Source organism: Pyrus communis, chromosome 1 (assembly GCF_963583255.1).
Source record: "Pyrus communis chromosome 1, drPyrComm1.1, whole genome shotgun sequence".
Taxonomy (NCBI): Eukaryota; Viridiplantae; Streptophyta; class Magnoliopsida; order Rosales; family Rosaceae; genus Pyrus; species Pyrus communis.
In genome coordinates this window covers 11,528,289-11,655,972 of record NC_084803.1, presented here as the reverse complement: position 1 = coordinate 11,655,972, position 127,684 = coordinate 11,528,289, and the positions used below count along the sequence as shown (strand labels likewise).

The window sequence follows — 127,684 nt, the reverse complement described above, 5'->3', positions numbered from 1 at the left end:
TTAGTTCTCCTCTTTTGTGTTCAATAGAAAGAATATAACAAAATTGAGGAGTGCACGTGGATGGTAAGAGAGTACAAGAACCGCTTTTGTTCTTTTGTCAAATATAGCCAATATGTGTGCAATCGTGTCATAAAGTTCCGGTTCAAATATAAACCGCATATAATGTTGACATTTGTTGGCCGTAGGTAAATCATTGATAACCCATATTTTAAGCATTACCAAAAAGAAGCTAACCTGTAGATTACCATCGATATATATATATATATATATATAGCTGATTATGTATATAAACATGCTTATGGTTTTTTAATTATTATGGGTCATCAGTCGCTCACCAATATTGTGAGCAACTCTCACCAACCAGTACACAACGAGACAAGGAAGTCCTCCAGTCCGTTAGGAGGAGATGAAGAAAATCAAGTTAGGTTTTCTGGATGGAGTAATTAAACTACTTACAAGTCACGTCGATTTGAGTCAAAAACATGCATGTGCCATAATCTCAACCATGCATGCCTCGCCATTTTTTACATTTTTAAGGTATTCTTCACGTACAATTCTGGTTAGCATTTTTAAACTCCAGGTATATGATTTCTACGTACAATATCACATTGTTTTAAAAACATGTTCAATTATATATGTAAAGGGTAGTGCCATTCACATACCTTTTTTTAGTTTTCATACACTTTTGTTATTTTTTGTATATCGATCTTTTTCAATTTATTTAATTCAATGGCCAGAAAGTAAAAAGGGTGTGTGTGAAGCAAAAATTGATGTGTTGATAGCACCATTCTTATGTAAATATCTATGTAGCACCACCACTTATTTGGTAGATTAAGAGGAATTATTGGATTTTTGCAACTGTATATGAACCAGCAGTGGTGTTGTTACATATTTCAATGCTATGAGATTTTTCAATATACTAGAAACACGGTTTGATTCTGATACATCAAATGTCACAATACAAGTTTTTGAATACTTAAAAAAAAAAAAAAAAAATTAACTACTTGTAGTGTATCGGGTCTTATTCACTAAGAAAAATTTCCAATGTTGGGCCTTGGGCATTAAGTTTTCCCATTAATATCCCAACGTCATTGCCAACTAAAGGCAAAGGAATAATAATTAATATGCAGTTGGCAGGGAAAAGTTTTCCATTTTGGATCCTTTCATTTTCCATATGCATACGTATGCATGCTATTTTAAGTTTTTTATTTGTTTGATTTTTGTCTGAATAATTTTTTTGACTTGTCACTTGTTCTTTTTTCCATATAAATAAAATTCTCGTCCATAACGGAGGCAGAATTTAAATCCTAGCTATCTTTTTGGCTTTTCAATCACCTAACCGTAACCCTAGCTTTCATTCTTGTACATTTATCATATATGTGTAGTGTAGGGGATGATTTCCTAGCTCGATGGTAAAAGCTACCACTTTTTCTCTGCTAGGTTAACCTCAGTCAATGAGAAAGTCTAAAAGATGGTGTTTGAAGAAATTTGAGGTTCTGCTATAAAACTAATTGGTAATATAAAGAGTAATCGAACTTACTTATAAATACATATAAGATCTTCCTTTCTATGATGTGAAATTCACGCTCAAAAGCATTTTTTGACATTGCTAACTATTCATGTACATCAAAATTGAGAGCATCACAATTTGTGTTTATATTCACGTTAAAGACATAGAAGACTAAAAGAGAAGGGTAAAATCATTGATCAATTCAATGTATAAGAAAAAAGAGACTTCTTCTAGCTCAATCGTAAAAGTGACACTCAATGGAAATATTCTATAGGATAGCATTTTTGACACTCGTTGACCATTCATTTACTTCCACAATTGAGTATTCATATATTCAAGCGACATTATAAATTAATCTAAATTACATGAATGAGGGTTATAACTTGCGTTTATATTATGCACTATTTTAATCAACTTGACTAGGTTTGCATCTTGTTGAAACTAATTTGGCGAATTCTCATAAAATTGGAAGAATTCTAAATGATATATTGCAATAGATATTCTTTCCTTGTAGGACTGTGATTACTTGAGGTTTAAGCCAATCTTTACATTGTATGAATCTCCAAGACCATAGGAAGCTAGGTCATTAGACCGTATCCCGTGTCTTGCAAATCAAGCATGGTCGTTCTTGACAAGACCTGCGGACTTTGCCTACCGTTTTCGGAGCCCAACTGAGTGTGGTGGCATTGTTGGTCTAGACTTAAAAAATGCTTGTATTCCGATCTGCCTTACTCTGGTCCTGAAAAATTAATGGTCCACACATCTTATATTGATTTGACTTCCATGTTTAACTTTACACAATTGGTTATAAGTTACCTACTTACGGTGCACCCACCCTGGACTTGGGGTGAAAAATATGCCATTGCCAATGTAAGTTAGTATAACTTAAATTACTCATCAAGCATTAGTTAACAAAATCAAATTATTGAAGTGCATTTTGCTTTATACGTCTCAATCGGTTAGGTTAAGGCCAGTAGCTAAACTCAACTAATTAGGAACAGTTTTAAATCGACAGAACAAGATTTTAGGCAGCTTCACCTCACTCCCTCAATTATGTTGCATCCAACACACGTATTTATGTACTGCAATCTTGTTACCATAGGATACAATTAACAAAATATTTATGGTTAGGAGTTAGAACTAATCCAGCTTAATTATCTACCAGTTTCTTAATTAATTCATTTCTTATCTTAGAAGGCATTATATTAAACGTCACAAATATTAGTTGAGCGTAATAAATTAATTTTCCTAGATTCTGGTTTGAGTAGGTCAAATATTGTTCGTCGAAATTGCAAGATTTTGGTACATGCAATACGCTATTACGATGAAAATGTCACTTTCAATAGGCTCAGCAACTCCCATGCCATTTGATGAAATTAAGATATTGCATTTACCCTCCACATATCTAATTAGCAATACGATCATATATAGATAAGAGTAATGTTATTCATACTATGTTTTTATATCACATTTCTATACCATTTTAGGTAGCATCTGATGTGGACAACCATATCATTTGAAAAATTTGCAAAACCCAAGGAAATGAAGGAGAAAAACTCATCGTATACCACAATCATCATTTAATTAACTAGTTTTTCTTAATTATTAGTTTATTAAATAATGAACTAAATTTAAAAATCTGATTAATTCAAATGATGTGGCTATCCACACCAAATGTTACCTAAGATAGTATGAAAATGTGGTACAAAAATATGGTATGAATAGCATTATTCTATAAATAATTATGGACTGAAACACAAAATGTTCTATGATCCGTCATTCACGTGTGTGCCATTGTAAGTTTACACAATGCATCAACCGTGAGGAGTTGCAGGGGATAGCTGGAAGCGTTCCTGACTCACAGTGTGTTAATAGGTAAGAATTGTTGGCGATCGATAGAAACTTCTCCTACCTAAAATGGACTAATGGTTTGGAATTATGGGCCTACTAGGAACATTCATGACCTACAATACAGTAACTATTAGGAATTTTGGACATCGACGATTAAAAACTATTGATAACCAACTGAATCAACCTTGACATGTTATGCATTTCAAAGTAGGTGATTGACCGAATCAGTTGTGACCTAGCATGTATCAACAATTAGAAATCATACACAACTAAATGAATTAGTCGGGACTATAAATTAACAATTATGAATTACTGAATATAACAACTCTCACTTACAATGTATTGCAAATTAAAAATTGCAAACGAGTCAGCGTAACATTTCTCGCAAAACACGAGTATCGTGAGCAATGGCAATGGAAAAGCTTCCACAAAATAGACAATGCCTCACCTTTTCGACGAGATGAAACGTCATATGTTTTGCCTAGTAAACCTTTCCCCGAAAATGGTCACAGTACCAACTCCCCTCTACCCGCCTTTTTTCAACTCCAAATTACCCCCCGTCAACAACATGGAGAACTTTTTCAAAATGGTAGAAATATGATTCGGTGTTTATATATATATATATATATATATATATATATGTTTTGAATATATTGATATTTTTACACTAAGAGGAATGAGAGTTCGGCTAAAACACATAATTGGCAGCTTAATTTGATTTTGGAGAACTTTTTCAACATGGTTGAAATATGATTCGGTGTGTGTGTGTATATATATATATGTTTTGAATATGTTGATATTTTTACAATAAAAGGAGGGAGAGTTCAGCTAAAGCACATAATTGGCAGCCTAATTTGGAATTATATTCGTCATCCACGAAATTGGAACCTAAGATTTATTACTTCTAAGTGAAGAAGAATATCACCAAACCGTAATACGCAGTGATTATAATTTGATATATTCACTTTTTTTTTAATTTTCAATTCATTGTACTATTACACGTAAGTGTACATGTGTTATTGATACACTAAAATTCTCCAACAGAGTAGTAAAACAGTAAATCCCACATTCCCAGCCGTTTCATTCAAATTCCCACCAAAAAACCCCACACACGCATCGGCGCCAACCCAACTACACACGCGCCATACGTATGATCCACCAATGGTTCTTCTCTCACTATGGGAATGTTGAAAACATGTTTTTTCAGAGGAGAATTCTCTACTCTCCTAATCTTTCTACTATTTCATGCCCTTCTATTTGAACAATTACGGTTAAGCCACGTCAATATCTTATATTGATTTTTTTATAAAGATAATAAGACAAAAAACAATATGTGAGAGGAGGGAATGGAAGGGGATGAAAATAGGAGGGTAGAAAATCTTCTTCCTGTTTTTTCAAAGGGCCAAAAGGATTTTTGTTTTTATTCATATATTTTTCTATTTTTGTATGTAAAAAGATTTAATCGGCCTTATCGGAATTGGATTCAAATTTCCACCTGTTTATCTTAGGTGTTTGTCGAATCATCTCTCTTGTCTCAAATGTTATATTTATTTAAAAGATGTTGAAATGAGCTCGAATTGTTCTTGAAGAGCCTCAAGCAAAGGAACCAAAACCAAAAACAAAGAGTTAGGACTCGTTTAGAAGTGTTTTTAAAATGATTCAAAGTGCTTTCGGTGAAAATATTTTTTAAACTAATACTTAGTAAAAATTCAAGTGAATCCTAAAAAACATTTTAAGTGCTTCTATGGTGCATGTTCTAAACGCGCTTAGAGTACTTTTAAAATCCAAAATCAATTTCTCAAAAAACGATTTCAGTCATTTTAAAGACACTTCCAAACAAGTCCATAGTTCCTTTCATAATTAAAAAAGAGAAGAAGGGCATCAATCTTTTTAGGGTAAATTACATTTTATCCCCTCAGGTTTGTGATCGATTTCAATTCTTTACAACATCTTTAAAACATTTCAATTTCATACATTTACTTATCATTTTATTTCAATTTCATACATTCGTTAAAAAATCTGTTAAGTGATGACGTGGCGAATAAGAGGTCCTCATTTGTTCTGACGTGGCTGCCACATTTGTGCCATGTGGCTAAACACTTAATAAAATATTAAAATATTTAATTAAAGAAAATAAATAATAAAAAATGAAAAAAAACCCAAAACCAGATCGTCTTCCCCAGCCCCTTCTCCCCACTCGAGCCCACCCCTAATTCACACTCCCTCTCTCTAATCCGCAAACCCAGAAACCCCTTCGTCTTCCCCAAATTAGAGACACCCCTTTCTCCCCACCCAAGCCCACCTTCAGATCCCTCATCACGACCTTCTCTCGCACGCCACCCACTACTCAACGTCATATGCGTAGCAGCCACTGCGCCTCCCACACCTCTCACACATGCTACGACGTTGGTGAGTGGAAAAATCATAGATGATTTCACCGAAAAGGGCGCCGTCGGAAAGGTCTGTAAGGTGATCAGAGCCGTCGTCGATGTTAGGTTCAACGAGGAGTTGTCTCCGATCCTCACGGCTCTCGAGGTCCTAGATAACTCGAAGGTGGGATTAGAGATTAGAGATTAGAGATTAGAGATAGAGGTCCTAGATAAGGGTTCCTAGGTTTAGGGATTTGAGAGAGAAAGAGGGGGAGTGTGATTTGGGGGTGGGCTCAGGTGAGGAGAAGGGGGTGGGGAAGACGATTTGGTTTTGGGTTATTTTGTTTATTTATTTATTTATAACTTTTCTTTAATTAATTATTTTAATATTCTAAATATTTTATTAAGTGTTTAGCCACGTGACATAAATATGGCAGCCACGTCAGCACAAACAGAGATCCCTTATTCGCCACGTCATCACTTAACAGATTTTTTAACGAATGTATGAAATTGAAATAAAATGATAAGTAAATGTATGAAATTGAAATGTTTTAAAGATGTTGTAAGGAATTGAAATCGACCTCAAACCTGAGGGGTAAAATGTAATTTACCCATCCTTTTAAGCCTTTAGAAAAAGGGGTGTGATATTCACCCCATCCTTTTTTATTTCTCACACATCCTTCTAATTTTCGACCGTTGGATCGGATGAATTGAAGATGATCAAATGACAGAAATTAATAAGAAGTGTGTAAAAAATAAAAAGAGACCCCTGGAAAAATCTTGTTTTCAAATTTTCCATAGCACGATTAATTCCAGCCGTTGGATGAAATAGAAGCTTCATCTGTAGAGCGAATAGAGTTGATATAACACCCGAGCGAGTAGGGGTTTCAAAGAGGCCTCATGCTTTCTGTCTTTCCCGCGGCCATAAATGAACCTCTCACTCTATTTCTCTGTCGTCCTGCACATACTGTGAAACGCTTTAACGTTGCATGCTAGAGAGAGAAACATGAAATTTTTTAGTGAGAGAAATTAAATGCAGAGCTCCAACCTCCATTTTCAGCAATCAAACATGTCCATCTCACATTCACACTCTACTTTGTATTAGCTTCTCTCTCTCTCTCTCTAATCTACTTCTTCAACCAAAGACTGCAGTTTTCTGTGGATAGGAGGGGCTTTTTAGGGATTTACCGATGTGGAACTCGGCGGAGAATGTGTTCGCGAGATCGGCGTCGTTTCGGGAGGTAGGGGAGGATGAGGAGGAGCTGCGATGGGCCGCGTTGGAGAGGCTCCCGACCTACGCTCGCGCCCGCCGCGGCATTTTCAGGAACGTCGCCGGAGACACTATGGAGATCGACGTCGGCGAGCTCGAGGCCAAGGAGCAGAAGCTCCTCCTTGACCGTCTCATTAGCTCCGCTGACGACGACCCCAAGCAATTCTTCAATCGCATGCGCCGTAGATTTGACGCGTAATCCTCTTCAATTTTACTGGATACTTTGATTGACAATGTTTGGCTGCTGAGAAAATCAATGATTTCAGTATTAGTGCCAAATGCGATTATATTCTCAGCAACCAAACGGATTTTCTTTTTGTTCTTTCCAATTTCAGAACTTTTCTTTTGTATTTAATTTGAATCTGTTTGGCTGGTAAGAAATTGGCGCCAGACTGCGAGTATTGAAGAGTCTTTGTTTTCTCAGCAACCAAACAGAATTTCCTTCCCCTTTCAATTCCGGAACTTTTCTTTTGTGCTTAATTTGTTACGGTGTTCGTTATTTGGGTGTGCAGAGTAAAATTGGACTTTCCGAAAATCGAGGTCCGATTTCAGAACGTGAAGGTTGAAACTTTCGTCCACGTGGGAAGCAGAGCGCTGCCGACTATTCCCAATTTTGTTTTAAATATGACGGAGGTATAAACTATAAACTCATTCAAAATCTCCTTTAATTTTCTTAAAATTACACAATTGTTTGAAAATTTTTCAATTTTTGCATTTTTCGGATGTCGTTTTAGGCCCTTTTTAGGCAATTGCGAATATACAGGGGGCAGAGAAGCAAATTAACGATTTTAGACAACGTTAGCGGGATAATAAGACCTTCAAGGTGGGTTCTCTATCTCATGTTAGAAAAAAATGCTTCAGCCAGTACTCTGTTGCTCAATTTCAGTCCAGTGTTTACGAGAATGACCTATTTATAATTCGGATACCATTGTGGCAGTATTTCAAACTAATTTCTGGCACGTTAGTGTTACATTGGCTTGGTAAACCGGCACAGTGGCATCCGAATGTCTGTCAATATTTACACCTAATAAACCGTTGGTATTGTCTTCTAGGTTGACGTTACTATTGGGTGCACCAAGCTCCGGAAAGACTACGCTACTATTGGCTCTTGCCGGACGCCTGGGAGCAGGTTTGCAGGTAATTCCGCTACTTTTTTTAGTTTTCATGAAATCATAGATTCTTTTATCATCCTATGGAGCAAATGTTTGAAGGGATGAGACAATATTCAGATTTAATGACAGATTTGCTACTAGTTGCTCGCCCCGTTAGACAAGTCCCTTTGCTCATTTGTACTTTGATTATTTTGAAGACGTCAGGGAACGTCACGTATAATGGACATCGCTTAAAGGAGTTTGTTCCTCAGCGGACATCTGCTTATGTCAGCCAACAGGATTGGCACGCAGCAGAGATGACTGTAAGGGAAACTCTTGAGTTTGCAGGACGATGTCAAGGTGTTGGATTCAAATATGGTAAGCTTTACATAGTCACGTCTTTGGGTATGAATCATGCTTGTTTATATGCTGACATGAATAGTTGTCATCATAGATATGTTATTAGAGCTTGCAAGAAGGGAAAAGAGAGATGGGATTAAACCCGATGAAGATCTTGATATATTTATGAAGGTACTTGCACTTGTTAGATATGTCGATTCCATTGTATATGAAATGATTGCTGACACAATTTGTTTTCCAGTCATTAGCTCTTGGGGGGAAGGAGACAAACCTTGTGGTGGAGTACATCATGAAGGTACTTGTGCTGCTTGTTATTTTCGAATACATACCATATGGAGTCTATGTCTGGTTATTTTCGTTTTAAGAATGAATGAAAATAGTTTGTGAGGTTATATTTTCCCAAAAGCAGAAAGGTCTTGTTTCACAATATTCTGGATCACTTTGTTAAAATGGGCAAATTGTGATATTAAGTTCAAACGAAAAGAAAAGAGATTATGGAGACTTTGTTTTCACAAAGTGAAGTGTATGGTCAGGGTATTAGGCTTGGTTTCAGTAGAGAGATTAGATTAGGTTTTTTTCATTTATCCGTTTTTTGTTTGGATATCACTAACGTGTATACTGTATAGTATGTCAGATCTACCCTAGATTTATTCTTGGATTCTCTTTTGGTACTAAAATATGTTTGTCAAAGATTTTAGGGTTGGACATATGTGCTGATACCTTGGTAGGAGATGAAATGCTCAAGGGAATCTCAGGGGGTCAAAAGAAGCGGCTTACTACAGGTGCATACTTCATTTGTTTTTAAAATTTTTGACGAGGGAGGGAGTTCTTGTGCACTAGTAAGGTAAATCTGTTTGCTAATAACTCCAATGTGAATTCCAGGTGAATTATTAGTAGGTCCGGCAAGAGTTCTGTTCATGGATGATATTTCGACTGGTCTTGATAGTTCAACTACTTATCAAATCATCAAATATCTAAGGCATTCAACTCGGGCACTAGATGCAACCACTGTCATATCTTTGCTTCAACCTGCTCCAGAGACCTACGAGTTGTTTGATGATGTTATACTTTTGTGTGAGGGCCAAATTGTGTACCAGGGACCCCGCGAAACAGCTCTTGATTTTTTTTCATATATGGGATTTAGATGTCCACAGAGAAAGAATGTGGCAGACTTCTTGCAAGAAGTAAGTTTATGGAGAGCTTGATTCGTGGATTTGTATTCTGTTACATGGAATGGTTGGTAATTGTTTTCCTTTTACGCAGGTTATATCAGAGAAGGACCAAGAGCAGTACTGGTCCAATCCTGATCTCCAGTACCGCTATGTTTCACCGGCAAAGTTTGTTGACGCTTATCGTTTATTTCAAGCTGGGAAGACTTTGTCTGAAGAACTAGAAGTTCCTTTTGATAAACGCTATAACCATCCAGCAGCTTTAGCAACGTTTCTCTATGGCATGAAGAGGTGTGAGCTTCTCAAAACAAGCTTTAACTGGCAACTTCTACTCATGAAGCGAAATGCATTTATCTATGCTTTCAAGTTCATTCAGGTAACAGTTCACTTCTGAGTTAGCTTGTAGATTACCTTAGTATCTTTTTTTTTTTTTCTTATCCAATTAAAGATGAAATTGTTATGTTGCGCCACAATGAGTATTTTTTCCGGCTTCTTTTTGCTATGTGGTGCTGATTTCCCAAGTACTATGTTCTGCCTTCCAGCTTCTTTTGGTTGCTATGATCACAATGAGTGTTTTTTTCCGGTCAACATTACACCACAATACAATTGATGATGGAGGCCTATATCTCGGCGCTCTATACTTTTCCATGGTTATTATTCTTTTCAATGGCTTCATGGAGGTGTCAATGTTGGTGGCCAAGCTTCCGGTACTTTACAAGCATAGGGACTTGCACTTCTACCCTAGCTGGGTCTATACCATTCCGTCCTGGGTCTTAAGTGTTCCAAATTCATTCATAGAGTCTGGCTTGTGGGTGGCAATCACATACTATGTCATTGGATTTGATCCTTCAATTACTAGGTAAATTGTACGTTCCTTTGGATTTCTGCATACATTGTGAAAATTGGGATGATATTCTTAGGTTAATTTGTTGAATATGCAGATTCTGTGGGCAGTTCTTGATATTTTTCTTGCTACACCAGATGTCAATAGCTCTCTTCCGTCTTATTGGATCCTTGGGTCGAAATATGATAGTCGCTAACACTTTTGGATCTTTTGCTATGTTAGTTGTTATGGGTCTTGGAGGATACGTCATCTCAAGAGGTAAAGTAACATTTTGTCAATGCTTATGTTTCCAATTTGAGTTTACAATTTTATTGTTTTCCTTATTTGATTGTGACAGATCGTGTACCAAAGTGGTGGATATGGGGTTTCTGGGTGTCTCCCTTGATGTATGCTCAAAATGCAGCTTCCGTAAATGAATTTCTTGGACATAAATGGGATAAGGTGACATTCCAATTCACCATCTATTCAATTTTGCTTAATGGATTATAATTATCTATTAATTTTGCTGAATCACATGGACATTAACAGAATTCCCCACTGTATAGATTTATTTCATGATACATATATATATACACATATATCAAGTTAGTCTCTATATATATATCAAGTTAGTCTCTAGGATTCTAATTTGGGAACTTCTAATTCGTTTTTTTTTCTGTTATTTATGCAGAGAGTTGGAAACGAGACCATTCCATTAGGTGAGGCATTGCTAAAAGCACGCAGTTTGTTTCCACAGAGCTACTGGTATTGGATTGGTGCTGGTGCTTTGCTTGGATATGCAGTTCTATTCAACGTCCTCTTCACATTCTTCCTAGCTTACCTTAATCGTAAGTCATTTCTGCTCGTAAGAATAACCTAATTTTCCTTTTTTCTTGAGTGCTACATGTAGCCAAACAAACTCAAAGAAAGAAAGCTAATTAAGTTGATTTACGATATATAAAACAGCCTTGGGGAAACGACAAGCCGTAGTCACTAAGGACGAGCTTCAAGACAGAGAAAGGAGAAGAAAAGGAGAAACTGTTGTTATTGAGCTGAGAGAGTACTTGCAGCATTCAGAGTCATTAAATGGTTCGTAAAGAAATTCATAAAATTGATTATGTTTTAGAACAAATCTTTTCACTTAAAAATGGATTAGTCTAATTTCCGAAATTCTTCCTCATATTCTGCGCAGGAAAATATTTTAAGCAGAGAGGAATGGTGCTCCCATTTCAACAACTTTCCATGTCTTTCAGCAATATCAATTACTATGTCGATGTCCCTCTGGTTTGACATTAACACTACTCACTTGCACCATCTATTCTTGGAAACATGTTGACTAGATATCTGTTCTGATCGAAGTACAACTGCAGGAATTGAAGCAGCAGGGCATTCAAGAAGAGAAATTGCAGTTGTTGAGTAATGTCACTGGCGCATTTAGGCCTGGGGTGCTTACAGCATTGGTTGGAGTAAGTGGTGCTGGGAAAACCACCCTCATGGACGTATTAGCTGGTCGAAAAACCGGTGGGATGATTGAAGGGAGCATTCATATATCTGGTTACCCAAAAAGACAAGAAACTTTTGCGAGAATTTCTGGTTACTGTGAGCAGTCCGATATTCATTCCCCCTGCTTGACTGTTCTGGAATCACTTCTCTTCTCTGTTTGGCTTCGATTACCATCAGATGTTGACTTGGAGACACAGAGGGTATGCTCATAATTTATTTACTGCTTGTGTATGTCTTCATTATAGGATCAATTAATCCATCATCTTAAGTAATTTAAAAAAACATACAGGCGTTTGTAGAAGAGGTGATGGAACTGGTGGAGCTCACTCCATTAAGTGGGGCATTGGTTGGTCTACCGGGGGTAGATGGTTTGTCGACAGAACAGCGAAAAAGGCTAACGATAGCCGTTGAGCTGGTCGCCAACCCCTCTATAGTGTTCATGGATGAACCCACATCAGGGTTGGATGCACGGTCTGCAGCTATTGTGATGAGGACTGTGAGGAATATAGTCAATACTGGACGCACTATAGTGTGCACAATCCACCAGCCTAGCATAGACATCTTTGAATCCTTTGATGAAGTACTCTCTCTCTCTCTCTCTCTCTCTCTCCCCCCCCACCCCCCCTGTATATCTATGCCAATATAATATCTTGATTCATCGTGCTATAACCTTATCTGTCATTGCAGCTTCTATTTTTGAAGCGTGGAGGAGAGCTCATATATGCTGGTCCACTTGGTTCCAGGTCTTGTGAACTCATTAAATACTTTGAGGTTGGATCTTGCACGCCAGTATTTCTTTTAGAAAATGTGAGATTGCATAATGGTGACGATTGTCAACTTAAAATATAAACATTTCCTTCTGCAGGCAGTCGAAGGAGTAGAAAAGATCAGGCCTGGATATAATCCAGCCACATGGATGCTTGATGTTACTTCTACAGTTGAAGAAAGTCGTCTCGGGGTGGATTTTGCAGAAGTTTACCGAAGATCTAACTTGTTTCAGTATGACTACTTAATGAATTCTGGCTGTGTTGCTTGTACGGAGAACTATCAGCTTCCTTAACTAACAACCTATCCTCCTTTGTTTCAGACGTAATAAAGAGTTGGTTGAAAACCTAAGCAAACCAAGCGCCAATTCGAAAGAAATAAAGTTTCCAAGCAAGTACTCTCAGTCATTTGTCGAACAATTTCTCACTTGTCTTTGGAAGCAAAATCTGTCTTACTGGCGAAACCCTCAGTACACTGCAGTTCGCTTTTTTTATACAGTCATCATCTCGTTGATGTTGGGAACAATTTGTTGGAAATTCGGAGATAAGAGGTTTCCTCTTTTTTCTTGTTCTTCTGAATTTGTTGCAACTCTAATATATTTCGAGCTTAGATGTTTATCTGTAATTTAGGTTCTATGACACGACTTTTACTTTCTCTCTTACAGGGAGACCCAGCAGGATCTGTTAAACGCTATGGGGTCCATGTATGCAGCAATCCTATTTAGCGGAATCACCAATGCCAGTGCTGTTCAACCTGTTGTTTCTGTGGAACGATTTGTTTCATATCGAGAGAGAGCTGCTGGGATGTACTCGGCCTTACCATTTGCATTTGCTCAGGTTTGCCTTTATTACGTTATGCTCACTCACAATACCCTGATGCTCCTGAAAGCCATCTAATGCATTGATCGGGTGTTTGCAGATCGTAATAGAGCTCCCTTACGTGTTTGCACAAGCGATTATCTACTGCGCAATTTTTTACTACACGGCCTCATTTGAGTGGACTCTTTTCAAGTTTCTTTGGTACATATTCTTTATGTACTTCACAATGCTATACTTCACCTTCTATGGAATGATGACAATCGCTGTCACGCCAAATCATAATGTCGCTGCTATAATTGCTGCTCCGATTTATATGCTGTGGAACCTCTTCAGCGGCTTTATGATTCCTCACAAGGTAACGGAAAGTGACTGCTTTCTTTCGTCTCAGTTTGCTTAATTTAATCACTTGCATTCTGTGCTACATCTCGGATGTATAATGCTAGTTTCAGATACGAAACTAGCACGAAAACCTGATTTATAGGTGAAAATACTGATTCATTGAGCTAGGTATCTAACACGATGACACGCACTTGTGCAGAGAATTCCAATCTGGTGGAGATGGTATTACTGGGCAGACCCTATCGCCTGGAGTCTGTACGGCCTCTTTGTTTCACAGTACGGCGAGGATGACAGTCTTGTGAAGCTAGCTGATGGAATCCAAATGCCTGTAAGGCAGTTGCTCGAAGTAGGGTTTGGTTACAAGCATGATTTTCTGGGTGTAGCCGGCATTGTGGTGGTCGGTTTCTGCGTGTTTTTCGCCTTAGTTTTTGCCTTTGCAATAAAAGCATTCAACTTCCAGAGGAGATGATAAGTCCAACTTTTATACCGCATTGCTTTGGTTCTGGGATTATTGCTTGGAATACAAGTATATCAGCTTTTCCTGAAGGAACAGTTGAGGTGTATAGCTACAAGGTTTACATATATTGTATGTTTTACTTTACAAAGCTTAAAAATGTTGTTGTAAAATTCCATATTTTTGGTATGAACGCTTCTTCAACTAATTGGTGAATAAAATGTCATCGTCTTTTTTGTTTTCTAAGACAATCTCCAACTCTTGGGCTAAAATCTAAATTTTTTAGCCCAGAAAATTTAGGTTTTAAGCTCAGAAACACCTTTTTTGCTCTAACTCTTCTGGCTTAAATTTTTTAACTGAGATTATTAAAGAATAAATTTAGGCTAATTTTTTCTTTTAAAGTAATTTAAAAAAAATTATATACCCTATCATAATTTAATTTTATGAACATTTTAATCTAAAAATATTTAAATTCTGATAAATATTGAAAAATCACTAAATTTGGATGAATTTTGAGTTAAATAATTTTTTAAATTATTTAAGCCGTTGGATTTAAATTTAGACTGTTAGATCTTTTTTTTTTTACCATTAGATTTGATTATATTCGATCTCAGCCGTTGGATTCAATAAATCTTGGGAGACATATCCATGTGGGTGGGGTTCTGCTGGTGGTGCCCACACCATTTTCTGGGCTAAATCCCAGAGGAAAATTTGGCTTTTGTTTGACTTTTAGCCCACTCATTTAGCATGAGTTGGGCTGGATTTTGGGGGAATAAAACCTAAATAATATCATTTAGTCTAAGGACCCGTCTGATAACAATTGTGTGCTTCATTTGTCTATATATATTGGCTTGTCAATCATACACGGCTGACAATAAGAAACATACAATGGCCTCAGAGTCAGCTCTTAAGAGCCAGATCACAGGAGAAAAACTTGCTGACACACGACGTATATATACACCTCTCCCTCTCTCATCACGATGATTTTTTCCCGGGTTATGGACACTCGTATACGATCTGATATTGTACGTCCGGAAGCATGGTAAACATGACATACAGTGATATGCTCATGTGCGTAGAGAATGAAAAGGGCCATGTATGTGACTTTTTGTTACCTCACAAGTGCAGTGCAGTACGACTTACTGGATCTGTGCATTGTAGGAACTCTCCTGGCGCCTCATATTTCAACATTTTATTTCTCAAAGAGGGAAAAACCCAGAAAGATTAGAAATTTGCGCGACTGATAAAAGTATTACGTAGCATGTTGCTTCAAAGTCAAACGTCATCATTAAATTCCCAACCGACCTTCTTACAATGATAGGGTTTATTTTTGCTCACCATCCTCAAATGGTGATAATGTTCATCACTTTACTTATTATCATGGAATAAGTTTAAATTGATATTTGTGACTATCCGTTATATAAATCTTAATATTTAAATTCATCAAACGGTGATAAATAGTGTGGTGAGCATCACGATCACTTGCTAGTGGGGAGCAAAAATATTCTCATAATGATAGGGTCGGTCAAAAATGATAAAATGTAACAGTAAAGATTGGCATTTATGCATTACGTTATATGTGTAACTTAAGGAGAAATGGTATGTACGGAGAATATATATCAAGTAAAATATACAAAATTATGGAATTTGTTTCCAAAACTTCTATATTAATTCTATTTTATCATTGATGAATTATCTATTTATAAACTTCTAAACTGTGTGATAAGAATATAATTAACGGGTAGGTTATGTTATGGGCGTCATTCACATTTTGTTATTGATTTATGAATATTACGATCGTCATGCACATTCTGTTAATTTACACTATTAACTGTATGAATATTACCATCGTCATACCTGGATAATTTAGGTATCGTTGTCCGATTCCTCGAAGATCACTTCTATGTCAAAAAAATGCAAGCAAACATATTGTTAGCTTGATGTAGTCATGACCCCCAAATTCCAATATCGTGTTTCGCAGTACCAACACCACCCCCTCCCTATCCCTAACACTTGGCCTACACCTACATGGAATACGGATCATCTTTGTGAGGATCATGGGGATTCATCATTGTGCGGTAAAAAATTATTTTAAATATTTTTATTTAAAATTAAACACAAACAGTATTAGACAAAAATTGATCGCACGACATACGATGAACAGACACGATTCATGAATTTTCACCAAAAGATCTTGAAAGAATCCTGTTGGACCTACATGCACGCATGCCGCACCCTCTACGAGGAGAGAAAGTATCTATCTGAAACTGAACCCCTTTAATTCGCTTTATATATACACCTCCAAAATCTGCCCAGAAAGCCGACGAAATAAGACACTGTTTGGTCGACAGCTCTGTCTTCTACTTCACATCCATACAAAAAGTTTCAAACCTCTCTCTCTCTCTCATATGATGAACATGAACTCATCAATTTCAGAATCCTTCAAAACAAACCCTATCAACCTCTCCCACATTATCCCACTCGATTTCAAATCCGTTCATGCCCTACCCGATTCCCACATCTGGACTCATACGAAGGAAGTTGAGGTTCCAATCTCAAAATCAATCTGCAATATGAAGAGCAATCCAACTTCTTATAATACTCCATCTTTGGTCTGCGTACCCGTCATTGACCTATTCGACTCGAACGCCGCCTCTCTCGTACGCCGTGCATGCGAGAAATGGGGTGTCTTCCAAGTCACCAACCACGGCATTCCCATGCACCTCATGAAAGAAGCTGAGTTCCAAACCCGTCGCCTATTCGCTCTCCCGAGAGACCAAAAGCTCCGGGCCCTCCGATCACCCGAGGGAGTAACCGGGTACGGGTTGGCCCGCATTTCGAAGAACTTCCCGAAGCTGATGTGGTCAGAGGGTTTCACCATCATGGGGTCTCCGGCGGAACATGCTCGTCAACTTTGGCCACGTCACCATGCCAACTTCTGGTACGTGCACAAAAAGCATAAATAATGCACGACCTGCTTGTCACTTTAGTACCGTTTCTCTTTAATTAGATTATGTTCGTTAATCGTTATGGTCGATGGATTGAGGAGCATGTTTCAATTATGACGTGGTGGAAGATGAGTGGTTTAGAACTAAGCTTAGCGTACGCGTGTCCGTACTGGTACATACACCATCTGCCTTGTTCTTCACGTAGTCGGTTTGCACATGATCCAGAGTCCAAACCCATAACATGGAGAGATTTTCAGTGTCACCGAAAAACAGAAAAGTACGTCATATGTCATTTTTACAAATAGAGTGATATTTGAAAAATAAATAAACAGAGTAGTACGTCATATGTCATTTTACAATTAGATTGACATGAAAAAAAAAAAATTCTCTTCAACTATGTAAGGATATATAGTGTACCGCTTCTTGTTCTGATCACATTAAAAATCTCTCCGTAACAAGAACAGACTTCTTTTTCTTTTTGGGGGTTGTGCCCAAAACAATTTTTAAAAATTTTATTTTGAAAAATATTTGGTTGAGGATCATTGGTTTTTTACATACAAATAACAATTTGTTACTTTGACGTAAACTTTTATTTTTGTGATTTTACCAAGTCACTTGAGTGTATATATCAGTTTGTGATCTTATATTTACGAACATGGAATTTGCAGTTAAGTTCTTTCACTCGACAATAAACATTTTTATGTTATCGGAATGTCAATCTGAATTACATACAGTTAAACAAAAGTTCATTTTATTAACGGTTCAGATTGAAAACAACGATTTTAGTATAGATTTGTGTTATTAGTCATCATACTATTCCCATCAATTTAATGATCTCATCGATGTTCATGCAGCGGTGCAATGGAAGAGTACCAAAAGGAGATGAAGGGCCTTGCCCTAAAATTAATTGGGCTCATGCTTGGATCATTGGGCCTGAACTATGAAGATGTGAAGTGGCTTAAGCCCAAAAATAGAAGCAGGCCACGGGCCTTGCTTCAACTGAACTCCTACCCGGTCTGCCCAGACCCGACCCGGGCAATGGGTCTCGCCCCTCACACGGACTCCTCACTGCTCACTCTGTTAAACCAAAGCAGCATAAGCGGCCTCCAGGTCCTTGTGGACGGGATCTGGTGGGTGCCGGTGCACCCGATCCCCGGTGCCCTTGTAGCCAATGTCGGTGATTTAATGCACATACTGTCGAACGGACAATTCAAGAGTGCCGTGCATCGTGCGGTTGTCAACGAAGTACACCATCGCATCTCGATGGCATACTTCTATGGCCCGCCAACGGACGTGAAGATATCGCCGTTGATTGACCACAATCATCCACTCTATCAGCCGGTAACATGGAAGGAGTACCTTGAGTACAAAGCAACGCATTTCGACAAGGCGCTTGAAGTAATCCGGACAGATGCCCAGAAGCTGTACCAGCATACATCTGATGATTTTTCCTTCGGCCAATGGCCCAATTGTACATATTGATATGAAATGGCAAGTTTGGAATCATGACTCACAACTTACGCAATCTTTAAGAAGCCTTCATTTACGGGTCGTCTGGCCGAAATATATTTACGTTGTAAGCCCCTTTTAAGTTGAACGAGATTCTTTCGATCGAGTTTGTTTTGACATCGCAGTTAGGCTCGACGCAACAAAATTCTTCTATCAGTTAACTTGGGTTGGTTAAGCTTAACCACTTCTTTCGTGCACAGTAAAGATATAAACAACTAAAGCATCTAAATGCCGACTCCTTCAAGATGCGGTGAGGAAAAGGTACTACCATGTCACTTCCAGAGCTTGACGCACTTGTCGTGGCTGGCTGAAGCAACTAGCCCCGTAGCATTTGATACCGCCAGAGAAGACACTAGCTTGTCATGAGCGTGCAGAGTCATTGTCTTGTTCTCGGCCATGTTCCAAAGCTCCAAATTCTGAATTCGCACACCAATTTCACATCAAAATAAAAACCCGCTTAGCATCTTCGATAAGAGAAAGGCATCAGCATAACAAAAGGTGGAGAGCAGTAATGACTTACCTCATAACAGCCAATGACCAACAATGCAGGATAAGTCGGATGGAACACACACGTATTGAATTTGTTGCCGGAACAGCTCAACTCGTGAATGAATTCCCCTTTGCAGCTGGAACCAACTGTCCACACTCGAACCAAATCGTCACTCACTGATGCTAGATACTCGCCAGAAGGATTCCAGCACACAGAATGTACATCGCTTTTATGTCCCTACATGAATACCGCAAGAAACAAATCAGAACGCGTTCATGATGACATGATGGTTAAGAAATTTTAAGAAACCATGGAACGTAATCATAAGATTTTGATTCATATATTAATTGGACTTGTAAAGAAAAAGCGTCCAGGTAAAAGACAGTAATCTTGTTTGTACATGCATTTCATTCGACCCCAAAAATGTGGACACCACCACCACTACCCATTTCTAACGATTTCAAATCAATAGTAAAACTATTAAAATGTAACGGGAAGTCAATAAGAAACCTGTAATTTAAGCCTGCAAACTTGTGTCTCAACATCCAAGATTGATACAAAATTATCTGCTGCAGCAGCAAGGTTTCTTCCAAAACGAGGTTGAAACCTCACCTGAGTTGCACCACCCTGAAAAAGTAGTGTAACATTATTAAATACAGATACATTGACTAAACGAAAAAACAGAATTCTGGTACTCCCTATACAGAGTAGACAAATTAACACCGTGTTGTATACCTTGAAAACTCCTGCACAACTACCATTCTTGATACTCCAGTACCGCATCCCACTGTTGCGATCACAAGAGCAGAGAAGGTCCTCTTTACTGGGATGGAAGTCCACCGACTCAACAGTGGTAGAATGTCCCACAAAATTACGAAGCGAATATCCAGGCTACAGGAAATCAAATCAAATCATCAATTGCATGGAACAATAGGTCGTTTGCCAGGTTTTCCAGATTGCAATTTTCATGACAAGCTGTTACCACGTCGGTTTCAAGTTCTCATTATACCCTTTCATATTAAACATAAAATCATCATGGTAGCATACACTACATGCCATGAACCTAATAAATGTATATGTCGACTCACATTATCAGTATCCCAAACCCGGACGGTTTTATCTGCAGAAGATGTAGCAAGCCTTGACATGCTAGGACTAAAGCGAACGTCAGTTATCCATTGAGAATGCTCTTCAAGTGTGGACTTGACACTATAGGTTTCAGTGCACCACAATACAGCCTGCATCATAAAATAATTAAAGTAATCCTCAGTATTGTGTGTTTCTTTCAACTATTCATATTGGTAACAAGTTTTTTTTTCAAAAGAGCAGATATCATTTTAGGCCATTCATGCCCCTAAAACCTATCTGAAACTTCAATCTGCCTAGGCTTACCTTTCGGTCATGCCCACCAGTGGCAAGTGATTTTCCATCTGAAGAGAAGTGGCAACATTCAACTTTATTTTTACTTGCAGGAATAAGCTGGACTTCCGTAAAACTGAAGCCTATTTCATCAAGACGATGTAGAAAGCCTTTTGTTATATTTCTGGTATAAATAAACCAAGATATACATCTTCTGAGAAAATTAACGAGGTTAACAAGTTTGGACCAATATATAAGTCGGGATTCATCCTACCTTTGCCAACATCTGAACACTGAGCAACTCTACCTCTAGGGTCAGCATCATCATGCGATAAGAACGATTCAACATTATCCTCCAAAGATCCATCATCCACAAAACGGTCTACATCAGTCTGCAATATACAGCTCAGTTACTGACTGCCAACGTAGTCCTAGAAACAATCCCTGATAAGTAAGCACTATATGCTTTCTCGCAAAGGGCACATTTAACCATAATAAGAAAATCACATGAGGCTAGTCTCTACGAGCATGTTATACCCACTACAAGTGATTTGGGGTAATACAAATCCCAAATGCAATCAATACAAAATTAGATAAAATAATGACAAGTTTCTAACCAATTTATTTGGCGCCGATGCAAGTGAGCCCAAGCCATCAGAGCCAAACATAAGTACAGACTTCGACGAACCACCATTAGGGGGTAAAGTTGGCATAGACACACCATCCACTGTGTGAGTAGAAGGCGTTGAAGGTGAACTGGGAGATGGTCCCGTGGTGTTAACCGTCCCTGAACTATTGGCAGGACCCGAAGATGACACTGGCTGCTTTCTCTTTCGCCCAAGTTGATTCTTTGAAGCCTTGAACAAGCAAAACTAAGTCAGAACCTCATATAACAGTATTCAACACTAATCAAGTTCACAGCAAAATATACAGATCACAAAACAGTTGGCTCTAGAAATATGATGAAATTTGAGTTTAGTACTAAAAAAGCAGTTATGTAGGATGGAAAGTTATGGTACACGATAAATTTGTAGTACGTTTTTACTGCAATGATCAAGAATAAAAAAAAAAAGAATAAGAAAAGAGAGATAAGAAAAAGGCATTGCTGCAGAAGACAAAAATTCGATAGGCACTAATAGAAAACCTGATCATTCCCTTGAAAGGTGTTAGGCATGCTACCATCTGGTGCCATGCCACCAGAACCCATAATTTTTTGATGCTGCTGGAGGTGTTGGCTTGAATTATGAGAGTGCTGACTTGAAAGCGGATGCTGCAAATACTGCTGCTGCTGTTGATTGTTGCTTTGCATCTGCTGTTGCTGTAACTGATAAGCTGGCTATATAAGCAAATATATACAGGAAGCATGAAGTTGACAAGATCTAGTGATAATAGCTAAAATTATGAGTTTCCAAAAAATCCAGTGTAGACGAAGGAAATGATACCTTCATAAGCATGTCAGCATCTCCACGAGGTAAGACCGGGCAACCAACTTGCACTGGTGATCCAGCATTAGGTACACCAACAGAACTTAATTGACCATCTTTCCCAAGAACCATATTTCGATTGTTGAGAAGCATTCTCATCCTTCTACTGTCCAAGTCATTGGAAGATGGAGAAGGTAAATTTTGTTGTGCTAGCATAAGTTGCTGCTGTTGCAGAAGTTGATTATAGGGTTGCGGGGACTGCATCAAAGGATTTTGCTGCTGAAGAATCCCAGATCGAAGCCGATCAAATCCCTAAAATGGTGGAACTCTATCAGAAAACCATTTATCTAATTTGAAAGAAACACACGGAAAAAATACATTACAATCATATAGAGTGGAAGGATATTCAGTTCTACCGTTAAAGGCCATCCTTTCAGAGTCAAATTGTTACCGCCTTGATTTGATCCTAATATGAAAATATGAATCATTGGTAAGAGAAGAATCCAATACAAATATGAGTAATGATTTCAACACATAAACGAGCAATGAAATATGCAACAGACTCTGAAATGAGAATTGCATTTTCAATTCTAATTAAATGAGTCCGAATTGATGATATTTTATGACTCAATTTGGTATTGGCATCTATAATATGAGTCCTTTTCATTACAAGACAAGGGATCCTGACCAAAACACTTGCCTGAATAAATCCAACGAGCTATCGATACACAAGAAATTGTACTAGTTTTCTTATTTAACTGCCCAAGTTTCATATCTAAAAACCAGCCCACATTCTAGCAGATGAAAAGAAACAACATCAATCAGTAGATTCAGTACCGTGAGCGCCAATCAATGATCCTTCTGAAGCAACAGCTCTGGGATTCATCATCTCACTCTTTATGTCCTGTTTCATCATAGAAAACATGCCCAAAATAAGAAAATCAAATTGTAGGGATAAACAAACAAAGAAACAGATCACTGATGATAATCACCTGTGAAGAACCAGGAAGTTGCTGACTCCGACTGTGAGGTTGTTGAAGATTCCCCAACACACCACCAGTTGGGCCATGCAGCATTTGACTGTAAAGGAGTTCAACCACTTTCATATTAATTAAAGTATCAATTGCTAGGAAAGAGCATGTGTTACGCCGTAAAGCTGAGTCATGATAAATATGGAATCTTAAGAGAAATACCCAGGAGGCTGGCCACCTGCTGTAGTTGCTTTCATCATCGAGGCATGATTGGGATCCAAAAGCTGACTCATATTGTCGCCTAACCTTTGCTGCATGGTGTTTGTATTGTGAGTTTGTAACTAGATTAAATGAATATTAGATAGAAAGAAAGTCTCTCGGAATATATGGAAAAACTCATTACCTTGATAGCTGCATCATCCATAGCATCCCTCTGAGTTGGAAGCTTTAATCTCTCCTCGTACATTTTTGTTGCCATAGAATTTGCAGTTGCAGGGTTCTGTCTCAAAAGAGAATCATTAGCAGTGCCATTATGAAGCTGGGTCCCATCTCGACGCTGCTGCTGCTGCTGCTGTTGCTGCTGCTGCTGCTGCTGCTGCTGCTGCTGCTGTCGCTGCTGCTGCTGCTGCTGAGCATGTCTCTGTAATATAAGCTGCTGCTCCCTAGCCTTTATTGCTTGAGTCTAACACATCCAGACAAACAGAGAAACAAATGAAAATGGAGAAATTCAAACAATACCATCTATGTTACGAACAATAGAGCTAGGAATGAAGTCAAATATAAGTTCACACCTCGATGTAAGATGCAGCTGCTTCTGAGTGCTTCTCATTCGTCCTAGCAATGAATATGTCCCAAAAGACAGACCACCATTCGAAAAGAAAGCCGCCAGGTGCATCAATAGCTGGAGCAACCGTAAAATCAAAGAAATTTGATTAAATTCAGATAAAAATTCACAGATAACACTGAATCTCTTTTATTCGGCAGATTTAAGTATATTCTCACCTACAGGATCCGTAGCAACTTTTCCTTCAGCTTGAAATGCCTTTGCAGAAGCATGTAATTTTCTCTTCATAAGGTAATCATATATATACACATCCAACCTGTGATCCAAACAGATTAGAAGGTTACCACATGTCAGAAATCCAAAAAAAAACTTTAACATTTGAGAATCTGCAGAAAATAACATTGGCAGAAGGTACCAAATGCAAAAACATAACATCCGACACAACGCTAATCCACCAATCCAGTGCCAAGAAAATGAAAGGAACTATTAAAAGTGAAAATCTTCGAGCCCGAAAACTCAAATCTTCTCACTAATTATCTTTATAGTGTCAGATTTAGTTGAAGCGAATTATTTAGTTCCTACAACTAACTGAATCAAACACGTGAAACAAAATTTTGAAGTTGTTTTAAGAAAATCCACAGCATCAAAAGACATGGTGCTTTATTTACTGCTAAGAAAATGTAAGAAAAGCAACTTTTTTGGATCCCCAATGTCCTCATAGAAGACTGAAAAGTTAAATTCCTCCCTCTTTTCCCCTTCTTTTCTGGAGCACGAGAACATTGGGAATTACCAACAACAAGAAGACACCCTTATCGCACACATAAACATGGAAGATATCTCGACATAGCTTCCAAAAACATGTAAAAATCAAACAACCCAGTACATATTAAGGTCACCAAAACACGAAAAACACAAATTAACCACAACCCAACAGCAAAGATTCAATCTTTAAAAGAAAGAACGGTTAATTATGTGAAAAAAAAAACGAAAGAACACAAGTGAAACAAACCCAAATGGCAAAGCGAAAATAACCATAAAATACCCATTTGAAAAAGATAAGAAAACAACAGAACTCACCAAAACCCTACAACCAAAAACTCACTCAAACCACCCAAAGTTAAAGCTACTGCCATGGCAGTAAGAATAAGGAAAAACCCAGAAAATTTGAGACCTAACATTAAGAGAATGAAAATTTTACGGTGCAAAATTACTTACATTTTATCAGCTTCCCAACTGTTCTGGCTCTGAGACATGATTAAGAAATTCGCAGCAAGTCTAATCTGCAGGAAAATCCGAAACTTCGGACGCTTAGCAGATGATGATGAAGTAGAATGTCGGAGCCTCCGTCTTTTCTCTGTTATACGGAAGCAAATGCGTTTTTTTTTTTGTTGTTTTTTTATATTCTTTCTCGCTCTTAAAAAACTTACAAAGGTAAGTTGAACGAAGACGATAACCTCCTCATTGAGTCAATACTAAAATAATGATTTCCATTTTTTTCTGGTTTTTCTGGCTTCTTCCTCTTTTTTATATAATTTCTTTATTTATTATTTTGTATATTATTAATGTTGATATTTTTTTTTAACAAAGATATTATCTACATCAATGAAGAGGCGGTGAGTTTACCCTTGTGATGGACTAGCAATAATATCATTCAAATTCGTTTTTAGTAAGAATCGAACCTAAAACCTATCACTTACAAAGAAAGAAGAATATCATTAGATTGTAATACTAAATAACATTAATGTTGATATTCTAAACCACCGAGTTTGAACTTTTACAAATGAAATTTTTGGACCACTAGCACTATTTTAGCAGGACGTTTTCCGGCCAAACCATGGCGAATTAGCAGTTAAGAAATGTACCATTCTCTTTGTCTTGTTGAGAAGTATGATTTTCATTTTTAAATCACTCGATTTTATTGAGTATTGAAGAAGTTATGAACGTTTACAGTTTACCCAGTTTATGGCGAGTTTTCTAGTTTTCCCGCAGACTAGTCACCTTTTAAGCTATTTTTGAACCATTTCCGGCAACCATTGGGCTTCCAAATATGTATGATCTTGTTCTACATTTTCCTATTTCATTTTGATATATTATGGATCGAATTTGGTTAAGAAACGATTGAGTTACGAAGTTTTGAAAATTGTCCAAACTTCCGATCAAGAGCTTCGGGACACTAACGGAGTTTTTAACGGAATGACCAAAATAATGGATGGTGGACAATCTGAGAGACCATTTCTATTGATTTTCAATTTCATAGACCAAAGTAATGTGTTATGCAAATCTCATATACCATTTTGGCTAAAAAGTCATTCTATAATGGTATAATAACATATGAGCATTTCAAAGGGAGGTAGCATTTAGATAATAAAGTTAGAGTTGTTATGCCATGTAGAAAAACACAACTCCACCGAAAATAATAACTCAATTAACAAATTAAAAAATTAGCAACTGACCTCATAAACATCCAAGGTCAGCCATTACTTCTCCAAGTTAGAAAATTATCTCTCGCTTACTCAAAAATATTGTTTAGCAAATAGTTTAAACTAAATGAAAATTAATGAAAATAGTTTGAAAACTTTGAATTTTAATCAAAATAATAAAAAAATATTTTAAGTGAATAATATCAGAAATAACATTTTAAAATAAAAATATCATTTTTATTAAAAGTAAACATTACTAAAAACATTTCGCTAAAACTCCTTTAAATTAAAGCTAATCTACGAAATAATAAAAGAGTCCTCTAAAAATCTCAGATGGTCCGTTAACATTTCTCCTCTAAATGGTAGTACGCTACACACAAATAGGTCAAAGAGATGAGAATAAGTTTGGAGGATCCCTCACCCTTTTGAAATCTGTGGCTGTTAAAGCATCATATCATATCACATCACAATTTAAGAGAGACTGTTTGATGTGATCGGAACACGAAGTAATATATTATGTGTTATTATACAAATAGTGTGATATGTGTGTTAAAAAATTAATAACTTAAAAAATAAAAAATTTCACCATTTATATAAAAACACATTATATATTATCCGTGCTCTGATCACACTGAAAAATTTCTCAGCTCTCTGATACTACTTACTGCCAATTGTCTTCAAATGTGCCAGAGAAAAGAATAAAAAAAGTTGGACAGGCTTTTGCAGATTTTGCTGCCGAAGGGTCACAAAAAGTCAAAGATAGGGTGTTGGGAAAATTCCAATCCTCTTCTCTTTTTTTTTTAACCCACGCAAACCCCGCCCCGCCCCGCCACCCCACGCCACCACCACACCCCCCCCCCCCCCCCCACCCCAAAAAAATTCTTTTATATTATCCAAGATTCTAAAAAATATTAGGCGCTAAGACCAACTTCAATGGTGGGCTAAAAGTTAAATTATCTTCTAAAATTTCCCCCCAAACCCACTCCAACCCAAGGAGAAATTTTGGGCTAAATGGTAAATGTCAAACCAATGCCAAATTCCTCCCAAAATTTAGCCTAAAAATCGGAGTAGACTCTACACAATATTTATAGGAATTTAAATTTTTTTAGATTAAAATGTTCATAAAATTAATTTACAATAGTCTACATATTTATTTAAAAAAAATTTAATTTAACAAAAAAAATAGCCTAAGTTCATTCTTTAATAATCATGGGCTAAAATTTTAGGCTATAACTGTTGAAGCAGAAAAACTGTTTCTGAGCTAAAAGCTAAATTTTCTGGGCTAAAAAATTTGGCTTTTAGCTTAACCATTGGAGATGGTCTAATCAGGTGGTAGGCTAGCGTCTAGATGGGCGCCTAGGCAACTTAGGTAGATTTAGGTAATTTTTTTGTATATCTTGTAAATAAATGCATATTGACACTTACAAAAAATTATATTTGTATCAAATCCATAGATAACATAATAGAAGAATGATAAAATGCAAAAAAAGTATCTAACAAGTCCAAAATGTAAAACATATTAAGCATATATGCTATATAACAATAGTGAGGAGTATTATAGGATGACACATGTACAACAAGTTCACAATTCAAACCACATATAAATTAATCAAATTTACGACATAATATATATAAATAAACATTGATACTATGTTATTTTCAAAAAAAAAAAAAAAAAAAGAATATATAGGCATTTATGTTAAATATGAGGATACATGTAAAGTTTAAAAATTGTATCATTTTGTTAGCCCATACTGTTGGGCCTCTCAATAAAATAAAAGGAAAACTAATGAGAAAATGACTTGAAAACTTTGAGTTTTAACGATAATGACAAAATAAAGGGTAAAGTGAATAGTACTAGGTTTGACTTTTTAGTGTAAAAATGTGGTTTTTCGTTAAAGTAAATAGTACAACGGGCTTTTCGTTAAAACTCCCTAAAATAAAACGTTGGCCCTACACTCATTTTTTAATTAATCCTTCACCAACTATTTAAAGGTGCTAGCTAAAGCAAAAAGTTGCAAATTGCTTAAAACCCTAACTCGCAGCTCTTTGCAATTACACTCATCTTCAACAACTTGCCGCCGCACCCATCTTTGTAAACCTACTACAAACCGTCGCCATCACCCATCCCTGCAATTGCACAAATCTCATCTACCTTTCTCTCTCTCTCTCACCATATTCGACTTCTCTTCTAGCAAACAGAGAGGCAGGCGGCGAGACTCGGGGAGACAAGAAGGTTGTGAGTCTCGCGACAAAAGTTTCTTTTCTAGACCGCCCAGCGTCCGTCGAGCCTGCCTAGCCCGCCTAGGCGGCCGCCTTACACCGCTTAATGTCCTTGTCGATTTAGTGAACGATTTCGAGTTAATAATGGTGGAGCACCACCGCCTAGACCGCGTTTTATCTCACTGATATTATCATTCATGACCCTTTATTCCTCTATTTTTTGATTAATTTATGACTAGCCTTTATGCACACACTCACGTGCGTGCAGATGACATCTTTTGAATCACGGCATGCTACACATGATTTACAAGTTTTAAATGTATTTATATGTGTAAATTGACAAAAGAAAAATCAAATATTTGAAGTAAATGAATAATATTAGATCAAGTTAGAAGAAACCCCTCATAAACCAATTAAAGCAAATGAATTTACATAATAAAATCGGTCTATATAGAATTTACATTAAGAATAGAGAAAATAATATTTAATAAAGAATTGATTGAATCACATTATTACTAGCCAATTGTGAGGCTAAGTCCATCCTCTCTCCCCTTAGTGTAGATAATATCGTTTGTTTAAAAAAAAATAATAATAATAATTTGACAATTAATTTAATCACATTATTATCCAAGTGCAAAAGACTTTTTTTTTTTTTTTTTATAATGTCTCTTAAAATGTTTTGAACGTGTTTAAAAATAGAGAAAATAATATTTAATAAACAACTGATTGAATCACATTATTGCTAGCCCATTGTGATGCTAAGCTCATCCCTCTCCATTAGTGTAGATAATATCGTTGTAAAAAAAAAAAAGATAATCATTTGACAACTTATTTAATCACATTATTATCCGCTTGCGAAAGACCTTTTTTATAATCGGCATTACACGTCTCTTAAGATGTTTTGAACGCGTTTAAAAATAGGGCAATTGAATCACATTATTGCTAGACTATTGTGAGACACTAATAAATAAATAAATAATTGTACCAAAAATTAAGGGAATTGTTATTAGCACTCCAAAAATTTCATTCTACACTCCGAACTTTCTATATTAGGAAAGAAAAATACACTTGTGAGGAGTGTAGAATGAGATTTTTGGAATGCCAATAATACTTCCCAAAATTAATTATTAAAAAAACACTATTAAAATGACGAAAATACCTTGTCTTATTTGATGCATTATTTTTGGATGCCTATAAAATTTTTTGTTTGAGGGGCATTTTTGTTCAAATACTTTTGTTAAAGCTTGATGGCATCAAAAGTACTATTCACCTTCTGTGTTGGCTTTATATATAAGAAGATTAGTGTAGAGCATAATTATCTGATTTTCAATTCCAATTTCCTAAAAAACCCTAATCCCAAAACTGATGCATGATAGGAGATCACAAGCCAACAAAAAGAAAACTGATTCCAGGCTTTCCAGCACATATCTATGAATTATGAACCCAGTTGTGTACAAAAATCTGTCATTAATCACATGGTTGAATTCAAGCACTTCCTCCAATGTGCGCGTAAAAGCCTTTTTCTTGATTGAAGCGACATTTGGAGAGACGGGATTGGAACAGAGAACTTCGGTGCAATGATATACATGTAACAAGACAAGCTCGGTGTTATTAGCTCTAATGAAAATATGAAATTATTATTAACATTTTAAAAATCTTATTTCATTATTTTTTTTTTCTAATTATAAAAAATTTAAAATACAGATTTTAGAATGATAATAATAATTCTCATGATCCTAAAACTGGACACAAGTCTAACAAATAATTATTAATTAAAAAATACCCAGACAAAATGGGAGGCCAAGCATTTTAAATTCCATGAAATCATCCTTGTCATCAATGGGAATTGGGCTGTTTCTCCAGAAGACAGCAAGAGCACTCCAACCAAGCTGTTTAGGAGGGACAATTTATGATGACCGTAATTAAGGTTGTACTAGGTAGAACTCCCATGATTAATTGACAAAAAAAATAGTTAAGAAAGAAATTAAGAGATTTTAAGAGAATCGTACCGCCATGCAAACAACGCTGACAGCAGAAGGGACGGCAACAAGAGGGTTTGTAAAATGCTTTTGAGCTAGTAAAAATCCAAGTGCTGAGCTCTGCAAATGAAATATCGCGAAGGTAATCAGCAGGTACTTAAATGTATGAACTCGTTCAACCTTGACAAACACCGCGACAGAATCAGTAAGAAAATACTAAATGAGGCGATTGTGAAGCAAAAAAATAATCAAGAAGCGACACATGAATTTTTAGGTGAAGAGAGCAAAATTACCCTCGAGACATATCGGGTTTCCTACACGCGAGCAATGGAGAATCATCCATCAACCAAGTCAAAAGTGCCCAAAATAGATAACAAATTCAAATTTATCTCATCCATCCTTACTCCATATCCTCTACAAGGAAATCATTCCATAACCTTCAAAACCTTCCCTATAAATTAAATTAATTCCTAATTAATCCATTAATCACCAAATTAATCACATTACACCCCAAAAAACATCCAAGGCCCGACCACTCTCTCTTCCAAAGAGGGCCGGCCATGCTCTATATATTGAATCCCATTTTTCTCTAAAAAACTAGATTTTCTCTCTAAATTCTAACTTTGGCATCGGAGGTTCTTCAGTCAAAGCTCCTCCATTCATCAAGGGCGCGTTAGGCTCTTGGCCTTAACCTAAGATGTTATTTGTTTTGTAGGTGCAATTTTGTCCAAGATCAAGGAGAAAGAAATTTGCATCCGATGTTTACCTGCATCCCCACTCTATGGAAATGGTATAAGCACCTAAAATTCTTGACCGATAACCTTTTCTAGTATTAATATAATATAACTGAGACCAGCGATCCCAAAAGTTTGAAGAAATGGCGATTCTTAATTTTCAATTGACCATGGGATGGTGAAAATACAGTTAATTTGTTCTTGTTTTTGTTTGGATTCCCTTAGGCTATTCAATTGGAAATAATTATTTGTGTTTATAGTTTTAATTTATTTCCAATATAAATTTAATAAAAAAGTTGATCAATAGTTTCAAGATTCGTCAAATATTCTTGTTTATCTCTCTTTTATTTCGAAAAATAAAAATAAAAAAAATTATTGCTTAGCTATTAATCATCATTTGAATTATAATCAGGATTACTCATGATGTATTTCTGCATACACTTTTTTTTGTTTTACAAATGATAGAATAATTATACAAAATTCCTATATAATAAAAATTGGTATGGTTTATTTCGCTGACAAGAAATAGATGGATGCCAGAACGAGAGAGAGAGAGAGAGATTCACCGAACGATAATTTTGAAATCCAATAACCAACACCAAATGCAGCACCGCGTAGAACAGCCACCGGGAGTATTAGTTGAGCTCCTTGTGTTTTCAAGACTTCAGAAACTTGCCCGATCTTAACAATTATAAGAATTCAGTTACTCTATTAGATGCGTAATGTAGCTACTATGAATTTACTGAGGTGAAAAACAAAATGTACCTGTATGGAAGTCGATTCAGTTAATGTTTGTGACCTACCGGGCTGGCACAGAGTAGAGTGGTGAGCATTACTCCAATTGAAGGTGTCACCGCAGCTATCTTTGAAGTGAATTTGGGAAAGAACTCGTTTGCCAGTACTGTTACATAAAAAAGGGTGGAGAGTGTTGATTATAAATTTATGTCCAGATATTGGAAATAAGCTATGTTTTGTAGTAGGATTTTCGAATTCTAATGATAATTATAAACCTTCAATTTACCTCCAACGATTGTTGGCATTAAAACAACCTGGAAAGTACTGAGTGCCAGGCCCTGCAAAGATGGTGGGGAGGAAATGTCAGCGTAGACAGACTGTTTCCGTATATTTTCTTTTATCTGTAACATTTCTCCAATTAGTCTAGGAAGTGCTGGTCAAGTATTACTTATCAACTGCAGAAGTTGATGCATTACTTATCAACGGAATTATGAACCGTGTTTCAACTTACTGCGGCATCAACTGGAACAAGCTGGCCAGCAAGAAGCTTGGTAAGAAGTGGTGTCATAGTAATAGCTCCTATTGTGGAATACCTACAGAGAGACCACAAAATAACCTTTGTCTCAATATGTGACATTACAATAAAGACAAGACTGTTGATTTTGGTTTCATAGTACTGCAGTAGCAGTATACGCTAATAAGTGCTGCAAACATTTTCCAGGACCTGCTCAACCAAAGAAAATGCATGCATTTGAGGGTGTGTAAGTTACCCGTAGGAACCATGTAAATAAGCTAACCATGTGCTAGTTGATATGCAACACAATCAAGTAGCAGGCAAAGATATTACCGCAGCTGGCTTGTAGATCCCAAGGATGGTGCCCAGCATGACCTGTCCATGGAAGTAGATTTAAAACTTCCAACTGTTCGTGAAAAAGCTTTGTTTAAAATATACACAGAAGTAAGCAATTAAGAAGTACCGAAGATGAGAATCTGGTTAAAAGAAATGTAACACCTACCCACACAGGAAATAGAGTTGTCAAAGTTTTGATAATTTTCTTGTACTGGCTCATCCCGCTAGGAGTACTACTAGGAAGGTCTCCAGATAAATTTGTTGCAGCCTTGCACAAGACTTGGGAGTTCTTACGTATAGTTGTCAACAAGCTGATGAATGTAGACTTGGGTGTTCATAACCAGGAAGTGCATGATAAGGGAAATCATCTTTACAAACTGTTCACTAAAATGAGGACAGACTGGACGGTAAATGGTAACTTCTGGGGATAGGTGAGGGGTAAGACATTCCACCGGGGGTTGGGGGTGGGGTGTTAAAACAGAATAGAAATCTGAATTGAAGAAACAGTGAAGTTGATGCAGGATCAAAACAAAACAAAACAAAGTATAGTCAATGAGAGTCTATAATTTCCTATGAAACAAATGCAATGTCTGATAGTTTGTTGTCTTTGAGTCTCTTTCAATATCAGTGTTAGTGGAAAGAATGTAAAGTTGTAGAATTGGTGATTTTGTTGATATATCTTTGTACAGAGAATGCAAGGATTTATACAAACAGCTGAAAACTATTCTAAGTAAAAGAATCCTAATTTGATGCTAATTACATTTACTCCTAAAATCCCTGTAGCCAAATCGTTGACTATCTTCCTGATTCCTAAATCACTCATTAACAATTTTCTTCATTTAACACTCCCCCTCAAGTTGGAGTGTGGATAACTGATATCAATAACACCCAACTTGCCAAGGTGTGAACGGAAAACAGGTGCCCGCAATGGCTGAGTGAACATGTCAGCAATTTGTTCCCCTGTTTGTACATAGGCCGTTCTAATTTCTCCCCTTTGAATTTTCTCGGGAATAGTATGACAGTCAAGCTCAATATGCTTGGTCCGCTCGTGGAACACGGGATTTGTTGCAATGTAAAAAGCAGCCTGATTATCACAAAATAATCTTGTTGGATTAGGATGAGTTACATGCAAGTCCCTCAACAAGTATCTTAACCATGTAAGTTCACAAGTTACTGCAGCCATGGAACGATATTGTACTTCCGCAGATGAACGGGCTACAATGACCTGCTTCTTGCTTTTTCAGGATACAAGTGAGTTCCCAAGAAAGATACAATAACCTGTAACAGAACGACTTGTGATTGGATAATGAGCCCAATCCGCATCACAATAACCAATCAAATTCAGTTTACTTTGTGCAGAGAGCAATAACCCTTGACCTGGAGCTTCTTTAAGATATTGGAGGAGTCGATGTTTTGCATCAAGGTGATGTCGCTTTGGCTCCTGCATAAATTGGCTTAAGGTATTGACGGCATATATGATTTCTGGCCTTGTAATTGTCAAGTAAATCAACTTCCCAGTTAATCGTCGAAATCTCGTTGGATCTTTGAGAGGATTGCTACCAGTGGGCAATAATACCACGTCAGGCTCCGTTGGGACCTTTGCCGGCTTAACACCAAGTAAACCGGCCTCTTCCAATATGTCTAGTGTGTATTTGCGCTGACAAATGGTAATGCTGGCTTTTGAACGTGCCACCTCAACTCCAACGAAGTATTTCAAGGGTCCAAGATCTTTAATCCGGAAGCGGCTATTGAGGAATTATTTAAGATTATTGATTGCGGCATCATCATTCCCTGTAATAACCAAGTCGTCAACATATAGTAATATAATGGTGAGAGAACCACCAGTGACTTGAGTGAACACGGAGTAATCAGCCTGAGATTGTGTGAACCCAATATTGCAAATGGCAGAGTGGAATTTTTGAAACCAACTTCGGGAGGCCTGCTTGAGTCCATACAAAGACTTATGGAGTCGACACACGAGACACTCCCCCTGTCGACCAGAACCAAGCGGAGGCAGCATGTACACTTCTTCATGGAGATCGCCATGAAAAAAACGCATTCTACACATCCATCTGATGTAAAGGCCAATTACGAACAGCAGCGACGGTCAACAAACAACGCACATTGGTGAGCTTCGCGACTGGAGCAAAGGTTTCTTTGTAATCGATACCTTCACGTTGGGTAAAACCCTTAGCAACAAAACGAGCTTTGTAACGGTCTATCGTTCCGTCCGATTTATATTTGATCTTGAAGACCCACTTACAACCGATCGAACGCTGACCAAGAGGCAAGGAAACCATGCTCCAAGTCTGATTGGCTTCAAGAGCCTGAAGTTCAGTGTCCATGGCTGCAACCCAATGAGGGTTATGACAAGCTTGTTCATAAGTGGATGGTTCCACAAGTAGAGATACATTAGAAACAAAGGTCCGGTAAGTAGGTGACAACTGAGCATAAGAAACATACCGTTGGAGGGGGCAGCGAGTACCGGACCTGGAGGAAGAGGCAGTAGTGGGCGTGAGCAAAGCCGCATGATTTTCAAATTTGTGTGTGGGAAGAAGATTTGTGGCATAACAAAGGCATTCAAAAACTCGTAGATGAGAATAAGTGGGTGATTGACCATGTAAACGTTCGTAGGGAGATTGGTGGCATAATAATGGTGTGGGAAGTCGATTGATGAGGTAACAAGTTGTTTGGATACTTTCCTCCCAAAATTTTAGTGGTAAATTGGCTTGAAAACAGAGGGCACGGCCAATATTTAAAAGATGCCGATGTTTATGTTCAACAACTCCGTTTTGTTGAGGGGTATGTGAACAAGAATGTTGAAAGATGGTTCCATTCGTTTCCAAAAAACTGTGCATGGATAGAAACTCACCATCATTGTCGGCGCGTAAGATTTTAATGTCACAATGAAATTGAGTTTTGACCTAAGAAAAAAATGATTTTATCAAGGATTGTGTATCAGACTTGAAACGCATAAGATGCACTCATGTAAATCGAGTAAAATCATCTACAATGGTTAAAAAATAATGTGCCTCTGAATGTGTATGAATTTTGTGAGGCCTCCAAATATCACAATGAATTAAGTCAAAAAATGCAATAGATTTAAGTGAACTTGAAGGAAAAGACAATCTAGTTTGTTTTGCCAAATGGCAAATTTCACATGTGTGTTTGGACTCAAACATTATTTCTGGAACACTTGTTGACAAGGAATGTAAAGGTGTAGATGAAGGGTGTCCTAGGCGTTGGTGCCATAAGTCAGTAATGTGGTGAACATGGTTGGCTAGATGAGGGTTTTGGCTTGGTGTGAGATAATAAAGCCCATCAAAATGCTTGCCCAGGCCAATCATCCTCTTCGTATCCACGTCTTGCACAACACAAAAATCCGGAAAGAAAATTACGATACACCGTAGAGCTCGTGTCATTTTACTTACAGACAATAAATTGACTCGAAACTTTGGAACATGAAGAACTCCATCAAGTGTCAGATCATGAGACAACTTGACAGAGCCAATTCCTTTAATTTCTGCTTGTCCCCCATTAGGTAAGCCCACAAAATCATGGCAAGTATCAGTTTTATTGTGCGTCGGTGGTAAGCGGGATATGTGATCAGTCGCCCCACTATCCACAATCCAGTAAAGTGTTGAATGTGGATCATGTTGTGCGATATTACATGTGGATGTATAAATACCTGTTGCATTTGCAAGTTGCTGGCCATTACCGTTCCCATTTCGAAGCATGGCAATGATTTGGTTGTACTGCTCAGTTGCGAACATTGGGCCGTTGGTGGTGGTTGCTCTTGTTGTGTCAGTTACGGTATTAGTTGGCTGAGGTGCTTCAATGTTGTGAGCACATGGGATGTGTGTTTATTCTTGGGTTTAACATTCTTTCCGTGCAATTTATGGCTCACTAGGAAGCCAATGAGATAGAAGCAATGATCCACCAGATGTCCATCACCATCACAATAGCTGCATTTCAGCAGCTTGCGCGAGGTAGAGTCGCCTGTACTGGAACTGCCCTTTGCCATTGTGAAGCGTCTAGCCTGCATCGCGTGGACACCAGATTGTGGCTCACGATTGTTTGCCACATCCAGCTGTCTTTCATGTTGAATGACTAAGCCATGGACTCACCGTGTGTCTAGGAGAGGACTCATCATCAAGATCGATCCTCGTATGGTCGAGTACGAGTCATTCAATCCCATCAAGAATTGCATGACTCTCTCCTTCTCCTCCCCAATCACATGCAATGGGCTCATGATATGAACCCAATTCGTCCCAAAAAGCCTTGAGTTTGGTGTAGTAGTCGGATACAGATGACTGCCCTTGTCGGTGTTCAGCAATTTCTTGTCGAATTTGATAGATCCTTGAATCGTTCCCTTGTGAGAGACAATCCTCCAGATCCTTCCAGTCAGCAAATGCGGTTTTGCAGTAGAGTATACTACTCGAAATAGTAGCGTTCATCGATTGCCAAATCCACGATAGTACCATGTCATTGCATCTTTGCCAAATGAAAAACTTTGCATCGGTGGTTGCAGGAGCCTTAATAGACCCATCAATAAATCCGAGCTTGTTCTTTGCGGTGAGAGCAAGCGCGTAGAACGGCTCCATTGTCCATAGTTGTGTCCGTCAAGGGGTTTTGAGACTAAAACAAGACTCGGTGAATCCGAGTGGTGAAGGGTGAGAGGATCAGATGCATTTGGCATCACATCTGTTGGTTTCTCGTCACCCATGTAAACTGTTTGCAGGGAAGATTGACTGTGTTTGTAGCGGAAGGTGAATGAGCGTCTAGAGTCACCAGGATCGGTGCTCTGTTTGTAGCGGAAGATTGACTGTGATTGTTGACTATCTTCCTGATTCCTATAACTCATTAACAATTTTCCTCCTTTAACAGTTCTGTGAATTCATGCTTCTGTGTGAGGCCAAGCAACCTTGGAGTGATTCCGAGGCACCTTCAGTGTGATCCCCGAACGCCAGTGTGATGCCAAAGGGCGGAGTGAATCTGGATTTCTTATTATATTCCTATCCATTCTTCTTGTCCTACATCAGGCCATCTCTATTCTCTACTCCTGGTGTATAGCACATCAAGACATGCTCTTCCACACCCTCCTCCAAGACCAAATAAGATTATTCCGATTGTCTTTACAAAAGTGAACTACGAGCCCACTATTCTTCTGACCAGATTAAACACTAACTCTAGTGCATGATCACATAGATATACTCACGTATATGCATACTTTGAGCTGCTCAAGTGAACACACAGCTAAATGGCCGAGCTGCTAGCTTTCATAATTTCGATTTGATTTGGTAAATATTTATCAAAAATGCTACTTTTATTGCATATTTGTACCATTGTTTGGACCATCTCTAATAATAGAATTGAGACTCACATATGTTGATGTGCCTTACTTTTATTAGATAGATGTTACCAGTTGATGGTTAAAATAGCACTATTTATTTACAGTTGACTTTCAAACTTTTTCCTCCTACAGCTGTATTTATTGTTTTTCATTTTTATTTTTTTTCCGTGGAAACCCCAGTTATCCCACACTTCGTAAAGACTAAAGGCATTTCAGCTCATTCTTATTCACATTCAAATGGCACATGTCTTTCCAAAACTTTCAACTAGAATCGCCCGTGTTTTTCTCAAGACCATAAAGCAATATTTATTATTTTTATTTACTTGGAAAAAAGAAGAAGGTACAACTGGTCCACCCATTCCGAGCCTAGAGATGCTATGGGAATTTCATTCTATCCGTGGCCACAATCAAACAGACTCACCAGTGATAAAAAAAAATGACAAGTGTGTATAAAAAAAATAAAAAGGGTGCGTGATTGTCATTTCTTGAAAAAAATCGCATTTCACTTGTTTTTATTCTTCTACACACTCTTAATTAACTTTGTTGTTTTTCATTTAATTTGTTTAATTTAATGACAAAAAAATTTAAAAATATGTGTACAGGAGAATAAGAAGTGCATTTGATATCATTTCAAAGGAAAAAAAAAACCGCATTTGACATGAATTTTGAATCGAACGTATGCATTTTAGCGATAATGGCAAGCAAAACGAAGAAAAAAAAAAGAAAAAAGAAAAAAAGAAAATTGTACCAGATTATTACGATGTCTGCAATTTCAAACCCGATAAATTTTTTTGAAAAATTCCATATCGACTACTTTTATGGTGTAAATTTACCACCTCCATCAATTTTCATTAAAAAATTTGTCAAATACATCACGTGCTAGGGATGTAGGCCCTTTTTTTTCCTTCCACGAAGCTTTATTCGCATGAGTTGTGGTGAAAGAAACTTTTACTTCTAGTCGTCAATAGTTCTTGCAGTAGGGAATATAACTTTGGATGTGGCCCTGGTGGAGGACCACTCCTCTATCACAAATATCCATTAAGTTTTAGTGGGCCTTTAATTATATATCTTGTTTATCCTAGTGGATGGGCCTCTGACATTTCTGACTGACCCATATTAGCACTGGCCCCCCGAGCCGGTTGGGGTTGGGGGTGTCCACTCTTTTATAGTATGTTTCGGTGTAATTTATGCACCATGGTTTTCGATCGTTAGATTTTCATCATTGAATTTTTTTACTACGGATTTGATGGTCAAGGGATCAAACTTGAAAATTTTTCAACTTAGCCCTTTAAAACAAAATTCATTTTATCGAACTTCTCTTATAGAGATTTTTTTTTTTTTTACATTTAGATTTTTTGGATATGCTGGCCTATAATTTTATCTCCTCTTCTTGATATTTGATCTTCTGTTTTACCTAATCATTTTGGATTTTTTTTTTTTTTTTTTTTTTTGCAGCTTATCTTGTAGATTCTTACTTTTTTGATTTTGTTTTAGAGGGGGCTTGGTCCTATGTGCCCCTTTTTCTTGTATTTTTTTTTTAAAATGAGTAGAGCTTATGTTTCTCCCTGATTACATGTAACTTTTTTTTATTAATAAATTTTCTTGTGCCACCGAGATTCTAAATAAAACTTTGTTAAATTGATAGTCTAGGCAACTATTAACCCTGGAGCTCACTAATAGTTCCACAAAAATTAGACCGAAGATATCTTGAAGTGGGTCCATCACTTTAATGTCATTAGTTAACAACGACCAACCTAAAAACATATGTAAATTAACTGAATGTCAAAGCGTCAAAGCGCACTATATAAGTAGAAATTGTAAGATCGTGGCTCATTTTGAAGCCGACTAAAAACCTGAATGGTGTAAAGGCTTAAGATTGATGTCCAATTATATGGGGCCAAAATCACTAGTGCTCAGTGGCTACAAATTAGCACCAGAAGGAGCAAAACACCAAGCAATGTCCAGATTGACCAGTTTTTTCCCTTTCCTTTTTTGGTGTCGCCAATGAGAAAAACAGTGATGGTGCATGTGGTAGAGACTTGACATAGATTGATAGACTGCAGGGCCAAGAATTTTTTAAGCTTTTGAGCGGCTGTCGTGTTGGTTCTTTCTATTGATTGGTTATTGCTCATGCCTTATTCTTTCACATCAGCCACCATTTTCATGGAGATTGTCTAGTATGCTAAACAAACATCGACAATGATAAAAATTTAACGATTAGCAGTTTCTTTGTATAGAATACACGAGAACATAATAAACTTTATAGTTTTACCAGAATACTTTGTGCGTAACAGCCGGATGTACTGTTCGATTGCTCTCGCTAATTAAACAGAATCCGTACAATCTGACTTTGCTTAATTTTCATTGCTGTAGGTGGTTCATCTTCTACAAACAACTTAGAGTGGTGGGGTGGTGAACTACACATAACCACATGCATTTCACTTGTTCATGTGACAACCCAACAAACAACCTAATCTTTGTCTACTTAAATTCTATATTTAATTAATTATTACTTAGTTTTCCAAGTTAAAGTGTTGAACATATAATATTCTCCCTCATGCCATCCATATATTTGTTCCAAATCCATGACAACACAACCCACCTAAACTCTATCTCATCATTTTTCTATCTCTATCTGATATCAGATTTTCTACCTCTATTTGATATATTCTTCGTTCATATCTCATTTTTTCACAAAAAAGAAAAAAAAAGATTTAGATTCATTTATTCTCATGCATAATTCAATTTCTCTCATCACAATCGGTGATCGTTCTCTTGAAATACATGTTGATACATTCATAACTATATATGGACTGTATGAAGCCACGATAGCAACTGTGGGAAGCGTTGGTGAGACAAACCCTAGGACCAAATGAGGCTGATACCGCGTAGAAATATTATTCTTTGATCAAATCACTAGGTACAAAACATTTATATAGTACACTAAGTACATGTATCTATGCTAGAAATGGGAAATTGATAATTAAACATAGGACTTGACTCTTACTATGTTTAATCCAAGTTCATCGTATTTGAACTATAATATAAGTAAACATATATTAAAGGGAAGAATCGGGAGATGATTGTGATCCTTAAACACTTGTTTTCTTGACTCTTTGTATATTGGTTGCTGGAAGTTGGCGGTTGCAAATGGAGGATTGTATAGTTCATCTTTCAGTTTCATGCCCATAAATAGGTGTAACACAGAATACAAATAATTCTGCATCCATACCAACTACAGAGCAAGCATGTTTGATCTATTTTTTTGGCTAATTGGCTTGTTTCCATAAGAAAAGTAAGCACTGGTCTTTTCAAATAATGTTCTTACCAATTAGGGTTTGTTTCCATAGAAATGGAAACACCATCTTTTCTGATTGACGGAAAATCAAAGAAAGTTTGGTGAGATATGCATGAATGTTCATTGACATGTGCCTCCAGCATATGGAGAAAGCTATACGAAATCTTAGTGATGTACTGTGTTTGTTATCTCATGTTTGATTTCATGAAAATGTAAAAATTGAAGCGGAATGTTTCTTCAAACATAATTTCCGTCTCTTCTCGAGAAACAAGTGGAATATGCAAATTTGTTAGGTGTTGGACACAATGAGATATACATTTTATATGGCAGATACTTTTGATCGTGTGCATGGTCCTAATTGAAGAACCATACATAATAATACGCTTCATTAACTAAAAAAATGATCTGGACGTAGCAAAATTGAATATAACTGGTATAGAAAAGTTACAGAAGCATAGAGGCATTATTTTGCAATCTATCGTGTATAATTAACCTAATTCTACATATTGCTATTGCAGTTCAATAATAATTGAGAGCACAAAACCAAAGGGGTCTAAATTCTAAAAGAATTGGGACATGACGTTATAGAGAGATAAAAAGAGACAATGGCTTTCTCGATTATACTGATCTCCACGATGGAGTTATACATATGGTCACATGCTGCCTGGGGCATTTGGTTGGCCACAGACAATCGTCCATTCGCCGTCTAACCTGTCTGTCGTAATATTAACCACTTGTTTGTGATGGCTGATGGCTGACCGGGGAGTCTGGGGACCGATTAGTTCCAGGGCAAAAGGAACATCATTTTTGTTTTTCCAAATAAAGCTTATCATTCGAGAGGAAATATTAGGTCAGCGGTCTGGTCATCTGTAGTATTCGACTATCTAATAAGATTCAACGGATTTTTGTTCACTTAAAATCTTTATTGAGAAATGTATCAATAATATGAATGATGTTGCGGTTGTCAATAAGTTAAAGTTTTTTTTTTTTTATATTTAAAATGATATCTGAGATTGACATACTTCATTATTTTAATTTTTAAGATTTAAAATCAATACAAGTGGTTTATGAAATTGTCCATCGTCGATCATTTTTGTTATTCTGTGGAAATCTCCACTAACTTGAATAAACAACCAGTTCAAGGGAGGGGTTGATTTGTCAAACAGATCCAGGTATTTCGTAGAATGACCAAAATGAATAACGGTAAATAATCTCATGTACCACTGCTATCAATTTTTTAAATTTCAGAAACCAACATGATGAGTTGTGTCAATTTCAAAAACAATTTTGAATAAGTTAATAATTTAGTGACATTAAATGGTCGGACAAGATACCTAATCAGATGGCTAATTCAAATTCTCTCATTTCAGAAGCTCCCAAATCATTTGGAAGTGTATTTTATTATGAGCTTTTCTCATACGCAACGATAAAAAATAAATAAATCAATTAATTAAAGTAGAAAATAAATAAGTGGGCTTCAGTGGCTGCAAGCATTATGATATTGCTGGACTCGGTCTTGCAATATTTTTATGCTCTCTGCTGGCCCTATTTTTTATGCATGCGCTAACCGATTTATTCTTTCAGATTAATAAAATATAATACATTCTAATGATCTTGGAAAAAATAAAATTATTCCCAATCATTTCTAAGTCAATGAAATATATATTTTTTGGGAAAAACGTCTCTTATAGAAATTGTATTTGCATGGATACTGAAAATATGCGTTATATATGCAATTATGCACTAGCACTTGTTGAAAAAGCAGCTTCAGCAAAACCCTCCTTTCGTATAAGTACTTCGCACCTCTTTGAAGATTTGTTTTATAACTGCTTCCTCTGGCTAAATTAGGGTTTACGTGGAAGCTTTCTTTGCCATGTCATGATATGTTTGACTTACACTATACTGGTAAAATCTCCTGTTGTGTTTTAGCATGAAGTGATTAGTTAAATACTTCACTTTACAAAAAGCAAAATTAACATCTTCTTTTTCCTCTTTCCAATGTCCTTTTCCCTAGAATTCCCTCTCATGCTTCCTGTTCTTCTACAGAGAAAGAATTTACATGGATAGCGGTGAACGGGCTGTATGTAAGTCGTTTTTCTTGAAAAAAAAGAAACTCCAATAGAAAGAGGATTAATACAAAAAGCAAATTAACTTCTTTTTCTTGTTTCTAATGTCCTTTTCCCTAGAATTCCTCCTCATGCTTCCTTTTCTTCTACATAAAAAGAACTTAAATAGATGGCGCGTTGAACTCATTATATATAAGTCACTCTTCTTCTAAAAACTCTAATAGAAAAAAGATTAATTAATGTTATATCACTGTACTGTTATTCATTTACTCAGCATTTTATACAGCCAAAACGTATGAATATTATTATATTACCTACCCATTTCATCTGTTTTTTAAGGCACATTATTACTGATTAGGTACATAATAAAAGTTTTGTTTCCCTTAATATAAATTAAGAGTTTTTGATATTTTTAAAATATTTTGCCTGGAAATTAGTTAAAAAACAGGAGCTTATTTTGATACAAACAAAAGGCATAAAGTGCCTGCCTTGAGTTGGTGAACATCGGCACTTGAGATGGATGAACCATTTACTGAAACTTGGCAGCATATTATCAAAAGGAAAATAAATGTTAATTTAAAAATGCCGCTCGAATACTCGATTGCCATACCAAACATACGTCAAATGGCAAATACTCTTAAAGATGAAAAAACAGAGTAAGCATAAAAAATCATGTGAAATCCTAGCTCTTTCTTAACCTATAATTTATAATAAGTAGTATATAATGCGTATCTGAATTTAGTTAAGTTGGTTAGAAAAGCGCGACTTTTCACAATTATGATTAATTTATCATTATATATAAGTCACTCTTCTTCACTTTACATTTTACTTTGTTCTTATTATTAAAACTTAAAGTTTTCAAACTATTTTCATTAGTTTTCTTAATTTAAAAGTATGAATATTTTTAATTTTTTGTAATAATACGAATTTTCAACTGTCTTCCACCATACTTTTGTTCTTGACGCAGGCAAAGCTGAACACTGTCGCCAAAGTTGCCACTCGTCATTGCCGCCAAAACCACGCGCCTACAGCATACCGTAGCAAAAAACCCCAAAACCCTTATAAAAAACCGTTATTATTTATAAATAATAAATTAATTCAGACCAATAAATTACTAATAAATACGTTCGCACTGCCTGCCAGCACACCACATCATATGAGCTTCTGTTTACTTCCAGCTTTATTTTCACTTTTCTCACCCTCGTGATACCTCAAATCCCTCTCCCTCTCCCTCTCCCTCTCTCTTTCCTCCCTCACATTACCCACTGCTCTCTCTCACACATGGGGTGTCGCCGGAAACCCATTCGCCGCCGTCTACAGACCCGCCGAAAAACCACTTGTTGCTTCTGTCCAAACCTCTGTTAGAACAATCCCGTTGTTCCTCTTCTCCCCTTTTGTTTTTATTTTTTATTTTAGAAATATAATGGCAGTGAGTTTTAATGCTACGGTGGGTTTCGTTCTCATTACGCTTCTGGCACTGAGTGGTGGGCGAGTCAACTCGGAGCCGACTCAGGACAAGCAAGCCCTCCTTGCATTTCTATCCCAGACCCCACACGCGAACCGGGTCCAATGGAATGCGTCCGTTTCGGCCTGCACCTGGGTTGGAATCATCTGCGATGACAACCAGTCCTACGTCTACTCCCTCCGCCTCCCGGGCGTTGGCCTCATCGGGTCGGTCCCGCCCAACACACTCGGCCGGCTGACTCAGCTCCGGGTTTTAAGTCTCCGGTCTAACCGACTCTCTGGTCCAGTTCCCACCGATTTCTCCAATCTAACTCTGCTCCGCAACCTCTACCTTCAGGGGAACCAATTCGCGGGTGAGTTTCCGACCGGGTTGACCAGGTTGGAGCGGTTGAACCGACTCGATCTCAGCTCCAACAACTTTACCGGTTCAGTTCCGTTTGCCATCAGCAACCTGACCCAATTGACCGGACTTTTTCTTGAAAACAACAATTTCTCAGGCAAGCTGCCCAGCATCCCAGCTGGCAAGCTGGCCAGCTTCAATGTTTCCAACAACAAACTCAACGGCTCAATCCCGGCGTCGCTATCCAAATTCCCCACCTCCTCATTCTCCGGAAACTTAGATCTCTGCGGCAGCCCACTTCCGGCGTGCAAACCATTTTTGCCGCCGCCCGCTCCGTCTCCCGAGTCCCCGCCCGTAATCCCAGTCAACAAGAAGTCCAAAAAGCTCTCCACAGCCGCCATTGTTGCTATCGCCGTGGGTTCCACTCTAGCCCTGTTCCTGCTCCTTCTGGTTCTCTTCCTCTGCCTCCGGAAACGGCGGCGTCAGCAGCCGGCGAAGCCTCCGAAGCCACCTGTAATCACACGGTCGGTGGCGGCGGCGGAGGCTGGAACATCATCATCGAAAGACGACATCACGGGAGGGTCCACCGAGGCGGAGAGAAATAAGCTTGTGTTCTTCGACGGCGGAGTTTACAGCTTCGATTTGGAGGACTTATTAAGAGCGTCGGCGGAGGTTCTGGGGAAGGGGAGCGTGGGGACGTCGTACAAGGCGGTGCTGGAAGAAGGGACGACGGTGGTGGTGAAGCGGCTGAAGGACGTGGTGGTTACGAAGAGAGAGTTCGAGATGACAATGGAGGTTCTGGGGAAGATTAAGCACGACAATGTGGTGCCGCTGCGCGCGTTTTACTTCTCGAAAGACGAGAAATTGCTCGTCTACGACTATATGTCCGCCGGCAGCTTGTCTGCACTTCTCCACGGTGCGATTTCGTTTCCCATTTTCCTCTTGATTTTTCCATTTTTTAATTAAACAAATTAATGCTGATTATTTTTCGATTTAATTAGTTTAATCTGAGAAAATAAATGCAGTGCTCCTAGGTATAATTTCATAGGAAATTAGCTTTGTTTTGTTTTTTTTTTTTTTTTTTTTTTTTTTTTTAATTTATGAAATTTTCCATTCTTAGTGTGCAAGCTACGCATAAATGTTTTTGTCTTTCCTTTTCAGAGCAAAAAAGAAAGAAAAGGAAAATAAAAACTTGGGGATAAAAGGAAAAATATGAACTGGTCGTCATGATTCACCATGGTGGTCGGTGGTCGGTGGTCGCCGGCATCATTTCACTTTTTCTTTTATTTTCTGTGCAGAGGCTTTTACTTTCTTTTTTGAAAAAGGTAAAAGATACTCAACAAAATTAAAAAAATAAACGAAATTAAACAATCATTTCATTAAAATTATGAATAATTTGGTGCTGATGTAGGTTAGATGAGTCAGTTTAGTTATGCGAGTCTTAGATTAAGCTTAGATTAAGAGAAAACTGACTTATATCCGGCACGTTATTAATTTAAAATATTATTACAGTGCTTCATTGATTGGGTTAAAATACCGTTACGGTTAAGCAGGTAACTAGAGAATTTTAGAATGTAGCTTTCTTTAATAAGAAAACAGATAATAATATGGCGGCCTAAACAAAAAGATTTTGATTTGATTGCAGGGAGTAGAGGGTCGGGCCGAACGCCACTTGACTGGGACAACCGCATGAAAATAGCGCTAAGCGCGGCGAGAGGAATAGCGCGCCTCCACGTAGGCAAGGTGATCCACGGCAACATTAAATCATCCAACATCCTGCTCCGGCCCGACAACGACGCCTCCGTTTCGGACTTCGGGCTCAACCCGCTCTTCGGAACCTCCACGCCGCCGAACCGGGTGGCGGGATACCGCGCGCCGGAGGTGGTGGAGACCCGAAAGGTCACGTTCAAATCCGACGTGTACAGTTTTGGCGTGTTGCTGCTGGAGCTGTTGACTGGGAAAGCGCCCAATCAGGCGTCCCTTGGGGAGGAGGGAATTGACCTCCCGCGGTGGGTGCAGTCGGTGGTCCGGGAGGAGTGGACGGCGGAGGTGTTCGACGTGGAGCTAATGAGGTTCCACAACATTGAGGAGGAGATGGTGCAGCTTTTACAAATCGCCATGGCGTGCGTGTCCACCGTACCCGATCAAAGACCCGCAATACAGGAGGTGGTCCGCATGATCGAAGATATGAACCGAGCTGAGACAGATGACGGTTTAAGACAGTCGTCCGATGATCCATCGAAAGGATCCGACGGTCATACTCCTGCCGCTGAGTCGAGGACCCCACCCAGCGTCACACCCACGCCTTAGAAAATAATCTCAATTTAAACAAAGAAAAAAAAGGAAGAAAAAATTGTAAAGGACAGAAAATCGAAGCACAAAAGGGAATGCGAAAATACGGTTTGCTGCACCAACTATAATAATACACTTTGTTGAAAATTTATTTTATAAGTTTTCAGCCAATTGTATTATTATGTTTGGATTATTGAACTGTATTTTCAACACGGTAAAAAATTTCTCGACAAAAGACTATGTGGGTAATTTGTTGTGGGTCCAATATCTGTTTTTTATTTTTATTTTTTGTAATTTTATTTTTAAAAATCTGCCAATGATTTTTACAATTGGGATGTGGGAGGAAGGGTTTGAATTGTTCATGAAGGTTTTGGGGGGGGGGGGGGGGGGGATGGTTTAGGGTTTACTGGAGGATTTCCATGAGCTGATTGGAATTGATTAATTTTAGTTTTATAGATTCCAGAATTTCCCATCTCTTACACATGGCTCTTGTTAGTTTTATGTGTACTTTCTTGTTGTCTCTTTTTGATTTTATTGCAATCCAGCTCCTGCAGCCAACTGGGTTCTTGAAAAATTCTCCTAAAAATGCTTATTAAATTCTTGCGCATTACTCAAAACAACATAAAAGGACAATATATTTAGTTTCAAATTGCTTACAAGGAGCTATTCTTCTTTTCTTGGTATCGTCAAACTTAGAGCTGTTAATTATCTTTATTGTGATTCACAAATTCTCTCTAAAAAAAAATTAATTTTAAACTTTCTCAAGTGACCTATGTGTCAATCAAATCGATGGTATGATAACAAATAACATAATCTTGATGAATTGGTAAACTGTAAAAATATCCTAAACATGACTTTTATAGAGTAAATTAAATAATGTGTCGTTACAGAAAGATGACTAACTTCTTACATGTAAAAGGTCAAGTAGTGTATGTAAAAAGAAAAGAAATTTGTATAGGTCATAATGAATGTATTTTAATTCAATAACGCATTGTTATGTGAAAAGAGTTAAAAAACACATTATCGAGCATTATAGATTTTGAATAACATTACAACATTGTACCCATCTTACATAAGTGCTGATTAAGGAAAGTGCTCCATGATTGTATAATTACTTAAAAATATTGTTACAGTTACATCCTAGCATGTATAAAAGAACTAGACTTAGCTGCTGCAAATTCAGGAGTAGTTGCTGCTTACATTCAATCCTGGTTGGACACGTGTCCAAGTTTTAATTTTTTTAATCAAAATTCGAATACGTATCCAATGGAAATTGGATGTAAGCAGCATCGCAGTTAAATCCTATATAAAATGCGTACCAAATAACTAAAAATATTATCACAATAACAGAGATTACTTCCGTTCCCGACTAGGGTGTACCAAGTAATAATTAATGAAAGGAGCTCAATGATTGAAAATCAACCCCGTCAAGCGCGCGATCAGCGGTGTAGGAGGTACTTGGGTTGGTATGTGGGGATCACTGTCCACGTGACGAAGCATTTGTCGCTTTATCTTTGTTCTTCGGGTCCGGTGAAGGGATATGGTGGGGTGGGGAACAGCCTGGACGGCTTTCTCATTTTCCTTCTTTTTATTGTCTGAGTATCTGAGGAGCAGAAAAGAGTGAGTTTTGACCACTAGGGAAGATCTCAGCCGTTGATTCGCATGAGAGGCCCCACCTCTCTCATGCGTCAATCTTCATTCGTCCATTCCAGGGACACTGGGACCCAACTTTTTTCTTTAATCCTCTTTTCGTCTTTTTACATCTTCTTACAGATAGAGAAAATTTGCATTAATACCGAAATATGAATAGTACACCTCGTGTTTTTATATAGGTGGTGAGAAATTTTATTTTTTAAGTTATTAATTTTTTAATCACATCAATTGTGTCCTTAAGAGATTGTACTACTAAACTCATCCATAATCCATCCATTGATATATTATTTTAAAGATTCCTTAACTCCTAATCTTCTTTTATCAAATAAAATACGATGCTAAATTGCTAATTGCTCAACTTTTGAGAACTAAATATGGGTGTATTTTTTCTCACCATACTCTAATGGTAGTAATGCTCATCACTCTTATGACCAGAACCAATGAAGGCTCACTGAGGGCAACGCTCACACTCAAGTAATTTCGATCTTAAGTGGCAGTTATATTATTTAAAGAATATATTGTAAAGATGAAGAAGAAGAAGATCATGAAATAGAGAGAGAGAAAGTTGTCCTCCTGCCTCTCATGTATTATTTATCTTTTACTTTGCCACTTTTCCACTACTACACTGAAACTTTTTTTAACTTTAAAATTGTGATACATCATATACTATGGAATCATTCGCATCATTATTTTGGTTATAAGCCATACCATAATAAGTTTGGGGAATTGTTATTAACATTTTAAAATTTTCATTTTACACTCCTCACAAGTGTATTTTTCTTTCTAATTATAGAAAGTTTGGAGTGCCAAATGAGATTTTTGGAGTGTTAATAACAATTCCATAAGTTTGGTAGTATTGTTTTTGGGTTGCTCCCACTAAAAGGAAATTCCAACTCTGTCCCTGATCACTCTACTTATTATCAATGAATAAACTTAAATTTTGATATTTGTGACTATCGATATTGAAATTTAAATTAACTTAACATTAATAACTAATATGGTGAGCATCATATTACTTGAAGGGGTGAACAAAAATATACCCGCTAAATACAATTACCTAACTTAACCGTGAGAAAACTGCCTCCAAAACCTTGAATAAAATCCAGGTCTAGCATGGTGTTGAGAAACCGACGCACGTGCCTTCTTCTCAAAAGCCACATTTTTCATGGTTTTGATGGAGAGAGGATCCTCGCCGGATCCTCTTTGTGAGAGTTTTGGAAATCCTCGAATCATATTCGTTCATCGTATATTGTATGGTCAGTTTTCGTCAGGTACTATTTATAGTCAATTTTAAATAAAAAAATTTACAATAATTTTTGACCGCATGATGTACGATAAACAAGTGTGATTAGATAATTTCTGAAATCCTCATAAAGAGAATCGATGCTCACAAAGAGATCCGGCGAGGATCCTCATTTGTTTTGATACACCGAAAGTTGGACGCTAGCAGCTTGTGGTCGCACAAAAATTTGACTTTTTTCCTTCTATTTTTGTCTGCTTTTAATTAATCTTCAATTAAAATGGTGTTAATATTACTTTTTATTGCTAGAGGTTAATGTAACTAACTAATCAGAAGATTAAGTCATCTAAGTGATAATTAACTTGATAATCACATGCATTAATGCATAATATAAATGTGGATAGGTATGGGCAAATATCCATTGGTTATGGGTAACCGCGGTTACCCGTCCATTTAAATTAAACGGTTACGGTTATGAGTAACCGTTTAGATAAATAAATGGTTATGGGTATAATCGTTTACCTGCGAAATTTAAATGGGCGGTTATGGGTATTAACCGCGGTTATAAACGGGTAACCGTTTACCCATTTATTTTATATATTTAAAATTAACACAAACCATGTTCTTGATCCAATAATACTTAGCACCCAATAAATTAGCAAGGAATTCATCGGTCCTTCTCTCAATAACACTGCTACAGGAATGATGATTCTCATCATCAAGGAATTCGCCAAATTAATTTAAATTCTTTGCGGGTAACCATGAAATTGACAGAAATGTTTTGACAAAAATGTCTTCTAAACAATTTTTGTAACCCAATAATAGTTACCAAATATTATATTTACCTTCATTGGTAACAGTTAAAAATATCGTCTTTAAACTATTATTTCAATTATTGGAATGGTATAAGGACTTAAAAAATTAAAATACGGAAATGTATGATGAATGTACCTATAACAGTGTTTAATTGTTAAAAAAAAAGAAAATTATGACAATTTTTTTTTAATTTTCAAGTTGTTAAAAAATATGTAAATGGGTGAAAAAGGGGTAATGGTAAAAAAAAAAAAAAAAGATAAACGGGTTAAAAAGGGTAAATGGGTATTAAATGGTTACGGTTAAATGAGCATGCGGTTATGGGTATGGTTAACCGTTTATAAACGGTTATGGTATGGGTATAACCGTTTAGGCAATTACCCAACGGGTGAACGGTTATGCTGGTATGAGCATAAACGGTTATGGATAAATAACCACGGTTATCCGACCGTCATAACCGTTGCCCATCCCTAAATGTGGACCATCTGTGCTAATGTTTTTGGAGTTCCTTCTGGGACATGACATTGACTTACCACCTTTAAGTATTATATGCTTGTGTTATTGTGGGTGAAGTTAAATAAGATGGTTTAAGACATGACACCTTTCTTAGTACTTTGCTTAATTCCAATTAATTGCGAAGGTTGCAGTGAGGGAGTGTACCAACTACCAATTGTCTAGCAAGATATGACCCAACTCTTGTTTCATTTCCCCTTGGATTCTCATTCATCTCAACACTTCGAAAATATCTTGCATGCATACAAGTATCCATCTCGTCAAAATGAGTTTCTCGCATATTTGCTATAACATCCGACAGACACGTGAGTTTATGACGTGACACACATGTTTTATAATAAGTCTTTTTTCTTGACTTGATTTTTGTTTGGTCTTTAGAATTATATTGAATTGGATAGTTCACTATATTCGAGCTATATTGATGGTAGGAAAATGATTTTTCATTTGACAATATTAAAAGGATGGATAAGCTTCATTAACGAGTAATTCCTTTATACACCTTAAACACTGTAATGCTCCACAGTCCACATTGCAAGTAATACATGGTTAACCTAATTACATAAAATCCATATTTAAAGAAACCTTAATTCTGTTGGACTGGACAGTTTACCGAACTAAAACTTCACCAGTTGGCAATATTTGACTTCGGTGATTATTTCCATTTTAAGGTTTTGGCGGGTACAGAAAGCTACCCGCAAGCGAGTGTGCATGTGATTGGTACTTTATTTTTGTTAGGTGATATGGCTAAATTATTCGGCATGGAATTCAAATTTGAATGCAAAGTTGATAAACTGCATTTACCATATCTTTGACAATACATTGTTATATTCTGAATTATACATGAAAAGAGAGATCCGAATTTAGATACCAAGGACCAACACACTGCATTTATCAATTGACTTAACTCGCATATACAATCGATACCTTATTAGATAGTAAATAGAAAGAAAACCAATTGTTTACATATGTTTGCTCATCAAGCAAAGGGAATGTAGCAATTAAATATAGAAGATAAGTGGGATGGCAATTTCTGACTGACGATTGCCTACCTACAACATCATATATATACTTACAGTTTCTTGCCTTCAAAGTTATATTTTGAAGTTACTGTTGTAACTTGTAAAAATTTAAATTTGGGCTGTAAACGACGAAATTCAAATGAATAATCATCTTAACAGTTGAATGTAACATCAAAGTGTACCTATTTTTGTCCACCTACAACATCAGATTGATGAACTATGAATGATATGCATATTTAGGTCATCTAGCAAGAAACAAAAATCTTCAATTTATTCGAGGTTGTGTCAAGTCATATCCAACTCCACCAACCAAATTGAATAGCAAATTTTGATAGAGGAAAATTTGGAGAGCGGAAAATCAAATACAGAAGCTCAAACGCGACAAAAAAATGTTCTTAATCATTTCAATTATACGTCATTGATCTTGTTCATGTACTTGATGAAGTAAATAGTGAAACAACTTTGATCTGATTGAAACGATAGCATGGCATCTTACCCATGTCCCCACGTGAAACAAGGTGCTAGTGACTGAGAGAAAGCACATGTTTTCCCCCTAAAAAAGAAATTAGGCTTGGAAAAGGAAATTCAAATACCTAAGCTCAGATGTAGTGTTGAATGCGTTTAATCACTTGATCCTTGGGCTACGCATCCTTGATCATCTTCATGTACTTGACGAAGTAAATAGTGAAATGTGTTTTATTTGTTTGAAAAGAAGCATAACTTGTACCCATTTAATCCACATGTTTTTCCACATTCATCGAGTTTTAGAGAGATCAGTCAAACCCGTGAAAAGGAAATTAATCAACTGCTCGATTCTTGCTTTGCTCTTCGGTTGTATTTTCGGCCCCATTATTTGAAAATAGTTACGTAAAAAGCAAGTATCGAAAGGTTCCTACTAGATATCACACAATCTGCGTCACACCCAACTCATCACATTTTTTATTGACTTGTGGGTCTTATTGCTTCAACAATTCAAGCATTTGATCAGTTTTTGGTAGAGCTCTCGGTGCCAAATAAAAGGACTTGTTGGTGGTCTACAGTCAAACTCCAACTTGAAAGAGACAATCAATAAATACGATGACGGGATGGTCTATCGGCACATGGATTTCACTTGGTTGGAGGAAGTCTCAAGTTTAATTTACACGGATGCAAAACGTGATTTTTTATTTTTTATTTTTTATTATTTTATATATATATATATATATATATATATATAGGGTGAATTGCTAATTTAGTTCATGAACTATTACCTAAATGAAAATTAGGTCCTTAAACTATTTTTTTTCTTTAGAAAATCAGTCGTTGAATTATAAAAATCTGCCAATTACATCCCTAATCTTAGATTCGAAGCTAATATATCCAATTTTCCATCAATTGAAATTATGTTACTTGTATGTGGTACACATTGAAGGGTAAATCGGTAATTTTACATTAAAAAAATAGTGTATGGAGTTGACTTCGGAGGGTAAATTAGATGTTAGATTCGCAACCTATATGAAATGTTAAGAGTTTATAAGCGAGAAAATGACAGTATTACACCCTACAAGTCACAGATGCAATGCTTCTGAACAAATTGTTCAGTAAGTATTTACAGATCCCACCCGGAAAGCAGCAATATTAATGCCGAATGAGTATGATTTAAAGGAAAACATCAGCTAAAAGACGTTTCCATTCGCAACAATGCCAATGTCGTGTAGATTTTTGCGGTTTCAGGGTGTGATTTGTCACCAGCAACAAACACGTTAAGTAGTTCTCCGCTTTGAATCCAGCCGAATCCCGGAACTTTTCGCAAGCCCCCTTCTTTCATCAACTGCCTCCCCTTTTGCACCTCATCCCATCTTCCAGCAGCTGCATATGTATTGGACGTTGCTACAGAGTTACAAGAATTGTCATGGTTGTAATTTTGGTATTTGATTGGATAAAAGTATTTCGATCTTATTGTGTTCTCTACAAGCAGAAACTTGTGATCCCAATATCTGTGCATCGGGATTGTAAGGCATCGTGCAAATGAGCCTAAAAGCTTCATCCAGATCTCCACACCGTGAAAGAAGACTAACCATACAGCCATAATGATCTATACGTACTGGGATTTATATTGTGATTGGATACCATATCAACGAAAAGCTCCAACCCTTCACTCACCATCATGGCATGGCCACGTAATAACGCATTGATAAAGGTTGTCGCGTTTCAAATCTTCTTCCTTTATGCGCTGAGATGGTGCAAGAGCTTCCACAGCTTGATCGTATAATGCACAACCAGAAATCATTGCATTGTAGAGTAGATGGGTAACTCCTTGTCTGGAATCATATCGAACACCCTCTTCGCTTGACCTATATTACCATATTTAGCATACATATCTACTAAAGAGGTTGTGAATGGAATTGGCAAGTGGAGGGAGTGCCGTATCAAATATCCATGGAAGACTTCCATTCTGCAATGATGCCATGTTTATGCAAGCTAAGAGTGCTCCAATGATGCTCACAACGTTGGGTTTAATTAACTCCAGATTCTTGCATCTGCTGGAATTTCAGAATCGCTTCATAGCCAAAACCACTCCTAGCAAGACCCGAGATCAGGGTAGTCCAAGTGACAAGGTTAGGTTGGACTCCAAGGGACTGCATTTGCAAAAACATATCTTTAGTCTCATTGACCTGGCCATTATTCAGAAACCCTAAAATTGGAGAGTTCCATGACATCACATTGGCGGCACACTTTCTTTCTAATCTGATGGAACAAATTTAAGGCCTCACCGCTGTGACCCAATTCTGCCAATGTAGGCTGCATTGTGTTCCACAGAATAAGATCTCTTGTTATCGAAGAGTTCAAAATTCGTCTTACACAACCGATTTTCTCACGTTTGCCATACATATCTACAATGATACTTACGAACAAAGTTGTATGGGGAGTAGCCCAACCTCTTATAAGTCGTGGAGCATGTGCGACTGTTTGGCTTCATACGTTGCACAATCTGCTCTGATACCTTGAAGAAAGTTGAGGTTTCACCATAAGACCAATTGGCTATGTGGGGAGTAGTCCAACCTCTTATAAGCTTATGCAAGGTCCTTCCTCCCATCAATGTGGGACTCATTCTCAACACGTTCCCTCACGTGTGGCGAATTTCAAGCCTAACACTTGGACAACACAACGGGGTGACGTAGAATGCGTGTGGCCGTTTGGCTTCACATGTAGGACAACCTGCTCTGATACCATGAAAAAAGTTGAGGTTGCACCATAAAACCAATTGGCAATATAAGGAGTAACCCCAACATTTTATAAACTCATGCAAGGTCTCTCCTCCCATTAATGTGGGATTCGTTCTCAACACATTATACAATAGCAATGTCCCACCTTAGCCAATTTCAAATTGCACACGTATCTGTAAAAGCAGACGTTAAGGTTGCAACAGCCGCGGAGTCAAACCTTAAGCTTTTGGGTCGCATTAGACGGCACGCATTCAGTGCTTTGTCGCCCTCCCCATTTTGCACATACCCAGATATGAGCACATTCCATGTGACCACATCTTTCTCAAGCATCTTATTAGAAACCGATTCAGCATCCTCAATCAAACCAACCTTGGAATAAAAATCCTTAAGAGGACTCCCGAAATTCGTTGTCAGTTATAGTCCACATATCACCGCAATTGCATGACCTTGCTTGAAGCAGATGAAGCAAAGGAGCAGGATATGGTTGGCCGTTATCGCCACGGAAAGCGGGAAGGGTATTCTCGTCAATACGAAAATTGATTTTGTTTGGGTCAGAAGTACCAATTTGGGCCTTAGATTAAAACCTGGGCTACAAGCATGAAGATCTACGCTACTGATCCTTTTTTTTTATTTTTTTTTATTTTAATTTCCTTTTTCGTTTTTTTATTTGCATTTTTTTCCTTGTCATACACCAAACTCGTCTTTCCGTTCCACAAAATGTAATTTTTGGTGCAAAATAAATTATAATTCAAGTTTAACCACTCTAAAAACAACAATATAAAACCTAAACTAAAGAATTTAAATCTAAACAAATAAGTTCAAATACTTGTACAATTATACACTAGACTCACCTCTAACTGTGGCTTCAAGGTTGGAGACCCCCAGCTGCTCGCAGTAGGTGGCTAGTGGGACGCGCTCTAAAATCAACTCACACATACTCCTCAGTCCACCCACAGTCCTCCACCAAGATAATATATTAGAATTTCTCATGGATTGTAATTTTGTTTTGAATTGTTGCATTGGAAACTGCTTGATGCCGAAAATTGGGGCCACATTGAAGCACATTCAATCATGGAAATCGATTATCTTCCACAATTAAACAAAATTTTTTTTGATCATATTGGCGGCGTGCTTGAATAGTTTTTCTTTGGTTGATCATATGCAATGTGCTTTTCACTTGAAAATGATTTCCACCCTTAGTTTTTTTCACAAAAGTATTCTAAAATGCTCTTATTTACAGGAAAGAGGGATTCGAAGTTGGGCGCAATGAGGATGACGCGGGTCAATGCCTTGGTCAACTGACTTAGCCCATGAATGCAAATGCTTCACATTATTAATTTGTCCGTATGTGCTGAATAAAATATTTATGGATTATTGCAAGAGGGGTTGTAGTAGTAGGAGTGATCATGCATGGAGGCCTTCAACTTGCTTGTGATTTTTCGAGAATCAGCGACTGGGATTCTTTGATCTTCAAGCAAACAATAGTTGCGCGATTTAGGACCATCAACAATCATACTGTGAAATAATGGACACAACGGAGGCGGCAGCAAGAATTGCTATGATAGTACTAATGGTCATATAATATTTTTTTTGGTGAAATGGTCACATAATTCACTTGCAATAAAATGGCCATGCCGCCTATCGTTTGCGCTGCCAAAGTCCCTTGGGAGCGTCGCGGACCACAACACATTTTCGTACTCACACAGCTAGTTTATTCTTGTGTATGCATTGTTCATTCTTTATACATGACTTTAATACTTTTTCATTCCTCGATTGAAAAATTGCATAGTTTGATGAAATTTAGGAATTGAAAGGGAAATCTAGAACTTTCAAGGTGACCCTTTTGAGCAGGAACAGGTGGGTCGCCGAAGGGGTTAAAAATCATTACTTTGGAGATGATGAGGAGCCCCCTCGTATTAAAATGTACTACAACATTGCTACTTTCCGAATGTGTACTTATGTTTCACTTTGGTCATCAATTTTTTTTTTTAAAATTTATAATCCTTCAGTTGTGTCACATGTCAAACAAAAGAAGTGTGACAAAATGATTAAAGTAAGCACGTGAGACGTAATTAAAGGACCCAATTAAAACAGGAGTATAATTCATGGAGAATTGCCCTAATTGAGTATATCAACCCATAAACTAGATATTTTACAACTTGTGGTGATGCATATACCAGCATGATGAAGGTTTTCTTTTCTTTTCTTTTTTCTTTCTCTCTAAGAAAAGGAATTCAAGAATACTTTTTGTTGAATCTTAAGACAATAATAGGTCAACAAAGTATAATATATATTTAAGATATATGTTCCAAATTCGTGTCTTCATTAACACTCTAACTGTGCCTTCTTTTGAGTATTAATATGTAGTTCATATCTTTTCATAAGAGGCCGACCAAAGTGATTCTAATTCCATACTCCACTCTACTCTCATGCTTATTCAGATTCTATGTCCACTCAGTTCTTAATATTTTTGGTCAAGACTCCAATTTCATCCAATTCTAAGTAAAGATAAGTACCATTCTTCCAGTAGAAAGAAAAATGAGGATTTCATTTTTTGACCAATTAAATCCTAATTAAGATGGTTTTAATATCTAGTTAGGAAATTCTTACGAAGGCTTGGAAAGGTATAATTCTTTAATTTACAAATACACTCGTTTAAAAAAACAAAAATTCATACAAATAATATTCTATTTTAAACTAATACAAGGGGAAGAAATAGGGATTCAAACTCAAATACATAAAGGAGCAAACATCCGCTCTAGCTAATGTCCACACTCACATCCGAAACATTCACTCTTACATCCACTCTCTTCTTCTCTCTTCTTTTGTATTTGTTTGCTTTTGTTTTAGGACCAAGAAAAAAATTGTTCTCGTTCTTGAAGTAGTACTTTGTTATTGTACAATATAAAAACAGACTGAGAGAGCGCACAACCTTTTGGTGGAGATAAGAATAATAAAGTATATATCCAACTGTAATTCAAATAATCTTCTGATCAACAGCTAGATTGCAATTAATCATCAACAAAATATGAAGTTCTGATGCCAAATCGTGGAATCTATAAATCTTAAGTGAATTAGAGAATTTAGTATAACAATCCGTCTTTCTCATCGACAATTTTTAGTTGATGATTCTCGTTGGCAAGCTTACAGCCCATAAATGTGGCTTTCATTTGCCTTTCCTCAAAGTTAATTACAGGACAAAGAATATTTCATATAATGCTTCTTAAAGCTTTTCAATATCCGCACCCTTTTCTTATAATTTCGGCCTTCAATTGGAAACCAGTTGCAACAACTTTGATTTTATAATATATCTTTATATATATAATCAGTTCCTGCTGAAAGTAGATTTAGATAATCAATTATTGGATAGAATGGAATATAATCTGACAATTTCGTATTCCTGTTCAAAGCTTAATTACTGGTTATACTGAGGACTGAGATTGATCTCCAAGACTCCTTGTGGCACATTTTAAAGCACATACTAAATCAGGTGGACTTTATATAGTAACTAGCTGGTATATAATAATTTGCTGTGTGCATGTGCATATATATGTATATATGTATATATATATATATATATATATATATATATAGTACATAAATCTTTCACCTTTCAGTTTGCATTTAGATAATTTTCATATAAATTAGAATCAAACTCAAATTGTCCCGTCACGGTAGAAGACCTAACTAGCTGATGTAATAACTCGTATTCCTTTCTTGAACATATTATCTATACACGCATTATATCATGTCCTGTATGGTATGTACTATGTAGTGTGACATTTCCTGGCATAAATGTTTTAGAAGTTAATACGAATGGAATCAAAGAAACACCTTTCGGGACATTTAAATCCTTAACATGAATTATCATCATATATACAGCATCTGAGAGAGGCTTTTAAGTATGCATGCGCACAGAGCATAGGAAAAGTTCAGCCTTGGAGTTGGTAGGAATTTCTGTGAAAAAAATAGTGGTCCTTAACTAGTAACAACTAGGGTTTTGTTTTTTCACAGAAAAGTTATTTCCAAAGGCTAGTGAAAAATATAAGATAGGCTATTTGTGGGATCAACCTTTTTTGCTCATGTGAAACCCATTAAAGAACCGGTATATATACCAACTATATATTATCTATAATTGAAGAGATTTTAAAGATGATAGAGGAATTAAGAATTAATGTTAAAGAAATTTTAAACAAGTTTAGTAAAAATCAATTTCTTCATTAGGAGATAATAATAGCCCTTGATCAGTAAGATTATGCATGCATAGAGAAAACGTTGCCCGGCCCGCACCTTTCCAACTACATATTTATTTATAATCTATGTAGTTGTAAGTACAATCATAATGGACAATTTAAGAGAGTTTTTTTCTTACAACCGAAGTAAAATTTTAGTGACGTTATTCGTTTAACAAATACTTATTATGTGCATAAAAATAAACCGCTCGTCTGATGGATGTTTACTATATGATAGATTGTGAATAAGACATGAGACCAATTGAAGAGTCTCATCAGTTTCTGAGATTTAGTCTAACTTCAACCCAGATATCAACCAATTTCAAGCTACAAGTTGCGCTGTAGGGTATGCAGACAACTTAACAACTTACAACAGAGACTACGAAAACCCAAAGCATTACATGGATTTCAGCAAAGGGCCAATTGGGGCAGTGCTTTACCACCTCGGTTTCTGTATCCTACACAATAGGGTAATGCAATGCAATTTTAATCGTAAAACGGGAAAGAAAAAGAGAATGGGGGAATATTCCTTTATTTTTGCGCCAGACAAAAGGGATATTCAGAGGAGACGATATGGGGGAATATCATGACAGGTGTTACCAGGAGAATCTCTTTCTTTTCCTTTTTTTTTTCTTTCCTTTCATTTGTTTTGCTTTTCTTTGGAAAACCCTAAACAAAAACAAAACAAAGAAATTAACAGAGCGAGAGAGATAGAATCTGCAGAAAAGGTTAGGCTTGGAGGCTTGTACAAGAAGACTGATTTTAGAAAGCGACCAACCATCATTATTTGCACCTCTCTATCTATCTTTGTCTTTGTAACAGATAAAAGAGAATTCGATGCAATGCTCTATTAAGTCCTCTCTCTCTCTCTCTCTCTCTCTCCCTCTCTCTCTCTCCCCAACCTTGATCATTTTATAGTGGAAAAGGTATCTGCCTCTCTTACTGCTAGATTAGGTCTTTGACTGATAATTCATGGACCTGCATTTGGACTGACCATTTTTCGTTTTTTAAGTTGCATGCCAAGCCATGCAGCAACCAGATTATTGATAATAAAAAAGCTAATTTAAGAGTATACAAGTTGATATGATGGATTGAAGAAAGCCTAGAAAGGGCATGCATTATATGCAGTATCAATACTGATAAAAGCTTGTTGTGACCTGTGAGGTGGAACGACTCAGTCAGTATGTAATTTTTTTTTTTTATTAATTAGAAACTTAGCTAGATTACTCTTATGAAATAACATACATACATACATACATACACACACACACACACACACACATATATATATATATTAGTATTCTTTATTGGTATGCGTCATGATGAATAAAGTGTTATTCACACACTCATTTTTACCTCTCACACTCTTTTATTAATTTTTGTTCATTGATCTTGTTCAATTATTTCGTTTCGACGGTCGAAAATTGAGAGGGTGTGTGAAAGGTATAAATGAATTTATGGATAACATCACCCAATGATGTACAATGCATTAATCTTGAGGGTTTAGTGGTTTCTCTCCGTTTTCCACTCGTACTTAAAAGGTTTGAATACCCTTTTTTCACAAGTTGTAATCCATTATCAGCGGTTGAGTGATAATTTTTTTTCAGACATCCTTATATTAAAACATATACACAGTCGAATTAAGAATTTAAAATTTAGTGTGCAGATACAATAATATTCTAAAGTACTGTAGAATTTTGCTAATTAAAATAGCTAGTAATTGGAGTCCTTACATATCCATTCATGTGATTGCCTGTGTCAAAGTTACAAGCTCCATATATATCAAGGGGGTTACTTCTAGATCTTATCCAATTATTTTATATAATTTTGTGCTACAGCCCTCAAATATATTTTTGTTGGTACCAATATCCCTTAAATATATATTCATTTCATTCAAAGGCGAATCGGGATTAATTGTTATGGAGGTTCAGAACCCTAAAAAATTCCCCTAATTTTTATAAGAATCTTCTTACCTTCCAACCCACTTCATTAAAGTGAGTAGCAGAAGAAGATTCTCATCTCTTAGAGGCTCCTTTATTATTCTTTTGGAGTGGTAATGGTTTTCCAATTCCCTTTAAGCTTTGTGGGTTTTGTTCCCTTAATTTAGAGACGTAGAATTGGAACGAAGATATTCCTTTTCCTCAGAGGCAAAATATTATATTCTTTTAACATGAATGTTTCATCTTTTTATTAGATATTCCCCTCCCCTCTCTCTCTATCTCTCTCTCTCTCTCTCTCTCTCTCTCTCTCTGTGTGAATGCACTCAATTCACGGCAATTATGCAACTTTTGAAACCAAAAAGAAAGTTGCATGCAATTGCAGCATGGTGCATGGAATGTTGATACTAATCTCATTTGAATATGTCCTCTTTTTACTCCTCTTTCGATCTTTACTCATGCAGCTCATATTTCAATTCGGTGGTAAAAACAATAATATATATGGATCATGGATGTGGATGATATATAGTATATGCTAGCGCTCCTCTCCCAAGACCTTTTTTCTTCATTCTTTCATTTTTAATATTTAATGATCATAGAATCATGAATACATAAAATTATTGAGGTAATGCTAGAGAGTCTAAATTTATAGACAAAATGTTAAAAACTAAACGGCATGAAAGTAGAAGATTGATTTATTACTTAAGCGTTGACAAACGTACTCATTCATATTGGTGACACATAATTTAATTTCTAAATTTTGTCTCAAAATTTAGTTTCTCTACCATTACTTTTTTACGTAAATGATAGAATACTTGGTAAGCTACCCTCTAAAGTACGAGAACTTTTTCATTGTGACCGGAACGCGGGTGGTACACCACGTGTTTGTATATAAGTGGTGGGAAACTTTATTTTTCAGGTTATTAAGTTTTTAACACACATATTCCATCATTTATGTTGTAACACGTGATGTACCACTATGTGTTCCAGTTACCTTAGAAAATCTCTCCTGAAGTACTACTTGGCCGTACGCGTGTCCAACATCTCCAATCTTCTGCTGCTTTGAAATTTGGTGTGGTGTGAGAGCTTTTCCCTGGCTAGACTTTCGATGCGATACCTGATACGTACATCACAACCATGGAATCCTACATTCTTTTTGACCCTTTAATTGTGGATTTGCTAGGTTATTTTTTCGTAACATTTGCTAACTATGTTCTTTCATCACATTTCTTACAACAATGTGTATAAAATAAACTTTCTCCAAATAGTGGCACTCCTAAACATATCTATATCATGCACATTTGATTTATTTGAGGTTGATTTGTCAATTCTATTGTGTCATTTAAGAGTTATCTTATATTGAAAAGGACAATTTTGCCTTACTAGTTTAAATAATCGCGAACCTCTCTCTAAATTATTAATTAATTTTAGGTTGAATGCTCATGTTCTAATAGTATATAGTTATTAGAATTAGAGTATTCAACCGATTCTAATTTTTTAAGCCCTAATGCAAGGTAATTCTTCAATTTGCAGTAGATACCTAGATTTGAACCATTCCATTCCATGGTCAGCATGTCACATATCACAATGGAAACGAAGAACTAATTTTTGTAGGATAAGTTTGAATATTAATACACGTACAAGGTTTAATATATATATATCTTAGTTTTGGTTGAGTAGAGAATAATAATTTCATAGCAGAGTACGATTCGAAGGACCAAACAAAAGTAAGGGAAATAATTACTAAAAAGGAGAAAGGGTGAAAAAATCTTAGAGCAGTGGTAGTAAGAAGAATCATCTTTTATTTTCGTGAATTTGAAATCGTACAGACTAGAGAGAGAGAGAGAGAGAGTATCAAGTCACTTAGCATATGACCCTGTACCGTCAGACACCTTGATTCCTTCTTCCACACCCACAGGCAAAGACCAGTAGAGAGAGAGAGAGAGAGAGAGAAGACTCATTTTTTAGCTTTTCTTCATTTGCCTTTGTTCTTTGCAAGAAGTTACCATCCCTCTTTATCCCCCTCTCTGCTTTATTTTTCTTTTCCTCTCCCTCTCTCTCTAAAATCTCTTCAACAAGAGCACTTTATTCCCTTGAACTCACCCTAAAAAGAAGACGATCCTACCACGATCCTCCTTGTGTTCAGAAACCAACACCCGCTCCCTTTATCTCTCTCTCTCTCTCTCTCTCTCTCTCTCTCTCTAACCTTGTTTTGAAAAACTTCTCCATCCTATCTAGAATTTTTAGAGAGAGCCAAAGACCTTCTTTTGCTCTTGTTTGTTCCCACATAATCCTATTCTTGTTTTTGCTTGAATATCAACATTTTCTTATAAAAACAGTGGTGATTTTTCTGATAAAATTATAACATTTAAGTCAAAATGGCATCGTCACCTTCGGAGCTGAGCCTGGACTACAAGCCCCACAGCTACTCCATGCTCCTCAAATCCTTTGGTGACCTGCAGGCGACTCACCTCCACGACCAGTCTCAGACTCAGAAGCTTGAAGAGTTCCTCTCCCGCCTCGAAGAAGAACGTCTCAAAATTGACGCTTTCAAGCGCGAGCTTCCTCTTTCCATGCAACTCCTCACCACTGGTATGCATCTAGCTAGATAGCTTTCCACCATTCGACTAGGTCTCAAGGTTCATGTTCTTTTAACTTCCTTCAAGTTTTAATTAATTTAATAGGTCTAGTTCCCATTCCCAACCCTTTTTCTTTATACCTTTTTCATTTATAGAAGGGAGAGCTATCCCAAAGTAGCCACTTACATAATATGAATATCCAACATATTTTCTAAAGAACTAAAGCAACCACAATTTGGCTCAAGGAAGTGATTTCTGCGCTCCCTTTGTCTCCTACTAAACTTCTCCCCTTAATTTTAATCTTAGGAATGAATAAAACACAAAAGAATCAATGGACAAAGACACTTGAAACTCAATTTACACCAAAAAAATAATAATACTAATTGGAGAATTGATTTTGTTTGTTTTTCTTTTTAAAGCTGTGGAGGCTTCAAGGCAGCAGCTACAGGCGTATAGAACAAACAATATTCAAGGCCAAAACAGGCCCGTGCTTGAAGAGTTCATACCCCTAAAGCATTCAAACTCTGAAGGCTCAGAAAAACCTACCAACGCTACTTCTGATAAGGCAAACTGGATGACCTCCGCCCAACTTTGGAGCCAAGCAACTGATCATAACCCTAATGCAACGTCTAAACCCCAATCCACCATAACAACCGGCCCTAAAGAAACCGATATCGGGTTCAGCGTCAGCCCCAAACTAGGGTTTGAAACCAAGCAGCACAGATCGTACGGTGGAGGAGCTTTCCTTCCGTTTTCAAAAGACCGCAGCCCTACTTTGCGGCCTCTTCCGGAACTCGCTCTCGCCTCTCCAGAAAACAATAAATCAGAGATAGTATTGGAGGACAAGACTAATCATCATGAGAATGGAAATATTAATTCATCATCAGCTGCTGGGAATTGTAATGAACAAGGTAAATTATTGGGAGCTGGTGGAATTAATAATAGCTCGGAGGGACAAAATGGACAAACAACAACTACAGCCGGCGCCGGCGCCACCACCACCACAACTCAAACCCATAGAAAGGCACGGAGGTGTTGGTCTCCGGACTTGCACCGCAGATTCGTCAATGCCCTTCAAATGCTTGGTGGTTCTCAAGGTAATCACCTAACCCTAGCTACCTGCTAATTAATAGCTCAATCATTATTTGTTATGATTTCTGGTCAATTTGAATCTTATTTACGTACGTACGTTTTGTTTGTTATGGTCAAATTTGCAGTGGCGACCCCAAAACAGATCAGAGAGCTGATGAAGGTTGACGGTTTGACCAATGATGAAGTTAAAAGTCATCTGCAGGTACAAAATATGTCCAATTATGTCTTGCTCTTTTCCTGATCCCTGCAGGCAAAGATGCAGGCACGAGAAACCTATGCCTACCCTTTGTCCTATTCACGAGTATATTGCCGGTTCAATTGAACTTGGACTATGCCGTCGATTTTTCTAATGAACTTTTATTTAGGTAGATTTTGTTATGATCTACTACAAACAACCAATTTTCGCCCTTCAGTCATATTTTCTGGCAGTTCAGATAACTTTTTGTTACAAATGTCGCATTTCAATAAATAAAAAGTAACAAACGATCATAAGAAGAAAACACTTAATGATGATATCTTCTGTTTTTCTCTTAATTTTTTTTTATTCTATTTAAACACCACCACCCATCTAATTTCACCTCACTAATGAAGTTTACTTTTGTTTTAGTTTTTAATTGTGTTAAAAGACAAAAGAGGACAATTACTTGAACTTGAGATACAATGCCATCTACACCCTAAAAACCCTAATCTTTTCTCAAACAAAAAGAACTTGTACCATTCATCTTGTATCGTGAAAGAAGAGGTGTGGCTTTTATTTTTCTCTTGAGTTTTAAGAAGCAGGAGAGCGCAATAGATAGTTGACATGTTTGTAAAAAAAAAAAAAAAAAAAAAAAAAAAAGAATTGAGCAGGACATTTTTTTCTCAACGTTTTTGACAAATCAATTTGGGGAAGAACATCAATTTAGTTTTATAGGTTTTGCCGCGATATACTCGTATCTTAATTAATTACCATATCCTTTTTTCTCTGTTTTCTTTCTTAATTGTTAATTTTGTTATATTATTGTGAAAATTACAGAAGTACAGGCTCCACACAAGGCGACCGAGCCCAAGCCCCCAAGCAGGCGGAGGACCAACGCCACAGCTAGTAGTGTTAGGCGGCATCTGGGTGCAGCCGGAGTACGCCACTGCAGCCCACAACGGTTCTGCGGCTCTTTACAGCCCGCACCCGGGCTCCCATGCACCACCGCACTACTGCGCCACCCCAATGCCGCAAGACTTCTACGCCACGCCGCAGCAGCAGCAGCAGCTGCACCACCACACTCTCCAACACCAGCTCCACGTGTACCGGACGTCCACCGTCTCCCAAACCCAGAGCTCCCCGGAATCCGACGGCCGTGGGGCCGGAGACAGGTCAGGGAGCATTGAGGACGGAAAGTCGGAGAGCGGCAGCTGGAAGGGGACTGAGAGTGGTGATCATGTTCATATGAACGGTGGAGATCAGAGAAACGGAGGGTTGACTGCACGGCGGTCGGAAGACGGTGAGGACAGTAACGGAAGTCAGATCACGCTCAAGTTCTAACCTTTTGATGACACGAGGTTACTTAATTAATCATAGGGTAATTAGAGAAAGATTAGGGCTACCCATTTGTATGTTATATGCGCTAATCATGTTTAATTTCTAATATTTATCGTTATTTATGATGTGATAGATGTGCCCATCGGATTAGGGTTAGAGAGTATAGATGGGTAAAAAGGTCATAACGGGAAAAGTGAGTGTTTGTTTTATTTTCCCCTTTTCCTTTTTCTTTTGTAGATTGGATTCTATTGAAGGAATAATTCACATCTATCTCTATTCACTCTTTTTATATTCCTACTACCTCGTAAAAATTTTCCACATGAATTATATAGAACAAGGGGGTCCTTGAAATAATAATTCAAAGAAATTCAAAATATAAATAGACAAATTGGGGGTGTATTCAAATCCCTTGAAATCTCATATCGAGGTGTGAGATTTGTAGATGCTTAAAATACATTACGAAATCTTTCTAATTTCCTCTAATTCCTCATTTTTTTCAAATTTTTTCAAATCAAATTCTAATTGAATACACCTGGAATGTTATAAATTTCTTTAAAATCTTGATTGAATACCCATTAAATTTCAGAGAATCACTTAAAATCTTAATTGAATACACTTAGATTCATTAGAAGAATTAAATTCCCTTAAAATTTCAATTGAATACACCCCCTTAATAACTATAAAATGAGGATTGACACGTTTTAAACGACTTTGGTTTTAGAACATAATGTAATAAATAATACATGGGGTAAATCAGAATAAGGTACTAAGTTTAGGGTTCAAAATATTCCCAAATAACCAACCATAAAGAATATTGTCATGCTAAAATCAAATTGGACCATGCATGAAATAGAAGGATTAACTTATTGCTCCAAATAACCAAACCATGTTTTGTGGTGGTGTTGTAACCCACGAAGAAACTAGAAAGAAGAGGCACCGAAAGTGCCTGCCTGGCTCCGACTTCTTTCCACCGTGATGGTTTCTCAAAGTCCTCAATAAAAACACACAACAGCCACTTTATTAATCAGCCTATTTCTTTCTGTTCCCTTGCTTTATACAACTCAGAGGAAGAAGGTTACTGCATGTTACCGTTTGCGCCATCTTTCGATCTTCGGCGTTAAAAGGTGTATATTCGACACCTGGGCAAAAATTCGATAATGAAGAGCTTTCGTGGAGCTAGATAAGTATCAGCAGATAAGACGCTGTCCTAAATCACACATGCCAGGTCCAGCCCAAAATATGTCTACTTGTTAGGAAACAATTCCTTCCTTGGAAGAAGCAATGAGTCAATGAACTGCTCAAGTGGAAATGCATACCACTAGACGAGAGTATTGTACAACACAAGACCAAGCTACCAGCTTATTGGAAACCATGATGTATGACATACAATAAGCTGAGTCTCCACTTTCAAGTAAATGTCTACAAATGCTTCATAATCCTCCCCATCCAAACAGAGGGAGAAAAACAATATACTTTGTTACTTGTTACTCTTCTTCCAGATTTCAACACGATGCACATCATGCATTGCCAATTGTCAAGATTTCATCCCTCAAGCCAACTTCATCGCTACTATGTTCCAACATTCCTGTATCAACAAGCAACTGCAAGCAAAATGGTTTACATGTTAATTTCTATCACAACATTTATCCCACCGCAATCTATCAGTGCAGAATGTAGAGGTAAAAGTTTTCCACTTGGTACGTATATTAGAATAGACTTTTGAGGTAAAACAAGGGTACGAAGATCTTAAAAAGAGCAAACTTTGGGGTTTGCACTTGACAAAAGTGTTAATGTGTCACGCCAATGAAACTGGATAACTTCATTATGGCAGAATGGATAGTCAAATCAGATCGAGAATAAAGATAGACACAAAGCAAGCTGATTTGATTTCAATTGAAGAATATATCAGAAGAAATTCTCATTTTCAAAATTTTCAAATGGTTCATTTGTTTAGTCCCTTTTTTATGAGATTATTTACGCCTTTTCAAGCATTGACAAAATGGAAATGTATCAGCATTGTATTCCTGTACAACTGTACAAATTTCAGAGGAACGAAGACACCAACCTGGAGCTCGTGTTCACAGCTTTTAAGTTCTTCAGTGTAATCTTTTACTTGCATAAAGGATTCATGTAGCTGCAAATAATTTAAACAACATGCATTAGCTCCAATTAATGTCCATTTGTCAAGTTAAGTTTACTGACAACCAACCTTAGCGATTAAAAATACCTTGGTTAGTTTCATCTTCTTGTGTGAAGAGTTCTTCTTTGCATTTATCAAGGCATCCTCCAATTTCTGCATAGACAGATTTTCAGTATGACATGCACCAAGTTTAGCATGTAAAACCAAAAGACTTGCAGTAAAACATACATTCAGATTAAAGTCAAAGATTGCACGAGATAAAAAATGACCTTTAACCAATAAGAAAAAGTACCTTAGATTTATTCTGTAAATCCAAAATAAGCTTTTCTTTCTCCTCTATGCTCTCCTCCATCTGAATGGTCTGACATCATGCAATAAAACTTAGTCTCCTACATTGCAGACGATGATTTCGGGCATTGAAAATATGCTTAACTACCATGAAATGTGCCTCTTGCGTATTGACATCTAAAAGACTATTGGATGCCGCCTTAGGTACTTGTGAAATAATCGGACAAATCAGGGTAAGTTCTTATGGAGAGACAGACCTCATTTTTTATTTCTTCAACCCTTCGCATGGATTGGTCAAGCTGTTCTTTTACCTAATGTTTTTAACAGACCAAATGAAAACAAAGAATCACTTTGGTTAAGATGACACAAACTTACAAATGCATAGCAATCTCTTAGCCAGAAAAGCTGAAAAACAGCTGAACTTGCCTGAACATTGTAATCATCACTTGGATGAGATACGAGGTCCCGAATTTGTCGGTTAACAGTATTTGTACTGCAGAAAAGAAACCAAAACATAATGAAGAAAGGTCTAGTTCTTATAGGAGCAATAAAAGTCTGTTTATTTGAACTTGTGTGATCATCTCCCAAGAAACACGATTGCTACTCAACTGATAACATGGTACTACAATGATAACCAACAATTACAAATAAGCAAGGGTATCTTACCCGTTCCATCTCCTTGACTGGTCATCTCCATCCTTGTCGCCGGTGCTATCAAGGCTTTTGGTTTTGTCCATATCCCTATCCATATCGGACACCAAAGCTCGGTCTCTTTCCCAACCCTGATCGCGGTTCCTGCTCTGTGCTTGCTCGCTACCTTCCGCAACTCTATCCTGATCAAGATCTATATCCAAAAAATGGTCCCTTACATGTTTATAATTGTGTTCACCCTCATACCGTCTATCCCTTTCTTCACCAATATCCTCAGGGGACCTGTCACGGTCACACTCCCTCGACTGATCACTGTACCTATCCTTATACCGGTCCCTATCCCGACTAAAATCCATCTCATGGTCTCTACCTCTATCCCAATTTCTCCCCCTCTTGGCATTCCGCCGGAAACTCTCCCTTTCCCTCCCAAAATTCAATCTTTCACCTCTACTCCTAACTTCATTTACTCTGATCACTCTTCCATCAACAGTCTAAACACACAAAAGAAAAACCATACAAATTTCACTCAAGGATATAAGATAATAAGCCAATCACAGAAACCCTAATAGCATATATGTTCAATCAAATGGAAGAAGAAAGCAAAAATTACATACCCTGCCATCCATCTCATTGATGGCGAGACTTGCTGACCGAGGATTCCTGAAAGTGACAAAGCCATAGCATTTTCCTCGAGCCGCGGCGTCATTGATAATCTGCAATTTGAAGAAGAACAAGAAGGAGATGAGGGGAAGAAAATCCCAAATGCTTAAGAACCCTACGAAGTAAAAATGGCGGCAAATGGATGAAGGAGGAGGAGGGAGCTGACCTTAACGGCAATGACGTTACCGTACAGCTCGAAGACTCTGCGGACGGTTTCCTCGGTGGCGTCGTACGTAAGGCCTCCGACGTAGACGGAGCTCTCGTCGTCTATCGTCATCTCTCTCAGGACTTTCAGTTCTCAATTCTTTTCTTTCAGTGGAGCTCTTGGAAGATGACGTGTCGTTTGGGCTTTGGACCCGGAGGACACTCCCCACTTTGGGCCTGCCCATTCAAAATTGTGGACTCAAAACCCTGATCCGAATTGGGCTTGAGCCTCATTATTTTTATGAAAACTTTGTAGCGTGTTTAGTTACTTGGAATGAGAGAAGACGTAAACCCGGAGATTATGCTGTTAAGTTCTTCATTATTCATATGTCAACGATCAATCAGTTCAACTAGCATGAGGTGATCACTTTTGTGAAAAAACCACTCCATGAATTTAGTCCAAGAAAATAGGCATCCACATCACGGAAAATTCATTGCGGGGCCCAAATGTCGATGGCTCGGAATGCGACTCTAAAATCCAATCTCCTCATTTACCTGTTTGTTTTTCAAGCATCGAATTACAAACCACAATACGCATTTTAGATACGCAAGCGCGCTATTAAGGCAAGAATCAAGCGTCGACGTCAGGGCGCGGTGCCCACACGTTGATGGGTCATGACACCCAAAAAGTATTGACCTCAGAAAGGTGAGAAGATTATGTCGTTGTCAACACGTGGGAGGTAACTGACGCGCGAATATGCTGCCCCTCGCGGAGTTTGGGTTACGTTTTGTGGTCCTCTTTGGAAAGAAATTAGTGTGGGCCCAACTTTGGCCCACTTCGCTACAACTTGCTCGCTACAACTTGCTCTGAGGGGCTCCGTAACGGGATCACGTGAAGACCAAAAAACAGGCCAACTTGGTGGGCCTCTAGTTTGAGCATCTTCGATGGACTAGATTTTTTAGCTCTATATCAAGTTTGAATTATTATTATTTTTTCTTTCAAACGTTCTAGTCGGTTTTTTTTTTTTTTCACCAATGATAAGATATCTTAAATTAAATGACGTACCAATGGGAATATTCAAATTTGAGTCCCGACTCCGAGAACGAACACACTACTCTAACTAAATTGATTAAGTCTGTATTTAAAGCCACTCTCAATCGAGTGCATTACGATTATTCAAGCGTTAAAGTGCATTGCTACAGAGCATTATAAAAGTATGTTGCAATACATGACGTTTATGTCGTATGAAGTTATTTTGGCTAGCATTTTAGAGTTTAAAGATGCACTAACAAAAATATTTACAGAAATTTATTCTCTGCGGTTAATTCATCCAAAATCTTAAAAACGAACTTGAATTCTTGTCATAATTTGAGCCAGTTATTGGTAACAATATATCGACAAACTGTTGACATATTTCACGTTGAAAATTGAAGTCCTGTATATGCTCAAAGATCTTCAGTCTATATATACTCATTCCCATTCGTTCCTAGGCTCACTTTTAGCATAACTTTTTAAACTTAGACGCATGCAATAATTTTCATAAATCGAAACCCTAATTGTAAGAGTACTCAAGAAACCTAATCAAAGTATCAGAAGAATGAATTGGGGTCGGTGTATTTATGAGTCAGCAGAGAGAGGTCAATTACTCTTTAAACATGGAGAGGTGTCGAAAGAGGCAGATCGAGGACGGTGGTGTCATGTGAGTGAGGCAATGTTGAGCCCCTCTTGACAAATTATTACGTCCGGAGGGTCCCGTTTTGTGCCTTCCTTTTTCCGTTCTTGGCAAAACCCACATGCAGCCCATCTGCATGATTAATCAAAAAGCGTTACAACGATGTCGTCCTTTGAAATGCCAATTGCAACTGGGGATCGATCATCAATCTATCTATGTATCCCTTAGTTGGTTTTGTGCATGCATCGATCTTTTTCTATATTATCTTTCGATAAAAATCACAATCGATGGTTCAAATCCAACCCAACAACATAATGGAGAAGGTAGAGATGGTGTTTCTGCATTTATGTTTCTATGCTTCCAAAGTTGGTTCCCCTACATGCTCTTTTCATTTTCTTGCACAACTTATTAGCTTAATTCACTATTGGGATTGTATTGTTCATGACCCCATTGCCATTCCTCCATGCTCCCCGTTCCTTTTCTCGTCATTTGGATCGAGGATCGAGTCGTTTAATATAATTAAGTCAGTAATTATTCAGTTTAATGATACTATATCTCAATTTTATTAAAAGAGATCTTGAGTTTAAATCTAGTGAACAACTGTTATTGTAAAATTGAAACCTATTCGTCGGATAATTTGAGAAGCCACTTTACTCTCAACTCATGTATCCACCTTTCTCTTTTTCTTTTTCTTTTTTTATTTTATTTATTTTTTATTTATTTTTTTATTTTTTTTATCACTCACTTTTGACAATTTATAGGCATTTGGCACATCCCTATCCATTGCCCCCACCATTTCTATTTCTCCTCATTTCAATAGGATGGCTGAGTGACTAATAAATCAATTGTTATTTAGTTTAGTTTTAAAGACACCAATTTTTTTTCATAAAAAAAATATCTTGAGTTCAAATTTGATGAACACTGTCAATGAAGAAAATGATATCTACTTGAGATAACATGAGATACCACTGTACTTAACTCATCCACCTCATTGTCTCTTTGCTTTTTCACTTTTTTGATGGGCATCGATCACATCTCCATCAATGATGGGAAAATGGCATCGAGAATTCCACTTGTGATTGTGGTTACTTCCTTTAAGTTTCGCATGTGTAAGTGTAAAGTAAACATCTCTATTCTATTTCCATTCATGTGGAGATACCCATAAAGAATTGGTCTTCTCCTTTTCCACATATTAGGTAATGAGTTAAATCCCCAAATAGTACCCTTGAAAATGACACCGCTTGATGTATTTCGCATATATTTATAGGGTTTGTTCAGTTTGACAAAACCTAAATGCGTATCAGTTCTATTTTTTTGAGTGCATACTGCATAATATGAGTAAACTTTCTCCGGTGATCAACTTTGATGCAACTTTTGTATTGCATCCGAGCTAAATGAACATTACAAAATATGATCAAAATTAAGGGAAAAAAAAAACTTGTCTATTTAACAAACTAATAAAGAAATTAGGTGGAAATAGATTAAAAAAAATGCAGATTGAATTCTATGTAATCGGCCGTCACATTCACACCAACACGCGTACGTACTACGCAGGCAGAATTATTAGTGTTTGGTCGCAGGTAGCAGTCGAGAGGCTAGACCCTAGACCTAGATAGCACAGAATAAGCTTAGTAGACGTCAGCAACCACTCTGGTTTCCTTTTCCAATTTATTTATCATTTTTTTTTCCCCACAAAATCAATCTTGAAGGACACACAAGGGACACTTGCCTTCCCACAGCCACCTTTTCCTGCGTTGACTGCCCGTTGACCATACAAGCTACCAAACCATAATTTTCCTAAAGCTTCATTGATCTCTCTGGCTGTGTCTTCTCTCGTCACTCCACAAATCTGATAATTTAACGCTGATAATGTGAGTTTACTCGTCATTAAGAATCTATAGGTTTTCGCTTTCGTGAAATGACCTAGTTGGTTGCTAGACTCAGACTCTGATAGGAATTCTTAAGAGCTTATTAGTATAACTTAACCCTAAAAACTGGGTTGTAAGAGTGTTAAGATAGCTAATTAGTACCACCTTGACTCTAAAAACCGGCTTATAAGAAAATGATGAACAAGAAATTTAAGCCATCCCAAAATATGTTATTCTTGAATGTGGGTATTATTTGCGGCAGGATTTACCATATTATAAGCATTTTCTTGATCATTAAGGTAGAACACAGAGCAAGAAACTCATGGTAAAATTAAAAAACAAAAACGAGCTAATTAAGGTGGAAGTTCAGATATGATTGGGATTATTATTCTGATTAATAATTCCAACCGCTTGTTGGTTGGTCGTGGCTTCGGGTATAGACATCACTTGCCAGCCCGAAGCCGCGATGAGAGGACGGTTGTGCCAACCGAGAGTGAGGCAGCCTTGGTTCTCCTCCACGCGGTACCCTTCAGCCGAGAAGAGAGTAAGAAGCATACTCGCCTGCTTATACGCATTCGACCCCAAGTGGAGCGGCCTGAACCCGGCTTGCTCGAGCCGGGTCCGCCACTTGTCCAGTGGCTCGTGCCTCTCGATTCGAGCCGCTCCTTCGCAGCACACAACGTTGCATATCTCCCTCTGTATGTAAATCTCCGCCAAAGCCTTCTCCGGCTGCATCGCGCAAGCCTCCAGCGAGTCGAACATGTTCGAGTAGTAGTACAGCGCCTCCGTGAACCGGTCCAGAAAACCGGGTTTGTTATGGTCCGCTTCCTGCTCCACAACCGCCACGATCTTCGGGTTGAGGTTCCGGATCCAGGACAGCACCATCTCGATTGGGGAATTCCGGTTCGTATCGGATCCGAGCAGCCGGTGCAGCTGCATGATAGAATTCACCGCCACCGCCTCCTTCGGACTCACCTGGAGCATCCACGGCTTCACGTCCTCGAGCCTCGAAGCCGCCACGCCGCGGAAAGCGAAGCCGACGTTGACGGACCGGGCCAACTCGGCGAGTCGGAGGCCGATTTCTCTCAGCGAGTCGCGCCCGTCCGGGGACGGCGGTCCAATGCCGGTCAACCGAAGCAGGGGGGGCCCACCGGGGCGGAGTGCTAGGGCCTGAATAAGGGCTGGCCATTGGAGGCCGTGCATTAAGTTGAAGTCGATGACGTGGACGCAATCGTGACCGTCGAATGCTTCCAGGATGGCCTGATTGGCGGTGAAGTGCGCGAATTTGAGATAGGGGCAGGCCTCGTAGAAGTAGTGGTAGAGAAGCTCATTCTCGTGAACCGAGCCGGAAGCCGAGCCGACGGTCTGCGGCGAGAAGATTCGGCGGCTGAGGGCGTCGATGAAGTACCCGGCGACCTTCCCGATGCCACAGCTGGTGTTGACACGTGTCAACAGAGCCTGCATGTTCTCGATCAGGGAGCCGGCCAATGCTAGGTCGCCACGCTGGACGGATTCGGCGCACGTGACAAGCAAGTGGACCAGCCTAATCCCCGAATCTTCTTCCATGGCGGTGACGACGGTGAGCTGGTTGTGGTTCTGCTGCGGCGCGGCGGCGATGACGGCGGAATTATCGGTCCATGTTTCGCGGGGGAGGGCGGCGGGATTATTGATGACGGCGCCGTCGGAGAAGTCGAGATCTGAGGGGAGAGAGATGAGGGGCTGGTGGTTGAACTCGGTGAGGAGGGAGTCGACCCAGGTGGCGAGGTCGGAGGGGTTGTAGAGGACGGCGTCGGAGGCGAGGTGGGAGAGGTCGCCGGGGGAGTTGACCATGACGGTCTCAAGCCGCTCGAGGCGCTGGGCGACGTGTCGCAGATCAGAGGAGCGGACCTTGTATCCGGCATCGGCCAAACAGCCATCGATGTCGGCGGGGGGTTTGGTGACGGAGGAGGAGGAGGAGGAGCTGGCGCTGCTGCTGACGCCGGAGCAGGTGGTGGAACCGTACGGCCCCATAGATTATGAATTGGAATTGGGTTTTTTATTTTGTGGTTGGGTGAGGATAAATATGGATTCAGATACGAGGTTGGAGTTTGTGGGATTTGCTGATGAATCTTCTTCTTCCCATGAGGAAGTTAGAGAGAGAAAATTGTACAGAGAGAGAGTGAGAGTGAGGAAGTGAGCGAGTGGAAAGAGAGGGATGAAATACTGAGCAGAGGAGAGAGAGAGAGAGGTGACTGCTGACATATTACAGTGGTACACTAGTACCAACCAACTGGATAGTATAGTGAATATACTGCTCTCCTGCTTTTTTTTTTCTTTTCTCCTTTTTTCTTTTTCCTTCCACTATATATTTTATTAAGTTTTCTTTTTTATATTTTTATATATTTTTTGGATTAGTTGTAAGCTGTAATCTACTAATCTCTTTGGCAATAATGCTTTAGAGGGGCCAGAGCTTATTTTTGGTCCTTCTCTTATATCATTGATTCATGTTTTTCCGAATTTGAATGTTGAATGTTGAATCTTCAAGTGAATGGAAGACATAAATAAGATCGTGTTGACAGCCATCAAATATTTACATAATGTTACAAATTTACGTATTATAATATTAAATATGATTTTTGCACTATCAATTTTTTTTTATGCTTGCTTCTTCTTATTTTTAATCTTTAATTCTCTTTCGATTTCTTCAATTTAAATATTATCGGTTAACTTGTGATGTGTAAAAGAGGAGAAAAGTTGTGTGTAAAGCAAAACAACAACCTTTAAACTTTATTTTACCAAGTGGAATCGACTGTATGAATCCTAAAACGTTATTGTGTGTAAAACATTTCTTTATAATATTTGCGAGCTACCTAGGTGATGCTTCAGAGATTTAAGGGGTAGTTCAAATAAAAAGATACCCCGTGTGCATAATAGTATAACAATCACATTGAAAAATTGCTCTGCACAGTCAATCAGTCTATGACGGAGAAATTGTATGGGAACATCCATATAGTGATCGACATCAGGAGTCAACAGTGTGTCCAAATCTACCGGCTCAAAATAAAGAGACTGGGTCAACTGCTTCGACGTTTGCTGCTATGAAAATCTGCACTTCCATTGAAATTACTCTGCAACAGATGAATACTGCGTTTTCTTCAATTATTGAAGAGTATCAAGGCATGTAGACTCAGACATACCATGGGTTTCATCCATCGAATCAGCTGGGGAGCCATAGGCCATCATTCGAAGTGCAACAGTAACCTTCTGATGAGGTGAGAAACCAGGGCGGCTTGCTCTGTCTAGCTTCTGTTGAAAGTATGGATTGACTTGCTGGACATCACGAAGTAAATGCTCAAAGATATGATGCCTCATTCGGAAGCGACGTCTGAAATCCTCTTATGTGTACACCGAGTTGGGGTTGAAGTAGTTGTTCATCAGATTGGCATGCGACATCGCTCTGTTTCGTGGTTTGTAAGAGCGACCAGTAATAGAGCCACCCCATTGAGGTTGTTCCTCAGTTGGCTGACACACCATGGCCGTAGCCATGGCTGCTACCATGTTTTGTTTGTTACGCCTTACTTGAACTTCTTCATCACACTCCTCATCTTCTCGTCTCATTTGCGCCCATTTTGCTTCCAATTTGAAATTGGATGAGGACCCCTAGTTGGAATCCGAAGAGGATCCAAAGTTGGAATTCATTGCAAACTTGAATTGAAAGAGATTGAATTGAAATAGATTGAATTCAAAGTTGTGTGAATTATAGCATAATATCCACCCTATTTATAGCAAAAGAAAAATTCAAATCCAACGGCTAGCTGACGTCACTTAGCCGTTTTTTTGAATTTAAGTTGTAGTTTTTAAATAATAAATTATGTTTGGCCCTATGACCCTTTGGCCCTCGGTTGGAGATGGTTTTTTGTGGCAGGGCTAAAACGAGCCCCCTGACCCTCGGTTGGAGATGGAGGCAAATATGGCCATGTACTGTTCATTAAAATATTAATATATTGGATAATCTTAGAGGGCCAGAGGGCTAAACCGAGCCCTCTTGCCAGCCATTGGTTGGAGATGGCCTAATATGCCTCGAGTAATTTTGACCCTTTATTATACATATATTTCAAATGGGTCACTTCATTGATAGGGTTAGAGCAAAAGAGGTAGATGAAGATTGAAAAAAAAAAAAAAAAAAAAAAAAGGAAGAAAGAAAAATAGAGGAAGACAAAGGCTCAAGGCAAAAGGAATAGAGGAAGACCTAAGAAGATGGAGGCTCAAGCCAATAGGGATAGAGAAGACTTAGGAAGACGAAAGGCAAATGAGATAGAGAAAGGTATGGAGTACTTGAAGTTAACGGAAGACCTAACGCAAAATTGAGCATAATGACGTTTTAGTATTCATACAATCAACCCTATTTAGTAGGATACGGTTCAGTTGTTGTTGTTATTATTGTTTGGATCGCTTCATTGATAAGTTTTTAAGTATAAATGTCACTATTTAAATGTTAAGTGATATTACCAATCCACTCATAGTATAAGTTATACGATCAGTTCATGACATGTCGTTGTCATTGATATTATATAATGCGTGTAAGATTATCACCATGCAGTAGTGTGATCGTGACCCTAAACTTTATGTTTTCCATTTCATCTTACAATTTGGTCTATATTAAATGCATGAGAGGAATCATGATTCACTATGTAAATAGGTCATTTCATTATCTACTTGCTTATAATTAATCCATATTAGCATTTGATCCTTTTAGTTGTTGATTTAATAAATCCACAACTTGATTTTCAACCCTTAGCAATCGCTTTTAACCAATAGTTAATTATTTGAAATATCGAGCTTAAAAAATGAATTATTTGTTAATCTCCACAAGTTATTGGGTATGCCGACAACAGCAGTTTGAGTTAAATATTAAAACCCTAACCTTCTCTTTAAGCTCTTCCTCCACCCCAGCACAAGATCATACAAAAATTAAGGATCACTAATGCTCTTTTGTGCACATAATTACATATATGATTGGCTCCCACCTGTGGAACCCATCAAGGGGGCCACTTGAAAATAGTTAGGTGTGAGAGGAGAAAGAAAGTACTCTCTCTTCTCATAATACTATGAATAAATTAATTTATCATCTGAATATTTTTTCAAGAGTTGAGAAAAATTTCATAATCTAATGTCGAAAGCCCTACAATTACAAAGTTGATCATTTCATTTCATACTTGTAGTTGATCACATTAAATATTTGACTCATTTTTCTATTAAATATATATACTCTCTTATATATGATTTTTTTAGCAATTTATATTAATCTCGATCACTTTAAAATAATGTTTTAAAACGTAAAAGGATCGTTACAGTTGTTTAAAAAATTGTACATGCCTATGAAAGGATGATGACTTACATAAAACTTGATCATCATCATTGTAATATTTTGATCGAATAACGTATTATGTGTAAATTTATGTACACATGACATTAAATTATTAAATCAGAATGTCAAATAAATGTAGAATCGTTATCTCCGTGCAAATTGCTCTCCATGGAAGAACCTCATGGGAGTTATTGGATTTACCCAAAAAAAAAAAAAGTGAATGCAATTTTGTTAGGTAATAGGTACCGTCCCTAATATTGACAAGTATATTTTTCTATAGTTTATTTTGTCATTGTATATTGTACTGCCGCATATTCCATGTCACTGAGACACATGTCCTATGAAGACACTGGAAGGTGTCATTGTAATTAGTTTTATTTTACTGATGGATGTCGCTGTTAATACGAATCATATTATAAGTCCATGTATCGTGGATTAAAGTGATATGAACGGATAATTAGATTAAACGGTTTTTTAATTACATGATAATCAAGACAAGGGAGATCCAATTTTGATCCACAACTGGCTGTTAAACTAAATATATATATATGGCAAGGAAATGTACGATAATGAGTTAAGATTGGAATAAATTCAAAGCTACATCGATTCCTTCGTATATAACTGAATAAGGAACTGATTTAGTTTATAACTATTATGTAAGTGTAGGTCGTACGTGCTTAATTTAGTCCAAAAACATTTTTAATGTGGAGTACAACATATCTGATCTGCGCACGCTCGTGTAAATTAACAAAAAGTTAGATGGAGATCGAAGACAATAAAGCTCATGCAAATATGCAATGGCCATTGAAAAGCTCAACGAGTCAAATTCTAGACATGCGTCTCTTAGTAATTCTTAGGACCTGTGAGCTTTGTGGCCCTCAAGGCAACACTGTACAAATATAATATATATATAATCAAAGTCTACAAATACCATGCATGTATGTATGAATATATTATAAATACAGATTACATTTTGTATGTTCTCTCTCACAAAAACGAAAGGTATAAGAAAATTGGCAATTATTGGTGGACAGAGAGAGGTCGATAGTTGGACATTGATCTTTCGATCGATGATTCAATAATTTGCATGAAATACGTAAAAGGCTTTTTTTCCCTAGTATAGTTAGGGTTTAGGTGGTCCGTTAGATTATGGAGAATCTGGGATCATGTCACAAGCCCAAATAAGGGTTTAACTAAACTTAACTATTTGGGTTTAGAATTTGTCAACACTTGATTACAGAGTTAGAAATTAGATCAGTTCGTCAAAGCAACATGTTTTGCTCTTTTCAAATTCAAGCTCGAGCCTTCATTTTCATATAATGGAAGTGAGAATTGGTTTTACATGCATGATTAGACTTATTCATCACTTGTTAATTGTATATAATTCATAATACTTAAGTCAGTTGATTATATATGACAAAATGCACTCTCTAAAATTTGAGGTTGATCGAACCCTTCTATACACTAAATGGACCACTGGGGAACATAAATATATAGAAAAGTGTAGGGGGACAACTGAATTTCCCGAATTAGAAGTAAGAGCCTAAAGGAGGTGGTCCAGTCGGTAAAATGGAATTTGGGTCCAGATAGCAATCACAGAGCCCTAAAAAGCATGAATTTAAGTGAAAACCGAGTGTAATGCTCGAGGACGTAGGAATCCTCAGTAGGAGGACCCAGATTTTGATTGGGAGGGAATGAGATGCCGACGCGGGTGGGACTGAGTCACTGTGGGAATCAAAAGGGGACTTGAATATCTCCTTCGCTGGCATTGGCCATTCAGAAGGCGAGGAGAGGAGGGGTGGCGGTTGCGGTGCTGGAATGAGACTCTCAGACTCTCTGCTGCTTATCAGTGATCAGACTTTCTCTCTCTCACACACCGCAGCAGATGCTCGGTCTCAGAGAGTGAGAGAGAGAGAGAGAGAGGGGTTGGGGTCTGTTGGGACCAGAGCATTAAATCCTGTGAGAACATGTTGTGTTTGGGACAGACATCTCTAGTGTGTGTTTCCGTTGTTTTTGCTGACACTATCACGTTATACATTGCATCCTCTCATGCATATCATAATCATACATCACACTTTTAGATACATAGATATATGTATATATATTTATATATACTTTCCCCTTGTGCATGCGGTAAACTACGTTAAAGTTGATAGTATTGATACCATGATTGTCCAGATCAATAGTTGTGTATATAACTACATCTTATTAGTATATATCGCATTTATCAGCTTTGCTAAACTGACATTAACGTTAATTATTAACACCGTAATTGTCTTGTCCAACGGGGTGGAGTTAAAGCCAAACTTAAGAGTTCGTCGGCTATGTACGATTGGATTCAAATGGATACGACAAATCAGAGAGTAGGAGATAGGTTATTTATGAAAGAAACTTATCAGTTCCAATCCTTTTCAAAAGGGAAGGAGTAGTCATGAAGTAAACTTCTCCCTTCTAATCCTCCTAGTAATCCATCTCCTACCTCCCAAGTTGTCACAAAATTTTCATTTATTTTTTCTTTCAACGTACCTTAAAATTAATTATTTATCCATTCCAATCCAATCATCTATGTCAAATGAAGCCTTAGGCCTTGGAATTCCCCACGCCTCTTGACCTACAACACATGGTGAAAGACTACTGCGTTTTAAATTTTGGCTTCCAAATTTAAGAATCTTATCCTCTTTCTTAATTGTTGGTATATTATTCATATGATTATCGATATATCATTTATTAACTACGAAGTGGCGTTACTAGTGGTGGATCCAGAAAAAATTATTTGGGGGACCACGTATAAAATTGACAAATATTTCTTCGACAAATAAATAGCCGTAGAAATTAAATCATAATTCTAAAATCTATAAAATAACATTACAAACTACAATTGTTTATCCATGACGCGGTTTCATACTTTCAAAATGTATTATAACTTCATTATTAATTGTTTGGACCTAAATTTACGCTATCGGCCCATACAATCAAGGCCGTTAGATGAGTAAAGTTCTAGACCGTTGGATGATAAAGTGGTTGAGATAATTTTCAATTATTATTAAGGAATAATATTGTGGTTTTAATCATAATATTATCTCTTAATATATATTGGATTATCTAAGCCTAATATTGGCTATATCCAGCGGATCGTTTAAAGATAAATGATATCTAAAAGATAGGTTGTTGCTTACCTTGAGAAGTCTTTGACCTAGACTCTAGCTGTTGAGTTTGAATTAAAATCAAATTCTACACAAGTGAAGCCGCACCACACATCTGCTTCTATAAATACAAGGCTGCGAACACCATAGAGAGGACCTTCACAATCAGCATACAATTGCCCTGCGCAAAACCTCTCAAACACCTTGAGATTTTTTCCTTTTCTTTTCCTGCCGACACACCTTCAGTTTGGATAAACAGCACTGTGGAAGCGCCCGGCGAGCACCTTCAGTTTGGATAAACAGCACTGCTGCCGCAGAATCAGCCGACCGAGAAGCACCTTCAGTTTGGATAAACAGCACTGCGTCGAGGTCGACCGATTATCTATCCAAGTCTCGGTCGAGAAAGGTTTTCGAACCTTTGTTGGCAGAGGTCACCTTGCTAAGCTTTCTCGGCATAGTTAGGTGTTACGAATCACATTGCTCGGCGTACAGGACGCCGAGTGGTTTTATGATTGGATACTCGCAAGTAGGTTTCAGGGTTCGGCATTCCGACGGCCGAACTACGTTTACCATCAAGACATACATCACGTTCGAGTACCTGTGCCCATACACCTTGGTCTCGATTCGACGTGCTTATACTCTCACGAATATAATCACGGTGACCGAATCGGGCTCCGACGATTATTGAACTCCGCAGAATTGGCAGCCTTGTCTTCAGGCTGTAGAACTCAGAGACCGAGAGCGTTCCTTCCTCGGTCGCAATCGCAAGATACAGAAGTCAACGACGCGCTCCAAGCGACATCAACAAATTTTACTCCTCGGCCGAGCTCGGCCGACGAGTTGGCACGCCCCGCATTCAACCGAAGGACGTAGTTAGCTTACTAGTTACTCGGCCTGCGCGCCACGTAGGTTTTGTAATTATAATTAAATCATAATTCTAAAATCTATAAAATAACATTACAAACTACAATTGTTTATCCATGACGCGGTTTCATACTTTCAAAATGTATTATAACTTCATTATTAATAAAAGAAAATTGAAATTTTAAAGATCTAGAATTTGGGCTGGAATTGATAGAAATTATGGTTAAAGACTTGGGTTTATATATGTCTAGACTAGAAGGTTAAGTAATTTTTTATTTTTTTAAGTGGTCATGTCTTATTGCTGAGAGAACATATAAATTGATCTAGTTTTGCTGCATATCAGCAGCAAAGAAGCTGCGCGCTGCACACAATGCCTTGCCCTGCCGAATGTTCATTGAGGCATTTCATCAAGCAGTTGGAAGGCACATCTCAAGGACACTTCTAAGCTTTAAAGAGCAGCACTTAGATCTTCCACGGAGGTTTGCCAAAGTTGGGAGGGTCAGTCCACCCATCCCGCCCATTAGCGGATCCGCCAGTGGGCGTTACCTTAACGAATCTCATATATTAAGGTATGCCTGTTTTGTAAATTAAGTGATGTGTCACCAACAAAAAAATAAGCATGTTAATCAACACTTAAAATAATAATCCAATCATCGACTTTCATGTAATTTAATTTACAAAATTTTGCCTACAAATTTAATCTCTCTTTCTTATATTCCCATCCCATCTCAAAAATTATACTTACTAATAACATAATCCACTTTGAATACATTATTATATTAACAACTAAGACACTTCTGAATCTGTGATCATCTAAAACACTTCAAAATTTTGGAATCCACTTTGAACCAGTACTTCAAAAAAAAATTCTGAGTTCTGAATCTGTGATTATCTAAGCAATATATATAAAAATTAATAATTGAAAGACACTTGACACCGCCCCTTTTTCGAACCAAATTGGTCCAACAGATACATGTGAACATCGGCACAATAAGCACATCACTTAGATTTTGGCTCAAATATTTACTTACTGACCTCAGCATTCAATCCAGCCAAGCAGGACCAACCAACCTTACCATTTTCTGCAGACTGAGAGCTCGGCAATGCTATAATACTGAAACTGTTTCAGTGTAATCGGTATGTAGCAACTGCAACACCACCTTCCACAGTGTATTGAATGGTGGATATGGCAGTACAATATATAGAATATGGATCGGCAAAGGGTTAGGCCAGTGGAGCAGATGAGAAACCATAAGAAATTAAAACGTGTGACAATGTGTGACGGTCTTTAAATGCTGTCACAACAACATTTTTGGTGGAGATAAGTTTGTGTAGTTGAAGTCGTGTTCTATCAACCCTTTCACCTTGAAAGTTAGGGACTAGGCCTTGTAGAGTAGCCCAAATTATGCTCCAAAAACCTTACAAGATTATATTCCTAAAACTCTACAAGATTAGACATGGTGAATCCATTTTTTCCTGTAATGATGTTGGGCATCATAGGGTTAGCTAAAGTGGAGAAAATTAAAGAAAACAGAGCAACACAAAGTAAAGAAAAAATATCAGATTTTCGGAAGTTTCGTGCTGTTCGAGTGCGCTTCAAGCAAAGAGAGATTTTGAGTTTCAAGTCTTGGTAAAAAAAACTAGGTGATTAATCATCGTTCCCAAGTGCTTAACCAACTTGCAAGTCTCGATCAAATTCCAAAAACAAAAAGTTGTGCAGATTCTCTGCTGATTTCGAGATTGGTCACCAAATTAACGGCAAAAAAATGCCTGCTGGATTTCGAGGCAAAGGGATGAACATTATCACCAGTACTAATTTATGAGTCGATATTTTACTATATATATTATCCTATTCTTAGTATTAATTTATTGGTTATTTCATGAAAAATAGTCAAACGGATAAATTTTGAAGTGATTCCAATTGGAGGATGTTCGTGAGTCTGTTTACTTGATCGTGTCAAAGTTTCATAATTTTCTACGAAACGGTTTATTTATGGTGATGAAATAAAGGAGCAGCGCGCAGCGCTGTCAAACTGACGTTTTGGGATTCTTTGGGCTTTTTGGCGTCTAAGATGATGTTTTTTGGGTTCAAGGCCCTCTGCAACTATGTTAGAGACATCTCAAGCTTTAATTCTAGCCGTTTTGGGCCTGTTTTGGGGCCCAGAAGATCCAGAAAATTGGCTGTTTTGAGACTATGCAGATTTTAAGCGAATTTTACTAGTCAATTTAGGATTATGTTTCCTAATTTATTTTAATTTATTTGGTTTCCTAGTTTTATTCTAAGACCTTTTCTAGGTAGGGTTTTATTTTCTAGTATTATAAATAATGCTTTTTAGTCATTAGGGTTTTTTAGAGAAGAGGGGAGAAAACACACACACACACACACACTTTAGAGAGCATTTGGATTCAAGTTTATTTTCAAGGTGTTCTATCCTTGTTTTTAATAATATTTCGTTGTATGATTGCTAGTAATTAAATTCCGTTTGCTAGGGTGAGGTCACGAGCCTTAGTAAGAATATGTAGTTTATTTTCAATTTGCTTATGATATTATGCATGCAAGTTTGAATTATTAATCACCGATTTAAACTATTTACTTATCTTAATGCTTACCTACCATTAGGATCTTTAGAAAAGTAATTTGATGCAATTTTGGTCGGAGGTAGCTCTCTGAAATTGACGAAGGCTTATTGTGATTAATATGTGCAAGTTTATTTAGGATGAATACCACATCTTAAGAGTTGTATCGTTTTTCAAAAGGTTTCACAAATCTTAATTAGTCATGCATGTTTAGATTTGATCTGAATACCACATACAGATTGTATGTTTGATATACGCTCTATGTTGGGGGTTCAAGTAGGCATATATTAGGAAACCTAACCTTCAAAATATGCATGTGTAATTCATAAGTAATTGGAAAAACTACATAGAATTGTTAAAGTGACAACGGAACCCTAGGCTTTTACAATTTAATTTTCATAAACCGTTTTCTCTTAGCTTATTTTATTTTGTCACTTTATTTAATTATTTTCTATTAAATTCGTTTTTATTATTTTAAATCACAAAATCAACTTTTTCTCAAACTTTGTTTTAAGTAATTAATTAAGATTTGATTTGATACAAATTATTCTTTCAATTCCTATAGAGAACGACCTTACTAAAGTCATCTATACTACACTTACCTTGTATTCTTGTAAGCATTTAAAGTGTTTTTATCACTACTTTTGCAGGTGGTAAAAATATCCATTACTAATGTTATCTTTATGAGTGACATGTCGTGCCACCAGTTAATAATCACCACGATGATAATTCAGTGTTGCTCCAAAGTAGTAATATATTCTGAAATTTTGAACCGTTAAATCCAAGTTATTTTATATCTTTAATTAAGAATCAACGTTATCTAACTGTTAAAATTCCTGGAGCTTAAGATACCCGGATCATCCGTCACCACAATTTGTTTTTCAAAAAATAGCATTATCCACAGTGAAGATATTCTACGCTAAATAATAAAAATAAAGCTTTTTTCTGACGTTAATAACTAACATAACTGTCACAGCTTCACAGTCACAGAGCAGCCAGCAACAATGGTGGCTCCTCTTTCCCTCTACCAAATTAGACCGCCTTTCAATTCCGACATCCCACTCTTATACACCAAATCCACCACAGCCACAGCCATCGCCGCCACGATCGTCACCAAAAACCCAATTGAACCACACCCTTGTCTCGCATTACTAGACAAAAGCTCCACCGTGTCCGAGCTCAAGCAAATTCACGCTCAACTCCTCTGAACCGGGCTCTTTTTCGACGCCTTCACCGCCGCCAAAGTTGTCGCCTTTTGGGCTCTGGAAGGGTCCGGAAGCCTCCGTTATGCCCGTTGAGTCCTAACCCAAATTCCCATTCCCACCACTTGTAACTCGGTTATCCGTGGCTGAAGATTTTCAACGGGACGCCATTTTTTTCTACCAAGAAATGATTTTGGAAGGTTGGGTGCCTGACAGGTCCACATTCCCTTCTCTGTTCAAGTCGTGCGGGGATTTGCAGGAGGGAAAACAGTTGGCATTGCCGCTCGACGAAGCTCGGTTTCGCTTCGGATTCATACATTCAGAACACTTTGATGAACATGTATGTGAATTGCGGGTGTTTTGTCTCCGCTCAGAAGGTGTTCGACAAAATGACTGAGAAGAGTGTGGATTCTTGGGCAACCATGATTGACGCGTATGCTAAATGGGATCGACCAGTTGAAGCTTTGAAATTGTTTGGTAGGATGGAATGTGAAAATGTGGATCTTAATGAGGTCACTTTGGTTAATGTTTTGACTGTGTGTGCAAGGGCGAGGGATTTAGACATGGCAAAAAGGGAGCACCGGTACATTGATTAGTATGGTTTCGGGAACCATTTGAAGCTAGTACGGCTCTCTTGGATGTTTACTGTAAGTATCGATGTGTATAGCTTGCTCGAGATTTGTTTGACAAGATGCCGGAGAAGAACTTGTTCAGTTGGAACATCATGATCAATGGGCATGTTGAGGATAATAACTACTATGAAGCGTTTGTACTCTTTCATAAAATGCAGCTCAAAGGAGAAAAGGGGGACGAGGTAATGATGGTAAAGTTTATTGCTTGCTTGCAGCCATTTGGGTGCTCTAGAGCTCGGTAAGTGGTTGCATGTATATATTGAAAAGGAGAACATTAAGGTGGACATTGACTTTAGTTGACATGTATGCAAAATGTGGGAGCATAGAGAATGCATGGGAAATTTTCCGAAAGCTACCCAAGAAGGATGTTATGACTTGGACAGCTTTGATTTCGGTTTTGGCATTGTGCGGACAAGGGAAGAAGGCTTTGGAGCATTTCCATGAGATGCAGAAGAGTGGGTTGAAACCAGATGCGATAACCTTTGTTGGGGTATTGGCTGCTTGTAGTCATGCTGGATTAGTAGACGAAGGGATTTCGCATTTTAACTCAATGTCTGAAGTGTATGGCATTCAGCCTACCATTGAACAGTATGGTGGTATGGTTGACATCTCAGGGGAAGCTGATCGAATTGCCGAAGCAGAAGAGTTGACTCGGAGGATGCAAATTCCACTGGACCGTTCTGTTTTGGGAGGGCTTCTTGGTTCCTGCAAAGTCCATGGCAAACTTGAGGCTGCAGAAAGAGTTGCTCAACAGCTTTTAGAACTTGACCCGAACGATGATGGAGCGTTTGTTCTTCTATGAAACTTACATAGCTCTATGAAAAAGTGGGACGAGGCGAAAAGAATTAGAGCACTCATGGCGGAAAGAATTGTAAAGAAAGCTCCAGGTTGCTGTCTGATTGAGGTCGACGGTATTGTCCATGAATTTGTGAAGGGTGATTCATCTCACACGCAATCTACAAACATCTGTGACTTGCTGGAAGACATGATCATCCAGTTGAAGAAAGATGGTTATGTTCCTGAGAAATCCGAGGTGGTGTTGGATATACATGAAGAAGAGGAGACCGCAGTCAGCCTCCACAGCGAAAAGCTGGCAATCGCATTTGGGCTCATAAGCACAAAACCGAGGACAACAATACGAGTAGTAAAAAACCTGAGAGTATGCAGTGATTGCCACAATGCAACCAAGCTCCTCCCAAAAGCTTACGATAGAGAAATAATCGAGCGGGACAGAAACTGCAGTCATCGTCTTAGGGATGGATCTTGTTCTTGTAATGATTTCTGGTGACAAAGATTCGAATATATTAAGAAACTTCAATATTCTTGTTCACTCAAACGTACGAAATCACAAAGCTTTGGCGTCTATTTTAATCAAAGCATGATCCTCCACAAACAGCGGATCTATAAACTATTAGTAAGACAACTTCATAGAGTGGATGTGTCGTAGACATGATACCATTGTCTGTGCATACACGTTCTCAAGCATCTTCACAAAAGAAAGGAAAAATGCAGATCGAAAACGAAGATTGTCTCGTGTAAATCGAAAATGAAGATTTGACACGTTAACTTTACCAAGCAAACAAAATTCATTGTCAACAGAAACGAATTAGACACGACATAATTCCGAGGTAAAAACTACGGCATTGTCAAAGTCTAATAACATAATTATTAATTGTCGAGATCAAATACAGAAATTTCCTAATTTACTAATGCCAAAATTAAAATTTCAAACATGCACTGCAGCTTCACCAGCAGCTACAAAATGCCAAAGTATGAACGGAATTCTCATTTAGAAGCAAGTTTACCGGAGGCTGCCTTCCCTTGATTTTCTTTGGAAAATTCATCACCCATCATCCTCACTGAGAGGCTGTTTAGACACTGTCGTTTCCCGCTGTGACGGAGCACTGCTTACTCCAGTTACAGACTGCTGATAAAGAACACCCCCTACGATTGTTAAGAGGAGGCAGAGCAAACCGAATGGACTGGCATGCTTATCCCAAATTAGCACATTGATGGCAACTGTAAGAAACTTATTCACAACACCAGTCACTGTGAATGCGGTAGCAGAGATTGCCTTCCTTGCTGCAAACCCAAAGAAACTGATGAGCAATCCAAACACACACGACAATGAGACCGCAAAAAGTGCACCAGGTTCAAAGAAATTCGCAGCATTCGATCCCAAAGCAGCAAACACATCAGAATACTCTCCAGTAATAATCCAAAACGGTGGAGCCATCATTAGTGACAAAAGATTGTTGTACAACACAAAACCCCAAGTGTTCAACCCGAGATTCGTGACCATATGCTTAATGTAAACCATCTCAGTTGTAATGGTCACCAAATAGGCAAACGCCCAAGAATAAGCAGTCAAAGTAAAACCCGAATCAGTGGCCACATAACCAACAGCTCCACCCAAAATGATCAACAACGATACAAAGGTAAGCTTAGATGGGATTGGCTGCTTCCTAAAAGCAGTATCCGCCAGCGCAACCAAAAGGGGCGTGCATGATCTAAACACTATAAACGTATCCACATTCGCATGGCGAAGAAGATTGGTGTTGGTAAAGATAGCAAGGTAAAACACAAGTGCAGCGGGCAAAAACTTCTTGGCCGTCTGCCATGTGAAGGGATCGTGGTGCAAAAATCCAGACTTTCCCAAACCCCAAACTCCCAAAGCAGATGTAAGGTACTGCAATGCAGTCAAAAGGCCAGGGTAGTTGAATTTGGTAATGGCAAACTTGTTTATCACAGCTAACAAGCTAGAACAGAGAGCATACCCAATCACAAGACTGCTCGTAGCGAAATACGGCTTAGCGGAATCGACTCTAATCGCAGACATTGTCACTAACTAAAATACCCAATTCGAATTCAGAGCAAAAAAATAAGCAGATTTCAAAATTTCAAGAGCTATATGTACAGTGAAAGGCTACACTAACAGAGGCAAGTGAATGAAATCGAAGAGGTGAGCACTTCATAGAGAAATCTGAGATATGGGTTTTGAAGATTATGCCGATCTTCTATTTGCGTTTGAAATTAATGCATTAAACGTCAACTGAATCGATTAAAATGTAGAGTTATGGAAGAATTGTACATCACCGACATGTAGAAAAGCTCGGATCTTTGAAACGAAACGAAGAGGAGGAAGGGGTTGCGGCGGAGGCCGAGATCTAGGAGGGAGATCCGGCGAGCTCAGAGGAGCGAAGTGAAATTTCTACGGCGTTGCAGTGCAGAGAGAATGGTGATGTGGAGGAATAGCATTGAAATTTCTACGGCGTTGAGATTTGGTTCATGCGGGGGCAGGGAGAACGCGGCGTTTTGAAGACTTTTTGGCTATTTAATTGGGTAAGATTTATTTAAAGTCTGCTCTGATTTGTTGAAAATCTCTGCAGATTTTGAGTAATTTTATTGATTAGTGATGTAATTGTGAAGAGAATTGTTATTATCACTTTAAAAATCTTATTCTACACTTCAAATTTTCTATATTAAGAAAGAAAGATACACTTATAAAAAGTGTAAAACGAAAATTTTAAAATACTAGTAACACTTCCCATTGTGAATATAATATCCCACCAAAAATTGACAAAATGAAAAGAAAAACAAAACATGTCGTTAGATAAAATTTTCTCTCTTTCTTTTACCGATTAAAATTATTTTTTATTTTTTATGTTTTGGAAAATAATTACAACAAAAATGATAAAGAATAAGGAAAAAAAGGAGGTTTGGATTCCACCATGAGAGGTGATGCAAAGAGAACGTGAGGCCACGCCCTAATTTATTAAATTAAATGTTTAGCCAAGATGCCCATGTTCCATGTTCTTCTCATTTTTTTGGTCAATGCATTTAGTACTTCTTATTAGGCTAAAATAAGCCTGGAGAGAAAATATATATTTGGGCTAGATTTTTCTCAGGATTTAAGCTTGGGTTAAATTATTTTAAACCTATCAAATTGTCATGTTTCAAATGTTTTTTTATTTTTTACTCATAATCTAACGGTTACGATCAAATGAGATCAAATCTAATAGTAAAAAAAAAAAAATTTGATGGCACAAAATTAAATCTAACGTCTAAAATAATAAATTTAATTTCAAACTTTATATTTAAATATTTTTATATTAAAATGTTAATAAATAAATTAGGATAATCTACATAAATTTTATTTTAAAAAAAAGTTACAAAGGAAAAAAAGGCTAAAATCATTATTTAATAATCTTGGACTAAAATTTTAAATCATCAAGGTTAGAGGAGAAAAGCAGTTTATAAGTTATGGCTTAAAATTTTCTGATTTATATTTTTAAGTTTTATCCCCAAATGTTGAAGATAATCTTAATGCACCCATCAAACTGTGCACTTGCATAATGATTTTTCGGACACAAACATTTATCACGTGCCACGCTTAGATGATCCATGTGAATGTGTATTTGTCTAATCAGATGATGTAGTGGACCTTTGAAGTAGAGAAAGGACTTGCCCACATCGAGTTTTCCAATGCGGGAAACAACCATTTGTTTTCAAAGCCTTTGGATGCTTTGGGAGAGGTTCGGGAAGGTGAAGGTTCATGGGTTTGTGGTAAAAACTGGAATTGGGTTTGATGCGTATGTGTGTAATTCGCTCATTGACATGGTTGAGAGTTTTAAGCAGGTGTTTGATGAAATGCTTGAGAGAAACAGGCTTTGTTGGAACGTTACAATCTCGAGGTATCTTAGGTGCAGGAGGTTTGAGGAGGCTTTGGATGTGTTTCGGGGGATGCGATGTGAGAGCAACGAGAAGCCTGATGAAGCTACGGTTGTAAGCACCATTTCAGCTTGCACAGCGTTGAAAAATTTGGAGCTTGGTAAAAAAATTCATGAATATTTTAGAAGTGAACTTGGATTTACTATTAGAACTGGAAATGCATAAATGTGGTTGTTTGAATGAAGGACGGAGAATTTTTTATGAAATGCCGGTAAAAACGTGTTCTGTTGTACTAGTATGGTATCTGGCTCTGTAAATTGTGTAGGTTTGGTGAGGCAAGAGAAGTGTTTGATGGGTATGTATGTACAATAAAATTATAATACCATTTTAACGAGGCGGGGCTCTATTCCAAGAGATGCAAAATAAAATGTTGAAGGGGATAAATTTACAGCGGTTGCTCTTAACAGGCTGTGCTCGGTTGGCAGCATTAGGGCAAGAGGAATGGATTCACAGGTATATCGAATGTAACAGCACTAAAACTGATGCAGTTGTTGGTACTGCAGTTATAGAAATGTATGCGAAATGTGGGAGCATAGACAGGTCTTTGGACTTCAAACATTTGTGGGCTTGCAATGAATGGCAAGACAAGCAAAGCAATCGAGTTCTTCTCGAAAATGGTACAGATTGGCATGAAGCCTGATGATTTCACCTTCATTGTTGTCTTAAGTGCTTGCGTTCACAGAGGGTTGGTAGATGAGGGTCGTGAGTTCTTCAACTCCATGAGAAAGATATATGAGAGATTGCGCCGAAGTTAGAGCACTATGGTTGCCAGATCGACCTTCTTGGCTATGCTGGACTGTTAGACGAAGCAGAGGAGTTGATAGAAAGGATTCCAAGTGAGATTATAGTCCTGATTTCTATATTTTTGCATCCATCGTCTGTAACTGCACATTTCATTTGGGTCCATCTGTAGTACTTGTCATTGATTAGTGGGATATACGATGAGTAATAAAAAGGGTAATTTGCGTGTGAAAAATGATTTATTTACAAACATGAATCAGCATACTAACAATTGTTACCATTGGAAATCGATTTAATATTATTTCTACACAATAATTATAAGATATAGGCAGCAGCATGCACTAGGAAATAATTTGGCGAGCATTAATATGAAACTTCGTTGGGAATCTACTTACAAATTTATTTGTCAACACATCTGTTATAGCTTCGGGGTCCCAGAGTCTACTCCATCTTTCAGGTTGAGTGGGGGATTTTTCAGAAATGATTATTTTCCACGTATCTCGAAACAAATCATGCATCATTAGCATGCCCCGTTCAACAGTTACAAGGCACCGTTCACAGAGAACACTGATTCCTAAGATAAGCCACATTCATCTAATACTTTTGTGACATAATCCTTCTCCACATCAACCTGGCCGATTTCAAAAAAGAAACGTATATCAACGAATATAGTCTTTTGAGTATCATCTAGCCCTTCAAAACTTATTCTAAGTTTTTCTATAATTTGTCCTTCAGGTATTCTTTTCAATTTCTCCAGATGGCTTTCCCACTCTATTATTGGCCTGCCAATAGGAGAAGAGCCTAAAACTTGGAGTGCTAACGGCAGACCCCCACAGTAAGAAACTACCTTCTTTGACAATTCCAGATATTCTTCATCAGGGCAACTATTTTCAAATGTATGCCAACTGAAAAGCTCAAGAGCTTCTTCTTTATTCATTCCCCAAGCTGGATATCTCATTTTCACTCTAAGTTGATTTAGTATATGCTCATCTCGTGTTGTTATGATAAGTATACTTCCTGGACCAAACCATTCACAATTTCCAACTATTGCATTTAATTGTTCCACTTTATCTACACTGGTAATAATGACAAGTACCCTTCTACGTTGGAGGTATTGTCTTATAACAGTGATCCCTGCAGCAACGCAACTAATAATTTGAGACTTGGCATGTTGTAAGATGTCAGAAATAAATTTTTGTTGCAAACAGAGCAGACCATGTTGGCAAACATCTTCAAGGAAGCATTTGAATTGGAAGCTATGATGAATTTTGCTATAAATGGCTTTGGAAACAGTTGTTTTCCCCAATCCACCCATCCCCCAAATTCCGACCATTTTAACATCATTTGGTCCACCACTTGAAAGATCACTTATAATTGGTTGACACGAGAGTCAATTCCAACCGGGTATTTGGCCACGTGTAATTCATCTGTGCTGGGAAGCAATTCCCTAATATTCTCTTCAACAATTCTCCTAATAAACTTTGCTTCATGCCTGAAAACTTAATTAGTCAGCATTAACTCAATGAAGGATTACTAGAAGCTATCACTTCGCTCAATTAGTAAACATGAACGACATGGAGGGTGATAATATTGCCTGACTTCTTAGACTTTCAATAAAGGTGAGATTATGGTTTAGGATTTGTGAAAAAAATAGAACCAGAGAAGATTTGGAAGAAAGACACTGTAGTCTGTTGTGTTGGATTTGTGGCTCCATTTCGATTGGGCCTTCAATTACTTGAATTGGTCCATCTGTTTGGTTCCTCTTGTTTGCTCCATCTGTGGTTCCTTTTGTTTGCACCATGGGCCCATCTGTTTGGTTCCTTTTGTTTGCACCATGTATTTAAAATGAAAGACCACGATTATCTCTTAAAAAGGAGTTCACAACTTCTAAAATATCTTAAAAAATGAGTTCTACTACCATAAGTGCTTCTTTATGGGATGCCCACGAATTTGATCAAATCAAAATATACTGAATAACTCATGTTATGCTCTTAAGAATCAATTAAAAGAGATCTTCTAATTCCAATTACAAATTCGCTCCTAAGAATCAATTAAAAGAGATCTTCTAATTCTAATTACAAATTTGTTAGGCCCTTCTATAGGACAACTTCCGTCTTGAAAGTCATTTGGCATTTTTATACCATATCAACGATTCCTCATAATTTTGAAAATTATAATCATAATTTATAATTTGATAAATAAAAAAAATACTGATGTAACTTAATGTACCTAAGCGTCTTACTCAAAATCTTAAAAAGCACAGATGTTTGATATAATAAAAATAAAAAATAAAAAATAAAAATAAAACTCAAATTTTAGGCGTTTAAATATAATTAAACTTTTATAAAATATATTTTAAATAGATAGTCTCCTATCTCCTTAGCATTACTCATATTTTATCTTGCAAATGTTGATGTTTCAATGAAGCTATTTTTCCTGTGTGCTATTTGCCTAACAACCATTCATTAACATGTTTCAGAATGTGGAAAAGCATAAAATAGATAGCAGCATTACCATTAAACTAGTCTAGTGTCGGAGTTAAGCGGCTAGTAACATTTTTTGTATTTTTCTAAACACATTTAATACTTCAGATTTTTTAATACGTGATTTTTTTTTTAAAAACACCACAATTCCAAATCAGCTTTAGCATTACCCAAAAATACTACTTTTATCATTTTTATATTATATTTATACTACCTTTCTAATAAAGACGGATCTACATGTATTGATGAGTTATACATCTATTAAAGAGATGATACAATATGATATGAAAAATGTGATAAGTATAATGTTACTCTTGAGATTAATGAAAGGATAATACTTGCATCCCCTTGAAGGATGCACATATTCTTACATTTGTAAATCTTGAGCATATAAACTCAACGATCAAAATTATTCAATCTCTTAATAATTGTTTGAAGACCACTCATACAAAAAAAAAAAAATCAAACCGAAAATCATTTAATTATCCAAAATATCAAATAAATCAACAATTGACTATGAATATATTACTTAGTATAATTTGTACTATATATTTTAATGACTAAATAATCTCCTAATCAAATTTTTTTTTATAACGGTGATCATTAAATGAAGTGAGATACTCAAGTCAAGTCTCATCTTAAAAGCAAAGCACATTTAGTCATCAAAGACAAAAGTCATCATGTAACCCTAGCGACACGGTAATAGAAAGGTGGAAAAGCGGAGCTGCTTTTTGAAGAAAAGCAAGGTAGTTTTCAGGGAAAACCCACGAAGCCACTTGTCGCCACACAATCTGAATACTGGATGGCTAAAATTGAAGATTGGGCGAAAACTGCCTTTGGAGAAAAGAAGGCGTTCAACGGAAAAAGGACAAACTATACCCCAACTGATGAGCTTATAGCTCCACTTTAGGCGGTACTTAGTGCTACAAAACAGAGTGTACGGCACATGCTAGTAACGTCATCGTTGATTAATGGGAAAACTGAGGTTCTACGAAGGGTAAGGGAAAGAGGCACGGAGGAGGAAAAAAAACTAGCACAAAATTAGAGAGAGTCTATTACATTATCTTCATGTACAAACTAAGACAACCAAGTTTGAATTTAGAGGTTTCGCATGGGATTTTATTCTCTTCTTTTTCTGGATTGGTGTTTCATCTTCTACTTGTTTAGTATTAGGGTTAATTAGATATAAAACCATTGTACTAATCGATTTAGGTCCGTTGACTTCTAATTCAATTAAGCAATTTTTTTATGGCCTATATTCAGGGACGTGTTTCTACAATTTGTTTCAGTACCATCTACTTATGCTTGTATTTGTAGTTTGGTTTGTAGAAACTGGAGAAAAATCATTAAGTTTTAATAAAAGCGGGGTTAAAAAGGTGGGGGTGTCTGGATAGATGCAGTTCAATTGAGATTACAAAAGTGATATTTTATCACATATTTTATATCATATTTGTTACATCCCACATCGGCGAAGTGAGGGTTGAGCCTGGGCCTTATATGTGTAAGCTCAGCTCTAACTCTCGCGAGGCCTTTTGTGGGTCGAAACTGCAGACACGTAAGCCCACAAGAACAAAACCGTGAGGGCCCTTGGGCCCAGAGCGGACAATATCGCGAGAGGTGGAGGCTGGGGTGCCATAATTTGGTATCAGAGCCGGACTCACGCTCGTTTGGTGTGCCGACGAGGGCGTCGGGCTCCCTAAGGGGGGGTGGATTGTTACATCCCACATCGGCGAGGTGAGGGTTGAGCCTGGGCCTTATATGTGTATGCTCAGCTCTAACTCTCGCGAGGCCTTTTGTGGGTCAAAACTGCAGACACGTAAGCCCACAAGAACAAAACCGTGAGGGCCTTTGGGCCCAGAGCGGACAATATCGCGAGAGGTAGAGGCTGGGGTGCCATAATATTTGTATCACATTTCTAATAGAGATGAGATTCACATTTATTAGTAAGTCCTATTTCTATTAGAAATGTGTTATGAAAAATGTGGTAAGTGTAGGTTACTCTTAAGATTAATGGAAGGATAATACTTTGCATCCCCATGAAGGTATGCACATATTCTTACATTTGCAAATAACGTATTTTGAGTATATAAACTTAATGATAGAAATCATTTAATTTCTTAATCATCATTTGAAGATCACTCATACAAAAAAATCATTTGAATCGAAAATCGTTTAATCATTCAAACATATCAAATAAATGAACGGTTCACCGTGAATATGTTACTTAGTATCTACACCGTTGATTTGTACGTTCTATACATTTTAAAGACTAAATGATCTCCGATTCAAATGATTTTCTATAGCTATGATCCTTGAATGAAGATTAAGAAATTGAACAATTCTGATTCTAAGATTTGTATGATAAATATACATTACTTGCATAATGAAGAATGGGCTCATCCTTCAAAGTATGAATGCAAGTATTATACTTAATGAAATTGTCCATGAGTTTATTGTTGGCTATCCCTCTCACCCAAAAATAAGAGAGAGATGCATTATGTTGCAAAGTTTGATAATGCCTTTATTATTGGGTTTGGATGAGATAACGGGGTGCATAGAGTAAACCTAGGTCTTATTGGACTAATAAATGTTTAGATGTTCTGAAAATTTCGTTGTCCTTATCTAAAATGCTATCATTTCGTTACTTTTCTTCATTTTATTTTTTTTGCTAGTTAGAGCATATTTTCACTATGCTAGCTTCTTTGCCGGCCCTAGCTGCCGTCCGATTAATACGCTTACCACCTCTTACCTATAAATTCTTCCCACGAACTTCGCATCATACTTTTCCTCCATCTCTAAATTAAAAACAAATTAAATCTAAAAATAAAAAATAAAATGAATATCGAATTGACCGATATTTTAATTTAGTTACAACAAAAAAATTCTGAACTGTGCTCTTAATTATCTGGTTCCACGAGAGAATACAAATTTTTGTATCTTCGTAATTATAGTAATTTATACTAATATTCCATTTGAAGACTTGCACCACCTGAGGCTGCATACTAATACCATATGAAGGCAAGATTATTCAATGCTAATCCTTGAAAATGAAATTCAAGAAATTTAATCATTTGGCCTGTTGTCATTCCTTTTACAAAACCAGTTTTAGAGTTTATAAGTTAATAGAATTGATAGACTCATCATTTATCAACCGAATTTGCGTTCAAATTTCAATAAATATCATTAGAAATAAATAATGTTATTAGGTTTTTCCTTTTTCTGGCTGCGTACATATTACATGTTTTGCAAGGCCACCTTTGTTGATTGTTGGCTCAAACAAAGTAGAAAGTAGTCTAAAACCAACAAATAATGTTGGCTACTTTTGTGGTCAAAATTGGTGATTGGCATGCTACATGTGTGAAACAAAACATGGATGCTCTTATGCCTAATTTGTGGTCAAAAATTGGATGCACTTATGCCTAATTCTTTTGACTTGATGAGAGGCCTTTGGCCTATAAAAGGAGGTGTAGGCATAACTCAAATACACCAAGGAAACAAGGAAGAAAGAAAAATAGCAAGAAGCCATTCGACATAGAGAAGAATTTTCTCAAATTGTCTTGCTTTGTATTTTTGGTTTTCTCTTCCTATTGTAAGTGTGAGAGTTTGGGTTATTCGGGTCTTTGGGAAATTGAGTGATAAACACTATTGTATGTTCTCATTGATTATAGTGGAATACTCCGTCGTCTCCAAACTGGATGTAGGCATTGCCGAACCAGTATAAATCTTGGTGTTCTTGTTGGTATTGTTCCATTTATCTTTTGTCAGTTATTGTGGTTTATTTTTCACTCACACTTGGTTGACGCTTCCGCACAACAAGTGGTATCAGAGCCTAGTGTTTCGACTAGGCGTTTTCGTGGGAGTGAAAAATTTGCTGGCGCTACAGTCCCGTGAATAGTGCCAAGTAGATGGCTGGAGATAAAGATGAATCTGTGAAGGGGAAGGAGTCGACATCGTCTTCGTCGACATCTACATCCAATAGACATCAAATTGCTACTACAAGGTTAGAGGTTGATAAATTCAATGGCTCTAATAATTTTGGTATGTGGCAATGTGAAGTTATGGATGTGTTGTATCAACAAGAGTTGGATATGGTTCTGGAAGATAAACCAGAAGATATTGATGACAAGCAGTGGACACGAATTAATCTTCATGCTTGTGCTGCTATTCGATCGTTCCTTGATAAGGAGTTGAAATACCCGTATATGAAGGAAACTTCTGCTAAGGAGTTATGGACAAAATTGGAGGAGAAGTATATGACCAAGAGCGCAGAAAATCGGCTCTTCTTGAAGAAGCGACTCTTCCGATTTCAGTATCGTCCAGGTATTTCTATGCATGAACACCTCAATGATTATAATAAAATACTTGCTGATTTAGCAAACCTTGATGTGAAAATTCCTGACGAGGACAAGGCACTATGTTTGTTAAATTCATTGCCTGATGATTATGATCATTTGACAACTACTTTGTTGTATGGAAAATCCGAGGTGAAACTTGATGAGGTGTCTGCGGCATTGGTGAATCATGAGTGTCGAAAGAAGGAACTAAAGACTCACAATTCACAAACCGAGGCACTTGTTGCAAGGGGTCGAACAGTGGAAAGAAAATATGTGAAGCGGGGAAAATCTCGTTCAAAGTCACGAGGGAAGTTTCCTGCTAAAGATGAATGTGCCTTTTGCCGCCAAAATGGTCATTGGAAGAGAGACTGCCCTAAATTGAAGAACAAAGAGAATGAGAAAGCGGGTTCTGAAGTAAATATTGCAAAATCTGGAGATGATGATTTCGAGTTTGCTTTGGCTAGTTCATCTGCTGATGGTCACTCCAAGGAGTGGATTTTGGATTCAGGTTGCACCTATCATATGTGTCCCATTCGAGAATGGTTTTCTAGCTTCGAGGAGCTGGATGGTGGAGTTGTTTTGATGGGTAATGATAATGCCTGCAAAACACAAGGGATAGGCAAAATCTGTTTGAAGATGCATGATGGAACAGTCAGAGAATTAAGTGATGTTCGGTATGTACCGGATATGAAGAAAAATCTTATCTCACTGGGTGCATTGGAATCCAAGGGTCTCAAGATCACCATGAAGGGTGGAGTTCTTAAAGCTGTTTACGGGGCACTGGTGGTGATGAAAGGTACAAGACGAAATAACTTGTATTTCTTGAAGGGGAGTACAGTTATTGGTGAAGCAGCTGTCACCGAAGCTGCTGACGCATATAGCACAGACACCACGAGGTTATGGCATATGCGTCTTGGGCATGCTGGTGAAAAAGCGTTGCAAGGATTGATGAAGCAAGGCTTATTGAAAGGTGCAAAGGCATGCAAATTGGAATTCTGTGAGCATTGTGTGTTGGGTAAGCAAACTAGAGTAAAATTTGGCACTGCTATTCACCACACTAAAGACATTCTTGATTATGTTCACACTGATGTTTGGGGACCTTCCAAGAATGCATCTTGGGGAGGTAGCCATTATTTTGTCTCTTTTGTTGATGACTTCTCTAGAAGAATATGGGTGTACACCATGAAGCGTAAAGATGAAGTCTTGAAGATATTCCTGAAGTGGAAAAAGATGATTGAAACGCAAAGCGGTCGAAAGATCAAGACTCTCAGATCAGACAATGGGGGTGAATATAAGTCTGATCCTTTCTTGAAATTTTGTCAAGATGAGGGTATTGTGAGGCACTTCACGGTTAGGGAGACATCACAACAGAATGGGGTGGCGGAGCGCATGAACCGTACTTTGCTTGAGAAAGTTCGGTGTATGTTGTCTAATGTTGGATTAGGCAAGGCGTTTTGGGCTGAGGCAATTACTTATGCAAGCCATCTCATTAATCGATTGCCAGCTGTTGCGAATGAGGGCAAAACGCCCATGGAGGTATGGTCTGGTAAACCTTGTACTGATTACAAGTTTTTACACATATTTGGTTGTCCTGCTTACTATCATGTCAGAGAAAGCAAGTTGGATCCAAGAGCAAAGAAAGCTCTATTTATGGGCTTTAGCACTGGCGTGAAGGGATACCGACTCTGGTGTCCAGATGAGAAGAAATTTGTTGTAAGCAGAGATGTGACCTTTGATGAGGCTGCTATGGTTAATCAGAACAAGCATGAAGGTGAAACTGAAACGATCGAGACCATGAGTAACTCAAAGCAGGTGGAGTTACTGAAGACTCCAGTTGTTCCAGTAAGGTCTGATGTTACAGACACTAGTCCTACAGTTAATCATGATGATGAGGACGAGGATGATGAAGAGGATGCACCTACCCAAGAGCCTCCACAGCAACAAGACTATATTGCAACCAGAAGATCGAGAAGGGAAATTCGAAAGCCTGCTCGATTTACTGATATTGTGGCATATGCACTTCCCGTTATTGAAGATGATATTCCATCCACCTACAAAGAAGCTGTCATGAGTTCAGAGTACGAGTTGTGGAAGAAATCTATGGATGAGGAGATGAAATCTCTTCATAAAAATAAGACTTGGAAGCTGGTTCAGTTACCAAAGGGGAAGAAAGAAATTGGTTGTAAATGGGTGTATGCCAAAAAGATGGAATCTTTGGGAAAAGACAATGTAAGATTCAAAGCCAAATTGGTAGCTAAAGGCTATGCTCAGAAAGAAGGCATTGACTACAATGAGGTATTTTCTCCTGTAGTAAAACATTCTTCTATTCGTATTCTGTTGGCTTTGGTTGTGCAGTTTGATCTTGAGTTGGCCCAACTTGATGTCAAGACTGCGTTCTTACATGGTGATTTGGAGGAAGAGATTTATATGTCTCAGCCAGAAGGTTTTAAGGTTGCTGGAAAGGAAAATTGGGTTTGCAAATTGGAAAAATCATTGTATGGCTTGAAGCAGTCTCCAAGACAATGGTACAAGCGATTTGATCGATTTATGATCGGGCAAAAGTACACAAGAAGTCACTATGACCATTGTGTATACTTTCGCAAACTACAAGATGGAACCTTCATTTATCTGCTTTTATATGTTGATGATATGCTTATAACATGTAAGAGCAAAGTGGAGATTGAAAGGTTGAAGACTCAACTGAGTAATGAATTTGAGATGAAGGACTTGGGAGAAGCTCGGAAGATACTAGGTATGGAAATTGAAAGAGATAGACCGAAGGGCAAGATTAGTTTGTGTCAGAAACAGTATTTGAAGAAGGTACTACAACGTTTCAGGATGAATGAAAATTCAAAACCGGTTAGTACACCTCTTGCCCCTCATTTCAAACTTAGTGCTTCTATGTCTCCTAAAACTGTTGAAGAGAGTCAGTACATGGCTCAAATTCCTTATGCAAATGTTGTTGGTAGTTTGATGTATGCTATGGTGTGTACTAGGCCTGATATTTCACAAGCTGTTAGTATTGTTAGTAGATATATGCATAATCCAGGAAAAGGGCATTGGGAAGCTGTGAAATGGATTCTACGGTATATTCTGGGTACTGTGGATGTTGGTTTATTGTTCCAGCAGGATAAAATTACTGGTCAATGTGTTGTTGGATATGTGGATTCTGATTACGCAGGTGATTTGGACAAGCGTAGATCCACTACAGGTTTTGTATTCACTATTGCTGGAGGTCCAGTAAGTTGGAGGTCGACTCTGCAATCTACAATTGCTCTGTCAACTACTGAGGCTGAATACATGGCTGTAACATAAGCTATAAAGGAAGCCATCTGGCTTCAAGGGTTGCTTGATGACTTAGGGGTTCAACAAGACCATGTGGATGTTCATTGCGACAATCAGAGTGCTATTCATTTAGCAAAGAATCAAGTTCATCATGCACGTACGAAACACATTGACGTGAGGTTCCATTTTGTTCGTGAGATTATTGATGAGGGAGATATTTTTCTTCAGAAGATTGGGACCGCTGACAATCCTGCGGATATGTTAACAAAGCCAGTTAAGTTGCTCAAGTTTAAGCACTGCTTAGACTTGATTTGCATTTGTAAAATTTGTTGATTGCCCCATGGGGGAGTGGGAGACGACTATTGAAAGTTCTACTTAGAGGGTTTGCGCCAAGGTGGAGATTGTTGATTGTTGGCTCAAACAAAGTAGAAAGTAGTCTAAAACTAACAAATAATGTTGGCTACTTTTGTGGTCAAAATTGGTGATTGGCATGCTACATGTGTGAAACAAAACATGGATGCTCTTATGCCTAATTTGTGGTCAAAAATTGGATGCACTTATGCCTAATTCTTTTGACTTGATGAGAGGCCTTTGGCCTATAAAAGGAGGTGTAGGCATAACTCAAATACACCAAGGAAACAAGGAAGAAAGAAAAATAGCAAGAAGCCATTCGGCATAGAGAAGAATTTTCTCAAATTGTCTTGCTTTGTATTTTTGGTTTTCTCTTCCTATTGTAAGTGTGAGAGTTTGGGTTATTCGGGTCTTTGGGAAATTGAGTGATAAACACTATTGTATGTTCTCATTGATTATAGTGGAATACTCCGTCGTCTCCAAACTGGATATAGGCATTGCCGAACCAATATAAATCTTGGTGTTCTTGTTGGTATTGTTCCATTTATCTTTTGTCAGTTATTGTGGTTTATTTTTCACTCACACTTGGTTGACGCTTCCGCACAACAACCTTGACATACGCATAGTAGGTCACTCGTCGCAAGACAAACATGTAGATGAAGATGACATCAGAAGGAAAAGAGCCCTATGAATACTAATTATTATAATTAGGTTTACTATATTATTATATATGTAACCACTAACGCTAGCTATGCTAATTAAGTTAATAACAAGTAGTACTAGTCTCTCTATACTTATGCAGCCGGAGCAAAATCATAGTCGCCATCATCGTCATCATCATCCCCGTCCCCTTCTGAGCATGTCAATGGCGAAAGATCCTCAAATTTGGTAGTGACTCTACCATCTCCATCTTCATGCTTCTTGCACCACGAGGCAATGCTAATATTTGAAATGGGACACATTTTTGTTTTTTTATCAAGAAGGTGAAAAAAGAAAGAGTTATTAGACTGAGCCCAAATGATGATAACTTAGATTGTGAAGGTATGTTCATACACACACACACACATATATATATCGTGGGACAAGAATAAGGTGCATGTTAAACTCGTTTATGCACAAGGCATTCGCGTGGGGAGTGTGACAGCTGCATGAAGGTTGTGCAAGAACCATTGTCCAAGACAGGTGGTGCTTTGTCATCCAGCCACGAAGGATTCGCAAATGACAACTCAGCAAACCACGTTGGTGCAAATTGTGTTAGCTTCGTGACAACATGCAGAGTTCATTCATGTGTTAGGATCGAGATAATTGGCAATGTGTTGGGTGGGTATATATTGGAAACTCTGAAAGTGATAGATGCCTTATTCACATGAAAGAAAAGGCTGATCTTAGCTTTTCAATATTAGGGTAGAAATAATTAATAGCTAGACTAGCCTTCATGCACGTGCTCATGCGCGTGCATAATATATTTTTTGAATCACAGCGTATTACGCACGACTTATTCGTTTTAAATGTATTTATATGCGTAAATTGACGAAAGGAAAGTCAAATATTTAAAGTAAATGAATAATCTTATATTATGCTAGAAGAAACATCTCATAAACCAATTAAAGCAACTGAATTCAAATAATAAAATCGGTCTCTATAGAATTTGCATTAAGAATAGAGAAAATAATATTTAATAAACAATTGATTGAATCATATTATTGCTAGCCTATTGTGAGGCTAAGCCCACCCCCTCCCTTTTAGTGTAGATAATATCGTTTGTTAAAAAAAAAACAATCATTTGACAACTAATTTAATCACATTATTATCCGTGTGCGAATGACATTTTTTATAATTGGCATTACACGCCTCTTAAGATGTTTTGAACGTGTTTAAAAATAGAGAAAATAATATTTAATAAACAACTGATTAAATCACATTATTGCTAGCCCATTGTGAGGCTAAGCCCACCCCCTCCCCCTCCTCCTCCCCTTAGTGTAGATAATATCGTTTGTTAGAGGAAAAAAAAACAATCATTTGATAACTAATTTAATCACATTATTATCCACGTGCGAATGACCTTTTTTATAACTTACATTACATGCCTCTTAAGATGTTTTGAACGTGTTTAAAAATAGAAAAATTGAATCATATTATTGCTAGTCTATTGTGAGGTACTAATTTAAAAAAAAAAATAATAATAAAAAAGCAAACAAACAAACCAAAAAAAAATTAATTATTAAAAAAAATACTTAAAATGATGAAAATGCCCTTAGCTTATTTGGCGCATTATTTTGGAATGCCTTTAAAGTGTTTTGTTTTGGGGGCATATTTATCCAAATATTTTGTTGAAGCTTGATGACACCAAAACATTGTTCACCTTTTCTATTCTCTTTATATATAGATTTCCTTAGTAACCTTTTCATTTAAACTTTTTGGTTTTATGTTTTTAGTTCGTTTGTCACCATGCAATGTTATATGCATGTTTTAAACGCTCTATTATCGAGGTCATTCTTTAAAAATTATATTATTCAGCCAAACAATAAGATTTTAGTAATGATAATCAATGATTAAATTATTACTCATTTAATTGATTTTTTGTAAATTAATCTTAAAGGGTGAAGAGTAGTACTATATCATCGTAACCATTTAATTTTCAGCTGCCCCTTTAAGATTAATTTTGTAAGGTTCTATAAGATTACTTCTGTAAGATAATTTTAGCTCAAGACGTACATGTTAGATATTATTATTTAATGTGTCCATAAGTGACTGATGGAGATAGTTTTATTCTTATTTGTTTTTTTAGGAGGGTCTTCGGAGCACTCACATCATGTCATCATAAGATCAACATAATTTCATTTTTCATACACACTAGCTACTCGCCTACATATAATATAAGAAACATATAGACTTTTCTTCCTAAAAAATAATTCCAAAGAGAAAATAAGAGGGAGGAGGATTCAATACCCTCCTATTCTTATCTTCTTCCATCCCCTCCTGGCACACATTATTTTTTTGTTTTATTATTTTTATAAAAAAATTAATATAAGATGTTGACGTGGTTTAACCGTGACCGTTCAAATATGAGAATATGAAAGAATAGAGAGATTAGGAGGATAGAGAATCCTCCTCCAAATAAAAGACTCATGTTTTGATTGTCCCAACCAGCGTCATAAATGCGTGTGGTCTTTGTCAATTTCTCAGCGTCTAAAGACTTAATTTATAATTAATACTTATAAAAAATTATTAGTACTTTTAGGTATATTTGAAAGTATTTTTAAAATATCTAAAAGGATTTATAAATTATTAAAAACGTTTCTGATCATATTTGACAATAAAATTAAAATTTAAAAACTAAATTACATAAAATTACCCTCATTATTGGGCAAATCACAGTTTCATATTTCATCTTTAAAACATTTTAATGTCATACCTTATCTTTGAATTTATTGCAATATCATACATTTCATTAGTTTGTTTGTCAATTACTCTGTTAAATGTTAAGGTAACTTGAGGTCGATTTCACTTCCTATTAAAAATTTAATTAAATATTAAAAACTTTAAAAAAAAACTTGCGGGACCCACTCTTACCACTCATCACCCTCACCCTTCGCCACCCTCACCTCATCCATCCCACATCCCCCCATGCCATATGTTCCTCCCCCTTCTCCTTCCTTCACAAACAAACCCAAACCGCCGCCGCCACCCTCACCTTATCACCCACATCAATGGCTGGCTGGGCTAACCACCGCTACTCCCACCTGAAAAACACCTCAGATCTATTGCGATCCATGAGGCCGACGAGGCCGACTTGGTCTGTTTTCCGGCGATGCATAGGCCTATTTACCCAGTTAACGACATTGTTGCAGACGATCCCCGAGGACAACATCAATTCCGCAAACCGGATCTAGTCCACTCCGAATCTTGGATCCGCTTGAAGTTGATCTCCTAGCGGCGAAGCAACTCTGCCGAGTCGTGCGCGCGGGCTCCATCCTCGACGTCAGCAAGCATAATTTGGCCAAATGGGCTAGTGCCCACCGCGGTGTCGCATTCCCCAACGACGATGGCACCAAGGGTGCTGTCATAGAAGGTCTTGATGAGAGGTAGATGAAGATGGGGGAGGCGAATGAAGGAGGAGAGGAGGAACAGATCGGGTGGGGATGAGGGATGGATGAGGTGGGGGTGGGGAAGGGTGAGGGTGATGGGTGGTAAGGGTGGGTCCCGCAATCTTTTTTTTTTTTTTTTAGTTTTTAATATTTAAATCAAATCACATTTTAGGTTTGGATACAGTTACAATTTCATACAATACTTTAAAACATTTCAATTTCATACACAAATTTGTATTTAGTTGTGATTTCATACATACTGTAGTTTGACTGTTAAATAATGATGAGGCAAATTACAGGCCTATATATTTGCTGACAAGATCATCTATTTTATGCCACGTGTCAAAAATGAATTAAATAAATGTTTAATTATTTAATAATGTATTTAAATTTTGAAAAACCCTCTGCGTTCTATCTTCGACTCCTATTGCAGCCCCACCTTGCCCTCATTCTTTCTGCCATGGCAGCCATCGTCACAGCAGATCCAAGCTCGCCGCCCTCTCTCCATCTCAACCTCCCACCAGCCAGAAGAAGTGAGACCAAGTCGTCGTCGTCGCCGTTCCGCTTACTCAAATCAAATTCGGGGTCTTCATCTCCATTTTCACTTCGATTCCAATGACAATAACTCAGGGTCGCTCCACAAATTGGACCACTTGTTGCCGCCGCAAAATACTAACCCAAAAAAGGGGTTTTCTTGGATATTAATTAGCCGTCGAGTTCGACCTGGCTATTCCGCGGGTTGTGACCCAATTCGTCTGAAACCCCACTACCTCCGGATACTAATATTTTCTTGATAAAAATATTTTTGAGAATCTAATTGCTTGATTGATTAGGAGGATCTAAGTAGATAGCATGTGTATTTTGTGTTTGATGTAATGAAGTATTTCTTGAATTGGAGGAGTTTGTTTGCAATTTTTTTGGGTATAGCGATGGAATTTTCATTTGGGCAATAAGTAGGATTAGGCATGGGAAAATATGACAGAAGCTCAAGATTTCTGGGAACTCCATTTTAATTTCCTTCTTTTTGTTTGGATTTGGTGAGGAATTAGAAGTAGGAGTCGCGCTCGACGACGGGTTCCAAGTAGGGGATGAGGTTGGGGTTGGTCTGGACAAGCTTGGTTCGCAGGTTTCGTCCTCCTCCACCACATCCCAAGGAAAGACGGCTGGGCAGATTGATGATGACTTGGCAGCGGCCTGGAGGGAGATGGAGGTATGGCTGGATGAAGGATTGCGGCTAGGTTTGAAGGGGCCAGGGGTTCACGAAGAAAGGTTGAAGATGAGTGTAGAAGTAAGGGGTGGGTCCACTATTATTTGAAAACAAATTAAATTTTAGATACTAAGGCCATCTCCCACCGAAGGGTCCAGAGGGCCAGAAGGTCAAAAATAACTCGAAAACTGTCTTCAACCGAAGACTAGGCTAGATGGCTCGTGGAACCTGAGAGGGCCCCACGAAATTTGAAAGGGCTGGAGGGCTGGCTGCATGCAGTCAGCCAGCCCGCCCGGGGCTGGACAGAAAAATCATTATTCCTGTCGGTTATAACCGACAATAATTCTTAAGCTAAAATGCAAATGCAACGGCTAGCTGACGTTAGCTAGCCGTTGCATTTGATTTTTTTTTTTTTTTTTTTTTTTACAGTTTTATTATTATTAGGGATCTTTTGATATAGACGTCTGAGTTTTGAATTTTCTAGATCAAACATCCATGCCTTTTAGTGATTTGATTAAACCTTTTTTTTTTTTTTTTGTCATAATTTTGGTGATATATGCACATTATATTGTAACAAATTTCCTATAATCTAGCATTTTAATTACGCTCTCATTTGTTAGAGATAATTGTAAAAAAAAAAAAAAAAAAAAAAAAAAGTTGGTTAGATTCATTTTATTTTCACAAGAATACTACAATTTAGCAATAATTATCTATGATTGAAGATATTTTCTTTCCAAAATAGTTTAAAATATTTTTAAACCCCCAAAATCAAACGTACCGAAATGAGGTTTTCTTTTAGTATGTTAAGAGAAAATAGGATTGAGAATAATATAAACGTACCAATAAACAATGTGTACAAAATAAAATGTTCCAAAATAAAAATAATGTACTAATATTAACAATATGAATAAAATCAAACGTATCAATTAATTATTTTTGTAAATTCAAACTTACCCGCAGATAACATATACGTAATATATTGTGCCTAATGATAATTCGTCAACAACTATATTTAAAAAATATATAATTTCACAAAAAAAAAATTGAAAAAATTACACGGAGCTTTTATGTTGATCACCAACTATTTGAAAAAAGAAAAAACCATTTGGAAAAAAAAATAATATTAAATGTTTGCATAACAAAAGAAAAAAAAAATTGTGATCGAAAAAACATATTTGGAAGAAGAGAAAATATAGTTTAATTACTAATATCTCTACTAAATAAGGAAAAATGTATCCTGCAGATAAAACGATAAATTCAAAAATTATTTTACTTTTAAAAAATAGAGGTGATTATTGGTCAAAGCACTTTAATCAAATTTAAAAAAGGTACAGATGTTTAATTTAAATGATATAGAAAAACTGTAGGGGATTCTAATTTTCCCTTATTATTTTTTATTTACAAAATTTTTCCTATAACTTCTATTTCACAAAAAAAATTTCATTTTATTTTAAATTCTATTTTTTTCCTATAACTTCTATTTCACAAAATTTGTTTCATACTTTTTTTAAATTATATTTTTTCCCTATAACTTACTAAGCCATTATACAACATTAAATTAAATTAAGTAACATGAAATAACATTAAACAATATGAAACAACATTAAATAACATTAACCAACATACAAATTATACAACATAAAAAAAAACATTTAACAACATGAATTGACCAGCTGGGCATCACGAAGTAAACGCTCGAAGACATGACGTCTCATCTGGAAGCGGCGTTTGAAATCCTCTTATGTGTACACCGAGTTGGGGTTGAAATAGTTGTTCATCAAATTGGCATGCGACATCGCTTTGTTTCGTGGTTTGTAAGAGCGACCAGCAATAGAGCCACCCTATTGAGGTTGTTCCTCATTTGGCTGAAACACCATGACCGCAGCCATGGCTGCTGCTCAGTTTTGTTTGTTGCACTTTACTTGAACTTCTTCATCAGACTCCTCATCTTCTCGTCTCATTTGCGCCCATTTTGCTTCCAATTTGGAATTAGACGAGGACCCCCAGTTGGAATCCGAAGAGGATCCAAAGTTGGAATTCATTCCAAACTCGAATTGAAAAAGATTGAATTGAAAGAGATTGAGTTGAAATAGATTGAATTCAAAGTTGTGTGAATTATAGCCCAATATCTGCCCTATTTATAGCAAAAGAAAATTTCAAATCCAACGGCTAGCTAACGTCAGCTACTAACGGCTAGCTGACGTCACTTAGGCGTTGGATTTGAATTTAAGTTGTAGTTTTTAAATAATAAAATATGTTTGGCCCTATGGCCCTTTGACCCTTGGTTGGAGATGGTTTTTTTGATAGGGCTAAAACGAGCCCAATGACCCTTGGTTGGAGACAGAGGCAAATATGGCCCTGTACTGTTCATTAAAATATTAATTTCTTGGAGGGCCAGAAGGCTAAAACGAGCCTTCTGGCCAGCCCTCGGTTGGAGATGACCTAAACTTATCCCAACTTGTTCCAAGCCTTGGGGCAAATATGAGTTAAAACTCAAAACTTATTTCTGGGGCAAATTTAGCCCATGATTCCCCCGGTTAGTGGGGCTGGCCCACCATTTATGTATATTTGTTTTTAGTTTCATATTTATAAATTAATTGAATTCAACGATTAAGATCTAATTTGATCAAATCCAATAATAAAAAAGAATATCTAACTGTCCAAATTTAAATCTAACAGTTAAAGTAATTAAAAAATTATTTTATTTCATAGTCTTTTGTAGTGTTCCACGAGTTTCATGGTGTCGGTTTAGTGATTTTTCAATATTTATTGGAATTTAAATATTTTTAGGTTAAAGTGTTCATAAAATTAAATTAGGATAGTCTACATAATTTTTTTTAAAGTTACTTTAATAAACAAATTATCCTAAATTCAGTATTTAATAATCTTGGGTTAAATATTTAACCCACAAGGGTTGGAGGAGAAAAACTGTGAAATCCCGTCCTCGGATTTCACTGCTTAAAATTACGTATTTCGTATTTGTAGTTTCGACGCGTTTGTATTTACGATGTATAGTTTTTTTTTATAAGTAAAAGGATGAAAACGCCTTTGATGGACTAAACGGGATTCTTCATGGATGTATTTGATCCTTTTGTTATTTTTCAGATTTCTTTACATATTTGGATAGTAGTTGTTGATACGAACGCGTGGGCGCAAACAAAATATAATTTGAAGTTATAACAAAGATTTTACAAACCTTTGAACGTCGAGAGTATTTTGGTAAATTGTCATGTAAAACACATGTTGTATTTGGGGTTATGTTCCATGTGGGACCCACAAATTGGTCCCCAAAATTTCTAGAACTCTCTCTCTCCTCCCTTTTCTCTCCCGCAGGTTTTTTTTTTTTCCTCTCTCTCTAGAACTCTCTGACTCTCTCTCGGCTTTCCCTTTCTCTTGTGAAACAATCACCACCGCCACCACAATTTGGCTTGTTGAATACCAAAACCTTCCTATCTTGCCTACAAACTCGAATATAATAGGTGTTCTCCGAAAATTGGTTTACAAACGAGATTTCATGAACAATGTTTTGGGCCAAGACTTCTAGGCCTGATTTAGACAATTTTTGGCCATCTTTTGAACTCAAAACATGTATAAATCGATTCCTCTCGTTGAGTAGATGAATTTTCATGTTTGGATCGTTTAATTTGTTTGAAAAATGAGAATATAACGATTTAAAGTTTGCTTAGTTTTCGGCGAACCCGCACATACCAAGCCATTTTTCGGCCAAATCACGATGATTTAGCATTGAGAAAGGTACCAATCTGTTTGTCTTGTTATGAGGTATAATTTTTGTTTTTGAATCACTCAATTTCGTTAAGTATTAACACTGTTATGGACGTTTAAAGTTTGCCCAGCAATTCCAGCGAGAACCCAGTTTCCCTTAGACCAGACGCCTTTCAGGCTATTTTCCCGCCACCTTCGACCATCATTTGGCTTCCAAATAGGTATAAGAATGTTCTACACTTTTCTAGCTTCGATTTGGTATATTATGGGTCAAATTTAGTTAAGAAATGAAGAAGATATGGAACCTTAAAGAATGGGACATTAGCAAAAGAATGTGAACTTGCCGCATCATTATTTAACGGTCAAACTGACGGTTTGACTAGTGCATGTATGAAATTGTAATTAAATACAAGTTTTTGTATGAGATTGAAATGTTTTAAAGATGTTATATGAAGTTGTAATTGTACCTAAACTTGAGGGAGTAAAATGTAATTTACCATAATATTTAATTAATTTTTTAATAAGGAATGGGCCTCGCCTCAAGCCACATCTGCATTTAACAGAGGAATTGATAGACAAACTGACGAAATGTAATGACATTGCAACAAATTCGAAGATAAGGTATGACATTGAAATGTTTTAAAGATGGGGTATGAAACAATGATTGGTCAAATAGTTGAGATAGTTTTGTGTAATTTACCCAAATTTAAGAGTTGTTTTCTAGGATATACTTGTATTTTAATAACCAGAATGTGATATACTTGTATTACACAATGTGCTTCTACTAATATTTTTTAAAGAAGCAATTCCAAACAAACCTTAAGAGAGTCCCATTTGATAATTATTTTGGCTTTAGTTTTTATTTTTACTTTATTTAGATTGAAAAAAAAAAATGATCGTATAGTATCCATTTTGTTTTTAAATTTTATTTTCACATTTTCTTTAAGATTGAAAACCAAATATTAAAAGAATTTTTTTTGAGTTTTTAAAATTTGGTTTTCAATTTTCAAAATTTAAAAAGTCAGAAACTAAAAATTAAAATGGTTTTCAAACTGTATAATTTCTATTTTCAACAATACTACTGCTATCTAAGGTATTCTCTCCATATGTAAGTGAGAGATCTTATGTGCGATTCTCGCAAATTGCAAGTTCGATAATAAATTACTGCTGGCCAATTGTGAGGCTTTACTTAACTCTCTTTCCAAATATTGTATGTATCAAACATATAAAAAACCGTGTAGCCTCAAAATTATAGATTGACCATTCATTCGGTTGAGTATATGCAAGTACCATCTATTGGCTTAGCACTATCAATGCTAGTTTTATCTGAATTCTTGACAAATTAAAAAGCATGCAGCTCAAAAGACATTAGGTCATCTCCAACCGAAGGGTCCAGAGGGCCGAAAATAGTCCGAAAACCGTCTTCAACCGAGGGCTAGGCCAGAGGGCTGTGGAATCTGAGAGGGCCCCACGGAATCGGAGAGGGCTAGAGGGCTGGCTAGAAAATTTAGTTTTCCTGTCGATTATAACCGACATGACTGCTTAAGAAAAAAATTCAAATGCAACGGCTAGCTGACGTTAGCTAGTTGTTGCATTTGAATTTTTTTTTTTTATAGTTTTATTATTATTTTTTATTTACAAATTTTTAATATTTTTTTAAAATTCTATTTTTTTCCTATAACTTTTATTTCACAAAATTTGTTTCATTTTTTTTTTAAATTCCATTTTTTCCTATAACTTCTATTTCACAAAATTGCTTAATTTTATTTTAAATTCTATTTTTATCCTATAACTTCTATTTCACAAAATTTGTTTCATATTTTTTTTAAATTAAATTTTCTTTCCTATAACTTCTTACGCCATTATACAACATTAAATTAAATTAAGTAACATGAAACAACATTAAACAATATGAAATAATATTAAATAACATTAACTGTGACATCCCGTCCCGAAAATATCGAAACGTAGGTGTGAAATTACAAGTTTGCCCCTAGTGCGTTTTCGTCACATTATTGGTTGTTTGGTGTGGTGTGGCATGTTTGGAACCACACACACTCCCTTTCTCTCTGTTTCTTTTTCCTTGTTTCTCTCTCTCTCCCCCGAGCTCCATTCCCTTTCTTATTCTTTGAAAACGTACGGACAAACCCCAAAACTATTAAGGATACTATTGTAAATTCATCCTCAAGAGATAATACTTAGAGACTAAGTAAAACTGTTAGTTTGTTATAGGTTTGTTTTCTCTTAGTTAGAAAGTGTTGTGACTTGCTTTTGGCTCACAACTAGTATATATACTCATATTGTAAACTTATTCATTTGTGTAATACAAATATAATTTCCAAAAACCTAGTGGGTTGTAAATGGGTCTTTCGGATTAAAAGGAAGCCCGATGGCTCTATTGATCGTTATAAAGCCAGGCTGGTTGCCAAGGGATTTCATCAACAAGAAGGTCTTGACTACACTGAGACTTTTAGCCCTGTGGCTAAACCTGTGACAATTCGTCTTCTCCTTACTTTTGCTGTTCAATTTGACTGGTTCTTGAATCAACTTGATGTCAGCAATGCCTTCTTGCATGGTACTCTTTCTGAATCGGTTTTTATGCAGCAACCACCTGGTTTTCAAGATCCCTCTAAACCGAATCATGTCTGTCAGCTCCATAAATCCTTATATGGTCTGAAACAGGCTCCTCGAGCCTGGTATGATAAACTGCATGCTGCTCTTCATTTACTTAGATTTGTTGGTTCTCAGAGTGACCACTCTCTCTTCGTCAAAACGGATCCTTCCTTAATCTTCATCCTGGTTTATGTGGACGATATTTTGGTTACTGGTCCTTCCTCTGCTGCCTGTCAAGCTGTGATTCACAAACTCAGTGCTATGTTTCCCATCAAGGACCTTGGAGCTTTACACTACTTTCTTGGCATTGAGGTCAAACGTTCCTCTACTGGCATTTTCTTATCTCAAACTAAATACATTCTTGATTTGCTTACTAAAGCAAACATGGTTGGTGCCAAGCCCTGTGCAACACCCCTTAGCACCTCCAAACTTGATCATGACTCTCCTCCTCTTGAAAATGTTACCGAGTATCGATCCTTGGTAGGTGCTCTCCAATACTTAACCTGGACACGGCCTGATCTTAGTTTTGCTGTTAATCTTGTCTGTCAGTTCATGCATCTTCCACGAGTGTCCCATTTTCAAGCTGTCAAGCGTATTCTTCGCTATCTTAAGGGCACTCTTGATCTTGGCCTATGGTTTACTAAATCCTCCTCTCCTCTCTCTCTCACGGCCTTCTCCGATGCTGACTGGGCAGGTTGTTCGTTAGACAGGCGCTCTACTGGAGGTTATTGCATTTATCTGGGCAATTCTCTTATTAGTTGGAGTGCTAAGAAGCAACTCACTGTTGCTCGTTCTTCCACCGAGGCTGAGTATCGTTCCCTTGCTAACACTGCCTCTGAAATTACTTGGATTTGTAAACTGCTTACTGATATTGGGTATTGTTTACCTTGCTCTCCTCACCTCTGGTGTGACAATATCTCTGCCCTGTCTCTTGCTAAGAATCCTGTTTTCCATGCTCGCACCAAACATGTCGAGATTGACTATCATTATATCCGTGAACAGGTTCTGGCTCAGCAGGTCTCTCTTCATTTCATATGCTCCCAGGACCAAGTTGCTGATATCTGTACTAAGTCTCTGTCCAAGCCCAGATTTCTGTTCCTCCGTGCCAAACTTCCACTTCGACCTCTCCAGTTTCGTTTGAGGGGGGATATTAAGGATACTATTGTAAATTCATCCTCAAGAGATAATACTTAGAGACTAAGTAAAACTGTTAGTTTGTTATAGGTTTGTTTTCTCTTAGTTAGAAAGTGTTGTGACTTGCTTTTGGCTCACAACTAGTATATATACTCATATTGTAAACTTATTCATTTGTGTAATACAAATATAATTTCCAAACAAAAACCCCTCAAACCTTAACAGATCGAGGGAACCAAGTACACCATCAAGTTTGTGAGGCTGAGAGGAGTCCAGTGGTACCATTTTCAGGTAAGGACTTCAACGTTTTCACGTCGATTTTCCAAGCTCCGTTTTAGTCACTGTTCATGCAAGATTAATCTAGTTAGTTTTTGGACTTTTGAAGCTTGTAGATGTGTTGGTGAGACCCAAGGAGCTTGGGAGTGCATCGTTGGACGAAATTGGACGTCGGAACCACGAACTGTAAGTTTGGCCGAATTTTCATATTTTTGGAAAGTTTGATCCCGTTGTTTTTAGGCCCTAAAACTTGTCCAACGTGGTAGATTATGATTAGGGCTTCATTTTGGATAAATTACGTGAAAATAGATGAAAAACGAAGGAGAATAGTGAGTTTAAAGTTTTCCCAGTTTTCCGGTGACCGAAGTCCGGCGAGGGTAGGCCGGAGAAGAAACAGGAATATTCCGTTAATTTTAACGGAATATTCCTAACGGCAGTAACGGTATCCGGTTAAGTTTAACGGAATATTCTGGAATTTTAACGGAATATTCCTGACGGCGTCAATTGACACCGTCAGTGTGCATGGCACGTGGCCGCGCGTGGGGGCGCGTAGGTCCGTGCCTATTTTGGCGCGTGGGGGCGCGTGAGAGGTCCAAAAATTATTTAAAAAATATGGTTGTGATCCTGAGGTTGTGTAGAGCACGTTGGTATATTCAATTTCCATTTTGAGCAATGTATGAGAAGTTATTACGAGGAATTGGTTATGTGCTTTAAAGTTAACGTTTTTATAGCTATTTCGCATATAGGTGACACGTACCCCAAGGACGAGCGTGCACATGCGAGGCAGGAGGGCTACGACCCTTTTACATACCAGTGAGTGGGCCTTTGGTTTTCCGTATATACCTATATACTATATTTTCCCAGAACTTGAATAAATGTTTATTCGTTATGCCATGCATTACATATTCGTTTTTCGTGCATCGTTGGGTACGTTATTAGTTGCATATATTTATGCATATGCATATTGGGTGCTGTGGACGCACAGGTAAGTGCCAGGTAAGCGTTATTCACGTTTATGTTTCAGTAGTGGTTTGAGATAGTTAGAGAGCTCATAACCTGCACCTCCGGTGTTAGTGCTCCCGTCCGTGGCCAGGGCACAGTCCTTCACGTGATGTTCACCTCCCGCACCTTATGCTCACCTTGGATTCAAGGTAGGTGCACAAGCCTGTCGTACAGACCACTTTAGGTGGTTCCGACTCGTAGGTGACCCATGATTATTCGCCCAGTCTTCACGTGATCGTAGCACTTATTTACACCCAGGCCTGTCGTACAGACCACTTTAGGTGGTTCCGACTCGTGGGCAGGTTTAGACATTGAGATTGAGATTTGAGCTCTAGATGCAGTCGTACAGGTCACGTTAGGTGACTCCGACTGCCAGATTATATGATATTGATATGTTTATACCTGGGCACTTGCATATCGTTATGAGATTTCGGCATGGCATATTATCGAGCATGATTGACATACCTTTGAGCATATTTGGCATATGTATTATGTGTATATAATTTCTGGGAAGTATACAGGTTTTACGGCGAGGGGTTAGAAAGTATTTTATAAATGGTTTTCGAAAGCTTTGTTTTTGCCCACTCACGCTTTTGTTTTGCGCCCCTCCAGGTTCTAGTTGAGTAGCAGTTCCGGTGGTTTCCCAGAGGGCTTTTCCGGCACTTCTGACAGACACCTATCATAGTAGGGTCACCTTCTGGTGTACTTTTGTCGCAACTTTTCCTTTGGGCTGCTGTAGACATGCTCTGAATTTGTGACTCACACGCTAGCACTTGTATTAGTACATTGTATGCTAGTTGGTTTTTATTTACTCGTACTTTATATTACTACTTTATTAGCTTCCGCACGTGCACATGGCTACGTCACTTTTGTGTGACGGCCAGCACGCTCCGATCTCGGTCGGGGTGTGTCAGTTTGGTATCAGAGCTTAGGTTTGGCAGTCCTGTGTCCTTGTGAGTATTCTAATGGTTTTGGTGTCTTCTGTCAGAATTATGCCGCCTCGTCGGGAACCACGTCGTACTTCTGAGTCTAACTTCCCCGATGTTGCTCAGTTGGGGGAAGTTTTTGCTACAGCCCTTGAGTCTGTGTTGCGTCCTCCCCAGAAGACTCCTCTGGAGACTATATACAATCTGAAGTTGGATAAATTTAAGGCTAGTGAGGGGCACGAGGGCGCAGAGCGCTGGCTAGAACACATAGAGAAGACTTTCCGTGTGCTGCATAATCAGGGGAACCTTCCTATGGAGAGGTGGGTCGAGACGACCTCATGGTTTCTGGATACGGAGTCTGCGGCTTGGTGGGAGCAGGAGCTTCGTAGGTTGACTCCAGATCAGAGGACTGATTGGAATGTTTTTACGGATTTGTTCAAGAGAAGGTATGTACCCCCTGAGTACATTGATCGTAAAAAACAGGAGTTTACTGAACTGAGACAGCGGAAGATGTCGGCGAATGAGTACTACCGCAAGTTTACGGACTTGTCTCGTTACCATCCTGATGTCGCTGGTAATCCGGCGGAGATGCTTCGTCTTTTCCGTTTGGGCACCAGGAAGAAGTGGCGTTCTATGGCGACTACTGTCCACAGCGAGACTTACCAGGACTTCTATGAGATACTGTTGAGGATCGAGGACTCTGAGAACATGTCGAGCGACACTGATGAGGAAAAGGACGGCAATCAGAAGAAGGATGACAAAGGTAAAGGTCAGGCATCGCTCGGGCCCCGTCAGACTCAGAACTTCAAAAGGGGTGGTGCTAGCTCGAGTTCTTCGAGTGGTGGCTTCAGTGCCACTGGACAAGGTCGTGGAGGTAGATTTTCTGGTGGCGCTAGAGGCCAGAGGCAGGGCGATGGTGGGCGAGGCAGAGCCCTAGTTTGCCGTAGGTGTAACAACAGGCATTTCGGCGAGTGTAGACGTGGTAGCAGCGGTTGCTTCACGTGTGGACAAATGGGACATAGAGCGGCGAATTGTCCCCAGGGTCAACAGCAGCAGAAACCACAGCAGACCTTTATGCCGCCACCTGCACCACTCCAGCAGATCCAGGGTCCTAGTAGATACGGCCAGACGGGTCGAGGTGGTGCTTACCACTATCAGGGTGATGCTGTCCCTTATGCTCCGGGGCAGTATCAGTACCCCCAGGATCCCTATTCCCAGGGGGCTATCCTCAGTATTCGGGCGGCTATATGCCGTATCCTCCAGCTCCAGCGGGTGGTCCTCAGTGGTATCAGGGAGGACAATATCAGCAGGGTGAGATTGCCACTAGCAGTGCAGGGTCTTCGAGACAGTCGGGTCAGCCCAGTCAGGGGCGTGGTGCTCAGGGACACGGTGTTCAGGCGAGCAGAGGCCGCGGTGGACGTCAGCAGGGCTAGGGGCGTCTTCACAATATTTCTCTGCAGGACGCTCAGAACAACCCAGACTTGATTATGGGTACGTTGAACATTCTTGGTTGTTTTGCTAGAGTCTTAATTGATTGTGGAGCTACACATTCCGTAATTTCTCATACATTTGCTCAAGTGACGCAACCTCGCCCCACACCTCTAGGGTACGATTTAGAGTTCGCTATGCCTAGAGGAGAGAGATGTGTTGTAGATTGTGTGTACCCAGGATGTCCAGTGATCGTAGAGGGTGTTGCTTTGTCAGCCGATCTTATCCCGTTAGATATTGTGGATTTTGATGTGATTCTGGGCACGGATTGGTTGCATTTCTATCGTGCCAACATTGACTGTTACGGGAAAGTAGTTACATTTCACCGACCTGGACTACCTGTGGTTACTTTTGTGGGTGACCAGAGTGGGGTGAGACACGGCGTTATCTCGGCGCTGCGAGCAGAAAAGTTGTTGTCGAAAGGTTGTCAGGGGTATCTAGCTCATGTGGTGCTAGATGAGGCTGTTCCTAACAGAGTTGAGGATGTGAGAGTGGTCAAACACTTTCCTAATGTTTTTCCCGAGGATTTACCTGGTCTACCCCCAGATCGAGACGTGGAGTTTACTATTGAATTGCTCCCAGGTACTAATCCTATTTCTTTAACTCCTTATCGTATGGCTCCCGCGGAGTTGAGGGAATTGAAGGTTCAGTTGCAGGAGTTAGTGGATAAGGGATTTATTCAGCCTAGTACTTCGCCTTGGGGCGCTCCAGTGTTGTTTGTGAGGAAAAAGGATGGAACTTTGAGACTGTGCATCGACTACAGGCAACTGAATCGGGTGACGATTAAAAACCGTTATCCATTGCCTCGTATCGATGATTTGTTTGATCAGCTGAGAGGTGCTTGTGTGTTCTCCAAGATAGACTTGAGGTCTGGTTACTATCAGCTGAAGATTAGTAGGGATGATGTCCTTAAGACGACGTTCAGGACTCGTTATGGTCATTACGAGTTTCTGGTTATGTCATTTGGGTTGACGAATGCACCAGCAGCCTTTATGGATTTGATGAACCGGGTGTTCCAGCCTTACTTGGATAGATTTGTCATTGTCTTCATTGACGATATTCTGGTGTATTCTAAGTCGAAAGCGGAGCATGTTCGACATCTTACTTTGGTGTTGAAGAGGTTGAGGGAACACCAGCTATATGCTAAGTTTAGCAAGTGCCAGTTCTGGTTAGATCAAGTTGCGTTCTTGGGGCACATCATTTCTGCTCAGGGTAGTTTAGTGGACCCTCAGAAGGTTGCAGCTGTGGAGAGTTGGAAGCAACCGCGAACCGTCACCGAGGTGAGAAGTTTTCTTGGCTTGGCGGGGTATTATCGGAGATTCGTTAAGGATTTCTCGGTGATTGCCTTACCACTGACGAGGTTAACGAGGAAGGATGTTAAATTTGAGTGGGATGATAGGTGTGAACAGAGTTTCCAGCAGTTGAAGCATTGTCTCACTCATGCACCTGTTTTGGCACTCCCAGACGATAGTGGTGATTTCGAGGTTTATAGTGATGATTCCTTGAATGGTCTGGGATGTGTATTGATGCAGCATGGTAGGGTGATTGCTTATGCTTCGCGGCAGTTGTAACCTCATGAGTTGAATTACCCTACACATGATTTGGAGTTGGCTGCTATCATCTTTGCGTTGAAGTTGTGGAGACACTATCTTTACGGAGAGAAGTGCAGGATCTTTACAGATCACAAGAGTCTCCAATATCTCTTTACTCAGAGGGAACTTAATCTTCGTCAGCGGAGGTGGTTGGAGTTGCTCAGCGATTACGATTGCACGATTGATTATCACCCTGGTCGTGCGAATGTAGTGGCTGATGCACTTAGCAGGAAGTCACAGGGCCGCATTAATGTGTTGTACGCTAGTCGTGTTCCTCTTTTGGCTGACTTGCGTGCTACGGGAGTGAGGTTAGAAACAGAAGATCGAGAAGTGGCGTTACTTGCTAATTTCCAAGTTAGGCCAATTCTTGTTGATCGGGTGCTTGAAGTTCAGGTAGCTGATCAGGAGACTCAAGATTTATTCCAAGCTCGAGGGCAAGGAAGGAGGCGAGACCTCAGAGTTCGTGATTCGGATGGCATGTTGATGCTAGAGGGTAGAATGTTCGTGCCTAATAGTGTGGAATTAAAGAAAGAAATTCTCGATGAAGCACATATCTCGGCTTATGCCATGCATCCAGGAGTTACTAAAATGTATCATACCATTCGACCATTTTATTATTGGCCGGGTATGAAGAGGGAGATAGCCGAGTATGTGAGCATGTGTGTTGTTTGTCAGCAGGTTAAAGCAGAGAGGAAGAAGCCGTTTGGGTTGTTACAGCCGCTTCCCGTTCCAGAGTGGAAATGAGAAAATATCACTATGGATTTTGTGTACAAGTTGCCGTGTACACAAAATGGCTTTGACGACATTTGGGTGATCGTTGATCGGCTCACTAAATCGGCACATTTTATTCCAGTGAGAGAGAAGTATTCTTTAAGCCGGTTAGCGAAATTGTTTATCTCAAAGGTTGTGAAGTATCATGGTGTCCCGGTGAATATTGTCTCGGATCGTGATCCACGATTCACATCTAAGTTTTGGGTGGCTTTTCAGGAAGCTTTGGGTACGAGACTACTTTACAGTACGGCGTATCATCCTCAGACGGATGGACAGTCAGAGAGGACTATTCAGACTTTGGAGGATATGCTGCAAGCTTCGGTGTTGCAGTTTGGTGATGCTTGGCACCAGCTGTTGGATTTGATGGAATTCACTTACAACAACAGTTTTCACTCGAGTATTGGCATGGCGCTATTTGAGGCATTGTATGGTAGAGCTTGTCGCACACCGTTGTGTTGGTCAGAGGTTGGAGAAAGAGTCTTAGTGGGTCCGGAGATTGTTGAGGAGACTACTCAGAACGTTCAGGTAATTAAGTCTAACCTGAAAGCAGCTCAGGACAGGCAGAAGAGTCTAGCGGATCGGCATGCTACGGACAGAGTGTATGAGATCGGAGACTGGGTATTTTTGAAGCTTTCACCGTGGAGAGGTGTCGTGCGGTTTAGAAAGAAGGGGAAGTTGAGTCCCAGATACATTGGACCATACATGGTCACAGAACGAGTTGGTGAGGTATCTTACAGGTTGGAGTTGCCTCCGGAGTTGGCTAGAGTGCATAATGTTTTTCACGTGTCCATGCTCCGACACTATGTTGCTGATCCATCTCACGTGATACCTCCTCAACCGTTAGAGATTAATCCAGATTTAACGTATGACGAGGAACCGGTGACGATCATCGATTGGAAAGAGAAGGTTCTGAGGAACAAGACGGTGAATTTAGTGAAAGTTCTGTGGAGGAATCATTCAGTCGAGGAAGCTACGTGGGAGACAGAAGATCGGATGAGGGATTTGTATCCTCGATTGTTCTTTGACCACTAGGGGTTATACTTGGTTGTTTTGAATTTCGGGACGAAATTCTATTAAGGTGGGAAGGTTGTGACATCCTGTCCCGGAAATATCGAAACGTACGTATGAAATTACAAGTTTGCCCCTAGTGCGTTTTCGTCACATTATTGGTTGTTTGGTGTGGTGTGGCATGTTTGGAACCACACACACTCCCACCCACACTCCCTTTCTCTCTGTCTCTTTTTCCCTGTTTCTCTCTCTCTCCCCCGAGCTCCATTCCCTTTCTTCTTCTTTGAAAACGTACGGACAAACCCCAAAACCCCTCAAACCTTAACAGATCGAGGGAACCAAGTACACCATCAAGTTCGTGAGGCTGAGAGAAGTCCAGTGGTACCATTTTTAGGTAAGGACTTCGACGTTTTCACGTCGATTTTACAAGCTCTGTTTTAGTCACTGTTCATGCAAGATTAATCTAGTTAGTTTTTGGACTTTTGAAGCTTGTAGATGTGTTGGTGAGGTCCCAAGGAGCTTGGGAGTGCATCGTTGGACGGAATTGGACGTCGGAACCACGAACTGTAAGTTTGGCCGAATTTTCATATTTTTGGAAAGTTTGATCCCGTTGTTTTTAGGCCCTAAAACTTGTCCAACGTGGTAGATTATGATTAGGGCTTCATTTTGGTATAAATTACGTGAAAAATAGATGAAAAACGAAGGAGAATAGTGAGTTTAAAGTTTTCCCAGTTTTCCGGTGACCAGAGTCCGGCGAGGGTAGGCCGGAGAAGAAACAGGAATATTCCGTTAATTTTAACGGAATATTCCTAACGGCAGTAACGGTATCCGGTTAAGTTTAACGGAATATTCCGGAATTTTAACGGAATATTCCTGACGGCGTCAATTGACACCGTCAGTGTGCATGGCACGTGGCCGCGCGTGGGGGCGCGTAGGTCCGTGCCTATTTTGGCGCGTGGGGGCGCGTGAGAGGTCCAAAAATTATTTTAAAAATATGGTTGTGATCCTGAGGTTATGTAGAGCACGTTGGTATATTCAATTGTCCATTTTGAGCAATGTATGAGAAGTTATTACGAGGAATTGGTTATGTGCTTTAAAGTTAACGTTTTTATAGCTATTTCGCATATAGGTGACACGTACCCCGAGGACGAGCGTGCACATGCGAGGCAGGGGGGCTACGACCCTTCTACATACCAGTGAGTGGGCCTTTGGTTTTCCGTATATACCTATATACTATATTTTCCCAGAACTTGAATAAATGTTTATTCGTTATGCCATGCATTACATATTCGTTTTTCGTGCATCGTTGGGTACGTTATTAGTTGCATATATTTATGCATATGCATATTGGGTGCTGTGGACGCACAGGTAAGTGCCAGGTAAGCGTTATTCACGTTTATGTTTTAGTAGTGGTTTGAGATAGTTAGAGAGCTCATAACCTGCACCCCCGGTGTTAGTGCTCTCGCCCGTGGCCAGGGCACAGTCCTTCACGTGATGTTCACCTCCCGCACCTTATGCTCACCTTGGATTCAAGGTAGGTGCACATGCCTGTCGTACAGACCACTTTAGGTGGTTCCGACTCGTAGGTGACCCGCGATTATTCGCCCAGTCTTCACGTGATCGTAGCACTTATTTACACCGAACATAGGTGATCACGCGATTATTCGCCCAGTCTTCACGTGATCGTAGGTGACCCACGCTTTTTTTTTGCGCCCCTTCAGGTTCTAGTTGAGTAGCAGTTCCGGTGGTTTCCCAGAGGGCTTTTCCGGCACTTCTGACAGACACCTATCATAGTAGGGTCACCTTCGAGTGTACTTTTGTCGCAACTTTTCCTTTGGGCTGCTGTAGACCTGCTCTGAATTTGTGACTCACACGCTAGCACTTGTATTAGTACATTGTATGCTAGTTGGTTTTTATTTACTCGTACTTTATATTACTACTTTATTAGCTTCCGCACATGCACATGGCTACGTCACTTTTGTGTGACGGCCAGCACGCTCCGATCTCGATCGTGGTGTGTCATTAACCAACATACAAATTATACAACATAAAAAAAAACATTTAACGACATGAAACTTAAACAAAATTTAAAAAAACATTTTATAGCAAAAGAAAAATTCAAATCCAACGGCTTGTTGACGTTAGCATGATGTCAGCTACCAACGGCTAGCTGACGTCACTTAGCCGTTGGATTTGAATTTAAGTTATAGTTTTTAAATAATAAATTATGTTTGGCCCTATGACCCTTTAGCCCTTGGTTGGAGACCGTTTTTTATGGTAGGGCTAAAACGAGCCCTCTGGCCTTCGGTTGGAGACGGAGGCAAATATGGCCATGTACTGTTCATTAAAATATTAATATCTTAGAGAATCTTGGAGGACCAGAGGGCTAAAACGAGCCATCTGAGGGCATCTCTAACCGAGGGCTGGCCAGATGGCTCGTTTTAGCCCTCTGGCCCTCCAACATTCTCCAAGATATTAATATTTTAATGAACAGTACATGGCCATATTTGCCTCCGTCTCCAACCGAAGGCCAGAGGGCCAAACATAATTTATTATTTAAAAACTACAACTTAAATTCAAATCCAACGGCTAAGTGACGTCAGCTAGCCGTTGGTAGCTGACATCATGTTAACATCAGCTAGCCGTTGGATTTGAATTTTTCTTTTGCTATAAATAGGGTGGGTATTGGGCTATAATTCATACAACTTTGAATTTAATCTATTTCAATTCAATCTCTTTCAATTTAATCTTTTTCAATTCAAGTTTGCAATGAATTCCAACTTTGGATCCTCTTCGGATTCCAACTGGGGGTCCTTATCCAATTCCAAATTGGAAGCAAAATGGGCGCAAATGAGACGAGAAGATGAGGAGTGTGATGAAGAAGTTCAAGTAAGGTGCAACAAACAAAACATGGCAGCATCCATTGCTGCGGCCATGATGTGTCAGCCAACTGAGGAACAACCTCAATAGGGTGGCTCTATTGCTGGTCGCTCTTACAAACCACGAAACAAAGCGATGTCGCATGCCAATCTAATGAACAACTACTTCAACCCCAACTCGATGTACACAGAAGAGGATTTCAGACGTCGCTTCCGGATGAAGCGTTATGTCTTTGAGCGTTTACTTCGTGATGTCTAGCAAGTTAATCCATACTTTCGACAGAAGCTGGACAGAGCAAGCCGCCCTGGTTTTTCACCTCATCAGAAGGTTACTGTTGCACTTCGAATGATGGCCTATGGCTCCCCAGCTGATTTGATGGATGAAACCCATGGTATGTCTGAGCCTACAGGCCTTGATACTCTTCAACAATTATGAATCGGCTCTTTCGCAAAGCTGAAGACCGTGGGTTTTCGGGCATGATAGGGTCATTAGACTGCATGC

General features: G+C 38.0%; 11 protein-coding genes and 2 pseudogenes across 13 annotated transcripts; 6 read left to right on the top strand and 7 right to left on the bottom strand.

Moving 5' to 3' along the window:
* Positions 1-6,849: 6,849 nt before the first annotated feature.
* LOC137738825 (ABC transporter G family member 32-like) lies at positions 6,850-14,564 on the top strand. Its single transcript, XM_068478301.1, has 24 exons — positions 6,850-7,195; positions 7,513-7,633; positions 7,735-7,823; positions 8,053-8,137; positions 8,310-8,469; positions 8,546-8,622; positions 8,693-8,746; positions 9,143-9,233; positions 9,334-9,635; positions 9,715-9,996; positions 10,163-10,479; positions 10,562-10,722; positions 10,802-10,905; positions 11,135-11,291; positions 11,410-11,532; positions 11,636-11,727; positions 11,814-12,146; positions 12,236-12,526; positions 12,634-12,717; positions 12,812-12,945; positions 13,034-13,261; positions 13,376-13,547; positions 13,630-13,884; positions 14,068-14,564. The coding sequence occupies exons 1-24, from the start codon at positions 6,921-6,923 to the stop codon at positions 14,335-14,337; spliced, it is 4,257 nt and encodes a 1,418-aa protein (XP_068334402.1). The 5' UTR covers positions 6,850-6,920; the 3' UTR covers positions 14,338-14,564.
* A 2,175-nt stretch (positions 14,565-16,739) lies between these two features.
* Positions 16,740-18,752, top strand: LOC137734258 (gibberellin 3-beta-dioxygenase 3-like). Its single transcript, XM_068473556.1, has 2 exons — positions 16,740-17,263; positions 18,125-18,752. The coding sequence occupies exons 1-2, from the start codon at positions 16,740-16,742 to the stop codon at positions 18,750-18,752; spliced, it is 1,152 nt and encodes a 383-aa protein (XP_068329657.1).
* On the bottom strand, positions 18,673-25,223 carry LOC137734246 (transcriptional corepressor LEUNIG-like). Of its 2 annotated transcripts, none has more exons than XM_068473545.1 (18): positions 25,023-25,223; positions 24,026-24,123; positions 23,815-23,924; positions 23,427-23,705; positions 23,246-23,334; positions 23,045-23,132; positions 22,890-22,956; positions 22,469-22,518; positions 22,071-22,364; positions 21,773-21,964; positions 21,246-21,485; positions 20,903-21,020; positions 20,662-20,771; positions 20,358-20,507; positions 20,005-20,160; positions 19,780-19,896; positions 19,300-19,506; positions 18,673-19,195 (listed from the first exon to the last, which is right to left on the bottom strand). In XM_068473545.1, exons 1-18 carry the CDS (start codon positions 25,058-25,060, stop codon positions 19,052-19,054), a joined length of 2,547 nt encoding a protein of 848 aa, XP_068329646.1. In that variant the 5' UTR covers positions 25,061-25,223; the 3' UTR covers positions 18,673-19,051. The 2 variants fall into 2 exon arrangements, with proteins under 2 accessions (XP_068329646.1, XP_068329650.1); XM_068473549.1 differs by having other exon boundaries at positions 21,773-21,952; positions 25,023-25,222.
* An 11,709-nt stretch (positions 25,224-36,932) lies between these two features.
* On the bottom strand, positions 36,933-37,352 carry LOC137744593 (uncharacterized). Its single transcript, XM_068484395.1, has one exon. It carries the CDS (start codon positions 37,350-37,352, stop codon positions 36,933-36,935), a length of 420 nt encoding a protein of 139 aa, XP_068340496.1.
* Positions 37,353-44,751: 7,399 nt separating this feature from the next.
* Positions 44,752-48,137, top strand: LOC137742388 (probable inactive receptor kinase At2g26730). Its single transcript, XM_068482247.1, has 2 exons — positions 44,752-46,185; positions 46,915-48,137. Exons 1-2 carry the CDS (start codon positions 44,889-44,891, stop codon positions 47,577-47,579), a joined length of 1,962 nt encoding a protein of 653 aa, XP_068338348.1. The 5' UTR covers positions 44,752-44,888; the 3' UTR covers positions 47,580-48,137.
* A 6,313-nt stretch (positions 48,138-54,450) lies between these two features.
* On the bottom strand, positions 54,451-56,941 carry LOC137744512 (pentatricopeptide repeat-containing protein At5g55740, chloroplastic-like; annotated as a pseudogene).
* Positions 56,942-64,351: 7,410 nt separating this feature from the next.
* On the top strand, positions 64,352-67,630 carry LOC137717320 (myb family transcription factor EFM). The gene is made up of 4 exons (XM_068456635.1): positions 64,352-64,766; positions 65,173-65,850; positions 65,971-66,047; positions 66,861-67,630. Exons 1-4 carry the CDS (start codon positions 64,553-64,555, stop codon positions 67,362-67,364), a joined length of 1,473 nt encoding a protein of 490 aa, XP_068312736.1. The 5' UTR covers positions 64,352-64,552; the 3' UTR covers positions 67,365-67,630.
* A 459-nt stretch (positions 67,631-68,089) lies between these two features.
* Positions 68,090-71,377, bottom strand: LOC137744864 (glycine-rich RNA-binding protein RZ1A). 2 transcript variants are annotated; one of them, XR_011069636.1, is made up of 9 exons: positions 71,267-71,377; positions 71,055-71,153; positions 70,456-70,931; positions 70,216-70,282; positions 70,047-70,100; positions 69,794-69,890; positions 69,589-69,654; positions 69,427-69,495; positions 68,090-68,962 (listed from the first exon to the last, which is right to left on the bottom strand). XR_011069636.1 is itself a non-coding variant. In XM_068484675.1 (9 exons), the coding sequence occupies exons 1-9, from the start codon at positions 71,375-71,377 to the stop codon at positions 68,879-68,881; spliced, it is 1,095 nt and encodes a 364-aa protein (XP_068340776.1). In that variant the 3' UTR covers positions 68,090-68,878. The 2 variants fall into 2 exon arrangements, 1 of the variants encoding a protein (XP_068340776.1); XM_068484675.1 differs by having other exon boundaries at positions 69,794-69,862.
* A 3,612-nt stretch (positions 71,378-74,989) lies between these two features.
* LOC137744855 (protein SLENDER RICE1-LIKE 1-like) lies at positions 74,990-77,005 on the bottom strand. The gene has a single exon (XM_068484664.1). It carries the CDS (start codon positions 76,793-76,795, stop codon positions 75,152-75,154), a length of 1,644 nt encoding a protein of 547 aa, XP_068340765.1. The 5' UTR covers positions 76,796-77,005; the 3' UTR covers positions 74,990-75,151.
* Positions 77,006-87,720: 10,715 nt separating this feature from the next.
* On the top strand, positions 87,721-89,838 carry LOC137726441 (pentatricopeptide repeat-containing protein At1g08070, chloroplastic-like; annotated as a pseudogene).
* Positions 89,839-90,162: 324 nt separating this feature from the next.
* Positions 90,163-91,871, bottom strand: LOC137747726 (GDP-fucose transporter 1). The gene has a single exon (XM_068487886.1). It carries the CDS (start codon positions 91,387-91,389, stop codon positions 90,394-90,396), a length of 996 nt encoding a protein of 331 aa, XP_068343987.1. The 5' UTR covers positions 91,390-91,871; the 3' UTR covers positions 90,163-90,393.
* A 1,164-nt stretch (positions 91,872-93,035) lies between these two features.
* Positions 93,036-93,921, top strand: LOC137744436 (pentatricopeptide repeat-containing protein At1g31430-like). Its single transcript, XM_068484265.1, has 3 exons — positions 93,036-93,381; positions 93,547-93,576; positions 93,689-93,921. Exons 1-3 carry the CDS (start codon positions 93,036-93,038, stop codon positions 93,919-93,921), a joined length of 609 nt encoding a protein of 202 aa, XP_068340366.1.
* A 675-nt stretch (positions 93,922-94,596) lies between these two features.
* On the bottom strand, positions 94,597-95,355 carry LOC137744360 (disease resistance protein RUN1-like). Its single transcript, XM_068484210.1, has one exon. The coding sequence runs from the start codon at positions 95,353-95,355 to the stop codon at positions 94,597-94,599; it is 759 nt and encodes a 252-aa protein (XP_068340311.1).
* Positions 95,356-127,684: the final 32,329 nt, after the last annotated feature.

Coding starts and splice junctions, on each gene's coding strand:
- LOC137744855 (XM_068484664.1), bottom strand. CDS start 76,795: ATGGGGCCGTACGGTTCCACCACCTGCTCCGGCGTCAGCAGCAGCGCC.
- LOC137744593 (XM_068484395.1), bottom strand. CDS start 37,352: ATGGAGCCGTTCTACGCGCTTGCTCTCACCGCAAAGAACAAGCTCGGA.
- LOC137742388 (XM_068482247.1), top strand. CDS start 44,889: ATGGCAGTGAGTTTTAATGCTACGGTGGGTTTCGTTCTCATTACGCTT. Junction 46,186..46,914: donor CTTGTCTGCACTTCTCCACG/GTGCGATTTCGT, acceptor ATTTGATTGCAG/GGAGTAGAGGGTCGGGCCGA.
- LOC137747726 (XM_068487886.1), bottom strand. CDS start 91,389: ATGTCTGCGATTAGAGTCGATTCCGCTAAGCCGTATTTCGCTACGAGC.
- LOC137717320 (XM_068456635.1), top strand. CDS start 64,553: ATGGCATCGTCACCTTCGGAGCTGAGCCTGGACTACAAGCCCCACAGC. Junction 64,767..65,172: donor CATGCAACTCCTCACCACTG/GTATGCATCTAG, acceptor TTCTTTTTAAAG/CTGTGGAGGCTTCAAGGCAG. Junction 66,048..66,860: donor AAGTTAAAAGTCATCTGCAG/GTACAAAATATG, acceptor TGAAAATTACAG/AAGTACAGGCTCCACACAAG.
- LOC137738825 (XM_068478301.1), top strand. CDS start 6,921: ATGTGGAACTCGGCGGAGAATGTGTTCGCGAGATCGGCGTCGTTTCGG. Junction 11,292..11,409: donor CTTCCTAGCTTACCTTAATC/GTAAGTCATTTC, acceptor TATATAAAACAG/CCTTGGGGAAACGACAAGCC. Junction 11,533..11,635: donor GCATTCAGAGTCATTAAATG/GTTCGTAAAGAA, acceptor TATTCTGCGCAG/GAAAATATTTTAAGCAGAGA.
- LOC137744360 (XM_068484210.1), bottom strand. CDS start 95,355: ATGGTCGGAATTTGGGGGATGGGTGGATTGGGGAAAACAACTGTTTCC.
- LOC137744436 (XM_068484265.1), top strand. CDS start 93,036: ATGCGGGAAACAACCATTTGTTTTCAAAGCCTTTGGATGCTTTGGGAG. Junction 93,382..93,546: donor GTTGAAAAATTTGGAGCTTG/GTAAAAAAATTC, acceptor TAAATTGTGTAG/GTTTGGTGAGGCAAGAGAAG. Junction 93,577..93,688: donor GCAAGAGAAGTGTTTGATGG/GTATGTATGTAC, acceptor TGCTCTTAACAG/GCTGTGCTCGGTTGGCAGCA.
- LOC137734258 (XM_068473556.1), top strand. CDS start 16,740: ATGAACTCATCAATTTCAGAATCCTTCAAAACAAACCCTATCAACCTC. Junction 17,264..18,124: donor CGTCACCATGCCAACTTCTG/GTACGTGCACAA, acceptor ATGTTCATGCAG/CGGTGCAATGGAAGAGTACC.
- LOC137744864 (XM_068484675.1), bottom strand. CDS start 71,377: ATGACGATAGACGACGAGAGCTCCGTCTACGTCGGAGGCCTTACGTAC. Junction 70,932..71,054: donor TCAATGAGATGGATGGCAGG/GTATGTAATTTT, acceptor TTGTGTGTTTAG/ACTGTTGATGGAAGAGTGAT. Junction 69,496..69,588: donor AGAAGATGAAACTAACCAAG/GTATTTTTAATC, acceptor AATTATTTGCAG/CTACATGAATCCTTTATGCA.
- LOC137734246 (XM_068473545.1), bottom strand. CDS start 25,060: ATGTCTCAGAGCCAGAACAGTTGGGAAGCTGATAAAAT. Junction 23,133..23,245: donor GCAGGTGGCCAGCCTCCTGG/GTATTTCTCTTA, acceptor ACTCCTTTACAG/TCAAATGCTGCATGGCCCAA. Junction 19,196..19,299: donor TGGTCATTGGCTGTTATGAG/GTAAGTCATTAC, acceptor GTGCGAATTCAG/AATTTGGAGCTTTGGAACAT.